Raw genomic sequence first — 137,252 nt, 5'->3', positions numbered from 1 at the left:
TCAACTATATCTCAGCTATATTTGAGATGTATACTTAATGTTGTCTAAGTTTACACATTGACATTTAGGGCTGGTGTGGCCAAGAGGTGTCCTAAAGCACACGAACCATACAGGTACTCTTGTCAGGGGTCAGTACTGTATTGCCTGTCTCAAGACTTCTTGAGCCAAATTCCACTTTTCACAAAATGCGAGTGTAAGCTCTGGTGTGGATGCTGGCAGCTGGCTGAGGACTCTGTAACCCAGTGGTGGGGAATCCTTTTCCCAACCCAGGGCTGCATTCCCTCATGGACAACCTCCCAGGGGCTGCATACCAGTAGTGTACCTTTGTACAGGAGGCCACATTCGAGCCATGCAGAGTTAAAAGTTTTACACATGCCTGTTCATCCTCCATCCAGCCAAGCAAGGGCCATTGTCACAGTTAGGCATGGCCCAGGCCTATCTTGCTTTGCCGCCTGAGGTGGATGGGAAGGTGCCACTTCCCTGCTGCCCCTGATCCACCACTGAAGCCTTGCTTACCAGGGTCATGCAGCAGTGGCTTCCACTTGAGAGCTCGTGAGATCTTGTGGAACTCTCGAAAGATCTCACCAGAAGTCTCACGGGATTCAGACTCCTGAGGCAGCTGCCTCATTGTGCCTCGTGCGCAGCCTGGTGCTGATACCAGCCCAAGAACACATTCCAGCCAGGCAAGAGCACATTATGAGAGTGCAGAGCATGCCCAACAATGTGTGTGGATTTGGGAGCATTACAAGGGCGATACAGAGAGGTCTGAAGGGGCACATTAAGCCCCTAGATCTGCACAGTAGTTTCTTATACCTGCTGTAACTTCAATGCACAGAAATGATCCACGTGTGGAAATTTGGAGAAAAACTACACTTCTGCATCACTCATTGGGTGTGGATTTGTGGGGGAGACTGCTTTCTTATTACGATATATCCTTCGGAATGGTTTCCGGAGAATAACCAGAGAGAACTTGTTCTTCTTCCTCTCATGTCATGTTTCACAGATCTTTACATACAGCCACAGGTTCTACGCACCACACAACTACATGCCAGGATGGTGTCTGTATCTTTTTCACATGGTTGGGAGCTGGGTGGCAGGGGCAAGGGAGTCGGGAAAGTTTTTAAGAGGGCCCCAGTTCAAAAAGTTTGAGAAAGACTGCTCTAATACACACAGAGACAGGAAGCAATTTAATTACAATATTTGTTTCTGCTCTAATTGGCAAGTTCACATTTATCTGTAATGCAGAGAGATTAATAGGACAACAGATGCACTTACGTTTTTAATGCAGGGTTGGGTCCTTTCCCTTCCTCCCTGCTCCCACACATACACAGCAGAAGAGGCTCTTTTCACATTTAATTTGTGAGTGATTGGACGGGTAGCGGTGGGGATGGTTATTAATTTTGGTCTCCTTGATTGCACTTGTTATGCAGATCTGAAGACTGGAAGATGAGGTGGAATCATTTTGTGAAAATGAGATTAAAGGAAAATTAACCAGACATGCATTTTGAGAGCTGCAAAATTTTTGCCAATTATTTCCCCCACTTCCTACTTGCTATAATTAGATCTTGTGTTGCACCGTGACTGATTACACTAAGAGACTAATACATGAGAGGGAAGATGGCGGAATAATCAGGAAAGCAATAGGGCCCTGTGATGTCACAAAATAATGCCAACTGTGAAATAACACTTTGCTTGCAAAAAATCCCAAATTCAATCCCAGGAATATCCAGTTACAAATAACAAAGTACACTCAGAGTTTGCAAAGTCGCGCCCAGTCAGAATACTGACCTACATGGACCAACAGTCTGGCTTAGTATAAAGCAGCTTCTGTGGGCTTTTTCATAGGTTATGCTGAACATGCACAGGCATGGAAACTGTGCTATCAACAGCTAACTGGAAAAGCAGTGGTTCCACAGGGGGAAATAAAATAAAATAAAGTGGGGCAACAGAAACAACCAAAGCTGTTTGCCTCCCTCAAACACACTATCCATTGCAATGTGGGAAGAGGATTTGTGATAGACATGCTCAGACTATAGATATGACCATAGCAGCCATTCTGGATAAGAAGGAAGTATAGTTATGAATGAAAGCTTAAGCAATAGGTTTAAAAAGGAATGGATGTATTCTGGAGATGCTAAAAAACAATCAGTAGAAGGTTACATTGATCTGGATTAGAGACAGTGGCGTAGCCAGACGCTCGGGCACCTGGGGCGGTGCATGCCCTGTGCCCGGTGGGGGGGCGAGCTGCCCATGGGGGTGGGGCAAATTGCCCATGGCGTGGGCCAAGCCAGGGCAGGACACACTGTGCAGAGCCTCCACGGAGTCCGCCTCTGCCTCCTTCACCTCAGCTGTAGGGCAGCTGAGGGGGAAGCGGCAGGTAGACACAAGCCCCACGCTTCTGTTTCGGGCCATGCGGAGCCACCGTGTTACTCCCAGGATTATGCCTCTGATTAGAGAAGAGTTTTATGTGGTACGCTTGAAAGTTGAGGAAAATAATGGAATTAGTGGATGTAACTGGGGAGGAAGGGCAAAGAAAGAAGAAGGAAGATGAAAGGCTCTGTCTCCACCAAATTCAGTTCAAGACGGCAGTGATTCATCTGGAAAGAAATATTGCGGAGTTTGGAAGTGAAGGGAAGGTGAAAAGTAGAGGTGGAAGGGCAGAATTGCGATGCCTAATCAATCCAGCCAACAGCTAAGTTGATTGAAGCATCAAAATTTAAAGGTGTACACATAAAATAGAATATGTGCTTACTTAAAAAGCGTAAACAGGATTCCATGCACACAAAAAACACACCTGTGTGGAGTTGTTGGCCTCCGTCCATCTCAGGAGACACCTTTGAGGGTGAAGTCAAACTGTTAGAAGGTTGCAGCGCTTGCTGTGGCTGTAGAGACTGAAGCAGGAGAGGCATGTTTTGTTGCAGCTGGGGCAGATGAAGGCAGCTGGTTGTGCTGATGCAGATGCACGATGGTGTTTCTTCTCCCTGCACTCCTCCCAGCAGTCATTCTTCCTCTGGTCATTGCAATGGCTCCAGCCACTATGCTTGTCTGCAAGGGATTCCCACGTGGCAGGGTTGAGAGTAGCATATACTTACACGTGCCAGAGAGCTGACAGCAGCTGTGGTAGTAAACCTGGCTTTGCCGTCATTTAATGTGTGAAACAGCACTGTGGCTAACAATTTACAATTAGGCCCCCTCCAGATGTCCATGATGGTGGTGATGATGATGATGATGCACCCATGATAAGTTGTGCCTGTTATGCTACTGGGGCAATCATATGTGGCCTCACTTTCAATACTACTTGTGCCTGTAAGAATTTGGGGGTCATCACCTTGCTTCACTTCTTATCAGTTCATATCCTGTAACGTCCTGCTGAAATCCTGCAACTTTTTATACCGCTAATGTTCTGAGGCGCTCTCTCTGAGAGCCAGTGTGGTGTAGTGGTTAAGAGCGGTAGACTCGTAATCTGGGTAACTGGGTTCGTGTCCCCGCTCCTCCACATGCAGCTGCTGGGTGACCTTGGGCTAGTCACACTTCTCTGAAGTCTCTCAGCCCCACTCACCTCACAGGGTGTCTGTTGTGGGGGAGGAGGGGAAAGGAGAATGTTAGCCGCTTTGAGACTCCTTCGGGTAGTGATAAAGCGGGATATCAAATCCAAACTCTTCTTCTTCTTCTTCTTCTTCTTCTTCTTCTTCTTCTTCTTCTTCTTCTTCTTCTTCTTCTTCTTCTTCTTCTTCTTCTTCTTCTTCTTCTCTCTCTCTCTCTCTCTCTCTCTCTCTCTCTCTCTCTCTCTCTCTCTCTCTCTCTCTCTCTCTCTCTGTGTGTGTGTGTGTGTGTAGATGTATTTGCTTGTGAATGGCTGGAGGGGTGTGTATGGGTGGATGGGGTGAGGTGGATGTGACGAAATGAGAAGGACCTAGGACCATTAGCAGTCCACACTCATGGACTGTAGACATGCCATACACTTAAAGTCCAGGGTCTCTCCAAAGAACACCAGGAACTGTAGTTTGCAAAGGGTGCTAGGAATTGCAGCTCTGCAAAGCATAAACCACAATTCCCAGGATTCTCTGAAGGAAGCCATGTGTTTTAAATGAAAGGTGTGGATTTGAGAGAGAGAGAAATATTGTGACTTGTTGGTGTCCTTTAGAGAGAAAGTAAGACTGTGGGGTGACTCTGGCCCTGAGGGAATGTGGCCTTCAGTGGAGAAAAGGTTCTTCAACCCCAGGATGAGGCTTTCTGTTGTTTATTTAGCCATTTCCATTTTGTTATACTTTATACTCCTAGTCCAACCTAAAATTGCCCATTAAAGACTTTATGAACAACTAGGGTAAACTCTGTCAAGCATGCTGTTCTCAGAAGCCCTATTTTTGACTGGAGGAAATGAAAATGAGACGTGAAGGTTAAACAGGGTCTTTACCAGTTTAATCCCATAGTATTGCCTTTGGGGTGCTTCTTTCGACCTATGATAGCAATTCAGTGTAAAATGTCTTCAGCTTTTACAGCCAAGGGCTATCTGATCTATCCGTCTTCCTTAATTGCTCTTCTGTTACGCATTTCCATCTTTTTTGTTCCCCTGCCTTAGCAAGTTTCACAATTTTAATCGTTAATCCTCTTTTGCACACCTCAACTGAGCATTAATACTTACCCCCCACTGTTTTTCCTCAAGACTCTTCCATCTGTTTTTCTTAGCAAGTGTAATACTCAGAGAAGGGAACTGTAATAAGTAAACGAAGCTTCTCTTCCCAGGTATATTTTATTTTCCCTGGAGAAGCAATGGGGATAAAGATTATCCAGCAATAAAATGTGACTAGAGGGCCTCTCTGATATAGGATTTCCTCTCCAGGGCTTTCAATGCAGTATTCATTTCGCCTATCTGGATAATACATTAAACATGTCTCTCCAGTCACAGGAGGAAAAGTACTTGGTAGCATGCTTTTTTCCCTTATGTCAGGAAATACTTCTTGGCTGGACTTAAGAAAGACTATGGTGCCTGGAAGCCTGAGAAACTTTAGTTTTATCCACTTGATCAGTTAGTATGACAACAACACAGCCAAGAGCAGTGCCTCCCTCAAAAAATGCAATTTCTTGGTTGCTTGCACAAAACCCAATGTCAGTCTTTAACAACTATAAGCAGCTTTTGTTCGCACAGCCAGCCCTTTGCTTATAGTAATTGGAAACACTGTAAGATTTAGGGCAGCCGTTGCCAACCTCATGGACTAGATCAGGCATCCCCAAACTTCGGCCCTCCAGATGTTTTGGACTACAATTCCCATCATCCCTGACCACTGGTCCTGTTACCTAGGGATCATGGGAGTTGTAGGCCAAAACATCTGGAGGGCCTCAGTTTGAGGATGCCTGGACTAGAGGGAAGGATGAACATTAAAAAGAGTCTGCTGACTGATCCTTCCAGCTGTTCATCCTTCCAGCTCTTTTGGCCTACATCTCCCATCAGCCCCAGCAACCATGGCTATGCTGATGGGAGCTGGTGAAAATTGTAGTCAAAATAAGTTACAGCCCTGGGTTGTAGCCCTAGGCATCTGGGGGTCATCAGTTTGGTGACTACTGGTTTTGCGTATATTTGGTGTCTTCTACTTACACTGCTCAACTAAGATCATGGCCACTGATCCCATCACCTCCTGGCAAATAGAAGGGGAAGAAATGGAGGCAGTGAGAGATTTTACTTTCTTGCATTCCATGATCACTGCAGATGGCGACAGCAGTCCTGAAATTAAAAGACGCCTGCTTCTTGGGAGAAAAGCAATGACAAACCTAGACAGCATCTTAAAAAGCAGAGACATCACCTTGCCAACAAAGGTCCGTATAGTTAAAGCTATGGTTTTCCCAGTAGTGATGTATGGAAGTGAGAGCTGGACCATAAAGAAGACTAATCGCCGAAGAATTGATGCTTTTGAATTATGGTGCTGGAGGAGACTCTTGAGAGTCCCATGGACTGCAAGAAGATCAAACCTATCCATTCTGAAGGAAATCATCCCCGAGTGCTCAATGGAAGGACAGATCGTGAAGCTGAGGCTCCAATACTTTGGCCACATCATGAGAAGAGAAGACTCCCTGGAAAAGACCCTGATGTTGGGAAAGATGGAGGGCAGAAGGAGAAGGGGACAACAGAGGATGAGATGGTTGGACAGTGTTCTCGAAGCCACCAACATGAGTCTGGCCAAACTGTGGGATGCAGTGGAAGACAGGAGTGCCTCGAGTGCTCTGGCCCATGGGGTCACGAAGAGTCAGAAACAACTAAACGACTAAACAACAACAACTTACACTGCTGTCTTGTGGATTTTGGTCCTCATCTCCCACTGGCCTTGTTTCAATTCACCTCTCATTTTCGCCTTCATTGACCAAAGGTCTATATAATTTATTTGGTCCAATGTTCATTCATTTGTTCATTTATGTAACCCTGTCCTTAAACTGAGATCCGAACTCATGATCACCTGCTATTGAAGTAAGTTAGGTTGGCATAAATGCTAAGAGCATAAAGTTGCTCATTTTGGAAGTGAAAACATTCGCCTTTGTGAGTTTGCTGCTCCTGTTGTGGGTCAAGAACATCACCTTTGATTCTCAAACCTCAGGGTCTTCTTTGATCTCTTCAAGGATATTCCTGACAGGTGGCTTTCATTGGGTGACAGACACTCTGCTTGATAAGAATGTAAGAGTAGTTTGCTAGGTCAGGCTTATAGCCAATCTAGTTCAGCATCCTGCTCTCACAGTGGCCAACCAGATGTCTAGGGAAAGTCCGCAAGCAGGAGTATGACAGCACTCTTCCCACTTGTAATTCCTAGCAAGTTGCATTCAGACGCAGAGCCACTGGGGCTAGTTACAGCAAAATATTTCTTTCCTTACTAGTCCAAGAGATTAGTCCAAGATATTCAGGCATTTAACTTACATGCTTTTGTTTTTTAAAAAATATAAAGTAAAATAAATGGCAAGCCATTTTACTCCTGACCTCTTTGAGAAGCAAATGCTGGTAAAATATTCAGCAAACACACCTGGAAAATGAATTTCTGCTGTTAGAGGATAAAAATGGCACAGACAGCCTCCGCTCTCTAAAATAACAGCTTCCCTTCCTTCCCTTCCTTAAAAACACAGATTGCTGTTTGTCACTAATGGGTTCCCTAAAAGCATTAGCAATTTGCTTTTCTTGATGGCTGAACTGAATCTATAGAAAACATGAATATTTAGTTAAAATGTTAGCAAATCAGAAGTCGCTAAACAACATAACAGTTTTCTGCAGAAGAGTCTTGTGGGGTATAGGTCTCTCCACCGCTTTGCATACAGATAATATACGCTATTATAAATCCCCAGATGTGAGTCCCAAGGAAGACTAGGATGTGCATAAAACCTGATGGGCCAGTCACACAGGCATTTTTCCTTCCTTCCTTCCCCTTCCCAAGTGTACTGTTATTCCATACTTTCCCCCATTTTGCCCAGCTGGCCATGCATTTATAGCTTATTGCCCTTCCCCTCCAGAGTTTCATCTTCCTTTCTTCAGACTCTCCTGTTCTTTGTTTCAGGGACCTCTGAAGTCAACGTGCCCATTGCCTTTCAGCTTTGTTCCACATCCACCACCTATGTAGGTCTCTATTTCGTTTTCTCAAATATGACTGTCACCCATCTTCACCAGTGAGATTGCCACTACCAAGAGCTTGTCACTCACTGCACCTTTTCTCCAGCACTGTTGTGTTTGAGTGATCTGAATACAGCTGATCGTTTTGTCTTTATTTCCTTCTGTTCCTGGCTTCTGTAATACTCCTGCTCCTCCTCCTCCTCCTGCTCCAACATCTCCTGCTTCTTGTAACCCCTATGTAGGTGTTACAAATGCTGGGAAATAAACATGTGAAGGGAAGCAATGGGGGCAAGTATGGTATGCTTTCTGCACTCTCTAGGCATGTTTTTGTCGCCTTTCAGCTTGTGGAAGGTGACTCTCTGCAGTGAGGAGCTTCTTGTGCCCATAAAGGTCAGGGGCAGAGCATCCGCCTTGCCGGCATAAGGTCCCCGATTTCAACCCCTGGCATCTCCAGATCGGGCTGGGACAGACTCCCGCCTGAAAACCTGGAGAAAACCAATCAGTGTAGGTAATGCTGAACTAGATGGGCTGTTGGGTTAAGGCAGTTGAGATAAGGTCTTGGGATAAAGCAGTTTTCTTTGTACTTGTGCATTTTGGAACCCTGATTTTTTCCAGTGCTCCAAAATGTGTCAGGAGTTTCCATGGATTGAAGGGGGGGAAAGCTCTCTTGTTCAGACAGTCACATTCCACAAGTGAGAAGCTCAAAGCGGACACAAACACACACACAATGTGTTTACCTCCCAGGATTTGTAATGGCTGCAGCCACATTTCTTCCTGATGTTGTCTTTCCACCATAAATCTGCCTGCATCTCTTGTCCCCCTCAAGTAACACACACACACACACACACACACACACACACACACACACAAGCAGGTTTCTGCCTATGACAAGGACTTCTGTTTATTCTGTTCTGTTTGGAACTTGATGTATAAAGGATAGAAATTTTTGCCATTCAAACTGGAAGAAGCACAATTTAATGAACTCTGGCTCCTTCCATTTCTGATTATAGTATAGACTGTAGTTAACCTCTAAGCACTGATTGCAGGTACATCTCATGTGCAGAGAAGGTTTTTTCTTTCTTTAATTATTTGAAATTCATCCCTCTTATTAATCAGGTTCTATTTAGAACAATTGAAGACAAGATAATTCAGCATACTTCTATGCTGCCCAGGAGATGAGGGCGACAAACTATCTTAAAGGAAAGAAAGAATAGTTGCACTTTTATTATACTTTGTTGAAGAAATGCTAAATTCTAAAGGGTGTGCAAAATTTTCACTGGCTAAAAATTCCTGCTAAAACGAGCACACAGGGAAGTTGTCATCTGCACAATAAATGCCAGTAAATGCAAAGGTCAGCTAATTCAAGGGTGCTATAACAGACAAGAGTCTGGAAGGTGTACAGGAAATTATTGAACCAAGCTAATACTCAAATGTCTCAAAGCAGTTTGGGTTAACAAGCCTTACTTTGGGGAAATATTATATGTCAAATGTAGCTTACATAAAATAACATTCAACTAGGAATTATTGCTTCAGATTCAAACTGACTTTTCACCCTTTTCAGAGACTCCGATTCAAGGATGTACAATTTTTTGGGGGGGCGAGATGCATCTGGCTGGCTGGCAGACCAAATCCGTATGTCCCCAACTCTCCTGTAGACCAACTTTGACAAGTATATGGGACCACCCATACGTCAATCACAATATGCCGTGTATGGGGTCTTGCTAAGGTCCCGAGATTCTCAGAGATTTTAATTTTTTTAAATGAAGACAGTATCTTTGTAAATATATAAAAGACTTAGTCTTTGTCCAACCTCCCACCTCCACTAATGCGACAGACAAGTGTGCAATGGAACCACATGACCCAGAAAAACTGTCTGCGGACAAACGGCGGCTCCCCCAGCCTGTAAAGCAAGATGAGCGCTACAACCCCAGAGTCGTCTGCGACTGGACTTAACTGTCAGGGGTCCTTTACCTTTACCTTTTTTAAGGGAGGGAGAGGAAATGGACATCATGTTGTGTGGGCAGAGTTGTGCTGGATACAAGCTTTATGGCGGCAGAAGCTTGGGATACAGTTTGGAGAGCTTCATCGCTCCTGCTGGCTAAGGTGTTGAAAGTGAAGCTATGTGGCTTGTTCTTATTCTCATTAGGAACGTGACATACATTTTTCCAACTTTGTATCTTGATTGTGGAATGTAATGGCCATACATTGATTCATCTCTCAGCTTTTTTGAAGAGTCGTTTCTACATAGACATCTGGGCACTGGGCAACCAAAGGATGCAATGTTGTTTGGTATCACACTTATGAGCAAGGGTGTGCAAAAGTTTCTGAAAGATGAGGCTTAGGAAGTGTTAATTCTACTTTAACTATAATAAAATACATCCATTAACAGTGCATGTAACCACTGATGAAGTTTCTTTTAAAAAGAAGTGTATTGAATTCTGCCCATACAGTATTAAAACTCAATTTTTTATGTTTAAAGAAGGCTTTTATAGAGCAAGTAAAATGACGAGAAACATGAATAGTATAAGTAGACTTACTGAACTAATCTGAATGACTTAAAAGTGAATCCAATAAAGGATGATGAGCTCATTTTAGAACAGTTTACAGAGTCTATATGCCACCTAGTGGCAGAATATATGTACTTTTAGTGTGTGGGCAAATAATATGAAACAGATCCTGTAGCTCTAAAATGCTAACTTGATAACACAAATGCATATGGCATTTATGGCCCCAAACTGTATCAGAAATTAAGGAAGCTACATTGAAATACTTTTATGTATAATCACAGTGCAGGCGACAGACATTTAAATTTACTCTGTGTGCACAGACACACCCCTCACTGAGTCTTTAAACCTTTTCAGAAATGCACGACACATCTACGGTAGATAAATGCAAAAGTATTTGGACCAATACAATTGACTACTGGGGTTAAAGTCTGGGTGTGCAAATTCTGTCCACAATTCAATTGAGCCATATATCAAAGCAGGCAGAACATAACAAATAAAAGACTGAATCCTTAATTCAAGGATGGCGAACCTGTGGCTGTGGCTCTGCAGAGGTTGTTGTGCTACAGCCCCATCAACTCTGATCAAGGATTATGATGGCTGGGGCTAGAAGAAGAAGAAGAAGAAGAAGAAGAAGAAGAAGAAGAAGAAGAAGAAGAAGAAGAAGAAGAAGAAGAAGAAGAAGAAGAAGTTATTTATATCCCACCCATCAAGGCTGGGTTTCCCCATCCACTCTGGGCGGCTCCCAATCGAATATTATAAACACAATACAGTATTAAACATTAAACACTTCCTTAAACAGGGCTGCCCTCAGATGTCTTTTAAAAGTAGGATAGTTGCTTATTTCCTTGATATCTGATGGGAGGGCATTCTACAGGGCAGGCGCCGTTACCAAGAAGACCCTCTGTCTGGTTCCCTGTAACCTCACTTCTCACATGAATGATGGGGGAGGAGACGCTCCTTCAGATATAGGGCTTTAAAGGTCAGCACCAACACTTTGAATTGTGCTTGGAAACATACTGGGAACCAATGGGGGTCTCTCAGGACCAGTGTTATATGGTCCCGGTGGCCACTCCCAGTCACCAGTCTAGCTGCCGCATTCTGGATTAATTGCAGTTTTCGAGTCACCTTCAAAGGTAGCCCCACATAGAGCACATTGCAGTAGTCCAAGCAGGAGATAACTAGAGCATGCATCACTCTGGTGAGACAGTCTATGGGCAGATAGGGTCTCAGCCTGCGTACCAGATGGAGCTGGTAGACAGGCGCCCTGGACACAGAATTGACCTGTGCCTCCATGGACAGCTGTGAGTCCAAAATTACTCCCAGGCTGTGCACCTGCTCCTTCAGGGGCACAGTTACCCCATTCAGGACCAGGGAGTTTCCCACAGCTGCCCACCCCGTCCCCCCAAAACAGTCCTTCTGTCTTGTCAGGATTCAACCTCAATCTGTTAGCCGCCATTCATCCTCTAACCGCCTCAAGACACTCACACAGGAGCCAGTGTGGTGTAGTGGTTAAGAGCAGTAGTCTCGTAATCTGGTGAACCAGGTTCGCGTCTCTGCTCCTCCACATGGAGCTGCTGGGTGACCTTGCACTAGTCACACTTCTTTGAAGTCTCTCAGCCTCACTCACCTCACAGAGTGTTTGTTGTGGGGGAGGAAGGGAGAGGAGAATGTTAGCCGCTTTGAGACTCCTTCGGGTAGTGATAAAGCGGGATATCAAATCCAAACTCCTCCTCCCTCCTCCTCCTCTTCTTCACTGCCTTCACTGGTTCTGATTTAAAAGAGAGGTAGAGCTGGGTATCATCTGCATACTGATGAACACCCAGCGCAAACCCTGTGATGATACCTGTACTTACACCCTAGTAAGTGTAATATGTGTACTTATGATGGCAGCTAAATCTACCCACAAAAAAGACTGCCAAGAGTTTAGGACATTCATTGTCCATGCCCTCAGTTCCCATGGTTTACATGTGAACACAGTACCGTTTGTCAGAGTTCACCTGCTCCTATGATCATTTTCATGACCATCAACAAGCAGTAAATTCCGAAGATGAGAATTTCATTGTTTTTATTTATTTATAAGTATTGATAACCTGATCTTCATTGAGTATTTTATTCATTCATTCATTCATTTCATTAAATTCAAATACTGCTTGATTGCAGGGAGGGGGAACCCTCAAAGTGGTTTGCAGAAAAGATAAAACAATAAAATGATCACTAAAAAAATTACAGTCATAATTTAAAACACACAGAAAGCTAAAACTGCAATAGAATCGAAACAAATGGGACAGGGACAAAAAGTAGAATTTCCAATTCATCATCACCATCATTTTATTTGTATGTCGCCTTTCCCTAGTTAAAACTATGCTCAAGGCGGCTTACAACATGACAAGATTTACGTAATTACAAACATAACAGAAGTCATAAACAATAAATAAAACACATCAAAAAGTACACAACCAAATGGAAACAATTTCCACGTAAATGATAAGATCTAAAACTAAAGATACAACAATATCAATAACAGCAACAGCTTTCTCAACCCCTCGTAAACAATACCCCAGCCCAAGAATCTGTTCAACAATTTAACCAAATGCATGCGGAGGGGAAAAAAGGGGGACTTTAACCAACAGAAGCAAATGGCCTTAGCAAGAGCTCCTACACTCCCTCTCTCACCTGGGGCAGCTCTCACGTGAGGGTGGCCTCCATTCTGTGCTATCAGATTCTTGATCTTCGGCTTTTGAGCAACTTAACAGCTTCCGCCCTCATTCTCCAACTCATCGAAGCTCTCACCCCAAGCGGCATGAATCGTTGCCCACAAGCAAAACCCCAACTCACCAGAGGGTTTCTTCGTCACTTCCACAGTCTCCTTGTTGGAAATCTGCTCACTCCATGATAAAGCCTAACCCCTCCCGCTAATTTTTGCATGTGGATCAGCAGTCAAAACAACCCATGTGGCGTTTATTTTTCCGTTGAAAGGAAAATTGAGATTTGCAAGCAACAGTGTGTGTGTGAGTGTGTGTGTGTGAACTGGAAGCTGTACACATGGCACCTTGCATGCGACAAAGCAAGAGCAATAGCCTGTACATAGCTTGTGCCATCACTCATTGTAGTGAGTAAATTATTGGTTAACCTGGTCTTGGCAAAGTCTCTGGTGGTTATACCAACATCTGCACTGTGTGCAATGAATATATTCTGCGATTGCTGGGTGATTGCTAATTGTTTGACCCACAATACAGTTGAAATGCCAGGTGTTTTTTTAATTTGTTTTTTTTTAAGGAACAATCACTGGTTTTAACCTTTCCAGCAAGACCATTAAATAGGCATTACAACTTCTGGAGAAAGAAATTATTACCCTACTATTACCCCACACTGCTGACAGAGCTGTTTTCCCCTTGAAGGAACGGTGCCAAAATCAATGCTTAATATAAGGCATGCCTTATGAGAAATCTTGTGGATTACAGTCACACACTGGGTTTTCTAAAAGCTTCTCTTGACAGACTATTTAAATTACCCTGACCTTAAAGCAAATTTCCACATTAGGACTTTTCATGGACACAGTGCATCAAGAGCCCATCTGTGAGTTGGTGAAACAAAAATCATTAGACTCAGTCGAATGCAACTTAGCTCTGCAGATCAGGCTGCTATTGTAAATTTGATCACTAGCTGTGTAACAGTCATAACACACACTGGTAAAGCTTCAAATCCAGTTCATTTAACTGATGAAACAAATTTTAAAGCGTAAGGTCAGATCTGCAGCTGCTGCAAATGATGGTCAATCGAGCCAAGTTAACCTACCGGAGGCAATTTCCCCCTGTACGATAAACGGAGATTCCTTTGACCTCTATTTTCCTGCTTCGTTTTGTTATGAATTTGAAATCCCTTATGTATCATCAAGCCCTGCCTGGCCAAGTTAAACATTTTAAATGAATGGTTTATGCCCAGATGATAGGAAGAGACTCGGGGCCAAACTAGATGCGATGACATTCACAGAAATTAACGATTATACGAATGGCTTTTGGAAACGTTAATTGCTTGGGTTCTTATATAGATCATGGTGCTGGCATGAACAGTTGGGGGGGGAATTAACCCCTTGCTCCCTCCAAGCTCCTTATCTGGATTGGGGTCCGATCCCTGCTATTTGCATTGAGGGCAGAGCTCCAGTGGAAACTTTTTTTCTCAGTGCAGATAGTAGGCACCCACCTCAACAGGACTGCAGCAGGGGTTGAAATAATTAAATCCCACCAACCTCCATGTCAGGGTCTCTACCCAAATTGAGCCCCATCATGCTTGCAATTTTAAAAATCCATTGCCAATTGTGTGAGATGCATCATGTCTAATTTGGCCCTAAAATAGGGCTGACATCCATGCAGATCTTCTTTTCTGTCTGCAGCTTGCACCTCTCTTTCTGGCATAGCTTCTGTGGTCTTAACAGCTGCAAGATTGCTGAGTTTCTGCCAAGACGACTCAGCATTTTCATAGCATATGTTAAGTGTTAGTAGCATTTCCTATATACACTATCGCAGTGGTTTCCACAATTGCATTTCAAAAGCTTTATTATTCCCATGTTGGAATGGGTGCTAAAGTGGAGAGGTGGTGGCTTGAATAAAGCATTCTGGCATGGCAGAGGTGAGATGTGGACCACTCTTAGGAGGCAACACTGTGGTAAGATCCACCAGGATGAGTTTAGGATGCACCAGATCTCTGGCTCAGCTGGAGCCAATCCCAACTCAGCCAGAGTATAATATGCTGGAGTAGCTAAGGGTGGTGTAAGTCTCCCAAAACAGGCATGGAAGGAGCAACCATTGAGCTAGCTCACATGACCTAACACAGAACACTGCTTTAAAGATGTGTTCAGACAGAGCAGCCTCACTTCTGCACAGGTTTTGAATCTGGTGTAACTTTACAATGGCTTAACTCAGGCATCCCCAAACTGCGGCCCTCCAGATGTTTTGGCCTACAACTCCCATGATCCCTAGCTAGCAGGACCAGTGGTCAGGGAAGATGGGAATTGTAGTCCAAAACATCTGGAGGGACAAAGTTTGGGGATGCCTGGCTTAACTCATAGTAGTGTGCTTTATTCCAGCTTCTCATGCAGAGGATTGTTCCCTTAGCTTAGACCTACATTGGCTCCCAGTACGTTTCAGAACACAATTCAAAGTGTTGGTGCTGACCATTAGAGCCGTAAACAGCCTCAGCCCAGTATACGTGAAGGAGCGTCTCCACCTCCATCGCTCTGCCTGGAGGTCCAGTGCCGAGGGCCTTCTGGCAGTTCCCTCGCTGCGAGAAGTGAGGTTACAGGGAAACAGGCAGAGTGCCTCCTTGGTAGTGGCACCCGCCATGTGGAATGCCCTCCCATCAGATGTCAAGGAAATAAGCAACTATCCTACTTTTAAAAGACATCTGAAGGCAGCCCTGCTTAAGGAAGTGTTTAATGTTTAATACTGTATTGTGTTTATATTTGATTGGGAGCCGCCCAGAGTGGATGGGGAAACCCAGCCTTGATGGGTGGGATATAAATAACTTCTTCTTCTATTAGCCCCAGCCATCATAATCAATGATCAGAGTTGATGGGGCTGTAGCACAACAACCTCTGCAGAGCCACAGCCACAGGTTCTCCATCCTTGAATTAAGGATTCAGTCTTTTATTTGTTATGTTCTGCCTGCTTTGATATATAACCACTATGGGATATATAACCACTGTTTAGGGAAGCTTTTAATGACTGATGTATTTTTAATCTTTTAATGTATTTTTAATCTTTTGTTGGAAGCTGCCCAGAGTGGCTGGGGAAACCCAGCCAGATGAGTGGGGTATAAATAATTTATTATTATTATTATTATTATTAGCTACTGCACTATCCTAGCAAAGAACTTTCTAAATTTATTTATGCTGTTCATATCTCCATATTCATAAAAATTGAGGTTTACTGAAGAGCCTTCTCTAAAATTCATGGAAAATCTTTTGAGTAAGAAGAGCTAGCAGCTGGAACAGCTATTAGATAGCTTTTTAGGAACTTAGTAGAAACTCTCCATTTTATGGCATTTCCCAGCTCTCCTGCATCATGTGTATTGATCAAACATGAAAGTAAGTCCTGCTGAAAGTAGCTCAAGAAAATCCTACAGCCAAATCTGAATTTGGCAATGAATCCACCAGAGGACCTGAGTCAAGCCACTCTCTTTCAAGCTTGCCATCTCCTCTGCAATAAACAGCTAATCAATGAGGCTTTTCAGCCATGCAAATGTACTCAAGATCAGAGTACAGGAAACAGGGGTATTGTACAGATTTCCTGAGTCAAAACCAGGAGGGTACAGAACAGTTGTGCAAAGAACCACAGCTTCTTGGGTCAAAGAACTAAATAGTGAGACTTTAGGGAAACAATTGTTAAATTGAGATGATGAAGAAATGATTAAACAAGGCCATCTGAAGTCTTAGCATGCCTATTCATATTAGTGTAACTTTGGAGGGAAGAATGGTGTTTTGACATAGCATAGTATTACTTACAAAACGTCAAAAAATAATAACTGTGTGCCCTACAAGGGAAACAAAACAGAAAAGCCCTTTTGAACAAATAATTCATGTTCCCTGTACGAACTCCGCAACAATTTCACTCTAATTAGCAGACAACCAATCAAGGGTGGGTGGCAAGCCTCCTGGTGCCCTGCTTGCAAGCCAGGAGCAGCTGGTGGGCTAAGCTTGAAGACAAGAGTGCTGGATTTGATGTAAATTTAGTCTGGTCCAGAAAATCAAGTCTTACATTCTTACTACGTACAGTACTATAGAAGGTATTGTAAGAAAAGAGATTTTCACCCCACTCTTTTGCCTCTTCCTACACCAGGCTCCCCACCCCAAAATTTATTTTGTTTCGCTCCTGGCATTTACCAGTATATGCTGCCTTCCAGGACAAAGCCTTCAGCGATGCTTCTTACATGTGTTTAAAACATAACATTCAGCTTATTTTTTATTGTAAACGAATGAGTCTGTTTAAAAGCACTACACAGTCCAGTACAGAAAAGCAGATCAACAGTGTGCCCCCCCCCAATACCCTAGTGCCCACCAATCTAGCCAAATAATAGCAGAATGAAGCATTCATACAATTTCACATTGTGTCAAAGGAAGTCTATTTTAGCATGGTACACTGCAAAGCGAAAAGGGGAATATGCAAAATACAGAGTGCAAAACCGAAGCAGCTAGCTACAATTTGGCAGATAAGCTCGCACATGAATTAATTTTGCTTTTGTGCAAAGAGGAACCTCACAGCTTTCTTTTGAAGGAGATAAAGAATATGCAAGGATGCAAGTTGTGCCCTAAGGGTGCAATGAGAAAGAAGTCTCAAACTCTTCTTTGTTGCTCCAGTAAAAGAGGAACATCTCTCTTGGCTGAGGCAGAAGCAAAGGATCTAAAGAGCCACAACTGGCTCAGGAGCCGGATCACCATCCTCTGTATTATTTAATACAGGTGCTGTAGAGTAACTGGATGGAAACACGAACAACCCTTCTGATCTGGATTTCCAATCTGCAACGTGTTCTTTGCATAGACCCTACTGGTTTGGCAGAATGGTAACGAGTATTTATCGACATCTGTAAATACAAAGTCAGAGAGCCGATTTAGAAATATATCCCACCAAGCTCAAATACTGATCTCTCTAGCTGATTCATCCTCGTCATACTCTTCTCCAGAAATCCAGAAAGCAGCCCAGCTCAACACGTTCAGACTTTCTTCGCTGCCTGTGTGAGTCCTGCTTTAAGTTCAGTGGGAGCAAAGACACCAAATTCAGTGACAATGCCACCGGTTATCAGCTCATGAGGGGTGACATCGAAGGCTGGGTTCCAAACATTAATGCCTAGGAAGAAGAAAGAATACAGTCGGTCCAACAGAATGGTAAAGGTTGTCCTAACTCAACGCCCCCAATCTCTGCTTCTATGTTTCATGATCCCAGTGTTGCGAATAGGAGGCAGACACCTCAAAAAAAAAGGCACATTGTCACAAGGGCTCAGAAATGTTTAGTCCCTAAATACATAAATCAAAACATTATGGGAGGTGGAAAGGCTTGCTTATTTTGATTTACTCATTTGTTACATTTGCATCCCACTCTTCCTTCCAAAGGAGCCCATGCATTTTTGCCTCTGGAAAGAGAAGGGATGATGGGAGTTGTAGTCTAACATCAGGAAGGTCACAGGATGTCCATGCCTGGATTCTGAGATACTTGAGCCACTTTTCCTTCACTTTCTTTTAGGCTTACTGTGAAAACTAGAGTCCAGAGCCTAGTGTGTCCACCTGTTAAACCCCTGCAACTGAAGACTGAAATGTCCCACTGAATGACCCATTTCTTTGCACACGTCCTTCCCATGCTTTGGTACCTGGTGCTGCAACCCGCACACCATTGATGTGCGTCACTTCTTCACTTGGCCTCTCCTCAATAACAATCTTCCCGCCATGTTCCAAGGTCAGGTCACATGAGGTGCTGGGTGCTGCCACATAGAAGGGTATCCCATGGTACTTTGCAGCAATAGACAGCTGATAGGTGCCGATTTTGTTTGCAGTGTCTCCATTGGCAACAACCCTGTCTGCTCCCACGATGACAGCTGGGGTAAAAGAAAAAAGAAAAAAGGATGACAAGCCCCTTACACATCAAAAAAATGCCCACCTGCATGCTGCACTTGATTCCTTTTGAAATTCCCCATTACAGGATGGGTGAAGCTGTGCTCATGCTAATAATTTGTGGCATGTTTAGCCTTGGAAGACAGGTGACAGAGAAAGCAATCCCCATGGAATTCAGTGTGATATGAGTCAGAAACTGACAGCAGGGAGCCCCTCTGAACCAAGGAAGGACACTTTTAAGCGCCAAGTATTAATAAAACTGTAATGTTTAAGTGTCCACTGTATCTTTGCAAAGGAAGATGATTAAAAAAAGAGAATCAGAATGGGTGAATGCCACATAACTTTTCTCTCAGCAGAGAAGCAACTGTGACAGCACGCACAGCTTCAGAACCAAAGAAAGACACTTTTCAATTTAGTTGAGTGCTAAGTAATCGTAAAACCACAGTGCTTAGGTGTCCATGGAATGTTTACAAGGAGGGAGAAATGCAGAACAACTTGGCCACACCCCTGTGACCTCACTGGCCACACCCCTGTGACCTTGTAGCAGCCCTGCCAGGTCCAGAGGACACTAGCTGCCACTGACTTAAGGGCCTCAAAAGCTGGAAATGGCCCGGGTCTCTGAGAGGGCCTGCATACTCAGACTTGGGTTCCCCACTCAAACCTGTGTACCACATTGGCGAAATTGTCCCAATTCTTCCTCTGCGTTCAAGAGACGCTTGAGCCACCAACAGTTGTTCCAAGAACAAAACTATATATCTGTATACAAACTTCCTTGCTAAACCAAAATGCAACGCCAAGGGCCAAACTAGACGAGAGAGAGAGCAGCGCACCAGCGCTCACCTGCACCAACGAGCTGCTTCATGAGTGCCGCCGCCATGCTGTCCGTAATGAGACATGCAGGGATCTCCTCATACTTCAGCTCGTAAGCAGTCAGCCGGGCTCCCTGATTGTACGGCCTCGTCTCTGTGCAGTAGACCTTCTCCAGACGACCCATGGCATGCAGGGAGCGAATGACACCTGCCAGGCAACATCATAAATATTGACACTAGGGAGGAGGTGCCAGCTGCCACTCCATATACAACCTTGTTTTTTTCAGAAGGGCAGCTAGGATTCCTAGCTCCTTCCTTTATCTGCCAGGGGAGGGACAGTGGGGAACCGGAGAAAAATGTGAAAGGGTTGGGAGAGGGAGCCACCACTCCTGGGAAAGGCGCCCCGTGGTTTGAGAGGTTTTGTACTTGAGCTTAGGTGATGCTTCCGGACTGTCACTTACCAAGCGCAGTGCCATACCCAGCGGTGGCCAGTGAGCCCGTGTTGCAGTGGGTGATGACAGTCACCTTGTCCTTCCCTACATGCTGCAGGAGGTGGCGTGCCCCATGCTCCCCAATGCTTCTGTTGTCTTTCAGGTCTTTATCCAACATGGCTTCCGCCCAGCTGATCACGCTGTGACAAGAGGTTACATTGACCTGTGTGTTCTCGCCTTAAAAAAAAAAGGTGTGGGGAGATTGGGAAGCTGTTGAGCCCTCACCTTTCTCGCAAACTCTCGGCAGTGCTCCCTTCGCGCTTGGCCTCCTGGCAAACAATGTGGCCCAGCTCCTGAGCTGCCCGGGCCATGTTGACAGCGGTAGGACGGGCACTCTCTAGGTAGCGCAGCGAGTCTGCCACAAATTTTTCAAGGCTGCCCACAGTCTGCTCTGTGTTTCCTTTGGCGTGCAGCTCCACTGCCAGACTCAGGCAGCCGACAATGGCGATGGCTGGAGCACCTCGCACCTAAGGGAAAGGAAAGTGGAGTGTGAACACCACACATAAGAAATGATGAGCTGTGGTTCACTTTAATTTGTACCTCAGGGCCACTTACAGCCTGCCCCAGAACAGGCACCTGAAAGCATTTTCGCTTGGGAGGCGGATCCTTGTAGCATGTGCAAAGTGCAATGGCTTTGCACTTGAACACACGTGACATGGCAATGCTGCACCCATTTCAACTGGCATGTAGACTATGTGTGAGAAAAAAATTTATGTCACTCCTAACACAGAATGTGTTATAGGGAACTGATTTTTAATGGCCTCATATGGGAACTCTGACCAAACTGTGGGAGGCAGTGTAAGACAGGAGTGCCTGGCGTGCTCTGGTTGGACACGACTAAACAACAACAAAAACATGGGAACTTTAGGAGAAAACAAGTTAAAGAACTTGGATAGCAATTTGCAAGTTAAACAAACAGCAGAATTGGGGGGGGGGGCAGTTCTTGCTGGACTGCATTACTTCAGACCTTCCATGGGGGGAGAAGAGATCACATGTTTGTATGGATAACTTTTAGCCCTCTAGATGTGGCTGAACTACAATTCCCATCAGCCCCAACAAGAAATTATAGTTCTGCAACATCTGGAAGGTCAAAGGCTCCTCAGGCCTGCTTAAAACGCCCTTCACTGTCTTCATAAATAGAAACAAACCCTGCCTGGCACGCTAGTTTTTGAACAGGAGCTGGATCAGCTCAACTCTGAATGCGCGACTGCTAAACAGATGAAACTCTTCCTGTGAGCAGGAATTACAATGCAAACTTTAGTTTTGGCCACGAAGGAGGACACCAAGTGTCCTGCCTTTTTAAAAGAAAATCCACCTCTGAACACGAGGAACCCCATTCTTTTCGGCCAGTAATGTTTTGCCTCCCCGCACAACACGGGGGGGGGATATCCTGCTCATACGCCTTCACTTCTGGATCCTCTGCCTGCCACTCTTTGTTGGGGTTCCTTTATCCGAATGATAAAACAGTCCCGCAGCTCTACCGCCCAAACTGCGGGCTGGCAGTCAAAAGGGAGTTGTTTTCCCCTATCACTGCCCCTCCACGTGGCAAGAGCTTCTCCTGTTGAACCGCTGCCTGCTGTGCAGCTGATAAAGGTGCGAGACCTCAGCCGGGGAGCAGCACGCGGAGCCCCAAGATCGCTCGGGTCCCTTAGGCGTTTCCCCTTCCCCGCCGTAGCACCTTCATGGCGCGGATGGCTCTCCAGCCGTCCTCGACGCTGCCGATTTCCTCGTAGAGGCTCTGCTGGGGCAGCAGGAGCTGGTTGAGGATCTGCAGGGATCCCCTGCGGTAGCGGATCGCTTCCAAACTCATGGCTGCTTCCGAGGCTGGGCTGCGGGAGGCGGAGCGAGGAGCGGAGAGGAAGCAGCCCGCGCGGGTGCTTCTGCCGGCGGACGAGACGCTGCGCTGGGTCCTAGGATGAACCATTTTCAAGTCCCTGCGAATATGCCCCACTGCTGACCCCAAAAGCTACACTAGGGCAAAGGATCCTTTCTTCTTCTTCTTCTTCTTCTCCTTCTCCTTCTCCTTCTCCTTCTCCTTCTCCTTCTCCTTCTCCTTCTTCTTCTTCTTCTTCTTCTTCTTCTTCTTCTTCTCCTTCTTCTCCTTCTTCTTCTTCTTCTTCTTCTTCTTCTTCTTCTTCTTCTTCTTCTTCTTCTTCTTCTTCTTCTTCTTCTTCTTCTTCTTCTTCTTCTTCTTCTTCTTCTTCTCCTCCTCCTCCTCCTCCTCCTCCTCCTCCTCCTCCTCCTCCTCCTCCTCCTCCTCCTCCTCCTCCTCTATTCGTCGACCGCTGAGTTATTTATTATTTATTTGTAAGAATATTTATATAACACTGCATCATAAAAATATATCGTAGAAGTTTATGTTGATATGAAACCAAACAATAACATCGTGAAAAGTTAAGAACAAGCTAAAAGCATAAAAGAAATTAAAAACATCAATAGACTATTTTGCGGGATGGATGTACTCTTGCCTGCATAGACCTGGCTGAACAAAAAGTTTTCAGCAGGCGTTTAAAAGTTGGCGCAGAAGGTGCTCACTGAATCTCTAGTGGCTAGGTGTTCCACAGGACTGGGCCAATGACACTAAAGGCTTGGTTTCTTGTTCCTACGAGCTTCCAGTCGGGATTCAAGCCTCATCATGGGACTGGAATTGCCTTGGTCGCACTGGTCAATGATCTCCGGCAGGCTAGGGACAAAGGTAAGAGCGGTTTCCTAGTTCTGCTGGATCTCTCAGCGTTTTTTGATACTATTGACCATAACATCCTTCTGGACCGTCTAGAGGGGCTGGGAGCTGGGGGCACTGTTAAACAGTGGTTCAACTACGCAGCTGGCGAACCAGACAAAACTGGTAAAAGGCACTCCTAGCTACAGGACACTTGAGCCTCTGGTGACAAAGATGAGATTAAAATGTAATAATTAAAAACAAACAGAGCACTCCTGTTCATTAGCCTGTGATTTATTGAGGCGTTGTGAATGGACTGCATTAAGAGATGCATCGTTTGCACATTTGCTGAATGAAAGCTGTTTAATTACCGGTACTTTCTACCAAAGAGAATGCAGACATACATTAAGGATCCTGCTGACCATCTTATCCATCCCAAAATAGCAGGTGCACGTGTCTTACAATGCAATCCTGTGCACATTTATTCAGAAACGCATCTCTACTGTGTTCAGTGGAACCTACTCCCTAATCCGTGTGTTTATGATTGCAGTTTAAACAGAAGACATTATTAGGCTAAAAATGTTTCCCAGCAAGTGCATGTATGTGTCCCACAAACCTGCATCCAGTATAGATACATATAATGGTATCTCATGTGAATGTAATCACATAAATGCCGAGCAGATCTAGGCACTGAGCCTTGCCATACTAATAGGAGTCTTACAATGTGTGTACCTGTTTTCATCTCCCTGCCTACCTGCTCATTGCAGAGTTTTGATAACATCCCTAAACATTGCCAAAGGCTATCTTCCTACATAAATATGCTGCCTTGTAAATAATGCATGGTAAAATATGTGTCTTAGCATGTGATGTTGTTGCTAGTTTCAAGCATTGGAAGCAGGACTGAAATCCGAGCCGGGAGCAATCCCTAAAGCAGAAGGATACAACTTCGTTCAAATAGAACCGTGGGATGATAGCCATGCAATCTGAAAGCTGTAGCAACTACAACGTACAGGTTCTCTCATTTCTGGTAAAAGATGCCTTCACTGTTGGAGGCAGTATGCATCTAATGCCAGTTGCTAGCCATTAGGGATCTATCTGTACTCTACATTTAAAGCAGTATCCTAACACTTTGAACCGTCATGGCTTCCCACAAAGAATCCAGGGACTGTGGTTAGTTGAGGATGCTGAGAGTTGCTAGCAGTTCTCTATTCTGCCCACACAGCTACAATTCCTAGAGTTCCCTGGGAAGAGGGGTGGATTGTTAAGCCACCCTGCGAATTGCAGCTCCCATTCTTCACCTCCAAACACCCAATTTCAGGGCCTTCTGCTAGCTATCCCTGGCCAGCACCCATGGGAGAGCTTCGCAGAAGGATACCTCTGTTTAATCCAAATCAACCTTTGGCCTGGCATAAGAGCCAGCTGCCCTGCTGAGCAAATCAGAAACTTTCAAAACCATTACCCTATAGCAGGGGTTCCCAACAAAATTTTCTCGAGGACCCCTCATCGAGCCACTATTGTGACAAGGACCCCCATTAATTCCTAATCCTAAATCTAAATCCTAATTCCTAATTAATTTTTCCAGTAAGCTTAACACTGATCTTGGAAGGGTTAGGTTCAAGGGACGCCAACGATTTAGGTTCAAGGGACACTGACAAGATCGGTTCGAGAGTCACTGACTTACTTGCTTGAACATCAAATGCATTATCTTCCTCTTCATCTGTAGGCCTTTGTCGTTTTAACGAACCACTTTTTAACCAACGGTCCATTTTTAACTACGCGAACTGTAGCTTCCGCAAAAAACAACGCTTTGTTTAAAAACACTACTGTTTTGCAAAGAGGCAGCGCGCGCCAGGGAGGAGGGAGGGGAATGGAGAAGACAGGGTACCTGCGCAGTAGCGCACAAATGAAGCCGACACGCGCAAAGCATCTTGGGGAGGTGAGCGTTAGTAGAATGCGCGTGCTGCCTCTTTGCAAAACAGTAGTGTTTGTAAAGCGCCACCTAACGGCATACAGCAGAACTAATGCCTCTATCTAATTCTAGTTTTGCGCTAGACTCTGCTCATGCAGGAAGCGGCCAAAACAAAAATTCTGTTATCATACAGAATATATTTAATATATTTTTTATTCTAATAGCATCTTGCGGACCCCTCTGGCATAGCTCGCGGACCCCTGGGGGTCCACGGACCACCTGTTGGGAACCACTGCCCTATAGGATCACAAGGGTTTAACATTACAGGAACTTATCTGGAATGTGTCACACATCTTGATCCCACTAGTCCTCATTTTTGATATGAACTATGGACAGAGGGTTTGGCAGCAGACCCTGCATGTGCATCAAACATGCTGAGTCAATATGTGGGTGGGGAATAATTCTAGCTTCATTGAAATGAAAAGGCATTGTCCGGTACAGCATCTCCTTTTTAGGGTTAATTTGTTAGTATATTAGTCTATCCAGATGGCCATTGTTTCCCCCCCCCCCCCGATCTATTCCAAATTCTCTTTCTATATAGCAGCAATTTTGGAACTACTGTTACTTACATGCAAGCGAAGAAACTTGGGCAAGCCCTGCAGGCAGTGGTACACAGGCTGTCACTGTAGCGCAGTTGCTATTGCCTTCTAGCTTTTTTAAGCCTGCTCTTCCAAGCTGTTTTCAATTTGCTTGTTGCTTCATTGCACCTCCTAAATCACAGTAAGTTGGTTAATAATAGAATATGCAAAGCCCTACCATTACAGAGTGGTTTCATGGCATTTTTCATTTTTATACTTTCTAAAACTCAATTCAAGTGTCAAAATCTAATTACTGCAACTTGAAGCATATAGTGCTTGATTACAGATAAAATAAAGTGCTCTTTTATTTTTTAATAACCAAAACTCATATTGAGGCAGCGGCTCAGTTGGTTGGCAGTGATTTTGACGGAAGCGTATGTTACAGTCCCCAAGCAAGTTATTGAAGTACGTATTTCTAGGATACCGTTGCCGTGTTCAGGGTGATTTCATCTAGTATATTCAAAAGAAAAATGTTTATTTTGTAATGGTTCCATAGACTTCTGGGCTGCCTGTTTTGAAAGTGCTTTTAGAAGTCTGTAGCAATCTTGTTTGACAATTCCTTTCATAACAGCCCTTAGACACATGATCAGAGGCTACTGAATGTGTGTGTACGTGTGGAATTGTTGGACCAAGATTGCAGAGTCCCTGATCACACAAAGAGCAGTTACATGCATCTCTAGAGTATGTACATACACTGTGCAGAAATGACCATGATTGGATGGAGGGCAGGGCAGAGGTCCTGCTGCCATAATCCTACTCACCTACTCCACATATCCCCTTGTTTGGTTGTAGGGAACAGGGCTAGTATCCAAGCTGGCAGGAAGATCACATGTGCAATAAAGTCTGCAAGGAAAGGGCTCATGCGTCATTGGTAAAGCACTATTTTACATGCAGAAGGTCAAGTTTCAGTTGCTGCCAGCTCTGGAGCAGGGAAAATTTGAAAACTTGGTGTTATACTGTCATCCAGATTGGTAGACAGTACAGGTCTAAGTATACTAACAGCTTCACTCAATATAAGGCAGCTTGCTATGTAAAAAATGTGTTTTCAGGAGTAAATCTAAAAATTTAAGCAGATACAAAGCAACCTGTTAGAAACACTGATTGTATTTCTATGGTGTTTGCTTTCTTTAATTCCCTGCTGTTCCACAAGCTGCCATGTTGCCCTTTGGCAAATGATAATGGCTATCTTGCTGTAACACATTCTCCACGCTATATTCCACCACCTTCCATGTTCAAAGTCCAAATGCTAATCATCGGATGTCGTTAAGGACAGACAGCAGGAACTGACTCAGGAAAGTACATCGGTGATGAACTAATTATTCTTTCGTGCAGAAGTAATACAATGCATCTAGCAATTCTAGATTTTATTGTTTCCTGGGTGCTTGGTTCATAGGTTCAGCCAAGCAGTGGGATAGCCTAGCAGATGGGTAATGCAATACACAGCCTGTCACATCTAGATCACTAGCTTAAATTCAGCACAGATTTCGGATGATCTGAGAGTGGTTACCATCTGTCCAATAAGGGCTAATGAAGTGGATTAATATCCTTTCAGCTCAGGCCTCTTGAAGGACATATGCCATTGAACTAAACATCCCAATTAGCCAACACTAGTTGAAAGTCACGACATGGAGACCAACAACTAAATAGCCCTGCAAAATGAAGAAGGCATTTGCGTCAGACAGTTAAAACTCGTGCACGTGAAGTTGGCATGGCAAATACACGTGATGTACCTGAGAATGGCTAATTACTGTGCTGGTGGCAGAAAGGACAAATAAAAGAACTGTTTATGTGTACATCCTGGATATTCTAAGAGCCTGCACCATACACCTTGTGCAAAAGCTTCCAGCATGGACCTACTTAAAATCTGCTAAATTGGAAATAGGGAACCTGTGGTCCTTTAGATGTTGTTAAACTCTAACTTTAAAGCGGTTAGGCTTTAAAAACAAACAAACAAGCAAACAAACATATAAATGTTGTTCTTCTAGTTAAAAAAACTTATATGTGTCTCTGTACCTGGACAGTGTCATGTGTATGCAGAAACAACTAAATTAATTTTTGGGGTAGCACCGTTTTGCTTCTTAACCAATAGAAGCATGGATGTTGGGATCACCCAGAGGGAATAACGATTAGAATCTGTTCTTAGATCCCGTATTAAGGTGTGACAAGAGGGCCCTGCAAAAAATCTTACTTTATACTGCGGCACGCCTCCCCAATCTCCTAGTGGTGTGAGATTCCAGAGGCTACAGGGTTTGGTTTTCTCAGAATGATATATGGTTTGTTTACACATATATACAACCTGAGCCTATGATGGAGAGGTTCACAGCATTAACAGCCCAAGAGGTGTTATAGCCACAGCCTTGGATTCCAGCAGAAATCAGGCATGGTTCTGTCTCCTAGCTGCCCTGCCTACAGCCTTGCTTCTACCTTCTAGCTCACATACACCTCAACTCTCAACTATGACTTTTATATTTCTAATTACCGGTACCAGCGAGTTGAGAGAGCCCACCCACTTTTGTCTGGCACAGAGCCAGTTCCTTTGTTACCTTAATGGGCCATACTCAGAGGGCCCTTACCTCACCAGGAAGCAAGCCTGGCTGTTTCAAGAATTGAATCCATGCTAGATCCAGGAATTAGAAGGGGGCTCAGGCATACAGCCTACCCCCTCAGCTCCTAACAATATTATTCTCAATGGAATATTTTATAGTTGTAACTGGTTTTTATTTTAATTGTATTGCTCGTACACTGCTTAGAGGCTATTGTAATCAAGTGGAACAACAACAAAACCAAAAACAGTGCTTCTGTTCAGAGCTCCAATTAGTTTGCTATGCTTTTCTCCAACAGGCCATTCTCCCTCCTACCTGCAGTTTTCTGTTTTCATTTTCCAACCGACATTCACCATTCTGTAGTGACTGAGTATGCACAGTCTTTATCATGCTGTGTGTGTGTGTGTGTGTGTGCGTGTGTGTGCGTGTGTGTGCGTGTGTGTTTTGGTGGCTCATTTTGTGTTGGCAGTTGGCACTCACTGCCTGAGTTCATTATTATTCATTCATTCATTTCCATTTATGAATTGCTTCCTGTAGAAGGCATCAAAGCAAATTAACAATAAAAACACCCACAATGGAAACAAATATAAAACAATTATATTTATAAAAACAAAACAATTTGATATTTTTAAAAACTATCAAATCCAATACAGATTCAGCATGGAATAAAGATCCTCACTTAAAAGACTTGTTAAAAAAAGGAAGGACTTAGGTTCTGAAAAGACATTTGGAGGGAGGATTTTTTAATACTGCTATCTATGATGCAGGGTTTGAGTGTTCCTTGGTTATCGGTTCACGACCCTTATCGATGACTGTGGAGCAGTTATATCCAAATGAAGAGCTGAGTCTTTTCTAAATGGGATCAATGGTGTACAATTTACAGATGGATCCCTGGGTGTCTGTGTTCCAACATTTGGGTCCAAAAAACCTATTGTCTAGATGGGTTACGATAATGTCTGCTAAATTGATGGTTATTCTGTTGACACAGGAGTGGGTTATGTATGTGTGACCTTAACAGTTTCATGCCCCTGTTCCAGATCCCTTTATTACCCAAGTATACATCATTGGTTCCACCTGAGTAAAACATAAATTACTTATTTTGCGTTTCTTAGTGGTACTTGAGGTCAGATGGATTATTCTGAGGCAAGTAGGTAGAGGGAGGGAAACGAAGCACACTTGCAGATAGAATCCAACCCCCTGCAATGCAGGAATCTTTCACTCAAAGTTGGACTCAAACCCACAACCCTGAGATAAAGAGCCTCATGCGCTACCAACTGAGCTATCCCACTTGCTACTTCGTTAAATTCAGCGAGGCTCCCCTTAACACAGCAATCCTGTTCATAGCTACAGGGAAGTAGAATTGTCCACTTAATATTCACGGGAGGTAGAAACGCGCGCGCTTCCCCCCCCCCCATTCAAACATCTCTCTCTGTGTGTGTGTGTTGTGTCTAGACATACGCGGTTACTCTACCCTTTTTTGCTACCTCTATGAATATTCCCTTCCGCTCCACCCATTGGCCGAGATAGAGGCGACTAGGCGGAAGGGCTCGTGCTCTCGCGTTGTCTTTCCGCTTCTCGCGGGAACCGCCGCAGCCGGAAGCTCCACGTCGGTGAATTGGGCTGTGAGGGAGACGGGGAGCGTCGGTGGCCGCAGCCCGGACTGCGTGAGCCAGAGCCATGGTGAGCTGGGCGAGGAGGGGGCGACGGCAGCGGGGCCCAAATGCAGAAGGAGGCCGGCTGTTTCTCCTAGGGAAGTGGGCTTGGTGGGTGGGGAGGAGCAGGCGCTGCTGGAACCGGGGAGAGAGAGGCCTGCCAGGCGCCCGGAGGGGCGAAGGAGCCGGCGGGGCCAAGGATTCCCCGTCTTTTAAAGCCGCACAGCAGGCAGAAATCCACCAGGTGAAGTCTTTCCCGGCACGGAGGCGCCTTGACAGGAGAAGGCTCACCTGCTGATTTCTGCGTGCTTTGATTATGGGGTGGGGGAGGTGGTACCTGTGCTATTGCTGCCTCTCCTGAAGCGCTGAGCGGATTTACTATCAAACTGCCTGCATATTTCGTGTTGTGCAGCGCAAAGCTCTCAGCCAGCTCCCCTTTGGAGCCCATGGTTGTGTGTAGACTCCCTTTGTTCCAGTGCTTCTTATATTCACAAGTAGTGTCTGGACTGGAGGTGATGGAAGAGATATTGGGGGTGGGGTCCGAGTGATGGTTGATGGTTCAATGCAAGCATTTGCTCAGTTGAAAATGGCAAATTCTCCTGGCCAACACTTACCAGCTGTCAGCCTGTTCTCATCTGCAGATGTGTGAAAGGCAGGCAACCAGTGGTGGTTTTTTTTTGTTCTAAAAAATGTTTAGGGTTACTCTCATTTTCCTACACATATTGAAATACTGCCCCTCAATGAGGCCAAACTTTGATTCACAAAATGTTTAGGGGTATGCATATCCCTGCGTCGTCCCCCCCCCCGAAAAAAGCACTGCCTGCTGCAACCATTGCTGTAATTCACATTCTTATGTATCCTGTGTACATATCTTGAGCTGAGGGCTCTGTGGTATGGATAGTAGCCCGATGGCCAGGCATGTGGTTAGGGTATTGGCACAGTTGCTTCCTGTATGTAGTGTCCCGTTTGATGCCTGCTGAAATGGAAGTGCATTGTCCACAACAGTCTTTCCCAATCTGTGGCCCTCCAGATGTTCTGCTTCAACTCCCACCATCCCGTTAGCCTTGCTGGCTGGGCTCATGGAAGCTGGAGTTGAAAACAAATGGAGGGTGAAAGTAAGCTTGCACATTTCTGGGGTTTTATGAATTGTATAAATAGATTAGCTAGATGTATCCAAGAGGGTGTGAGATTTCATTAAAGCAGTATAATAAAAATGCCAGTTATAGAGACAGATCTGTGATCCATTTAGCCCAGTACTGCCAACTTTTACTAGCAGCAGTTCCTTAGGATTCTGTTGATTTATATGCTTTTAACTGGAAGTGCCTGGAGTTAAAGGCATGCAGTGTGTTTTGTGAGTGACCTGTGGATTTTCCTGGATGTTTGTATATATACTAATGGGGCGTTAGTTTTTTTCTTTAAAAAATCCTACCTAGCACTTCTATTACATTTGTCAAAAAAGTGTATTACACTTGCCCCCCAAAAAGGGCTGTGCACAAAGGGCATGAGCATGCTCTTTTATCTGTGTCACTTTTTGTGAAAATTGTAGCAGTATAATTTCATCCCAAACTGTTTTTTCATATCTGAAATCCTCTCACATCGTCAAAATTCTTAGTCTAGGTATATGATGAATGTGTGTTATTTTTCACAATGATGTTTCAATAAGCTGATTTTAAGTATGGCCTGGGCTAAACTAAATCTTTGGGCCATCCCAGAAAACAGTCTGTAAGGGAATAAATAGGTTTATTTCAGTCAGGCTAGTGTGAACCACTTACATAGACATGACTGGCTGTTTAGGCCCTGCCCAATTTTCTTTCAGTATATTAAATATATTTAACCAGCTATTTTATGTGTTTGTAACAGCCTCATTATATTCTTCTGCTATTTAGCCTCTTCGACTTGACATAAAGCGTAAGCTAACAGCTCGATCTGATCGAGTGAAGAGTGTGGACTTGCATCCCACAGAGCCATGGATGTTGGCTAGCCTTTACAATGGTAGTGTCTGTGTTTGGAACCATGAAACACAGGTAATGTGTGATATAAAATACGTTCAGTGAAAAGTTGGGCCCTTTTAAATGTGATTGGGGAGATTTGTGATCAGGACTGCTTATGTTTTATGAAGTCACAGGATCCCCTGAATTTGATTGGCATTGTGGTATGTAATCAGATTAAGACCCTTCTCCCCGCTCAAGGACATTGAATTGTGTGGTGTATTTATTTTCCTAAGAATATTAAATTTATAAAGCATTAGAAACATTTTGTAACTTATTTATGTAACTTTTGTAACTTAGAATATTGTCCATCGTGTTCCGACAGTTGAAAAACAGCTATCTGAAATAGCTGAAGAGATTTCTAAAAAGCGTTTTTTCATGAATAAAAGTTAACATAAAATGTAAACTTTGTTTTCAGACATTAGTGAAGACTTTTGAAGTATGTGACCTACCAGTGAGAGCATCCAAATTTGTGGCAAGAAAAAACTGGGTTGTTACAGGAGCTGTAAGTTAACTTCTTTCACTTAAGCATGTTTTGTTGTTTATTTTGGAAGCTTGAAGCTACTAATCAATCAGAGGTTTGCTTCTTGAAAATAAGCTTATTTAAGTGGTAAGAAATTTTGAATTGCAAATTTAATTGCAGAGGAACCTTATGGGCTGAGCTTATGGACTGAGGATGGTTGATGATTTTTAAAAGAGATATACTGTGTGGTAAAGGTAAAGGACCCCTGACCATTAGGTCCAGTCATGACAGACTCTGGGGTTGCGGTGCTCATCTTGCGTTATTGGCCGAGGGAGACGGCGTACAGCTTCCAGGTCATGTGGCCAGCATGACAAAGCCACTTCTGGCAAACCAGAGCAGCACATGGAAACGCCGTTTACCTTCCCGCTATAGCGGTTCCTATTTATCTACTTGCACTTTGACGTGCTTTTGAACTGCTAGGTTGGCAGGAGCTGGGACCGAGCAACGGGAGCTCACCCCGTCGCGGGGAATCGAACTGCCGACCTTCTGATCGGCAAGCCCTAGGCTCTGTGGTTTAAGCCACAGCGCCACCCGCGTCCCATACTGTGTGGTACAAGGTGCTACATTAGCAAAAATATAGGTATACAGTCCACTAAAGCAGAGATGGGGAACGTGGGGTTTTGCAGATGTTGTTGGGCTTCAGCTCCCATCAAGCCCACCCAGCATGACCAGTGGTTATGCATGATGAGAACTGTAGTTCAACAACAACTGGAGGACGAGTTGTTTTCCCATCTCTGCACTAAAAGATATGCAAAGTGATGCTAAAGGTTACTTTTTTATTTTTAAAATGTATCTTTCTGTATGAGGGAAGCTTAGAAACAAGTTTAGTAAAAACAATGCAAGATCAAAACCAATAAAGTTGTGAGTTGTGTTCCATTCACACAGTGGGACTTCCCTTTCTTCTCCTGTCCCTTCATTTCCCCCAAATCTGCTCTAGAGAATCCCCCAACTCTTTGGAGCAAGTTTTGAGAGTGCATGGGTAGGACACAGCGGAGAGAAGGGAAAGCTCCATTGCACAAATAGAAGTCTGTTGCACAAGCAGATAAGCAGCATTAAATACAACCCTTTATTTGGAAGTGGAAATTCAGTTTTCATTTATAGAGAAGCTGATTTTTATTGGGTTTTCTCATAGGATGACATGCAAATTCGGGTTTTCAACTACAACACTTTGGAAAGGGTTCATATGTTTGAAGCACACTCAGATTATATCCGCTGCATTGCTGTGCATCCTACACAACCTTTCATTCTAACTAGCAGTGGTAAGAGTTTAATTTTATTTCTAAATGTTATCTTAATGAGTGATTCTTTCTTAGCAGCATCTTTAGAATTTTGTAAGAAAATAAGCTGCGTACCTCCTTGAAGTAGCAACATATTTTAGCGACTGCAGAACTTGTACTGTAACAAGATTGAAGCAGAATCCTACCGGAAGCTATAGAACAGGGTTGACAAAACTTTAGCTGTCCAAATGTTGCCAAGTTATAATTGCACAACTGTTGTCCGTGCTGGTTGTGGCTGTTGGGAGTTGTAGTTCTGCTGCATCTGGATGGCCACAGGTTAGTCATCCCTGATATAGAACTAGAGCCATATTAGCTGGCTTATTGTCTCATAGTCTTCCTATTTATGTTGTTTTATATCTTCAGTGCCCCAGATCTTTGTTTGCATTATATGCTAGTCCCATTTTAACATATACCCAGCTTCTTCTTACAAAACATAAGTATTTATGGTTCTCAAGCATCTGTATTCAGTTATCCAGTTCACTGTGGTAGGATGTAGTCAAACTTCAAATAATTTAAATGTATGCTCTTGCTGCTGATAATGATGGTGATGCATATCTATGCAACATAAAACTCTCATTATGGGGATGCAAAACTGGGGCCCTCTACATTTTGCTTGCCTTCAACTCCCATCAACCCCAGCTAGCATGACCAAAGGTCAGCCATGATGGGAATTGCACCTCAACAACATCTGGTGCGCCACAGATTTCCCATCCATGCTCTAGAATGAATATGCCATAGAAGTATTTGATTAAGAATAAAACATGACCCAACAGCAGCAACTCAATATCTGAAAGAGAAGCAATGCATTTCCTATGGCACATCTGAATATAACAGTAGTTTGGGGCAGGGGGAGGGGGCTTAGCTGTGAACCTTTTTGGGGGGGGCCAGGTAGGATCAGAGAGAAACACCCTCTGCCAGGTTATGTATAGGGAAAAGAGGAAGGGAGTGTTGTCAGAGCAATGGCACTTAGGCATGGTGCTGTCCCGCTGGCATATTTCATATTAAAGAGGAGAGTGGGACTGCTAAACAGGTTACTGCAAATTTGATATCACTAGAATGAGTAGACTCCTGAAAAGTGATTTTGTAAAGAGAAGCTTTTCAGCCATATTGAACTCTTCAGGTAGATGTTCAGGGAAACAAAAGAAAAATAGTATTAGGTTATCACTATTTTTCTTTCCCTTTGGTGCTTATGAAGTGCATAATGGAAAGTATTTTTTCTCTCCTAGATGACATGCTTATTAAGCTGTGGGACTGGGATAAAAAATGGTCCTGTTCTCAAGTGTTTGAAGGACACACTCATTATGTGATGCAGATTGTCATAAATCCTAAGGATAATAATCAGTTTGCTAGTGCCTCCTTGGACAGAACAATCAAGGTAGAGTGATTTCTTACTTACTAAAATCAGAATTTTAAATTTAAAGTGAAATACTCTTCTTATATTGTAGGTGCTTAACAGCTGCTTGGAGGATATAGCATAAACTGTATTTTGAGTCATTTTAATACTCTGGGAAGATTTTTTTTAAAAAACCTGCACCAGTATGCATCCAATACAAAGGTTGGTGCACATGTTACACCTGTAGTGTAGATTGTGCTCAAAACAGTGTGACCCCTGGGTTTAACTTTTGATCTGCTTATCATAGGGGTTATTGTCGTCACACAGAATTCAGATGGGACAAAATCTGCCCCAGGATTTAACAAGGCTTCTAAATATACTGCTCCCTTTGTCTTTTGTTCTAAACACATGAAATTAGCCAATGGTGATATGTGAAAGTTTGAAAAGGGCTTCCAGGTTTTTGTTAGACCCAGTCACCAATCAATTTCATATTCTTGCAAGGTGTGGCAGCTTGGTTCTTCATCACCCAACTTCACTTTGGAAGGCCATGAGAAAGGCGTAAATTGCATTGATTACTACAGTGGAGGTGATAAGCCGTACCTAATTTCAGGAGCAGATGACCGCCTTGTTAAGATCTGGGACTATCAGGTATGTTGTGTTCTACTATTCCTATACCATTTATTTGCATAATATTGAAAAAGCAAAAATGTTATGGTTTTTTGTTTTTTAAATCAGGTATATGAATATTTTTGTCATTGGCTGTATTCAGTTGAAGATTATTATGTTTTGCTGGAAGCCGCCCAAGAGTGGCTGGGGCAACCCAGTTAGATGGGTGGCATATAAATAATAAAGTTGTTGTCATCATCAGAAAGGTCTAGTTAGGTACTTTGCAACTGTTGTTCAGTTTTATAGTTTATAACATTTATCATACGTTAAAGAGTACTATCAAGTCATTTCTTTTTTCCCTTTGCAGAATAAAACATGTGTGCAAACTCTTGAGGGTCATGCACAAAATGTGTCCTGCGTTAGTTTCCACCCTGAGCTTCCCATCATCATCACTGGCTCTGAAGATGGTAAATTCAACCATTTCTCAATTCTTTTTAGAGTGCCAGTTTATTTTCCTATGGGGGTTTCTGTAGCAGCGAGAACTTAACATCTCACCAAAGCTTGACATGAGCCATAAGCATTTTTTCCTTTCAGATGCTTACAAATTACTCAAGACAATTAGAAATAGTCCTGTTACAGTTTGTAGAGATGGGTTGCTGAGCCGAAGTATAGGCTTGTTAATGGGTTTCTTTGTAAACTGTTTTCATTTACAGCTTCTTTATTGGAGGAGCATTGTAACCAAAAGTAAAATATACCTAGAGGCCATGGGTGTTGAGTTTTAATATGCACGAAGGCTAAAAAGGGGTATAATTATAAATAAATACAAAACGCAAAAAGGGTAGAATTATTCCATGAGAAATATTTCCTGTGTACAGATTTAAATTCTTCTCAGTTAGAAATGTCTGATAAACAAGTGATAAACAAATGCTTAATACTCTGATTGGAAAATCTTACCTTTTATATAAAGGCTGGAGATATGGCAACATCGCTGTGGGATTTCTTTAATGTAGTTCTTGTTAGACTGCCTTGAAAAATGTACAGAAGCTACAGATGGTTCAAAATGCATCAGTTACTTCTAATTGGGACTGCATTAACTATGGTGATAATTAGGTTCAGACATTTGTAAGTCATTTAGAATAGATCTTTATTGTCATTGTCCCCTTGCGGGAACCACGAAATTTACATGCATGCAACTGGATTTACAGTACATGCAACTGGACTTTATATAACCCAGTTTTGTACAGGGTATGAAACAGTGTATTGATAATCATGATTGGGGGTTGGGTTCCTTCCCCCCTCCCTTTGAAGTATCTAAGTAATGCTGAATGCAATGACTCTGCCACTGCATAGGAACTGTTCGGATTTGGCATTCAAGCACTTACCGTTTGGAAAGTACTCTGAACTATGGCATGGAAAGGGTGTGGTGTGTGGCAAGCCTGAGAGGATCAAATAATGTGGCTCTGGGATATGATGAAGGTAGCATCATTGTTAAGGTATGTGCCTTAGAAAATATTTAACTGTGCTAGATGTCCACTACTGTCGTGGAATAATTACTTGGCATATTTTTATTAAATAATTGGGGTCAGTGCAGAGGACACCAGTCTTATTTGTAATACCGCATTGGAGACTTAACTGTTGGTTGTCAGTGTCAAAAGGTTTTTAAGTATATTGGTTTATTAGTTACATTGAGTATTGTATACATACTTCTACTCTCCTCACGCTTCCTTCCTTCCTTGCTAGCTTGGCCGTGAAGAGCCAGCCATGTCAATGGATGCTAATGGCAAGATAATTTGGGCTAAGCATTCAGAAATTCAGCAAGCTAATTTGAAAGCAATGGGGGATGCTGAAATCAAAGACGGAGAAAGACTGCCACTTGCTGTGAAAGATATGGGCAGCTGTGAAATATATCCTCAGACTATTCAGCACAATCCCAATGGGCGGTAAGAGATTTCTTTTTCCAAAGATAAAAGCTTAAACCTGTTCATTAATTTTAAATTTTGTTTAGGACCAGAGACATTGTACAGTGGTACCTCTACTTACGAATAACTCTACTTACGAATGGAGCTCCGTCCGCCATCTTGGATGCGGTTTAGATAGGATTTTTTCTACTTACGAATTTTTAGATAGGGTTGCTTCTACTTACATTTTTTTCTCCCAATGCATTCCTATGGGATTCGACTTACATTTTTTTCAACTTACGACTGTGCGTTCAGAATGCATTAAATTCGTAAGTAGAGGTACCACTGTATGTGTGTTTCTTTCTGATCATGCTTTTCTGAGTTTTACAAGTCTTACACAAACTTTCCTTGCATACTGTAATTTATATTTATTTTGTTTTTACTACCTTACAGGTTTGTAGTAGTGTGTGGGGATGGTGAATACATCATTTACACAGCTATGGCACTGAGAAACAAAAGTTTTGGTTCTGCTCAGGAGTTTGCATGGGCACATGATTCTTCAGAGTAAGTCCTTTGTGCTTTGTTTAACCTTAACATTTCATTTAATATTATGATGCTTTGTTTTGGACTATGAACAGCAATTGTCTCTGCCTAGCTTATTGGTCTTCTGTGTTTGTTTGTTTTTTTAAAAAAATCAGTATGAAATATAAAATGTGCAACCAACAGTTATTGTAGTGGCTGCATCCCAATTCAGTTTATGGCCTAGTTGGAGGCTTGTGGACTGCATCCAGTCAATTTAAGCCTTAACTCCAGCCATCCTTTCACAGTTGTTTTGGCAAAAGGGAAATAACCTGTCTATACAAGTCTGCAAGAGAACATTGACAGGATCTATATGGCCAGTGTGCTTAGTATTGACTGCTCCTGGCCTTGTTTGTTAATCTTGCTGAATAAGAGCTTGGTTCTACTGAAATCTTTTGTTTGTGTGCAGGTATGCAATCAGGGAAAGCAACAGCAGTGTCAAGATATTTAAAAACTTCAAAGAGAAGAAGTCTTTTAAACCTGACTTTGGAGCAGAAGGCACGTTATGCATTTTATCTTCTGTACCCATCTTAGCTAGTTTTAAACACTGTCTAGAAAGATTCTAATTTCTTCTGCTTGTGTCCCCTGAAGGTATCTATGGCGGTTTCTTACTGGGTGTCCGATCTGTCAATGGCCTGGCATTTTATGACTGGGAAAATACAGAATTGATACGCAGAATTGAAATTCAGCCCAAACATGTGAGTTTTGTTCCAACTGCAACTTGCTGATTAATTAAAGCTCACCTTGCAAGGTCAGCTGCTGTTAATTTTGAAACTTTCGGAGTCTTAAAATAAAACTATCTTTTTTGGTGCCGCAATAGGCTTAATTTTTCTTCTAATCAGAGCCCAACGTTTAAAGGTTATTGCATTGTTTTGATGTAGATTTTCTGGTCTGACTCTGGTGAGCTCGTCTGCATAGCCACTGAAGAATCTTTCTTCATTCTGAAGTACCTTTCTGAAAAAGTTGCAGCAGCCCAAGAGACACATGAGGGAGTCACTGAAGATGGCATTGAAGATGCCTTTGAGGTAACTACACTTAGTGATTAATAGGCTTTTTGGATCTGATTCTGTCTTTTAAACCATTTATACTGCTATCAACTAACAGATTAGCCACGTGATATAAGGAGAATGTGGAAACTGACAAGATGGATTGACTTGGAAGATTAGCTTTGGGACACACATGGTCATTTTAAATCATTTAGATCCTGTTTTCTCTAATGAAATCAATAAAACAATAAAAATAAAAACAGTGTAAAATGATATACAATAGACAATATAATACAATATACAATATAACATGATAGCAACCTAAATACTTACTAGGGCTCTAAACATTTTAATTGTTCTCCTAAACATTAGCAGCAAGGGAACCATATTAAGATGGAAATAAGGCTTCATGTAAATATGAATCTTACTGCTATCTTGATCTGTATAGAGCAGGGCTGGGGATGCTGTGGCCCTCCAGATGTTGTTGGACTCCAGCTTCTATCATTCTGACCATTGGCCATGCTGGCTAAACCTAATGGGAGTTTGGAGTCCAAAAACAGCTGGAAGGTCACATTCTTGGTTCAGAATATTTTGTGTACTACAAACTTAGTGAATGAACTTTGTTCTGTTGGATTTTAAAAGATCATTAGGCTACTTTGTACATATGTCACATGGAACTTCTTGTACCATATCCCACTACTAAGGGAACTGTGGTGAATAGGGAATGTGAACTTTTGTTAATCTTACCTGTGTTGTAGTAGAAGAGGTGTTTTTTGGTGGATCAATATTTTAAGCTGAGCTTCCATTAATATGGGACTCTTCATCACTAAGTCTTTGGAGTTGACCCACTTATATAACTAAACTCTTTTAATGGACCCAGTGATATGGAGAGTTTAGTAAACAAGATTCTCCTACTTAAGCCTAAACACCTTTGTTCCTTCAGGTCCTTGGTGAAATTCAAGAGATTGTGAAAACGGGGTTGTGGGTAGGCGACTGTTTTATTTATACCAGTTCTGTGAACAGACTGAACTACTATGTTGGAGGAGAAATTGTCACCATTGCACATTTGGACCGGTGAGTGTTCACCTATTCATCAGATATAGTTCCAATTGATATGAAATTACCTGTTTATTTGCATATATTTTCAAATTTTATACATGGAGGTTTTATGATGGCCTATATTTGTAATGCCTAATAAAGGTTTGGCAAAGTAAGATATGAAATTATCGCTATTAAGTGTAGCATGTTCTATTTCTTTGATAGTTCAATGCACATTGAGCAGAGTTCTGTGGCAAGAAGTAATTACTGTGCCAGTGATGGGCAGAAATGTGGTCCTTAAGCAAGAAGCTATTTAGAGTGTAGCTTTTGTGTTGCCCATGTAACCTGCTTCTTGAAGATTCTTTTGTCTTTCAGATATGGCACTAAGCCAGATGTGGGCTAAACTTTAAGATCACATACTAAGCTAGGGGTGGCCCTCTAGACATTGTTGAACTACAACTAGCAGCCCCGGCAAGCATGGACGATGGCCAGGGATGATAGGAGTTGTAGTTCAGCAACATCTGGAGGGCCAAAGGTTCTCCATACTTGTGCTAAGCCATAAATTCTTCATCTCTATCACTGCTGTTATCTCCAGGGTGTTACTACTTAAGGAAATGGAAGAGTTTCAGAAATAAAATTCCTTTGAGGTGGGGTGGGTCTCCTCAGTGATCTGGAGTTTCTGTACCTCAGCATACTCACAGTTTGATAGAGACTCACTATCCTTAGCATATCAGTTTAATTCAAGTGAATTACATAATTTCCTGATAATTCAGCGTGCAATCTTAAGGACTGTGGTGTTGATGGCTAGGGGAGTGCAGGTTAGGATGGTGTGTTAATGGCTCTCTTCTGGCCAACAGGAGTGCGGGTGGTTGTAAGATCATTGCTATTGCCCATGCTAGTAGAAAGCTGCTGCCAGCTGTTGTTCCACCAGCAGTGGAAAGCAAAGCATCCCAATTGGGTCTTGTGCCTCTCTGCTACACCAGGATCTGATGCACTAAATGTACTGAAGAACCACCCCCCCCCCCATCTTCCCCAGCCGGTGCAGTTAGTGGAGTTAGGGATGTGGTGGTGCAACTGCTGTTTCTTGCTCCACATTAGGATTGCTGTGCCAGATGATTTCTTGGACTGAAGCAATCTCTCTCTCCCACCCCGTTTCCTTAAAGGACAATGTATTTACTTGGATATATCCCCAAAGACAACAGACTTTACCTTGGTGACAAAGAACTGAACATAGTGAGCTACTCCTTGCTAGTCTCGGTGCTAGAGTATCAAACTGCCGTGATGAGGAGAGACTTCAGTATGGCTGACAAAGTTCTTCCCACAATTCCAAAGGAACAGAGGACCAGAGTTGCACACTTCCTTGAGAAACAGGTGAAAACATTTGTCACATTCTATCAAATTAATATTTGGTCAACAAATATGGATTAAAATACTGGAATTGGAAATGGCTGCAAATTTAATTTGGCAGGGGTGGACATATCTATTAGGCACTTAAATGCTCTAAAATACGAGGTAAATAATCGTGGTGTGTTGTTTTTTGGCTTGTATAAAAAGGGAGATGTATTTGTGTATCAATTTGTGCTGTGGTTTGCCAAGAAGATTCCTTCACTAATGTCTTTTTTTTAAAATTATAATGTCCAGGGCTTCAAACAGCAAGCACTTGCAGTATCTACAGACCCAGAACACCGCTTTGAGCTTGCTCTTCAGCTTGGTGAACTTAAGATTGCATATCAGCTTGCAGTGGAAGCAGAGGTATGCTGACATCATTTTCGAAACATAGGAGGAATTACCAAAGTCCATGTTAAGATGCAGAAGAATAGGCTCTTATAAAAGAAATGTTTTGGCTATAAAGGTCCACCTGTAGCAGCAAAATGGAATACCTACACCTGCCCTAAAACATGTCTCTCCTGTATCAGTCTCTGCAGCCACAGCAGGTGCTGTAACTCTCCAGTGGTTTGACTTTACCCTCGAAGGTGCATTCTTCCATTGTCTCTCGAGACAAATGGATGCCAACAATAAAGGTGCAAAGTCAGCCTGGTTGTCTAGTGTCCAGGCTGAACTGAATTTAATGGAATCTGTGCAAAATCTGTTCCTGATTTTTATATTATTGTAAAGCATTAAACAAGATTATTTGACATGATCTCTGTCTGTAATACTGAAGTCAGAGCAAGATAGCTTTCCCCAGATTTTGACAGCAGCAGCCAGCTTAATTCAAGTGTTTTTTAAAATATATTTTCTGTCTTGCTGCTTATCTGGAGTATCTGACTAGATTGCTCGAATTATGTTTCAGTGGTATTAGATAGACCACCTGTCTAGGATAGTCTCAAGATCTACCCAGGTTCATAGTTTTTGGTTCACAGAACATAGTTTGAAAATACTGAGGCTGATCTGGGCAATGAGAAGTTTTATGTGAGCTAACCAAGAGTTAATTTTTAGAAGAAGCATACCCATAGTTCTTGGGTGTCAAAATAGTGTGATAAGTATCTTTTCTTAAGGCATGACCGTGTGCTTTGAATGAAACATTCAGTGCAAGTGAGGAACTATAGATGAGAAAGCTGAGATAAAAAACCTAACTGGGCTAAATTTAGTCTGAATAGGCTTCAGAACAAAGTCAAACATGGCTGATGTGGAATTGCTCTTTGTTTATGCAGTCTGAGCAGAAGTGGAAGCAGCTGGCTGAGCTTGCTATCAGTAAATGCCAGTTTGGCCTTGCCCAAGAGTGCCTGCATCATGCGCAAGACTATGGTGGCTTACTGCTGTTGGCCACAGCTTCAGGAAATACCAGCATGGTGAACAAGCTGGCCGAAGGGGCAGAAAAAGATGGGAAGAACAATGTTGCATTTATGAGCTACTTCCTGCAAGGAAAGTAAGTAACAAACAATCTCTCACCTACACTAGGGGTGGCTAATCCCCAAAATTGTATGTGGGCCCTGAATGAACACACACCCTTGGCATTATTATTATTATTATTATTATTATTATTATTATTTTGTTTTGCTGATTTGGTTTCCTACCATTGCACTTGACTTGTTTCTGCAGAGAACTGTCCCCAAATTGCTTTGGTGTTAGTTCTTCTTTCCCAGATTTACAGTGCTTTCTGAATCACTCGGCAGTACTGTAGTAATCTTTTTCTGCTGACCGACAAAAGATCTGGCCTCTGGTCATTCTGCAGAGCAGCCAAAGGCTTCACAACTCTCTGAGTTAGCAGCCAATTAGAAGAAACCAGGAACAAATGGCAGTAGTGAGTGGGCAGTTTAAAAAATATCATTTATAAAGTTATTAATGAGTACCTGAAACAGAGAAATGGGGATGGAAACCAACAGGAAAAGAAGGCCAATGAATTCTTTAATTTTGAGAGAGCCGGCATTGGAAAGACAATAAATTGGATTATGACTTAAATGGACATGGGAAAGGGTTGAAACAAAATACTTATTCAGTGTATCTGAAGAAGTGTGCATGCACACGAAAGCTCATACCAATGACAAACTTAGTTGGTCTCTAAGGTGCTGCTGGAAGGATTTTTTTTATTTTGTTTCAACTACGTCAGACCAACACGGCTACCTACCTGTAATGGGAAAGGGTGTGGGTGCAACGGAATGGATTCAATTATGAGGGAAGAAAGAGATGGAAAGTAAAAAAGTGTGTGTGCGTGCACGGTACAACATTGAAGGCTGTTTAAAAAGAAAATACAGAGTTTATACATTGTCTATGCAACAGAACCTCTTTATGCAAAAGTCCTGTATACTCTAAGAAACCTTAGCAGCTTTATGCCTGATCCTGTGAATTTGCTTCATAGGATCAGGGCATTAGATATTCATAAGCCTTTAAAACCACATTGCCAGTAATGTTGAACACAATGGTTTGCTATTAGCATAATCCTCAGATTATTACGTTCGTCGCATTTGTGTTATACTCCAGTAATGGGCACATTTTAAAAACTAGATTTTACTTTTATTTTTGCTTTGTTTTATTTAACCAAACCCAAACAAATGAAAATGTGACTCTTTTTAAATGTACCATTGTAGGCTTGATAGTTGTCTTGAGCTGTTGATTAAAACTGGACGCTTACCAGAAGCTGCTTTCCTAGCACGAACATATTTGCCGAGCCAAGTTTCAAGGTAACTTTGAAGTGTTAGTGTGTGTTTTGTAAAAATATTTTGCTTATAACGGAAGTGCTTGCAATGACCATCCGTTCCATCAATAGGGTTGTAAAACTGTGGAGAGAAAATCTCTCTAAAGTCAACCAGAAAGCTGCAGAATCGCTGGCCGATCCCACAGAATATGAAAACTTGTTTCCTGGATTAAAGGAAGCTTTTGTTGCTGAAGAATACATCAAGGCAACACAAACTGATTTGCGGCCAGCCAATAAATATCCCCTAGTCACTGTAAGTAGATACAAGTTATGAGCAATTTCATATAGAATCTGGCATGACCTTGAGAATTATTTAGTGTCAGCAAAAGTCTCTACTCACATGATATATTCTCTGTCTTTGGTAGCCAAATGAAGAGAGAAACATACTGGAAGAAGCTAAAGGTTTCACACCAAAAATAGGGGAAGCATTGCAGGTCAGTGGTAATGAAATTCTGGAGTAAGAGTTATCTCCACTAAATGTTCAAAATCCTTACTTCCAGTGTAGTCTGTGGCTTTTTATGGACTGTTTTAAAAAACAAAACTGAGCCATTTAGATGGCCCGTTCTCTTTATATTTTACATTTACTTTGGTGATAAGCAATTGCTCTGTAATTGTCTTCTTTTCATACCATGTTACCTTAATATAGAAACTGTTATGGATAGCATTGGCACTTAGACGCATGTGGATAATTCTGTTGCTGTCAGTTTTCCTGATTTCTGGGTCTGAATAAATCGGTTGTCTTCCTGAACACTGCTGCATTTCTTCCCATCACAGTTGCTTTCAGCACTTTGAAATAGCCCTGAGCAACAGCTCCAAAATTCTTAGTTTTCTTTTTATTATTTATCACTTTATGAGGCCATCCACATATACTTCACAACATTTAAGAAGATTGTCCTTCTAGACTAAATTTTGAGAGCAAGGGAGAAGGGTAGTAAGCAAGGAATGGCGAGCAAATGCACTTGCACATTCCAGGAATGAGAGACCTGGTTCACATCACAATAAACTATAGTTTCTTGTAATGAGAATGCTCAGGCTTGAATGCTCTGCTCCAACAACCTGATAGAAGTTTAAAGCTTTTGATCAGTTTTGAACATTTTGCAGTTTTCCATTACATCTAACTATGTGCAGCTGTGGTTAGTTCCAACCAAAGTTAATTCAAATAAACCAGGATCCGAAACTAGCTTTGAGATCCTGGTATGTTAACTGTGGGCAAAGCTGTACCTGTTTAAATATAACCAGACATTTTACGCTTCCTTCCCTATTGAGTGTGTGTTAGAAAGATGGGTAGCTCACTAGTTTATTTTTGTCACAACCAGGTTATTATTTGGTATGTCATCTGAACAGGGCGAGTGTCAATTAGATCAGGAGTTCTAAGGGCAATAGGTAAGATTGTAGGAACAATGTCTTAATGGAATAAAATGGTACATAGTCTTTCCATGTGCTGCCTTCTCTCGAATTTGCTTTTGTGTAGGGCTAGTATAACACACTTTCTTGCTGAATCAATTTCTTTGGGTTACGCAACCTAAGAATGGGATCCAGTTTTTCCTTATATTTAAATATTTCCTTTTTCGTCATAAGGATTCAGAAGAGGAAGAACTAGCTCCTAAGCCTGTGATAGTGCCTCCGGTTGCAGGGAAGGACCCAATTGAAACAATAAAAGATGAAAAGGTAAAAGCTCAAGTGCACCATGAAAAATCCTAAAGCTGGGAAGGTTCTAATCCCAGTAGCAATCCTTATTTCTCTTGTTCTAAACTGTCATTGGAAGTTTCAAAATTAGAGTTTTTCTACAAACCATACAGAATAAGAGTAAGTCAGCAGAACTTTAGTTTCAAGATTGGCGATAGCAAATCTCCCTCCGTGTAATAAACTGGCACATGAGGTTAAGCTCGGTTTAGTTACTTTTGCAATGTACGAACATTAAAGGCAGATCATTTGGGGAGTGAGACAATCTAGAATTCTACCATTACATTTCCATTTTGCATAAAACAATTGTGACAAGCTAACTCCATTCTGCAATTTCCCCCACTTCGCTCACTTTCCTATGTTAACATTTTTCTTGTGAAGTATAGCCTTTTGAGATCAGATTTGTACTTGAGAGAATAACAGTTTCTCCAGAGTGTGGCTAAATGTTAATCTGACCTCTTTAGGAAAGTTTGCCATTGGGTTGATTTCCTCCTAATTTAATATAGAAACTTGTGCTTAGCAGTTGTTTACATTTCTGATCAGTACATCACAGTACATTCTTACTGCATGCTCTTGTCTGCAATCAGATTTTGTTTGGATGGGTGTTCTTAACTTGGGCACATGAAGCTTGCTTGCAGAGTGCGTGCTAAAAAGAATGATTCCTTCAACTTTCTCCCACATGTCCCTAATGTGTTTATACACCATGATCAAATTAGACTGCAAAACTGAATGTTCCCTCTTTTTCCAGCAAGATAGGTACGGTATTTGTGATATCCAAGATTAGTCATATTCACAGTAGATCCATCAGTCAGTGGACAAGAGTATGACTAGTGTTGGATATTGCCCCTTACCTTGTCAGCTAAAGCCATAGGTTTCAGGCTTGAACCTAGCTGCATAAAAACTTGAATTCTGCCATTCAGCTTGTTAGGTTTTGGTTCTTTAGGACAGAATCCTGTGTTGCACAAGTAGATTTCCAGTTGTGGCACAGGACTTGCATTCCTCTCCTCTTCCCTGTACTCTTCTACCATCTCTGCTCCAGAATCATGAAGCATATAGAAATTGTGTAGGAGACAGTGAAGTCTCATTGTGCAAGCAGAAGTCCATTCTCATATGTGTGACAGCAGTGGATACAACCTTAAAGTAGTTCTATCAGCATGCAAACCTACTTCTGAAGGAAGTCCTTATTCAGATGTAGCTCATTGTCAATGCTTTGTATCAAAGCCAGTCACGGATATTTGTATCAGATAGTGACTATCCCAACAGAATACAGGGTCTTTGATACAACCAATCTTGCCAATAGTCTCGTTTTAATCTTGCTGCTGATTTACTGTACTGTACCGAACCCTGCCCCACCCTCATCTCTACTGCCTAGGTAAACGTACTTCTGCTTGCGGAATGTGTAATATTTTAGATATTAATGTAAAAACTGTCCCATTATACAGCCTCTAAAACTGCCTTAATCACCACTGCTCAGAGTGTTAGTGGCCCTGTTTGGATATGTGTTCTAGGTTTCACAATTCTTTATGAAGTCAATAACAAGTTACTCATCCTTTCCTTCAACATACAAATTATACCGTACATTGGTTTAAATCAGAGTTGCCTATTATACCCAAATTTTGGGGCTGTGTTTTATAATAAGCAAATATATCTAGCAGGCCCATAGTTGTTTAGGATGGTGGTAGCAGGATAGTCCACTAAAAAGCAGTAGTTGGGAGCATTTCAACTTGCAGGAATAAAGTAAGTAGTTCCCAATAAGTAGTTATTTAGCAATGATAGATGCATGGTATTTAGTAAGCCATTTTCTTCTATGTATTTCCTGCCACAGGCGTTATTGGAGCTTGATGAAGACTTGGATAACTTAGACCTAGAGGATATTGATACTACCGATATTAATTTGGACGAAGAGATGTCTGACTGAAATTTTTTTTATGACCAAATTTCTTACAAATTTCTTTCCCTAAACTTCATTTACTGCAGTCTCCATGGTGGAAAGAAGCTTGGTTTTTATATGCAAGCTGGATCAAGTAAGTAGGGTTAGACCTGTAAAATGCATTGAAGTATCTATTTCTGTTATGTAGATCTCCTTAGATACTATGCCAAGCTCTTGTCACATGAAGACCAGTCTTGTAATAAATGTCTTTTAAAATGTAGTTTCCCTTTTAATTTTTTGATTTCTAAGCACTGTACTCGCAAAACTATTCGATATGACAAGTTCTCTGTATTTCTGTTAATCAAAACAGGCCAACTGTGCTTTAAAAGCTAACTAAAGCTACTTCCCATACACTATACAGCAAAAAGTATTTTATTGGCGTTCTATATACATTTTACACCACCCTTCCACCCACAGACATAATATTAAGTGGATTGATAAGTTCTTTATGAAGCTGCAGACCTAGGCGTAGTTGCTTGATAAGACTGGAGTGCAAGTTCAATATATCCAGCTCTCTGTGTTTCTGTCTTCACAAAAACCTGTACAAAAATGTAAATGATAATACTGTAATTAGGTAGCCAGCAAGCTTTTGATTGTGCTACTAGGTTGGGCTCTAGCATGTAACCTTAAAATGATGAAACTAGCCTAATGTTCTAACTTTCATTTTGTGAAATAGAGGGTACAGGTTATGAAGTTAAAAGCTATGCAGTCTCTAGTCCAGGCATCCCCAAACTTCGGCCCTCCAGATGTTTTGGACTACATTTCCCATCTTCCCTGACCACTGGTCCTATTAGCTAGGGATCATGGGAGTTGTAGGCCAAAACATCTGGAGGCCCAGAGTTTGGGGATGCCTGCTCTGGCCTTTTAACAAACTGTTCCATTGATGAATTGCTTCCATAAATGTGTACAATATTCATTGTCCCAAAACTCCAAAAAAGGAAAATTGCTGTGATAAGTACCTAAGACATGAAAAGAGGCCCATGTAAAAGAATTGTATACTGTACCTTAATTAAATCTAGTCCTTGGATGTCATATTCTTGTGCCTCTTTTGCTGATTGGCAATCAGGATGGAGCATGTGATACAAAGTAACTAAGCTTACTGCATCCTCGATTCTGAAATACAGGTGTTATTCAAGACTTAATTGCTTTTCTAGGAACCGTCACAGTTAGTACTCCACACAAACACATTAAACTGGAACTAGCTTGTTTTATTAAACTCACTAGCTAAAAGAACTAAGTTTTGAGGAATTACTAACAGATGTAAGCCACCACTATGAGCAAATATATTCAAAGAGGTGGGTTTTTCACCCTTGCTACCCGTGTAGGTAGTGTCTCCATTTGGGTTCAGACCCATATAGGAGCCATTCCAGCAATAGGGATTATATCGTAGAAAGACCTCTCCAATACACCTCCTGCTCTGGGCGTTCTGTAGTCACACATGTAGCTTTACAATATAAATCACCTCCTTTCAATATTGGGTTACCTCCCACCACCACCACAGTTTAATGCCTTTGTAAAACTATCCAGCATCACTGATGAATTGACTGGAGAAGCCTTACTTCCCACCAAGTTTAAAGGGATTATTCCAAAGGACTGCAGCTTCACAGGAAAATCCAATCTGATACATCGGGGTGGCCAGCTCCCAAGAGACTGCAATCTGCTTAAGAGTTAAAAACTGATCTACCCCCCCTTTTGGGGTTCAGGTCAAAGTTGGTGAGCTTTTTAGGGAGGGGGAAAGCCTAGTTTTTTTGGGTGCAGGGCAAAAAATTGAGCTTTTTTAAGGGGAGCTAAAGTTGTTGAGCTTCTTTGGTGGGAGCCAGTGATGTACCACAGACGTCCAGTGATCTACTGGTAGATCACGATCTACCTGTTGGACATGCCTGTGATACATTACCCTGACACTCCAACCACATTCTGCAGCCTTACTCAAACTGAATTGATTCCTGGATGATACCAAAATATGTTTCGGGTGAGTAAATAATAAAATGGGGGGGATTATTCTTGTTTTTATTTATTCTGTGTTTTTTATCTTGTATTTTTATGTTGTAAACCACTCTGAGTTGTATGGAGTGGTATATAAAGGGTGGTATACAAGTTTAATAAATAATAATAAATGGAACTGAATTATCCTACCCATACAGCTGGAAATTGGAAATGAAAATAAGCAACAGCTGCAGGAATTGCTAGCTAGACCTAGTCTATTATTGACAGGAAACACAATTAGTGTCTCATGGCAAACTTTCTCAACGTATGTTAATGATCATTAACCCAGCCTACAGTTCCTGAACAAAAGTCAACTAGTGCGTTGATCCTGAACACATATGCTTACAAGTGCAACTAATCTCAGCAGCTAGGCTGCTTAAATAGGAACTTTTAAATTCTATATTGCCATAGAGAACCTATATAACTCTTGCACAAAAAATGTTTAGCTCGATAAACAGCACTTACAAATCTCTTTGGAGCATGTCTATCAGCAATCCATCAACCATCTTTCTATTTATAAAGTACCACACCATTCCTCCAAAGTGTCTTGTTGAACGCAGCAGATCATATTTTCCATTTTTCTCAACATCATCATACGTCCGCTGATGAACCTATGCAGGAGTTGAAATGTAATAATGCTTAAACATTGTAATAGCTTCCTGAGTAAGTTTCAGGAGTAAGTGTAGGTAGCAAAAACAACAAAGACTTGGGGCACCTTAAAGACTAAACAAATGCATTATATAGCATTACCTTATATACAGTGTTGTACAGTGGTTCCACTCCTTCCTCCTGGGCCATGCCCAGAAATTGGGGGGGGGGTTCATGTTCAGACCCCTGGGCCCTCACTTGTAGGGTACCTCAGGGTTCCGTCCTCTCCCCCATGCTTTTCAACATCTACATGCAGCCGCTGGGAGACATCATCAGGGGGTTTCGGCTGGGTGTCCATCAATATGTGGATGATACCCAGCTCTACCTATCTTTTAAATCGGAACCAGTGAAGGTCCTGTGTGAGTGCCTGGAGGCGGTTGGAGGGTGGATGGTGGCTAATGGATTGAGGTTGAATCCTGACAAGACAGAAGTACTGGTTGCGGGGGACGGGGCAGGCTGGTGTGGAGGCTCCCTGGTCCTGAATAGGGTAACTCTATCCCTGAAGGACCAGGTGCGTAGCCTGGGAGTAATTTTGGACTCACGGCTGTCCATGGAGGCGCAGGTCAGTTCTGTATCCAGGGCAGTTGTCTACCAGCTCCATCTGGTACGCAGGCTGAGACCCTACCTGACCGTGGACTGTCTCGCCATAGTGGTGCATGCTCTAGTTATCTCCCGCTTGGACTACTGCAATGCGCTCTACGTGGGGCTACCTTTGAAGGTGACCCGGAAACTACAACTAATCCAGAATGCGGCAGCTAGACTGGTGACTGGGAGCGGCCGCCGAGACCATATAACACCAGTCCTGAAAGACCTACATTAGCTCCCAGTACGTTTCTGAGCACAATTCAAAGTGTTGGTGCTGACCTTTAAAGCCTCGACCCAGTATACCTGAAGGAGCGTCCCCACCCCCATCGTTCTGCCCGGACACTGAGATCAAGCGCCAAGGGCCTTCTGGCAATTCCCTCACTGTGAGACGCAAAGTAACAGAACCAGGCAGAGGGCCTTCTCAGTAGTGGCGCCCGCCATGTGGAACATTTTAATGTATTTTAATCTTTGTTGGAAGCCGCCAAGAGTGGCTGGGGAAACCCAGCTGGATGGGCGGGGTACAAATAAACTACTACTTCTACTACTACTACTACTACTACTACTACCTTTAATGGACCAGTCCACTTCATCTGCATGTAATGTTATCCTGAGTTGCAGGTATACACACAACCATCTTACAGGGTGGAGTAAGAAGGGGATTGTAAACTGGTGTCAAAGGGATAACAACTTTGAGGATATATAGGGTAACACTTTTGTCATCTGCACCCCATGAAAGTTTATACCAAAATAAATTTGTTTCATGTGCAAAAAGTTGTTAGTCTGCTGCAACAAAAACATGACTACCCCTTTGGAAACAGCAGCTGTCTCAGCCCCACACTCCCTGCCCAAATGTTGGCAACTCACTCGGATATAGTCAGGTGAATCTGGCTCAAACTGTACAAGGCAATGATCAAGGAGTTCTTCATGGCGGTCCTGAAGAAACGTCGTCTGGAGCAATTGTAACAAGAATGAAATATAAATGAAGCATCCTGCATCAAAACAGACTCAATAAAAGTAATAGTCCTGTTCTAAACAATGGCAATGATTTATGATTGCCATCCGATAGCAGTTGGGAAAATGTTTTGGGTCCGTTCTTTAATAGATTCTATCAAGATTACCAGCACTGTCAAAGATCCGGATATGGATTTCAAAGTAGTTTTATCAGCTTCATTTTCATTGGATTTTATACTACACCACTTACATGAGGACTCTGTTCTGGGGGTCCATGGGCAAAAGCAAATTAGTGCATAGTGCCCCCACTAAGAGATGGAGGGTTGCTTACTGGGGTCTGTGTATGTCTCAGGGCCCTCCTGTGATCTTCCCAGACCCCAGTAAGTGATGATGAGGCACCTTCCTTACCAGCCTCAGTCCTCCCACCTTCGCATAGGCTGCAGAGGATGGGATGTGTTTCCTTGTCCCATCCTGGTGTAATTAAACTGCAGTTTGCTATAATAACCAAAATGGAGAATGGTAGTCTTACTATTCTTAAATACAACTTCAAAATGTGGTTTAAAGTTCTGGGAAGTAAAACTCTCATTAAACCAGTTTTGGACATAATGGCAAACTGCAGGATAATTATACCTGGAAATAAGTGCCCAGATAGGAAGGAAACCAGAAGACAAGTGAGAATGGAGTGTGTATTTTCACTGCTCATTTCCAGCTTTTAAACTATGGTTTAGCAAACAGAGAACTGAGTTTCCAAATTGGGCCATATAGTCTAAGGATAATTTAGAAAATCACAAGGAAGGATACTGGTAAGGAAGTTGAGACAATGGCAAAGGTGCAGTAGGCCAAATATATTTGTCTCATATTGCTCACATGAGTAAGATTAATTGCTCTGCACAAGGCTGAATGCTAGCATTTACCGTAAGGTTTTCTTCTTTGAATAGAACTGGAGGAATAATTTTGCGCCCTTCTTTTGGAAAGTATATTTGTATCATTCTGTCCCGTTCCTCCCAAGTGGCCTTGCGTAATGTTCCATTTGTTTCTCGAACTACAATAAACCGTTCCTGAAATTGAAAAGAGAAGTAAGCTGCACTTGTAGTCATCTGTTCCACCATGTCTCTTTACATTTAAGATATGGAACAGTGCCAACTTTAAAAAGGCCAACTGTTTTTCAGTAACTTCCTATCAAGATATTTGAAAAAGTCTTCTGCACAGTGAAAACAGAACATGCTTCTTCAGCTTACCTGAAGCTGATGTTACTGCTGCTTGGAAAAGATTTAAAGACCAAAAGCTAGGAGTATGGGCGTTACCTTACTAGTTCAGTTCTGCTAATCCAGCTGTTCTCTCAACAAGTCAGCCAATAGTCTCTAGAAAGCTCACAGGCTAGTCAGAACACAAAATACTGCCACCTGGAAAATCATTCTCTTTAGTTTCATTTAGCTATTATACCCAGTATCCCTTTATTGGCATATCCTGCGTGAATTTATCTAATCCATTTTAAACCTACCTGTACTAAAAGGCACAGCATCTTGTAGCAATGAATTCTATAGGTTCAAGTGTAAACTTGATTCCAATAGAAAGATTATAGTAAAGGAGACAGAGCCCTGTTCAGTCATCCAAAAGAAAATGATTCAGGCCTCTGTTGACCCTATAGGAAGTATCTTGAGGGACAAGTGGGATCAGATAGGGCACAAGTTCTAAAACTTGTGGTCTGCAATCTCCACCATGATAGCCTGTGAAAAGGCTAACATCACCGTACTTCAAAATGAAGAAGCCGGATTGATGCTGCACCTGATCTACTAATAAAGCTGACAAACATTAAAATTTCACAGATCTTTGCTCACAAAAACAGGCAAGACCGCAATTCTTAAAATGTGAGCTGTGTTTTTGGATTCATAGAACAAAAAACAAATTTGTGATGTGGTCTGTCAAGACTCCGCCAATATTCAAGTGGTCCACGGGGGGAAAGTGTTTTTTGAGAAGTATCAAGTACCACTTTACAAGAGGGTATAGGTCAGCCCAAGAATATAATGCCATGAGCAAAAAGCCTCTGTATTGGAGGATGGTAAAAATTATTCCTTTCTTCAAATCCATCAATGGTATTAAAAAACAAAGCAAAAAAGCAGACCCAGCTATCTATCCTAAAACTGCATATCCTGATTCCAGAAGCAGCTGCTGTTGTGGTCCTGTGTGTACAATAAAGTGTTGCATTTCCTTGTAGATTACAGTGTCTATTAGTGGAACTGCAAAGTGGGTAAAATTCATTGATATTTTTACAAGGTAGCTAACAGACTCACACGGTGGGGGGTGCTGTATGCTAGATCAGTAAATATATATTTATAAGGTTCTATTCCATCCAGAATCTTGTCTTCTGCTAATACATCATTAATTGGCTCCCGCTCACTTAATACAGGAGGCATTTTGAGCCTCTCTTTAGCCTTCTCAACAGCAGCTTTTGTGGCCTAAAAGGAAAAAGTGAGTAATTAATTGCACAGAAATTGTCATATTGGAAAATCATTTAACATTAAAAATGTGTGAATATTTGATAGATATAGGTTTTTGAAGGACAGGCAGAGTAATGGTTTAGCCATGCAAAAATATGCAAATTGGCATGGTGACAAACCCAAAGTTTCAGATATTTTTTGCATATCTTACTACAATTTTTTACACAAAAAATATTATTTGTTGTCATTTCACTGGCAAAAATTGTTAGCATATGACAATTTTTCAAAAATACTAATAAAAAAATGAGTGACAAGTGAAAGCAGATACCTTTTTTTTTTTAACAATCTGCAGCTACTATTATTGATCTGAGTTCATGGAAATACTTATTTACATGCCCCATAACTAACTGCCTGGGATATTAAAGAGTTGTGACCACATTTTCCTACTGCAGGTTAGATTTCATCAATTTTCATGTACTTGATTGCCCTTTGGATCAAAATGAGACACACTGATCCCCCCCCCCCCCCCCGGCTATACAAGGCTACTCTGAATCAGTTACTGTTTACAATATTTCAACATTCATGCACATTATTTCCACTCATAAGCAATATATTTCTCAAGATACATTATATGGTCATTGTATTGCTCTGAATAATTTAAATTATTTTAATTTTCTTTGTCTCAACTACCTTGGTATGTTAGAACCACATACATCTTAACAAATATATGTTTTGAGTGCCTATATTTCCTAACTCTTCTTACGGCCAAAGCAAATAAATAAAAAACAACTAGAAGTGTCTTCTATTCATATCTTAAACCCAAATATATTATTTCTTGAACGCTGGCAATATACCTCCTCCAGCTGTGCTTCTGTCATAAGCTTGTACGTCGGGGGGTTAAGTTCTTGTTTTGCTGGCTTAAAGACTTTCTGCAAATTCAGTCCTGTCATCTGGATGAGCAAGTTCTGAACTTTTTCATCCGTAAAAGAAGGTTTTGGAACATCAGATTTCTTCTCCCCTGAAAAACAAGTGGTTGGTCTAGCACAGAGCTTTACAAACTTGCGTCAGCTGCAGTGTGTAGGTGTGTCCTATGATATCTCTTATAAGGGGTTCGCTTAACCTCCGGTTTGCTAGTAAAACTACAGTAAATTACTGTGCCGCAAAGTAATGCATGTCTAAAAAGTACATCCCCAACATGAAAAGTTAAGAAAGCTCCGGTCTAGCAGGAAAGCAACAGCTCAAATACAGTTTTTAAAATGCAGTTTCGAAAAGAGAGATTCTAAGGATACTACTAAGTTGCCACCTGTAACTTAGGCATGACCTACACATATTTTATCTTAGAGTAAGTCCCATTGAACACAGGGGGACTATCTTTTGGTTGCAACATTGTATGTTTTACAAAAAGACTTAGTAGGTTGCCACTCTAACGTCCTGGCCAGAGCCCTGCCGCTTGTGTGGGCCAGTGTAGAAGGGTGGGGTTGGGGGGGGGGGAAGAGATGCTCCTTTCACTGCGCCAGCTCCTAGGCTAGTACAACGAAGATGCCTGGATCAGGCCCAGCAGATCAGTGCCAGCCCAGCCCCTCCCCCTAAGCGTCCCATTTATTGCGGTGGGGTCGTTAACCAGCAGGAGCAAGTTCCGCCCGCCCACCTGCCTTCTTGGTTAGCACGCGGGGGGTAGGGCGGCCCTTGAGCCGCAACCAGGTGAGCCATTTCCACTGGAGGCGCTTTCAAACGCGGCGTCGCCTCACGCGCCCAACGGGAGGGGGGGAGCCTGTTCGCCTGCATCCCCCCGAGGGAAAGACTCACCCGCCTCCGGGCCTTGGCAGAGGCCCCGCCATCCCCACGCGGCGCGGCGTCCCTGCGGGTGCTGCCTCAGGAGCAGCGAAGCCACGGCGACCCTCCCGCCCCGCAGGCACCCCGACGCTCCCAGCGCAGCCATGGCGCGGCGACCCGGAACTGGTCCCGCAAGCGCTTCCGGGTCGCTGCGCCTCGGGTTTCTAAGGAGGAGTTTGACCAATCCGCTCTAGGCTCCGATAGGGCAGCAGCCTCTATGCTTGCGCCATAGAGAGAGCGCCGGCTTTCTCTATGCTGGTTTGTTGGCTCTGCTTTTGAGTCCGCCCGCACCCAGCACTGCGGAGCTTGGTTTGCGTGCAAAAAGCAGCAGCCTGGGAGGGGGAGAAAGCCACCCCGAGATAGGCACCCCGTTCTGGTTTAGCGCGATTTATTGCAATGACAGCTCAAGGCAGCACAAACGCTGCCCTGTGAGTTTTAAGAGTAGTGGCTGGGCAAAGCCCCCCCCCCCCAGCTGCTGCTGCTTTTAATGTCTTGAGTGGGTTTTTGAGTGCGCCTCCAGGGGCGAAGTCAAACTGCTGGGGTAGCAGAACCGTCGGGACCTGCAAGGTGCAACCCTGGGCCGCGTGTATGGAGATCCCGGGCTGCCCCCCTCGGCCTCGCTGATGTGGTCCAAAGGGAAGCAGAGCAACACACACGGCACCAGCTTGGCTGCAGGAATTGCTGGAAGGAGGCATACAAGGCACCGTCCCAATGTTGTAGGGACTCTACTCTGGATTCGTGCAGGGTTTACTCGTTCGCCCCTCTTCTCCCGAAGATACATATTCCCAAAGGCAGTGGAGGTTTAAGATCAGAGTTTAACCTCTATAGTACCACCGTTTTTCCACAGCCCTTGACTAACACCTTACAACAGACTTGCATGAAAGGTTCTGCCCAGGAATTGTAACTCTAGAAGTTTTTAATGGTTGATGTTTTATTCTATTTTTAATATTTTGTTGGGAGCTACCCAGAGTGGCTGGAGCAACCCAGTCAGATGATGGGTGGCATATAAATAATAAAATTATCATCATCATCATTATCATTAAAGCATTTACATTTCAAACACCTTTGTGGACCCTAAATCAGAAATCAAGGTTCAACAGGCAAAACAGTTTAAGTTATCATAAATTTGGGAAACATTGCATTAGTCTTTCAAGAGCTCCTTTCATCTAAAAATTTAAACCTGGCCAACATAGGGATGGGGTATTCAATTTCTATTTAAAGGCAAACCTACCTAATTTGCACTTCCCAAAACAACGTGTGAACCAAAACACAACCACCCTTTGAAATGTGCTTTTCTCAGAATTTTGTGCTGCAGTTCTCCAGGCAAGTAGCATCTACATAAGTGCACATGCTAGGGTGAACTGAAAACAACATATAAAATGCATTATATTCAGAATTGCATACAAAAGTTTGTTAAGTTTGGACAAAATTGCACTAAGGTGCTGCTGATTTCTCATGTGGACTTAAAAAAAATGAGCCGATGTGGAAATGTGGAGATTGGAAAATGAGAAAGTGAAACAGATAGATTTGTCCACCCCTAACTATGCACCTTTGAGCAGACTGGATAAGGGGGGAGTCAGCTGCTGATGGAGCAGTTGACAGGCCTGCAGGGTGGGAGACTAGAAGGCTGCACACTTCTTTGCCACAGGGTCACACAGTTAAACCCTGCTGCTGAGGCACTTCGGCAATGCTAAGGAACTATTAAAAAACTGAAAGGAAATGGAAAGGAGCTTGATTTTCCACTTTTGATGCACACATTTTCTAGAGGGAGAGTTCTATATACCCTATTAGGGAATTGGGAAGCTATTTGGCTACATGCCTAAAAGCCACTTCAGCCCAATACATGTGTCTGGATGGCAACCCAGAGTTCACTTTAATTTGCAGACGTGCTTAGGAAAACAATAGAATTTATTAGGTTAGATCCAGGCGTAGTTAAAATCATATTCATTTTGTACTTGAGTGGGAACAGCTGCTGGGAGGATTAGCTTTGCTGGCATGTGAGATAATGTTAATTCTGTATATATTTATACCATAAATCAAGGTATATTCAGTTCTTGGTGCTTACAAAAGGATATGCATTTAAATCATGTAAGGAGAGTCAACACTCTGTAAACACATTTGGAGATGTGAAATTAGTCTATAACAGTCCACTGGTGAGCACAAAGGTATGTTGTGAGCATATGTTGGTGGTAAATGCCATACATGCCTTCAGCACTTTGTATATTTGGCCAGCTGGCAGGACCCTTTACAGATGCCTGCTCTAAACCCACCCAAATCCCCACCCCCAAGCCTGGCACTCTGAGCAGTTCCAGGCAGTTTTAGCCACCATGCAAATTTCCCACAATGCTCCCAAATCCGGAGCCGTACTGGAGGACGTCCAGCTCAACCTGTGAGCCCTTGCTCAATTTCCAATGGCACATGAGCATTTCCAGGGACTCTTTGCCACGTAGGAGGTGGGTAAAGTGGAGGCTCAGAGCTGAAGTCAGTGTAAACCAGGCATCCCCAAACTGCAGCCCTCCAGATGTTTTGGACTACAATTCCCATCTTCCCCGATTACTGGTCCTGTTAGCTAGGGATCATGGGAGTTGTAGGCCAAAACGTCTGGAGGGCCACAGTTTGGGGGTGCCTGGTGTAAAAGAAAGAGGAAATGAGCGGGAGGAAATGAAATGGTAGCTAGCAGAGGAAGATGAATCTGGGCCAGGGCTGATTTTTGAACAGGGAGTAAAATGGGGAAAGGGCAGGCACAATACTTTAATCAATAATTTTAATGTATACAATTAAAATTATGTATATTTTATGTAAGCCTCTTAGAAGTTTTTACAATTAAGTGGTAAACAAATTCCATATATATATATATAGAGAGAGAGAGAGAGACAGAGAGAGAGAGAGAGTGTGTCTGGTCAATTAGTTCAGCATTGGATTCACTCCAGAGCTACTCCAGAACGTGACTGACTACACTTGGAACCATTCGGGATGAGCTTCAGCCCCACTCAAAGGTGACTCCGATGTCATAGAGAATGGGGTCTTTACCTCTAACCTAGGACTCTACATGGCACAGATTGGACTTTAGGCTGAAGTCCTACGCATGTTTTCCTCACAGAATGTCCCACTGCTCTCGCTTTAAATTTATTTCCGAGTAAACATGCATAGGAGTGCACTGTTAAAGTTAAACATGTGTGTGACTCTGCCATTGAAACTGATGGTATATAAAAGTACTGAACTTTGGCTGGATTGTGCCCAAAAATTCCATCTGGCATTTATGAGGAAAGAGATTGGCCCGTGTAATTTGGCTATAAAGTCACATTTCATGCCGTTGCCGGTTATACAAAAATCAGTGTTTGGCTTTCTGTTTTCCGAAATGGAAGTCGTGTGCTGGCAGTTGTGTGGATTTTTCTTTTCCCCAAGGGATGCTCTAGTATGGGCTAAAAGCCACTTCCACCTGCGTATAATCATGATTGCAACGGGAGTGGCCTTTAAAAAAAAACAAAAAACATTGTGCTCAGATTGAAAGAGAGCACTTATCAAAATGAGCAAATTGCGTTTATTTAGGCTGTAAAGTACTACACATAATTGCCTGCTATTTCTATATTCCTTGCAAGGAGTCTCCAATAGATGGTTTCCATTGACCATGAATGCAGTTACAAAAAAGTTACTTGCATTTGATTTGACTTGGCAAGTTGAAATGTTACACAAACATAGTATAGATAGAAGCAGTGGCGTGCATTTAAAAATAGTTGGAATTTACCCAGGCACTTTCCTATGCAAATCAGTTTTTCATTTGCAGCATGTTCATATTTGGGTTGGACTAAATGATCCCCTGCCTCAGGGTCCCTTCCAACTCTAAGATTCTATGAATCTATCAACTCACATTTGGTAAGCAAAACTAAGCACTTTGAGAGTACCAAGCTTGCCTAATACTGTATTTGCAATTGGCACCCATCCACTGTTACTACTGAACTTACTGGCACACAACTAAGCAGTAATATGGTGGTGGAGAATTAGGCTGCATATATCCAATTCTGTCACCCTTTCCTCTTTCAATTTGCTTTTTAGTCTTTACATCCTCCTGCAGATAATACTACTACTACTACTACTACTACTACTAATAATAATAATAATAATAATAATAATAAATTTATTTATACCCCACCCATCTGGCCAGGTTTCCCCAGCCACTCTGGGTTGCTCCCAATAGAATATTAAAAACATGATAAATACATCAAGCTTTAAAAACTTCCCTAAACAAGGCTGCCTTCAGATGTTTTCTAAAAGTCTGGTAGTTGTTTATTTCCTTGACATCTGATAAGAGGGTGCTCCACAGGGTGGGTGCCACTACCGAGAAGGCAATTGGTACATGTTGCTGTTGTTTAGTCGTTTAGTCGTGTCCGACTCTTCGTGACCCCATGGACCATAGCACACCAGGCACTCCTGTCTTGCATTGCCTCCCGCAGTTTGGTCAAACTCATGTTCGTAGCTTCAAGAACACTGTCCAACCATCTTGTCCTCTGTCGTCCCCTTCTCCTAGTGCCCTCAATCTTTCCCAACATCAGGGTCTTTTCCAGGGAGTCTTCTCTTCTCATGAGGTGGCCAAAGTATTGGAGCCTCAGCTTCACGATCTGTCCTTCCAGTGAGCACTCAGGGCTGATTTCCTTCAGAATGGATAGGTTTGATCTTCTTGCAGTCCATGGGACTCTCAAGAGTCTCCTCCAGCACCATAATTCAAAAGCATCAATTCTTCGGCGATCAGCCTTCTTTATGGTCCAGCTCTCACTTCCATACATCACTACTGGGAAAACCATAGCTTTAACTATACGGACCTTTGTCAGCAAGGTGATGTCTCTGCTTTTTAAGATGCTGTCTAAGTTTGTCGTTGCTTTTCTCCCAAGAAGCAGGCGTCTTTTAATTTCATCACTGCTGTCACCATTTGCAGTGATCAAGGAGCCCAAGAAAGTAAAATCTCTCACTGCCTCCATTTCTTCCCCTTCTATTTGCCAGGAGGTGATGGGACCAGTGGCCATGATCTTGGTACATAACCTTGTTAAACGATGGTGTCCAAACTTGAACACCATTCTCCAAGCACCTTCCAGGATGGAGTGAAAGGCTTGAAAAAGCATACAGGTATTATTACACAGCCAGCCAGCCAGTCAGTTCAATTGCTGGATAGGTGAGGGCAACCTTCTTACTTACTCACCATCAATCTCAACCAACACAGCTGGGGATAATTTTACTGTGGTTCCCTTTTGATCTCACTTTGACATCATGTGCATTCAGCAAGCATGCAGCAACATATTAAGATGGCAGTTCAGTGCCATCCATTTACCAGTGACTGCTCTCCTAATGACTTGGATCAGTTTTGGGTTGGGCTGGTTTCAGAACCTAAGTATTGTGCGGTTAGGGACATCTTTTCTGAAGAACACCAGGGGGCACTGTCTTCCTTCATGTGATACACGTGAGCTACAGTAGCAATTCATTTCATATACTGTACTGTTCTGCAAAATCTTTTAAAACACACACACACACACACAACTAGTTTCATTTGAATTATTTTATAGCATATTGTGTCTTTATTGCAAAAAAGTCATGGATTTGCCCAGGCTCCCCCTCCCCCAAAAGTATTCTAGTGCCTTGTAGATAATCTTTTCTTCATTGTGGGAATTTGTTGGATGGGATAGAAGCGTGTGAGCTCAGCATGCACCTTTCTTTTGTGTACGCAAAAACTAGATAATTGCTAGATATTCAGGGTTGGAGGAGAAGGGAGAGGAATTTTGCAGTCCCTGGTATCATCAGAACATTCCTTAGACAACAGGAAGGAATGAAAGTACTTCGTTCCCATGTCCCTTTTTATGACATCCTTTACACAATTCTGGAGCTTTAGAGCAAACACACACACACACACACACACACACACACACACACACAAACACACGAATGAAGTGAAGGTAGAGACATATACAGTATGGGCAAGTGTGGTTTATCAATGTCAGAGCTAAGAAAAAAACCTTCAAGAGAATTTTATGTATTACTGCCACTAATGGTGCAATCCCAAGCACACTTATCTGGAAGCAAATCCAATTGAAACCAGTAGGAAAGCATTTTTCAGAATTTAACAATTGGACTTTAGAATATGAGATTGGCTTCATGGGTCTGAAAGTGATGTGAACTGGAGTTTTATCAGCTAGAGGGCACTCACCTCTTTTTTATTTATATGCGCCCCCCCTCTCTCTCCCTCTCTCTAACACACACACACACTGCCAAGTATGGAAGATTACTTGTTGAGTCAACCAACTTTCAATTTCAAATATATGCATCTCCTTTTCCTACCAACTGTTGAAGCAGTGTCCCTTTTCGAAGAGAAACACAGGAGCAAATGACATACAGGACAGTGCACATAGTGCATAATGAACACAGATGCAAAAGGTCTAGGGACTTTTACAGGCACACGTTTTGCATTCGGCAAATATTTAGAGTAAAACGACAAACAACGTTGCAAATCAGAGCAATGAAAAATTAGCAGTTATTTTGTTTCATCTGGGAAACCTGAAAAAAGAAATGGTTTACAAAGCAGTGAAGAGTCTGATCGCACCTTAAGGATCAACAAATATATTGTGATCACAGAATCATAGAATTGTACAGTTGGAAGGAACCCTGAGGGTCATCTAGTCCAACCCCCCTGCAATGCAGGAATCTCAACTAAAGCACCCATGCCAGATGGTCATCCACCCTCTGCTTAAGAACCCCCAAGGAAGGAGAGTCTACAACCTTCTGAGACTGTTCCACTGTCGCACAGCTCTTACGGTCAAAAAGTTCTTCCTGATGAATCATCGGAATCTCCTTTCCTGTGGCTTGAATCCATTGGTTTGAGTCCTACAAATAGGGATTCCTTTGTCAGATCTACAACAACACAATTGCATATTCCGTTTCAGTTGAAAAGGCTTGAATCCACCAATCCCTTTTAAAATCTGGTGGTAGAAAGTCATTTAGTTGGTATACTTTCAGCCAGAAGTGATGGGTGGAATCTTAGTTCCCAGCCAAGCAACATGTACAAAAAGGCAGTTAAGTGGCATATAACGTGTCAAACAAAAATAAATAAAATGTACATATTATTGAGAAAAACATACAAAAATGTATCCTTTTTGAGGGAACTTCTGTGCAAGAATGTCTACATTAGAAGAAATGCAGAGGCTTTTGATTGACCCATTTCTGTGTGAATACAGCTTTTGGGTTTGCTTTATCCTAGTTAGCAACAAATATGGAGATTCCGGTTTATAAGGAACCAAAGCCGGGAGGGTCTTTCACTTGTCATGAAAAAGCTTCTGAAAAGTGCAAGATAGACTGGCCTTTCTCTTGAGCACTGAGTTTCTTTGAAAAATGCATCACACCACCATTCCAGATTATTCTAGGGTGAAAAGCCACAGCAACAGGGCCAGCAAGGACCACCTCCGCCATGAGACAGAGTGAGGCGTCTCCATCACATTTGTGCCTCTTCTTTCACTGTGACAACTGTTCCACAAGTGACTACATAATGAATTCATTTTCTGTTTTATTCTCTGGTTTGGGGGGTCTCATGTAGCAAATTGCTAAAGCTACTTTAACATATCATTCTTGTATTTTCACTGCTAGGGAGAGGAAGCAATGCTTGCAGGATTTTGTCTTGGGCTGGCCCCGGCTTCTATTTCCATCGCAAGTGAACATTGTAGAACAATCAAGTTACAGACTCCCCAAGCTAAAAACAAAAAACGACCACTTTGCAGCGGCTTACTGAGGAATGTATGGATGAAGCGGGAAGCCTTTCACCCTATGGCTCAGATATGGATGCTGACTAGCTACCGGTAGTTACACAAGTAAAAAAATGTATTGATTTATCACCACAATCAAGCTTTAAGTCAGCCTTTGCTGACTTGGTAGCTTCCAGAGGTTTTAGATCACAGCTGCCATCAGACCCAGCCTTCTTTGTACTTAGTTGTTCCATAAGTGGCTCCCTACAAAACTCTTCATTTTCTGTTGACTCACACAATATGCAGAACATGAAAATTCAGCGGCGTTTTAGTGTGGATTTATCTGAAACATACACATGTTGCATGCACTTTTGCCTAATACACACACACCACTGCAGAACAATTCCCCCTAATACCATGCATTCTTGTATGCTATTTTCTCAAATACAGTATATACAGTACACACTTTGCCCTAACATATACATTTTTGTACACATTACATGGCTGGAGAAACCTTGCAGATTTTTTTTTTTAAAAAAATGTCCTCCTGTACAGAAATTGCTTTCTTTCTAACCACAGAAATGCAGCCGATAGTGGTTGTTTTTCTTGTAAAGGGATGAGCAAATGAGCCAACCTCCTTCAGAGAAACAGGAAATCCTCAGAAGTGGCAGCTGGATTTCCTATTCCTGAACTAAAATCCAAACTCAGCTCAGTATGGCATATCTGTGTAGAGTGAGCAATGAACATACAGGTAAATGGGCATCCAGAGATGTGCAGCCAGTCCTACGCACATCACATGTATGCCCCATTGTTTTTGATGCGTTTTCCCAATTGTAATGGGCCATAAGGATTGCAGCTGCAGCATCTTCTATTTGTGGCTTAGTTCCCTATTTTGGATTTCTAGCTTCTCCTCTCCTTCTTGCTCCCACCCCCTTTGGTCAGATACGTTGAGTGCGCACTCTGTTCATTTATTCCGTCTCTACATAGCGATGAGCTCCAGCTGATGTGGGAAGTGAATTTAGGATGTGTGTGGTCATAGCTGAAGGTCTTAGCAGTGAGCATGCAGTAAAATATCCTTGGAATGGAAAATAAAATAAAATGAACGCTAAAAAAAAGCAATGTAAACAGCGGCTGATCTAGAAAAGGATCTCTTATGACAAATGAATCACTCTGGAAAGATAACGAATGAATCTCATAAGGAAGTACAATCAGCTGGACAAATGTGTGTGTGCGGGGGAATTATCTTCAGCTGCACAGCCTTAGCCTATGAGTGTTTACTTGGAAGTAATCCTATTTAGTTAATTCTTATTCTCAAGTTAGCATAAGGTTGCAGTCATGCATAAAGTTTATTTTTATTTTTCTATTACCTTTGTACTGTTCTTCCAAGATCCTCAGGATGGGATGACTATGTGAAGTAGGCTAGTTGCCTCTAAGAAGCCTGGGAAATCAGAAATGGCACATATAGGATAATAATGGATGAATGATGGGTTATACAATTTAAAACAATCATCTCACAAGTGGACAAATATACGGTAGGAGCCTTGAACAAACATAAAGTGAGGGGGGGGAAAGGGAGGGAGAGGGAGAGAGACAGACTTTTCTGTGGTGGCTCCTCACCTTTGGAAAGCTCTCTCCAAGGAGGCCCACCTGGAAACCTCATTGCTATAATTTAGGCACCAGGCAAAATCTCGTGTTCTCCTAGGTTAGGCATCCCCAAACTGCGGCCCTCCAGATGTTTTGGCCTACAACTCCCATAATCCCTAGCTAAGAGGACCAGTGGTCAGGGATGATGGGAATTGTAGTCCAAAACATATGGAGGGCCGAAGTTTGGGGATGCCTGTCCTAGGCTTTAAAAAGTGCTAATGGAAACATTTTTAACTTAGTTTGATTTAAACGAGCTTTGCTATTTTAATTTGATGCTTTAATTTGATGCATTAGCTTGCATGTTTTATACCAGGCACCCCCAAACTGCGGCCCTCCAGATGTTTTGGACTACAGCTCCCATGATCCCTAGCTAACAGGACCAGTGGTCGGGGAAGATGGTAATTGTCCAAATCATCTGGAGGGCCGAAATTTGGGGATGCCTGTTTTATACTGTTCTCTTGCATACTTTATACTACATTGTCAGCCATCCTGAGAACATAATATGTGCATTTCTGGAATATGCATTTTGTAAATAAATATATCAGCTAAGGATCTAATTTGGGGTTCTCACACTTTTTAATCCCAGGGTCCACTTGGGAAGACTAAAAATTCCTGAGGCCAAACAGTCACAAAATGCTAGTGCACGGGCAGAGCCAACATCAAAATGGTGGCAGATGGATATTGGCCTAATCGGTTGACAATTATGGACATAATTTTCTATTGCTATCTAACTCATCTTTGGGAATAGCCAATATCCTTGTGGCAGGGAGTTCCATAGTTCAGTTTTCCCCCTCAAGCTGAGTACAGAGGAAAGAATTCATTCTTATTTCTTGCACAAGAGAATATACTATGCCCGGCCTTTACTGAGCTTTCCTTCTGATTTCGTTGTGGATTGATTATAAGGCAATGAGCATTCATCCTGATTTGCTTGAGTGGTATTTATATGTTGTTCCCATTATTCATTTGTTCATTTGGCATTTTTAAATGTATTTTCGCATTACTTTGCTAACTAGAAGTCCATTTATTTTAAAGTGGGTTTGTTTTCCTAGTGCGACAGAGTGCTTGAATCCACTTTAATTGTGCAAACCTAAATTTGTGGTATCCACTCGATGCCCTCCTGCAAAATAATGACAGTCTGGAGGCAACCATAGATATCTGTGCCCAGTGCTTTTTTTCTATAAAAAAATATATTTAGGGGTACTCTCGTTTTCCTACTCGTATTGAAATACTGCCCCTCAATGAGGCCAAACTTAGATTCACAAAATGTTTAGGGGTATGCGTAGCCCTGCGTACCCCCAGGGGAAAAAAGCACTGCCTCTGCACATAAATTAGATGTAGCATTGCTTCTTTCACATTGATCCAATAGGGCTGTAGATGCATCCTGTATTGCAGAACCTGCTCTGAGCAACAGGTTAGACTAGATGGCATCCAATACACCTTCTGTGAGTTATTAAAGAAGGATTGTTGTAGAAAAAAAGAGGTCCTGACACAGTTATGGCCCAGGAAAAAAAAATGTGATGAACCTCAATTTTTACTGTATGGGTTCAAATGAAATCTTAAGTTCAAGTTGCATGGCGCTGAATAAAAAAATGACCACAAGAATGATCTGTTTTATGAAGTTTTAATGTACAAGAGTTTCATGATCTCCTGCCCAAGTCCAATTCTGCACCTAATGCTTCTTCAATGTGTGTTCTAATATGTCCACAAAGCACTTGGGTACCTTCCTTCATTTAAAGAAGAGCACATCTTCATGCACAAACAAACATGTGCATGGGGTGCTTTTTCCCATCCAAAATGAATGGAACTGCCCTTGAATCAAAAGAGGGTGAACGAATTGTTGAGTTGGTACATCTATTTTGTTTCTTCTCCCAGAAATGCAGCGAGGGAGGCTACCCTTAAGTTTGCTCCACGTGCGACAGAATTGCCACATCCAAAGAACTCATGTGTAGCAAATAGCATGCAAACCTGAGAGACGGGGTGAAGACGAAAACAATAACAGCCCTCGTGGCACCTTAAAGACTAACCAATTTTATTATGTCATCAGCTTTCGCAGACTAGAGTCTATCAGATGCATGAAGTGTAATCCTCAGTTGACAGGTATGTGTACACATGGGTGCAAAGGGGAGGGGATCTAGAAGTTGGCATTACATGGCAATGGAATCTGAAACATATGGTCTGCGATAATTTAATTACTGTTTGAATGTATGTAAAACAAGCAAAGTGACCCTTCATGACACAGCAGAAGACAGACAGACATTCTAGGTCTGGTGAAAATTGTCTGAACACACATCCTTGACCTGAAAATAAAATAAATTGGAATGTAGCTAATGTCAGTTGATTTTATTATTTAAGGTCTCAGGAAATCATAATATTGCAATGCAACATTCAAAATGTATAGAGGCAAAAGCAAACAAAACAAAACCAAAGGCTTTTTCTTCTTTTAGAAATGTATATTCAAACCACTTCAGCTATATTTTAGAATGCATGTCTGTTTAATTCTTAGGTCACCACCTGGAATTATTGGAGGTGTCCAGGTCAAGGGTAACCATGTGGAATCCTCAGGTACCAGCCGGGGGCAATGCCCTGACAGGTCTGCTGTGGTGCTTGGCCTGCCCCTCCTTTAATTCCCCATTCCCCAGTGCTGGGCCACCACATGGTCAGCATCTAACTACCCTACAACACTCTGGACTTTATGAGGAACACTAAGGGGAAAACAGGAGAGTCGGATCAGGACACCCCCTTCCCCTAAACCCACAATGGGGGGGGCACCAGTGTAGGAGAAAGCTCATCATGGTACTGTGCTGAAAGCCCCACCCCCAAGCCCAGATCCATAGCTGCCAAGTATCCCGTATCCGCCGGGAAAACCCATTTTTTCTTACAGTTTCCCGGCGGTCTCCCGTTTAGCGAAAAATCCCGGTATTGTCCCTTAAATCGGGATACTTGGCAGCTATGAGTGGAGGAGAATTACCCGGCCATTTTTCTGGTGCCGCTTGCCCTTCTATGGGCACCAGAAAATGACGGCGCCGGCGCCGGAAGCCGCTTCCGCGCATGACCGGAAGTTGCGTGACGCGACTTCCGGTGACGCTTTGCCCTTCTATGGGAATTAGAAAATGGCACCGCCGGCGCCGGAAGTCGCTTTTACATGTTTCCGGTCATGCGCGGAAGCAACTTCCGGCGCTGGCGCCGCCATTTTCTGGTGCCCATAGAAGGGCGAAGTGCCGCCAGAAGTTGCGTCACGCAACTTCCGGTCATGTGCGCGCTGCCGATCCCGGATATTCACGACCCGGACTTGGCAGGTATGCCCAGATCCAGCCATAGTGGTGTGCATTTCATTCCATGTACATTGAATTAGATATCTAATTTTGAATTGTCCACTTCTTTCTAAACAGGAGTGTTTTCCATTTAGGAATTGGGTCCATATTAAAAATGAAATGAAATGAAATGAAATGAAATGAAATGTGGGAAACAATGAACTAGCCAAAACCACTCAGGGCCAATTTTTGTTTTGCATGTTGTGTACCTGAGTACTAAATGCATAAGATTTTCATCAAGTGTGAAGGGTGCATGTGTGTAAAATTGGGTGCATTTCTCTTTAAATTCTTAGAAGTGGTGCTCCAGAAATGATTGGGCTCCCAGTTCTGAACATTTTGAAGGCACAAATTTTATACATGTGTGCCCTTTGCACTTGTTGAGCAACTTATGTGTTTTGTGCTTGGGTATCCATGCCAGAGTGCAAAAAATAAATTCAGAATCAGATTGCATTGCTACCCCCCCCCACATACACTTCTGAATATTTTAAAGAAACATGCATTAAATTTTACACATGTGCCCTTCACATCTGTTTATCTGTTTTGTACTTTGTGTCCGTACAAGAGTACAAAATGTGAAGTGAGAATTCACGCTGGGTGAGTTCATGAGTCCAGGCTTCCACCAGGTTCCCAGGACCACACTAACTTGCCAAGTTGCCTGCCTGTTTTTAACTGTTGCCAGGCCCATCTTACCCATAGAGGCTAGTGGTGCGGGGAACCACGGCGCCGGGTGCTGGAGGGCGCCAGGGAAGAGGTGTGAGGGCCACGGCTCGGTAGGGGCGGCAGCCTGCCCACCGCCAGGGGGAAGGCAGGGGGAGGCGATCGGCAGCGAAGAGCCGGGCACGCAGCGCTCAGCCCTCCATCCCTCCCTCCCTCTGCCCATCCCTCTCCAGCTGGTGTGTGCGCCCCGCCCGGGAGGCGGGCGCGATCCCCGACGGCTGCCCCTTCTCTCAGCACCGCAATTGGTGGCTGGAGTGCTTCTCCAGCCTGCCACAGCAGCCAGCCAGCTCCCTCAGCCCTGCCGCTTTGCGACGGAAGGTGGGGAGCGCGGAGGCGAACCGGCACCAAGCGGCGGCTGCGGAGGAGAGCGGCGGCGGAGAGAGCCCCGCTGCCTTTTCCCACAGCCCCGTGCCTGCTGCTGCTGCCACCTCCGCCGCCTCCTCCCCATCCCAACCGCCATCTTCCAGCCCCTGTGGCGGCGGCGGCTTCTGTCTTCGTTTCCCTCCCTCCCCAATGGCGCCCTCCGCCCCAGGCTAAATTGTGGGAAGGGAGGGGGCGCCGGAGGGACCTTTGCGCCACAGCGCTGGATGTGGTTAAGGCGGGCCTGACTGTTGCTTACAACATCCACAAAGGACATTAGAAGGAATATGCACTGTGCACCTGTGTATCACTTTTACATCTCTATGTGACTTACACTTTTCCAATTCTTTTGAAGCAAACATTTTTTTCATTAGATGTCATTTTTGCCCGCTTTATTAAATTATACCTTATCATGGCTACTTTTTTTTTTTAAGGCACAAGACATCCTAAAGGGATTTTGGGGTGGGTGGGGGTGGGTGGAAGGAGTTACCTTTCAAGTCAAGCACAAGACAGATGCTTGGCGAAAATGAAAGCTACAAAGTCTTTGTTAATAGCCATGGGAATTGAAAAGCATTCCAAAGATTTGATCTATGCAAGTGTTCAGTCTGTTCCAGGTAGTTTGACCATGTCATCTAGATGTCACACCACGGGTCACATCTCTTCAGGAGAGACATTTGGGGTCGACACCCAGGTCTTGGTTTGGCTGTGAACTTTTGAAGCAGCCTCTGGGGCACATGAGTGGTTAGCCTTCTGCTAGCTTGTCATTTCCTTGTGCATTTCATTTCCCCCAAAGTCAACTTTGATTAGAGAGAGTTTCATCTAAGTTTGAAAACGGTCCTGGGGATCTGGTGGAGATTAATGCAGAATATCTTTTTTATACTTGTCAGGTCATAGCAAAAAAAAAACCAAAAACCCAGCTTGAACACTGGGTCATCTGCCAGCATAGTACCTACTGCACAGCAAGATTTATTGCAGCAAAAACTTGCCTAATTCGATGGCAGCATAATGTTTAGGGTCAGCATTTTCCTCTCCTTACATTCAATGAATGGCTTTGCTTAAACCTGATCAGTCTAATGCAATTCAAAGTTATGATTACACTGAATAAAGTATACTCACAGCAACTTCACTCAGTGTATTGTACGATTCAGCCTGCTAGATGAATGTTCAGACATTTTCATGTCCTCTGTTAAGAACAGATGGTTGTTGTATTTAAGCTTCCTTCCAGTCTTTTTGGTCTTTCTGATTTCACTGGGAGAATTACAGTAAGTTCTCTACCAGAAAATTCAGTGGGACCTGGAAGCACTCATCTTTGGCTGAATTGTGTCCTTGTTTGTAAACTGAATGAAGGAGATACATTGATTGGAAAGTACACTGGATTTAAAATGGTTCTGGTTTGTTTTCGTCCCCCCTCTCAGGTGGGCACCATTGTCATTCTAAGAGCATGAGGTGTTCATGGTGAGTTCCGGCACCTATTTTTCTAGAAAAACAGCACTGGTCTTCACAAAGTGATCTGGGGATTTTTTCAAAATAAAAGTGACAGTATAAATGTGTAGCTATGCATGCTACTGTAAGCTAGCCCTTCCTCTACTTAGCATTCTGAGTGGGTTTCTCTCTGACATAAGCTCGTGGCATGCAGAGGATTCACAAAGAGCATCCCAGGATATGATATAATGGCCCTGCTGTGAAATAAGTGCGGGTGGTTTGTCCTGCACTACACCACTGCTCCACACTACTGAGCATTTAGTGGCATATTTGTGTCACAGATATCATGGTGGTCCCTGTTGGGCCACATGGCTGCTGTTCTACTTCCTACGACACCATGCTGGGATACAATCTTATCTTTAGATGAACCCCTTTCATTGGAGTGGCTCAACCATTGGGCAAGCTGATACCATTTGCTTCAGGCAGCAGATTGGACCCACTCCCTCATCTGCCCTTGCACTCCTGCCAGCCATGCCAGTGCTTCGCTCCTGCCACCAACACAGCCCCATTGCCTTAGCCACTGCTGCTACGTGTTGGTGGCAGTGCAGGCACAGCTACAGGTGAGGATACAGTTCTGGTGACAAGGTTGGCAGGAGCGGGAGAGTGACAGTGGGGACAGGGAGGAGGAAGGGGCCAGGATCTGTGGAGGGGGGGCATCATCATGGGGTTGAGGGTGGTGTCAGGGTGTTTTGCCTACAGCAACAATAAGGCTCAGGCTGGCTCTGCCTTTCATGGATTTCATTGTGAGGTGATGGGTGCATACATTCAAAAGAGGCATACAGTGGTACCTTGGTTTTCGAACGTAATCCATTCTGGAAGACCGTTAGACTTTCAAAACGTTTGAAAACCAAGGCACAATGGGTGGCCTGCAAATTTCATTGAGAAAAATACAGCGGAAGCCATTTGACTTCCAAGGCGCATTCGAAAACAAAAGCATTTACTTCCAGGTATTTGGCGTTCGAAAACGGAAACGTTTGGCAACGGAGACGTCCAAAGTCCAAAGGTACCACTGTACATACAAAATAATTAATAAGGGCATTTGTTGTTAATAATGTCTTTTTATATTAAATAAAAACTCAAGCAGTGCCATCTAAACATTATAAACTAATATGGGTTTTACAAAAAAATGATTTGGGTCTTTAGCATACTTGCGTACAATCCTATGGTTCCTATTCCTATTCTTATTATCTTTTCTTCCCTTCACCATAAGGTGAATAAGTTAAAATTTCTTTGTTAATAACAACAGAATCAGAGTAATGACAAACAGTTCCATGACAAGTGGAACTACCGATCTGACTATAGATGTTGGATTTATCAAGTTCGGTCAAGTAATAAGCCTCATGGTTTGGGGTTTGTTTGTTTTTCCATTTCAAGACATTTCCCTTTTTATACCAATGATTAGCATCCAAATTGGATTCGCTTACACGATTTGTTTTAACTATGATTTTAAATTATGATATTTGTTTAGCATTAACTGGAAGTTCCCCCAAAGCTCTGCTCAGTAAAACCTTATTCCGCTGGCTTTAGCTGCTGAACTAGGCTGTTGTTATTTAGATTAGCTTAATGTAATGATATGGTTGGCTGGTGGTGCCGAGGATCACCATTACTCTTTTTCATGCAGCTAATTCAAGAAATGTTTTGCTAACACTGATTAGAGTTGAAACCTGCCTTCATGGCTACTTGGGGATTGTATATACAGTGTTTCCTTTAGGGATAGGGATAGAGGCCGGCTCAAAGGTTCAGAATGCAGCGTATACAAGGCAGAAACTGAACGAGCATAACAAGGGAATTAAGTTATCTAGCAGGGGTACATACAAAAATCCATTTTGGAAATACGTGATTTGATGTAGGGAGAAGACCCAAGCTCATATGACCGAAAGGCAGGCACACTTAAGGCAGCCTTTTCCAACCTCGTGCCCTCCAGTTTGGGGGTGGGAGGACCTGTCAGTTTCTTAGATTCAGTTCTCCACCATCTTTCGGCCATTAAAAAAAAGAACTTGTAAAAATCTGTATATTTGTCAAAGCAGCATACGAAAAAGGTAATGTTAGGAGAAATTCAAACTGAAATGCCAATCAATTTTCATGAGGATTTGGAAAAATAAATCAATCACAAACTTATGTAGAAAGGGGACTGAATTTGAGATTGGGAAAATGGGAATCTGAAACTGACAGATCCGGCCATCCCTCCTGAACAGCCACAGAGGCTTTGGCAGAGGCCTCCCTCCCATCTGCCAGCGTTGCCATGGCAGCTGATGTGCATGAGGGGAGAAATCCAAAATCCAAGCAATCTGATGCAGCAGCAGATGTTGTTAAAGCATGCATCAGCCCCAATCCAGCCCTCAAAGTGAGATGGGATGCCATCGCAAGGCACCCTCCTTTTTCAGGGAACCTAACTGATTCTGGCCTAACTTTGGAATGATGTTATCCACCTTCCTCATCCTTGGGGCCACCTCAGTACAGGGCCGGTGCTTGGGGTTTTTTTGCATCCTAGGCGAGATCACCTTCTGGCGCCCCCCCCCCCTTAATAAAAAATAAAAAAATGAAAAATAGAAAAAATAAATAGAAAAAATAGAAAAAAATAAAAGTAGAAAAAATATAAAATATAAAATAAAATAAAAAACAGCTGAGAGGCGCGGCAAGGTGGCCCCAGGCCTGTCAGCTGTTGTTGAGCGGCTTCAGGCCGCTCTCTGGAGACACACACGCGCCTCGGGATAGCGGCCTGAAGCCGCTCAACAGTGACAGGTGCAGTGGAGGCGGCCCCAGGCAGCACCGGGGGGCGGGGGGCAGGCTGGCCAGCACCCCCTCCAGTTTGGCGCCCTAGGCAGCTGCCTAGTTCGCCTAAATGGACGCGCCGGCCCTGGGCATATAAAGCATTAGGCTGGTCCAAGGCTTAGAACAGGGATGGGGAACCCTTTTCAACCTGTGGGCCACATTTGTTTCTGAGCAACCTTCTGAGGGCCACATGCCCTCAGAGATGGCCAAACCACAAATGTAAAGCAGATTAGCTTCTACAAACATCTGCACACACACACGCTCTCAGTCATCCAGACAAAGAAGAAGCTGCAAAAGAGTTCAAGGATACATTCCAGCCAGGCAAAACTCTGTGTTCAAAGCAAGGTCCATGAGGGGTGTGGCCTGGAGTGAGGGGTGTGGCCTGGGGAGAGTTGCAAGGGTCAGATGGAGATGCTTGGTGGGTGCCTTGGTCCCTGGCCCTGAGCTCCCCCCCCCACCCCAGGTTTAGAATAGAAGAGGAATGAGGGCAAGGGGAGCTCAGCCTTCTCCTCAGCTTGTTATCACTGTAGCCACTCTTTTTTCTTCCAGATCCAAACTGTACATGTTACTGGCGTTAGCAGATGGGAAGGGATGGGAGATGAAGATCAGGGCTGGGGTGTGTAGATTGGGGGGTGCATTTCCTTGCCCACTTTAGGTCCTTCCAAGGACCACCTGCCTGAAGCTGCTATTACTTCAGGAGGGAAGCGCCAGTTGGTTAGCTGCTTTCTTCCTGTGGACAGCAGCAGCAGCAGCTCTAGGGAGGAAGGCCATTTTCCTCTGGTTTGTGGCAGTGGAGGAAAGTGGAGGAATACAGGGCTGCCTTATTCCAAGTCAGACCTAGCTTAGTGGAAGGATGTTCGGATCCAGAATTGGCCTTCACAGTCACTTACGGACACACCGTTAAGACCATGTTCATGGAAGACAATCTTACTTGACTACGAGTGATTGCCAAAGCTAAGTGAAGTGAGGTTTATACCAGCCTTGCCCATCCTGGTGTTCTCCAGATGATTTTGGATCACAACTCCCATCATCCCCAGCCAGCATGGCCAATGGCTATGGAGGATGGGGTTTATAGTCCTGCAGCATCTGAAGGGCACCAGGTTGGGGAACACATGCTTCTCTGAACCAGGCTCTCCCATCTGCAGCTAGCTGCATGCAGTTGCTGTATTGCTCATGGCTGTGGCGGCAGGTGTGGTTCCGTATTCACACTGCATGCACATGTCATGCTTCTTCATCCAGGATCTCATGGGGCTGGTCAACTCTGCCATATGCATTGCAACCCATTGTGGATCTGCATCCAGTCTGCATGTCCAGTTCCTCATCCAGGGAGATGATGTGTTCATGGAACTCTGATTCTGGTATAAGAAAACTTTAAGTATGGTGATGTAAGCTAAAGCAAAGTATAGCCCAGAGCTGTGGAGTTATGAATATCCCCTTTCCATTTCAATTCTTATTTGAAAGTCAGCCTTAATCTATATATATATAAATGTAAACTGAGTATGTTCCCTTGTCTCCAATGTTCAACAAAACCGCTTGACCGATAGCGTAGAAATTTGGACACAAAGTCAAATGTGACTACCCGAGTGACCCCATACCGTTCTCAAAGACAGGTGTGTCACCTATGCCAGGTAAAACCCCATGTTTCAGAACTCACAAATAATATGAAAGTGCATGCTGGGAGCACAGGAGAGTGCCCTGCAAAACAGCACCCTCTAGTGACGGCTACACTGGTACTGCACCTAGGAAAGCTTCCCTCTCCACAGGATCTCGGCTTGGCTTTGCAGACTAGGCCGCTTTCCAGACTAGGCCGAGTGGAGGTGGGGGCTTGCCTGGGTGGGGGTGGGGGGAGGGGTGGGATAGGTCATGGGCCGGGACAGGGTGGGCCCAATCACAGGGATGAGCCAGGGGTGGGGGGAGGAGGGGACAGGATAGGTAATGGGTCGGAACAGGGTGGGGGCAGTCACAGGGATGTGCCTGTGTAAACATAACACACTCTGAAGGTGAGGGGAGTCTGAAGGGGGACTATGAGGCTCCATTTAACAGACTGAGCCACAGCAATGCATGGCAGGGCCAGCTAGTTATTTTTAAAATTGGTTATGCTGTCTTGTGTTGAGTTTTACCTTTATGTAAATATATGACTTTGCACTAGTAGTTTCATCATGTGACACGTTCTCTGCACACCCACCTGACACTTTCTAAAGCCTCCTTGTTGTTGTTGTTACTGCACGCTGTCCATATAGTGCAAACAGCTGAAAGCGATTTAAAAAACTACAACATATTTGCAAATATCTAGTACCACTGAAAGACAAATTCTGCATTTTTGCACTCGGTAGCCTGGGGTACCCTTCTCAGTTAATAGGTTGAGGCCCAGAAATGGACTCTAGAGATCTGCATTCCAGGTGTGCAAGCGGAAGAGGACACCCCTTTCTATATACAAACGGTTGCTGAGATCCCTGCACACAGTCTTCATACTGCTGCATTTTTCTCATGTCTGTTCAGAAGTCTCAAAGTCCTTCCACTTGAGTTTAAAAAAGCAGTTTTACAGATTTGACATAATTTCTTTTCTAAAGGGAAATGATCACGGAAGTGCGCCATTCCCCCCTTAACGGCTCTTTGTGGAAAAGTGCGTACTGACACCCAGATACAAGCAGGCGCACCCCACTGGTGCATGCAAGTACAAGGACCCCCCTCCCCCCCTTTTTAGATAGCCAAATTGGACACAGCCTGGAACAGAATTCTTTTCCACTCCCCTCCCCCCAACAACCCACCACAAGCCACAATGTGAGGCGTACAAAACCCATGTATTACACCCAACAAATGCAGCTACAGTATTCCCCATTAACCATGCATATTGGATAACTGTTGCTTTTTCTGCCAATGCCCCAGTTCCATCAATATTTTCCTAATTTAAATGACATATTGTAGAGATATTCACTATGAATCATTTCATAATTGGATACGCTAAATAATAGATTCAGTGGTGCCCTGTTAGTTTCAGCAGCAAATATTGATTCCTCTCCCCTCTCCCTCATATGTAGCTTTCTGGGGCATGCAAGACTGACGCTTTCACCAGCATTTATCCGTTCTTACAAGTATCGGCCCCTTTTGAACCAACACCCACAGTTAATGCAAACGGTGTGTGCTGCTGAGAGTGTTTCAGAACGATGCCAAAAGTATCCTTTTTGGGGGGGGGAGGGGACCCGACTGATACTATGATTTGTTTTATGATAATCAAAGTTATCTAGAGAGCCAGCCCTTCAAAGATAGGACTGCGTGGCTGATCCTTTAAAGGTACTTTGCCTCTAGGTTCAGCTTTAATCGTTTTCATTCTGTGTTGCTCAATTTGCCCTCATATGTTTCTCCTTTAGATAACATTACTTGTACAAATTCCAACCTTAGCTGGATTGGTAAGACTCAGAGAGTCTTTATGGCATTTCTTATATAACAGATCTAGGGATGGGCTAATCCATCAATTTCATTTCTCCCCGTTGCTCTATTTTTCCCAATTTTAAGTTTGTTATTGACATTCCCACATAAGGCTGTAATTTTGTTTTGTTTTTAAAAGCTCTTCAATAATTTTCATCTGCATTATAGTGCGTGTTTCTCCTGATCTACACATTTTGATACGCATTTTTGCAAGCAATTTTCTGCCATATTTTGTATGTTATTCTCAACAATATATTTTTATTCTACAGTATTATATTTATTTATCACTTATCAAGTTTAAATCCTGCCCAAAGGAGGGCTTTTATGCAAACTTTTCCACTTACATGCACATTTTATGTACATATTATCTGATTGGACTACTCCATTGTAAAAGTTGGAGAAGTGCAAATTTTGAAGCATAGTTTTTGCATAGGGTTTCAGGAGGTGTGAATTAGGTAGGTTTACATTCAAATACAAATCAAAGCAAATTTCTCCCTCATTCCTAAACAGAGTTCAGCTTAACTTTTTGTGCATTGCATCTTTTCAGTGTGTGTTTCCCTGTCCTCAATTCCCCTGAGCTGAAGAAATATGAAGAGCAAGTAGGGATTGAATAGGGAATAGCATGGGGAGGTTGAACTTGGTTCAGTTTGGTGCCTTGTCTATGGTTGCAAGCATCTGGGTAAAGGAGGCAATTGGAGTTGGAACAGAAATCATCACAGTAGCACCCAAGTGAATTATGTCTACGGTACCCTTTTCTATGTTTGGGGACATAGTAGAATGAAAAGTAAAATCAATTCCAAACACACAGACTCCACAAACTGGCAATTCTTGTTGCTTTTGAGAGCTATTTTATGACTATAAACGTTTCCTTGATAGAGATGGCCCGTGCTCATTTTGTGATTGCAAAGTTCAGCTTAAGTGGTTTCAGAGCAAAGAGTTTCAAGAGCAGGGAAGATATTGTGTAGCTTGTTAGTAAAACCCTGAAACATTCAAAAGAAGAGATCTTGACTCCAACTATGCTTGAACAGCTTGCTATTTGTTTTATGCTTTTTCAGAATTGCATCATAGCATGGCCAAGGCACGCACACACACACACACACACGCGCGCACACACACACACACACACACACACACACACACAGGCTCTCCCTGCAAAGAGAGATGCTTTGGAATATTGCCTGTTCGTTTTCTGGATACACAGAAGTTTTTTTAATATATGCTGGCATTGTTCCTTTCCTAAACTAGCAATATTAAGCTACATTTAGGTCATGGTACTATGCTGTGTGTTTCTCCAAGTAGGAATGGAAATGGATGTGGAACAGAAACCTAACTATATACATTTATAATGCTCCCTTGCACACATTTCATTGGAAATTAGTCCCACCATGTTCAGTGGGGCTTACTGCCTGGTTAGTGTGTTCAGGACTGCAACCTTAGTTGGGAAACAGACTTCCTCTCTGTATTTGCATTGTTAGGGACATAGGGACATAGTAAGCCCACGACTTATGCAGCCCTGTACTGTATAAGGAAACTTTTAAAGGTTTAATGTTTTACTATGTTTTTATATACTGTATGCTGGAAGTCACCCAGCAGCTGGGGCAGCCCAGTTTGATGGGCGGGGTACAAATAATAATACAGTGGTACCTCTGTTTAAGTACACAATTGGTTCCAGAAGTCTGTACTTAACCTGAAGCGTACTTAACCTGAAGCGAACTTTCCCATTGAAAGTAATGGAAAGTGCATTAATCCGTCCCAGACGGGTCCGTGGAGTACTTAAACTGAAAGTACTCAAACCGAAGCGAACTTTCCCATTGAAAGTAATGGAAAGTGCATTAATCCGTTCCAGATGGGTCCACGGAGTACCCAACCTGAAGCGTATTTAACCTGAGGTATAACTGTAGTTGGTTCCGGAAATCCGTACTTAACCTGAAGCAAACTTTCCAATGGAAAGTAATGGAAAGTGGATTAATCCATTCCAGGAGGGTCCACAAAGTACTTAAACTGAAAGTACTCAAACCGAAGCATACTTAAACCGAGGTATGACTGTAATAATAAGTATCATTATCAGCGTCAATATCATCATCATCATCAACAACTTTATTCAGGGGTTACATTCCAGTGATTGTGCCTAAAGCCAACATCACTTATAGTCAAAACACATTGGGTTCAATGGCGGGTGAGATTGTCAGCGTCTTTCCAACCATCCCCTTCCTTCCTTCCTTCCTTCCTTCCTTCCTTCCTTCCTTCCTTCCTTCCTTCCTTCCTTCCTTCCTTCCTTCCTTCCTTCCTTTTAATATTTTGCCCAGTGTGCAAAGCTGAGTGTGCACAAGTTAAATGTGCATAAGTTGTGGGCTTACTGTATTAAGTCAGATCATTGTTCTGTCTAAATACCTCACACCTGCTTGCACCAGGAATTTTGAAACTTTGGCCCTCTAGCCAGATATAGTCCAGCAAATTCTGAAGATTCTCCACTCACAAAACATCAGAAAAAAACTTTCTGACAGTAAGAGCTGTTTGACAGTGGAATGGACTCCCTCGGGAATCCTCCTTCCTTGGAGGTTTTTAAGGTTTTAAAGCAGAGGTTGGATGGCCATCTGTCATGGATGCTTTAGCTGAGATTCCTGCATTGCAGGAGGCTGCACTAGATGACCCTTGGGGGTCCCTTCCAACTCTACAATTCTATGAACACATAGAATGGTTTGTCCTAGAAAAGCAGCATCAAATCCCTTCTCAACTATGAAGCTCACTAGGAAAAAGGAAACAAATCACTACCTTTTGACCTAACCTACTACGTATATAGGGACCCAGGTGGTGCTGTGGTTAAACCACTGAGCCTAGGGCTTGCTGATCAGAAGGTCGGCGGTTCGAATCCCTGTGACGGGGTGAGCTCCCGTTGCTTGGTCCCAGCTCCTGCCAACCTAGCAGTTCGAAAGCACGTCAAAATGCAAGTAGATAAATAGGAACCGCTACAGCGGGAAGGTAAACGGCGTTTCCGTGTGCTGCTCTGGTTTGCCAGAAGTGGCTTTGTCATGCTGGCCACATGACCTGGAAGCTATACGCCGGCTCCCTCGGCCAATAATGCGAGATGAGCGCGCAACCCCAGAGTCGGTCACGACTGGACCTAATGGTCAGGGGTCCCTTTACCTTTACCTTACTACGTATATATTGTTGTGCAGTTGGAATAAACTAATCCTGAGATCCTTGGATATGATGAATATGTAATGACAAATAAAAGAAATCTGTTAAAGTTGTGGATGTCATCCAAATTTCCTGTACTAAGTTTGAGGCATGCAAGTGAAGACTAAGTAGCGGGCTGGCAGGGAAGAATGGTATGTTGGAGAGCATTTAGCTCTGATACCGCGCCGTCAGAAATGTCCTTGATAACAGCTGGGACCACCTGGAACCTCCCTTTCATTTTCACACATTGTTAAAGTGCTCATTGCTGTCTTTTTTAAATTGGCCCAGCTGGGAGTCGTCCCCCCCTCTTTTTCAATTTCCAAAAATACCCTTGGCTCAGAGACGATGGCAGGCGCATGAGTTCAGAGGAAGCATCACTCTGTGCACTCCTCTAAGTACAGTAGAAGGGTGAACAGTACTTTTGCTTTATAAAATGCTGGAAAGCAGATTCCAGTGTCTCCAATCCGTGCTCTCTCCCCACAAAGAAGAATCATAGAATCATAGAGTTGGAAGAGACCACAAGGGCCATCCAGTCCAACCCCCTGCCAAGCAGGAAACACCACCAAAGCATTCTTGACATAGGGCTGTCAAGCCTCTGCTTAAAGACCTCCAAAGAAGGAGACTCCACCACACTTCTTGGCAGCAAATTCCACTGTCAAACAGCTCTTACTGTCAGGAAGTTCTTCCTAATGTTTAGGTGGAAGCTTCTTTCTTGTAGTTTGAATCCATTGCTCCGTGTCCGCTTCTCTGGAGCAGCAGAAAACAACCTTTCACCCTCCTCTATATGACATCTTTTTATATATTTGAATATGGCTATCATATCACCCCTTAACCTTCTCTTCTCCAGGCTAAACATACCCAGCTCCCTAAGCCGTTCCTCATAAGGCATTGTTTCCAGTCCTTTGACCCATTTTGGTTGCCCTCCTCTGGAAAGTGGTCAAAAGGGCCTATAAAAGGGATCATGTGGAAGAAACTTGTCACCTCCTACTCATAGCTGCCAAGTTTTCCCTTTTCTCGTGAGGAAGCCTATTCAGCATAATGGAAAATCCCTTTAAAAAAGGGATAACTTGGCAGCTATGCCTACAGCACATTTTGCATAATCTGCTAATGCATGGAGGTTGGAGGATGCAGCCAACAGCATGTTCAGTACATACCTGTGCATGGAATGGGCTATGAAATGCATGGAATGGGCTATGAAACCAGGTTTGGAACTTGCCCTTTTTCTTTCTGCGTAACTATAAGCCAGAGGCAATAAAATCATTTCTACAATTTGACCCTGTCTAAACAGTCCTCCATCACCTCCCACACATCAGTAACCTGTACAGCACCACACTGCAATGCTTTAGAAGATAGCAGTCTAAAAGTAATAGCAATTTATATCCTATCTACTGAAACCACTGCTGTGTTCTTTACACTGGTTAAGAAGGCTTTTCTTTCCCAACCAAAGAAGAGTGGCAATTTAAGTTGACAGAATATGCGCAGCTTCCAGACGTAACATAGAGAATAAGAGAACAAGAAGAACATACGTTTAGAGAAGATTGGAAAACGTTTATTGAATATATGGGAAATAACTGTGTCCAGCTGAAAACGCTGGCAGCATTAAGATAAATTCAACAGTGTAAATATGTTTTGATGGAGGAAACATATATATATGGATTTTCTTGTGGTGTGAACCATTCTTTTATGGAACATTAACTGTGCATCTATAGAAATGTATTATTTTTAGAGTTTGTAGGAATAGTATCATCATTTTTAAACTTTGTAGAATGGATTTGTTGATTTAGAACTTGCATTTTAAAAATATTTTGTCTCATTTTTATCATACTGTATACCGCTTGGATGGCTTTAGGCTATGAAGTGGTTTATAAATTATAAAACAACAACAATGCCTACCGGGGGGGGGGGGGGAGGGAACCACAGCTTTCCATAGAGTTCACTGCAGAGTCAGCTAAAAAAAAACACTTGTGCTTCCTAGTTCTGGCAAAGGGTTTGGACATTTCAAAGGGCTTGATAAACAGCAGCAATAGCCTCGCCTCCCACACATTAAAGCTTCATCAGCGACATTATGGGAAAAGAAGAAAAAGCTGGCAACACAGCAAAGCAAAGGGTAAGGTGTTCCTCGGATGGGTCAAGGTGCTCTAAGTTCCTCTTTCTGCACTGAAATAACAGCAGTTTTTCTGGCAGGAGCACATCTCTAATCTCCGTCTATTCCGAAGAGGCACATCTGTTCACAGTTATGGGTCAGTGCCCATACAGGAAGTGTAATGTTCTGTGCACAGAAAATAGACTCTGGATTAAGGAGATACAGAAAAGCTTTTAAAATAAAATCTTCCTTAAGTGGACTGGATGATAAAACGGATCCAGCTCAGATCCATAAAAGAGTTAAAGACTTCCAATTTGATAAACATCTAGAAAAAAATGGTGCAGGCAGAGTCCCGTCCAGTTTCTGTTTTCTGCTGCTTAAGCATGAATTGGCTACAATCATGACTGTGGAGAGTGAACCATAGAAGGGGAGAAACTGGCTTAGATATACCGTACCTCCTGGGAGTGGAGGTGCTCAGTTACATCCCCTCCATTTCTATGTACAGTACCTCCAAAGGCCATTAAGTCCATTTCTTTCCAGCATTTTGCCCACTGATTTAAGGTAAGGTAAAGGGACCCCTGACCATTAGGTCCAGTCGTGACCGACTCTGGGGTTGCACGCTCATCTCGCATTATTGGCCGAGACGTACAGCTTCCAGGTCATGTGGCCAGCATAACAAAGCCGCTTCTGGCAAACCAGAGCAGCACATGGAAACGCCGTTTACCTTCCCGCTGTAGCGGTTCCTATTTATCTACTTGCATTTTGACGTGCTTTCGAACTGCTAGGTTGGCAGGAGCTGGGACCAAGCAACGGGAGCTCACCCCGTCACAGGGATTCGAACCGCCGACCTTCTGATCAGCAAGCCCTAGGCTCAGTGGTTTAACCCACAGCGCCACCTGGGTCCCAGTGCCCAGTGATTTATGAGTGCTAAATTTTGAATGGCAGAAGAACCACATCATGACAGCCCCCAAGACCACATTCTCGCGGAGATTTTAAAAATGCAGGCAGCTGTATTGACTGATGGACTATTGATCTAGCCATCCATCTATGAACACTAAAGAGCAGCAGTATACAGAGCACAATACCCTATTTATTAGGATCAGTGCTTAGTTTTCAGAGGATAGGGTACGCAGTACTGGCACCTCTTTCGTTTGTTGTTCAAAAGTGTGGCACTCACTGTAACTACTTCATGGTGAGTACCAGGACCTATTTTTCTAGGGGGGGGGAGCACTGATTAGGATACACATAAATACAAACCTGGGAAAAGTTTGAGAGTAGTAAATTCAATTGAACTCAGTGGTGCTTGCTTCTGACAATATAGGTTCCTCTCATAAAACACATCGAGCTTTCAAAAAGATCATCAGCCAGCTCAAATGCAACCTTTCCCTTCAAATTAAAAAGTGTGTCCTCCCTAACAAGAGGACACATGTTGCGCTGGAACCTGGCAACCAGACCCTGTGTTGTGGGTGGGAACACTGGAGTGGCCACAACACCCTATTGGTGGTCCCTCGATCTTGGGAGCAATTGGGCTTGAGGGACACCAGTCAAAGCTATCGAGGGACCACTATTTAACTTGCTGCACGTGTCCCCGAGATTCTCTTTTGGGCTCAGTGCATCGGAAGACCCACCCACCTCTCCCTATATTTAGGGCTTGCACTTGACCTTGCTATGCCGTTGTGTGTTACCTGTCGTTGGGACAGGGGCATGGCAGGAATTTTCCCCACTTGGCTGATTGGCTGGTGCCATTTGGGTTACGCCTGCCGCGTGGCAAATCATCACAACTTGTAAGGTTGCAGATAGGCTCTGGTTCAGGTGGATAGGGGTGGCAGGATGCCTAGCGTTGGGTATTCCTTTAAGATGGAATCCACGGACCCATGGTTGGTCTTCCCTGTTCGGGATTGTGCCCTGACCCTGAGTCCAGGGCTCATCTGGGTGGAGGCTGAGCAGACCCCCTGTTCGGCACTGTCCCAGGTGTTCACCCAAGGCTGGCTTATGGTTGGTGCCGAGAGCCAGTGCTGCCTGCAGGGCTGCAGGTAGCTAGTCGAACCAGAGCCTATGCAACCACTCACTTGATTGTAATCAATAAAGTTGTGGCCTAAATTCTGCCAAAAACCAAACCAAAATGTTGATTCTGTCTGAATTTATTTCTTGGGGGTGGATAAAGGTCTCCACACGCAATGCAAACAATCTTGCAAAGAAATGCTACCATTTGAATTATGAGCATGAAGGAGGAACCCCATGAAAAGGAAATAGATGTTTAGCCTCTGCTTGACTACTTTCCTCATTCTCTGATTTCATTACTGCTCACCTGTCAACTATTGTTTCCTAAGACGTAATATCCTATCATGTCTCTCGGGAAGTCCTCGCATATATCTGATCACTGTAGTGGCGATATTGGCGAAATGAAGATAAGGCATGAAGATAGGAAATGAGGCATGGGTTGTAATTACAATAATATGAATGAAGGCTAAGGAGTCAATACTATTGCTGGAAGGTCACAGGTAGGCCTACACTAGTCAAGTTGGGCACTGGTCAAGGGTCTCAGTGGCTCAGAAGGGCCTCTGACTCAGCCTTACCACCCTTCTCCCCACACTGGGCAGGTGTCAAAGCAGTTTTTCTGGAAGCCAATATCAGCTACCATTTGCTGTGGCCACCAAAGATGGGAAATAAATTTGGCTTCCAAAAACCTGGCACTACTGCTCACCCAGTACACAATGCCCAGGGTCCTAGTGAGGAGAGTGGTCAGTGTTGCTGTTGTCATGATGGTGGCAGGCAAAAAAAGAGTGCAACTACATTTGTTATGGAGGTGTCGGTTGTGTATGTGTTGGGTGGAGGTACAGAGGCTCATTGGTGGCATTGTGCTGAGGTCTGATGCTTACCCTAGCCACAGGTTGTTCATTCCTGGTTTAGAACATTTAAATCTCTCCTTTCCTTCGTGATTGAACTCAAGACAGCATACAAAGGATCCCAAATGGTCACCCAGCCAGGCACTGGCTGGACACAGATCTGCTTAGCTTCAGCAGGTGGCTGCATCATGTGTTCTCAGAGAAGAAAAGGCAAAATGTAATTTTAAACTCATCTCCCTTTTCTCTAAACGGCACCCTTTAAGTTATGTCAGAGTTTGTGCTAAACACACATTTTACATTTTCACTCAACCCTTTTGCAAAAAGCATTAGAATGAAATTCTCTCTCTCTCTCTCTCTCTCTCTCTCTCTCTCTCTCTCTCTCTCTCTCTCTCTCTCTCTCTCTCATTCTCATTCTCTCTCTCTCTCTCTCTCTCATTCTCTCTCCCTCTTCCCCCCCTCTCTGTGTGTGTGTTTCTGAAAGATAGATGAATGCTGGAAACCAACCCAATTGCATTAGCAACAAGACGTTTTTTCCCTCATGACAATAAGCATAAGAACATCCAAAATGATGCAACTTTGAGATAAACAATGCAGTTTGCCAAGAATCTCATTTTTAGCCTAAATCGGGTCAGTAGAATTAAGTGAGCGTTCAAAGCCAGGCACCACTTAAATCAACGGAAATTCTTATTTCTTACTTCAGTGAAATTAGCTTTGATTGGTGAATTACTTTTATCAATGTATTCTCACTAAGGGCAATACAACTTTTTTTAAAAAAAATATATGCAAGTAAACAGACAGGTTGGCCTGCTAATGGGATATTCATACCTAGATCTGAAGCTCAGTTACTAGGCACAGGTTCTGGTGGCATTTCATTATTACAGCATAAACAATATAAGTGTGATCAAATATTCTCTGCTGCAGTGTAATAATAGGATTTTAATCCTTATGATGGCATCATTCTTCCTTATTCTTTATACGAGCCAAATACAGGCTATAAAATCATTTATTGCACTGAGTATGTGGTTGGAGAGACAGCCAAAAACTGATATCCTTTTTGGCTACTCACCACAACTTTCTCATTACAAAAATCATAGGGCTATTTCAAAGTAAATAGGCTGTGGATTGTGCTCTGTAGAACAAAAATATCAATTAGAGAGACAGGAATAAATATATATCATTTACTGAACTTTATTTTACGTTGATTTTATACTGCTTGCAAAGAATCCAAAATGGTGCATGAAAAAAAAGATGTAAAATATTAGCTGACCCTAATCATGTCTGCTTGGAAGTAAAATCTGTTGGTTTCATTATTAATTCATTATTAGCCTATATTGAGGTGAGCTCAAATTCAAGGTGATTCTTCAAGGAACACAAAAGTATATATTTGGTCCAATATTCATAATATTTGTCTCTGACCGTTTGCTTCTCTCCCTAGCAATTTACTTGTGGGTTGTTAAACTACTTCATTTTCAGAAGCTTTTACACTACACATGCAGGTGTGAATTCTAATCAGTTGAAGCAATTAACTGCTATCTCTGCAGATACAAGGAAGCCAATCAGCAAAGCAGCTGGGCTGGGAATGCCCTTGTTATTTGATAACTTGGTATGAGCATGTTGATGTCTAGCGTTGACTCCCCTGCAATATTCCCCTGAAGAATTCCTTCCAAGTTCTGACATTTGGGGACAATGAACATTACATTAAGTAACATGCTGCTTCAAACAGGGGAGAAGATTATGTGGGTCAGAAAAGGGACACAATGAGCAACATGATTTGGAAGTTGCACAGAAAAGGGAATTTCGGGTGCGGGTATGCCCCAAACCCAGCTACACCGTTCGACAGGATCCTCCCCCTCCTCCTCCTCCTCATCCTGCCAGTTCATAACATCTGCACTTTCTGAAACAATGGTTGAACCTAAACACGGCCAACCTTTGAAATCTGCCATTCTCCAAATTTTGAAATGCAGTTCTCCAGGCAAGCAATCTGGGCAAAAATACTAGGCTACAGTGTGTGTAAAAATAACATTCAGAAATGCATTCTATTTAGGAAAATTGCTTTGCAAAACTATGTGCATTGTGGAAAATACCTTGCAAAAATATTATTTTAGGAGAAAGTCACACCCAAACACTGATGAATTGTCCCGAGGGCTTAAAAATTTCTGCACACTGATGTTGAAATGTTGAGACCTGAACTTTAGAGTGTGAAAATGAGAAACTGAGAGAAATGAGGACAGATTTGCACATCCCTAGTTGGAATGCTTCATTTGCCATGGATATGTTGCCCAACGTAGCCCTGCAATAGTGAGTCAAAATGGTTTGCCATAGGGATTGCAGCTATTACATTAGGAATCACTGGGCCCTTTACATTCCATTTCTGGAGGCTACAAGCATGGAGAGGCATAAAGCTACAGGTTGGGCTGGCGATCACTTGCTGCTCTCAGTGGCATCCCTGGGGGCAAATGTGATTTACTACACCCATATGAAAGTGTGGCTTAAGTGTTCAGCCTAAATCCAGGTCTGTGTGGGCAAAGAAGTTGACTGACTTCAGAGGGGCTTTAGGTGCAGCCTAAGTGTATTTCGATTGGGGGTCTTAATTATTTGACAAGCCTGTGTTTTTCAGAAGGGAGAGAAAACCACATATGGTCATTAAGGGTCCCAGGGTACTTTTTACAAGCATAAGAGTGTTAACCCTGATGTCCTGGCTAAGGTCCAATGTGTCTAATTATATCCTCCTAATATTAATTTTCCTTGTAGTTTCAGCTGGTTATGATATTCATTGTTTCCTGTCCTAGACTCCTGAAGTGTGTCTGCACTTCCCCCACCCTCTCTCTCTGTGTGTGTTGCACATATGAATAAAATATTCTCCTGGTTGGAGAAAAAGAAATCATATTCCCTATACAGTGGTACCTTGGGTTAAGAACTTAATTCTGGAGGTCCGTTCTTAACCTGAAACTGTTCTTAATCTGAGGTACCACTTTAGCTAATGGGGCCTCCTGCTGCCGCCGCACAATTTCTGTTCTCACCCTGAAGCAAAGTTCTTAACCCGAGGTACTATTTCTGGGTTAGTGGTGTCTGTAACCTAAAGCATCTGTAACCTGAAGCATCTGTAACCTGAGGTACCACCACTGTATATCCCATAAACTCACAAGCCAGTGTATGTTTTACTTGAAGCTAAGCCCCATTCAATCTGATGAGTCCTGCTGCTTTGTTTGTTTGTGAGGCTGCAGCCCAGGTGCTTGGACAACTGCAATCTTTTATTACCTGTTGTGGCATTCCTACATGTTAAAGTAAGTCGTTTCAAGGTGGCACTGAGTTAAGAGGTTTTGAGTGATATTATATATATATGGTTACATGACTCGATTTAAATGCGCAGCTTTAATAAGCACACAGCTGAGCTTATTGTATCTTTTTCCAATAGGATAATTTGACATTTTCATACATTAGGATAGTTTAATGGAGCTGAACATTGAGATTAAGTACAGACAAAAGTAAGTACTTCTTTACACAGTGCATCATTAAAACTATGGAATATACTTCCACAATATGTAGTGATGGCCACCAACTTGGATGGCTTTAAAATGAGATGTAGGGAAATCCATGGCGGTTAAGCTTATCAGTGGCTATGAGTCATAATGGCTGTTCGCAATTCCTGCATCTGAGATTGTGTGTCTCTGGATACCAGATGCTGGGTAAGACAAGCAAGGAAAGTACTGTTGTGCTCATGTCCTGCTCTTGGGCTTCCTATCGGCATCTGGTTGTCCACCATAAAACCAGGTTGCTGCACTAGATGTTCTATCCCAGTAGGGTGCTATTGTATTTGTAACAAATTTGTATGCCTCATTCAACCATTTGGTTTGCTATTACTGCTAAACACTACCTGAAAATTTTGTGAATAATCTGTTCTCTATTTACTTTGATTTACAGTAGATGGTTTGTAGAATTGTGCACTAAGCACAGTCAATAACAAGTAAAGTTGGCAAAAAAAGGTGTTTATGCGGACCGAGGAAATATTAAAGACACAGATGTGTATACGCAATCAGCTCCTTCAGAACAGCATGCTGCTTCAAAACCCACAATACAAAACTATTTGGAGGGATTGCGAGTCAGAAAGTGGCAGGAAGCCATTTCAGTCTGCACTTGAAATATTTTTCAGTTCTGTCTTCAGCAGCCTCCTTAGGGGGCTCAGAGGTACCATGGCTCAATGATATGCAGATGGTCCCCAGGTTCAATCCCTGACATCTCCAGCTAAAAGTATTTTGGGGAGCATGTGATGTAATTGACTGCCTGGGACTTGAGAGGCAGTAATGGCTGGTCAGAATAGCCAAATACCAGTCTTTTTAAAGACATGGCTGACACACACAGTTTGAGTATTCTCCAAGTATGCAGTGTCATTGTATTGGGGGCACGGGGGAGGGAAGGTTTTTCACTGCCAAATATCACACACAACTCCTAGATGATGGATAAGCAGGGAAGGGCCCATTGCCATCTCCAACAGCGTGAGAAGTACCAGTGATTCATCCCTACTTTGCCCTCTCAGATGTAAGAAAATACAAGGAGGAGGCTATGACCATGGGGCTTTCTGGCAGTCTACTTTGCAGCATGAGTGAGAAGTTGGCACATCAGTCTCAATCCCCTCCCCTAAAAGTTGCTGACCATCTAAGCAATGTAGCCAATGGGGACTCAGAAACAGATAACAGTGGAGTCAGAACTGTACTCTAGTAGTCTCGTCACATTTCATAAATTGATCCCAAACTGAAGATAGATACCATAAGGAACCAAAGAAATACCATTTCCAGGAAAAACCATTAGAGCTCAGTCTTCTGGTTATCTAAGTTGTGTTGTTCTTGTTTTATATCAATTTAGTTTTAAAAGATTTTAAATTATACTGATGGGGGGGAATGTCTATTTTCCTATATGCTATGTTTTTCTTACTAGGAAGCAGAGATGATGGTGATGATGCTATTTACATTAAAAATAGCTTTTCTTAAATGTGGAGGATATTTTCCTGAATTTTCTGCTTTGTAAGGTTGCTGCTGGGAAGCAGAGAAGATGATGATTTCATAGAATATCAACTTTCATTAGAAATAAAGCATCTTGGCAATCAGTATATGATATACTTTCCCAGGGCTGCAAATAACCAGCCAAATACCAACAAATTCAGAAACAATTCACTTGTATTCCCAGATAAAACACAGGCATTTACCTTTTCCCAGTTTGGAAATCTGAGCCTAGACCTGCATTCATGATCAAAACACAGTTGATTTATATGATCACACAACCCAGCAGAGTTGTGAGCTCTGCTTTGTTCTTACAGGTTAGTCTAAGGAGGACTAATATGGAATTATTATTGCTCCCGGAGAAGGTATCTGAAATAGCACAATGTGGTTATCCCTACCAATTACCTATGCTGGATTTTATTCCAGTGTTGTCTTCTAGTATGGAATATTCAATCACACACTAGCAAATTCAATCACACACTAGCAAATTTAGGCTTCTGCAATTAAAGTAGATTAAAACTAGGAATGGGGGAGAAATTTAATTTGCACTTCCCCAAACAAAGCACAGCTTTCCTTAAAAGTTCACATTTATCTGGATTTTATTATGCAGTTCTCCAACCAAATATGTCCAAAAAGTGTGTTTTTGATTTGATTGATGTCTATATCTCTGAATATATTAAAAATATATCTAATTAGTGTACAAAAAAACTGTAGCAACAGACAACTGAAACAAAATATTACAGAAACACACAGTTACGTATAAAATGGTTACATTAAGACAAAGTTACTAATATATAAAAATCAATATATCAATTCATGTTCCTTCTTACACACCCTCCGTCTCAGCTTTTGGGCTGAGAACTACCCAGAGAACTACCAACTTACCCACAAAGTCTGAACTACCAACTTACCCACAAACTACCCAGAGAACTACCAACTTACCCACAAAGGGCTGAGAACTGGCCCAGAGAACTACCAACTTACCCACAAAGTGTCACAGCGAGAAGAGTTCCTGGAAATAGCAGGCATCACCCTGGCCTCTCATTCTAGACTTGATTTTTATGGGCAGGCCCAAGGTGGATGCTACTTCCTCAAGCTTCCCAAGGCTGTTTGCCATTCAGCTGCACTCTCCACACCCAGTTCCAGGTGCAGCAGGTTTAAGTTAGGTGGTCTAGAGGTGCCCTAACCAGCTGTGGAAATGAGAAGATATGTTGTTGATTCACTGAAGACTCACATATAGGATCTATGCATTCACAGGCCAGATAACAGAACTTTCTAGACCTTTTGGACATTCATTTTACTTTCCCTCAATTTTCCTTTCTTTTTGATGCCAAGTTCATCCATTGATGGGTGGAGTGAAAGCCTAATTTATTCAGTTACCTTTCCTTTGCCTTGGAAAGAAAAAATATGTTTTCTCTCACCTTTTGGAACTGAAATTGTTGTTTTTTTAAATGTATTTGCCCTTATTAGTCACTTCCCTGCCACTTTTTGGACAGTGTTTTCCTCCCCCAGCTTAGAGTGAGGGGGGAGGTCTCTTCAGAATTTATGGCACAGCACAGGCCATTTTCTTTTTTTAAAAAAAGTGTGTTTAGCACATACGCTCCCTGTTTAGCAAGATAGTTCCTATTTTCTAGCCTGCATCCCTATTTTGTCCTTATTTTTGCCTTTAGAAAATGCTTTGTTAAATTTTGTGAAGAGCGAGTTGCTGGAGTTCTTAATCTGTAGAGTTCATTCAGCTCTCTTCCCATAGAGTAGAAACTAAGTCTGAGTGAGCATATGTTGTCCTTGGTGCACATGCATTTCTATGAACATTAAAGCACTGTGCACTGCACAATCTGTCATTTCATGTATTATAGCTTCTGAAGGCTACGGTGGAACCTCGGTTTATGAACACCTCGGTTTACGAAATTTCGGTTTACGAACGCCATGGACCCATCTGGAATAGATTAATTCACTTTCCATTACTTTCAATGGGAAAGTTTGCTTCAGTTTGTGAACGCTTCAATTTATGAACAGACTTCTGGAACCAATTACACCCATGCTTCGGGTTAAGTACGCTTCAGGTTGAGTACTCCGCAGACCCATCTGGAATGGATTAATCCACTTTCCATTACTTTCAATGGGAAAGTTCACTTCAGTTTATGAACGCTTCAGTTTAAGTACTCCGCGGACCGTCTGGAACAGATTAATCCACTTTCCATTACTTTCAATGGGAAAGTTCGCTTCAGTTTATGAACAGACTTCCGGAACCAATTGTGTTCATAAACCGAGGTACCACTGTATTTCTAATAGTTGGCAACCTATTGTATGAGGATTATGTTTTTGTAGCACACCTTTAACAGGAACAAGCAATTCTTCTGGCTATTAAATGGCAGAGCAAATGGATACAGCCCGTGGAGAATGTCTTCAGCAATATGTAATGTGGGTCAGAAGTCTAAAGACAGCGGCGTAGCTAGCCGCCTGGCTGCCCGGGGCGGCAAATCCGAAGGCACCCCGCCAGGGGGCAGGGTGTCTGCTATGTGCATGCGTCATGGTGCACATGTCGTGACGCGTGACGCATGCGCGCACAGGAGACATATGGCGCGTCGGCGCGGCAAACCCTGCAAGCAAGCCGCGGAGTGAGGCAGTCTCACTTGCATCGGGGCTTCTCCTCAATGGCGGCGATGCAAGCGGGGTTTGCCGTGGCGCCCCGTCATATGCCTCCTGTCCGGCCCACTGCCCCCCGCCCAGCCTGCCCCCCGGGGCAGCACGCCCCCGCCCCCCATTACTACGCCACTGTCTAAAGCCCCACTCAGCAGAGTGAACAGGAAGACCTCTGAATACAGCAGGTCTGGCTTACCATGTTTTGAAGGTGTACACACTACCATTGAAAAACAGCACTCCTGTGTCGTCCAACTGCACTTTTTATTGTGCCTGGCCTGTCTGGAGAATGCCTCACATCCCAAGTGTTTCCCAGGAGGGATAGAATGGCATGAGAATTCTGTCTGGAAGTTACCTTTGTGGGTGGGGCAGAATCCTTAATTTATAACAGAGATGTTGCCACTCAAAAATAATAATAATCAGAGAGCTGATATAAAGTAGCCCTTACATTTGCCTTGAAGCACTGCACTATTTACAATACAGTATGGACTACATTGAAAACTACCTGAGAATCAGGTTCCCCAGGACAGACCTGTTCCCTCAGAGCTGGGTGGTCTACCCACCAGATTCTGACTTGCTGATCACTGTGTGACATGCCCTAAGAGAGGGATGGTATTTCCTTCTCCAGTGTACAAAGAGTGCAAGGAACTGGCCACCATTGGAAGGAACAAATTATTAATCAGTCGCCTTAGCCAAGGGCGAAACTAGGCTTCATTTCACCTGGGTCAAAGACCCAGTTTGGCACACACACAGAGAGAGAGGCTGGGAACCTCATCTAGAGGCCTCAGCGGGGTGTGTGTGTGTGTGCCTGTAGCTTTGGCTCTGCCTTAGTCTTCAGGATTGACAGTTTTTGAGACAGCATGGGCACTGACAATTATTTCTTTTGGAACAATCTTGACTAAAGTCAACCTATCTGTCTATTAAAAGAAGGGGTAAAATGGAAGGGAATAAGTCTTCTTCATTGTGCTCTGGGTGTCCCAGATAGTGACAGAATCAAGCTTTAGTGTCCTTAGTAGCTCAAACAGTGGTACATCCTCAGTAGTTCCCATGTCCCAGAGGGAAACACTGCACATTGTTCCCCAAAGACTGTTCAGCAACATACTTTTTTATACTCTATTCCAAAATCACCAGCATATATCATCATCATCATCATCATCATCATCATAATATAATAATAAATTTTTATTTATACCCCGCCCTCCCCAGTCAAAACCGGGCTCAGGGCAGCTAACACCAATAAAATCACAATAAAACATAAAAAGCAATTAATTAAAATACAGATTAAAATACAGTATTAAAATTTAAAATGTAGCCTCATTTTAAGTAGTCCATAAATCCAGCCCTGAGGGAGGAAAACACAGGGGTCAGACTAAGTCCAACCCAAAGGCCAGGCGGAACAGCTCTGTCTTGCAGGCCCTGCGGAAAGATGACAAATCCCGCAGGGCCCTGGTCTCCTGTGAAAGAGCGTTCCACCAAGTTGGGGCCAATACTGAAAAGGCCCTGGCCCTAGTAGAGGCCAATCTAGCCACCTTATGTCTCGGGATCTCCAGGATATTGTTGTTTGTGGACCTTAAGGTCCTCCGCGGGGCATACCAGGAGAGGCGGTCCCGTAGGTATGAGGGTCCCAAGCCTCATGACAGAATAATGGGTCCTTACTATTATCTTACTTGACAACATGGCATAGTTGGGTTCCCACCCACACTGAAGCTCTACGAGGGTAGAACTGCCACCTTCTTTCATTATCCCGCCACAAAAGGTCAACTATTGGGGGGGGGGGAGAGTGCTTCTTCAGTCTCCCACAGGGATTTCTGTTCAAGCTACTTTCATGAAACAAGAGAGCGGGATGACAAAGAATCCATTTTGTATCTGAGATGCACAAACACATTTGTTGGCAACAGAACATCCAAGGAGATGTTCTGTTTGTGGTAGACAGAGATGTGAAAACCCAAAGCCACATAGCACATGATGCATGCTGCCTTGAAAGCATCAAAGCACAGCACGGATTCAGCAATAGTAACAGAATTTTTTGCTACAACATTTCCGCCTTTGAGTCTGTGTCCAGTAGTGCCTTACACGTTTTTTACAAAGTGTGAGGTGTGAGTCTGCCATGGTAGCTACACTTCAGACAGTGTTTCACATTCTCAAATCCTACCACACAGAGAGATTGGCTTGGATCCTAAGATACATTGATGGAAGGTCAAAGAAATAATTTTTCCTTCTCCCTCCTAAAGACACCTGCACCTCCCCAAAACCTCTCCAGAGAGCTGGGTAGGAGGGCTGGGGCTCCTGAATAGCATGAGATGATGGGATGCAAAATTGGATCTGAATCATAGGATAATTCAATATGAGGAACAATAAAGAAACAATATATCTCCCCTTCTCTCACCCCTGCACCCTTCTGCACTCCATCTCACATTGTTCAGGAAGGCCCCCTGATCCCCTAGAAAGGGGGGTGAAGAGGGTAGGAAGGAAGAAGAACTTTTCCTTCAGTGAACTTCCTTGCCTTTTGACTCCAAGCTATTTAAATGCACTGTAAATGCACATCATTTGTGTGCCACACAGCTGCCCCAACCTGTTGAAGCAAATGGGTCTGTTTTTGCAGTTATATAGGTTTATTTGCAGAGGAGTCCCACAAAATATCACTGGATGCGAGCACAGATCAATATATAAGCCTTTTGTTCTTAGGATACAGTTGTTCTTAATCTGCTTACTACAGTCTTTTTGGACACCGCAATACACACATATGTCACACATTGAAGGCTGGATTATATTGCACCCTAGATAGCAACATCTCCCCCACCTCTTTCCATAAACACATAAAGTTAGAGGAAAAATTCTGTGGATTTCAAAACCTAGCTCCCTGCATTTAGATTTTTAGTTGGTCCTAATGAAGTCATGTCGGGTCTAATAACTATGTCAGTCCCAATAAAATTTTAAGAACTTTACTTTTTGTTTGAAAAAGAAATGTTAACTTTCCTCTCTCCTTATTATCCAAGCTGAAAGTCTAAACATTTGTATCATTTCCCCCCAAGAGTGGGAGTAGTCTTGTTGAAGCCTGTTTACATTTTACAGTAGTCTGAACACAAATGGGGGTCACATTGTCCTTTTTAATGAAAAGGCCATAAAGTTCTTTTTTTAATCCATCAGAAGGCCAGACGTTAATACGGGAGCTTGCTTTGTCTTATTTACTCCAGTAGGAATGGGAGATTATCCTTGGCCCATTGACACCTCCCAACTTCTCTCAGTGGCGGAGATCAGAGTCTAGGAGCTATCTCCGAATGATAGAGCCTGTTTTGTTTTCATCCGCCAAATCGGTAGCCTTGCATTTAGAACAAAATGTCACTAATGGGAATAAGAGCTCATTTGGGTGAGAACTGAACAGGCTCACTGTGTAACAGGCTGTGATAAACGTCGCCTCTGCGGTTTGACCACACCAAAACAACTTGGTATTTCCAAGCAATTAAAATGCTAGTGTTGAAGATCATGGTGAGCGGGCGGAAAGAGAAAGAAATCAAATGTAGATAAGTGAGTTGCAGCTGGGGCAAGTCAGGTTCACAGCAAGGAAACTGGGCCACAATTTCATGTGAATCTAAATAGGGGGTGGATTAATGCCTGATAAGATGAGGCACAAAGGGATAGGGTCCTCCACTCTGGAATTCTGATCTCATTGACCTTCCATGGGCTCACTCTCTTATCTTTTCCAAGAAATTTGGCTGCTAACATATCTGCTTTGTATTAGGCTGAAGGAAAATAAGGTGCTCTTGTGAATTGACCATAAGGCAGAAGTTACAGCCTTTGAATACTCCCCAATGACTGTACTTTGCTGAACCACGGCTCCTGGACCTCAAATTCAATCTGTAAGAGACTCGTACGCAAAATGAGAGGCTCAGCCTTGGGAAATTATCTCTTGAATGTGGAACATGAGATTTATTTTGGAGATGTGAGACCAGATCTTCCTTCTTTTTAAGAAGATCATCACCACCACATTTCACAAACTCTTCTGAGGCTATACAACAGGGATAGGAAACCTGTAACTCTTGAGGTGCCATTAGTTGATGGTGACAGTCACCATCAGTTCACTTGCATATAAATCAGGCAAAGTCGGTTTTGTCAACAACTTCAATCCTAAAAACAGCTCAACAACTTTGGGCTAAAATCCCCCCCCAAAAAAGCTCAACAACCTTGGTCAGCCCTCACACATGTTCACTTCATCAAATCTGGCCCTCTCTGAAAAAAGTTTGGGCACCCCTAATGTACTGTTGTTGTGCATTGTCCTATCAGTTAAAATAGCCTGGTTGGAAAAGTGGAGGCTTCCATCTTCTTCCATTCCTAAACACGGCACAAATGTGGGAATGGGAAATAATGGTTATAGGCTTGCATATCAGTTTAGGGAGGCCAAGAATCAGAAGAGTCAACAGTCTTTTTACCCTTTATGCTTCCTGTTTTTGCCCTACATGTAGTCTTCTGAAGGAAAAGTAAAAACACTGAGGCAATATAAATACAAAAATCTAGTGTTAAGTTTGTATAACTAACCAGGTTCTTAAGCTCAGGAGAGGATGGCAGTGGTTGTTGATTAAAAATAGCAGTGATTTATTGATCTATTATGCAATATATCTTGCTGACTAGAGAGGTTTCTCTTCTGATATCTACCTCTGTTTCTTGAAACTACTGTCTATAACCTGGATTATGCATCTGTGTGGTTTGTGGTTTGGTTTTAGTGTTATTTGGGTCATTGGTTTTTCCTTTCATTAACTACTTCTTGACATGTGTCTTCAATGAAAGTTAATAAATATGTTTAAAAAACTAGACACAAGAATAGCTAGAAAGTCAAAGGGTGTCTGTTTATGTGTGTTTAAGAAACATCACCTGTAAATATATGAGTGCATCAAATTCATTTGGCCTTAATATTCTGAATGAGACTTGTGTTAACATTCTACACTTGAGGCATTATATGATTACCTTTATTTTAGTTAGGCTCATCATTTCATGCCTATAATGTTAACATAAACAAAGGTGCTGACAGGAATAGCCATTTAAACTGGTTCAAATTTGAATTTGACTTATGATTTTCATCAGCAAAAAAAGACTAAACAGTTTAAACAGATTACATTTTCTTAAAGGGGCAGCTAAATATAATGAAAGCCAGTTGTGGCTCTTTTTGTATTTTTTTTTAAAAGGAATAAAATGAGAAAATTGAATATCTGGACATTAGTGACTGACTGGTTGGTGTGATAAATTCCTTTCTCCTGAAATAAAGATTTAAAACAATTTCCGTTTCCCACGGGCTTCACAAAAGGTAGTTTCAGTTTTCTTATAGTCAGAGGAACTTTGCTGTTTTTTTTTTTTTATTTCTCTACAGAGTGCCTGATTAACAAACCTATGAATCAGGATTACCTTTTCAAGGGACTGGTTACAGGTAGGTAGCCGTGTTGGTCTGGATCGAAGTAAAATAAAAAAATTCCTTCAGTAGCACCTTAAAGACCAACTAAGTTTTTATTTTGGTATGAGCTTTCGTGTGCATGCACACTTCTTCAGATCTGAAGAAGTGTGCATGCACACGAAAGCTCATACCAAAATAAAAACTTAGTTGGTCTTTAAGGTGCTACTGAAGGAATTTTTTTATTTTACTTTTCTTTTTTCTTTTTTTTTTTTAAAAAAATATTTTTATTAATTTTCCAATTAAAACCAATTATATCACATTCAATATTTCAAATTATACACATATATATATCAATCAAACCGAATGTTATGCCAAATCATCTAAAGAATTTTTTATTTGGGTTCCCATGCTTCAAGAAATTGGGAATTCCTCGCAACTGTCCACTGCCGTCTTTTTTCTAAAGTTCAAATCGTCCTCCAAGTTCATAATAATCCAGATCTTCCCCTTACAGTCACATAGGTGTTTTCCACTTTCATCCGATTGTTTCCCAGCCGCTGAGATAAATATCAAACCAAGTTTCACAGATGTTCTTTCTCCTGTGTGAGTTAATCAGTCCAGCCTCCCCATAAATCTTCTTAATGGAGCTCCTTGTTGCGTCGAAGCAGCCCGAAGCAGCGCCATCTCAAAAAGCTCAAATCACTTTCGCTTTCTCTCATAGCCATGAAGATTCACGATCATTATAGAATTTACAGCTTTTTCAGGCAGGAGACCCAAACATCAAACCATAAACTCTTGGTAAATTAATGGATCTCCTTGCCCTATAGCTGAACTTAGCTTCAGGTCGCTGCTCCAATTTAAAGTGCGTCACAACTCATAAATCCTCCGAGCGCGTCCAGAACCCCTTCCGCCCGACTAGGGGGAGGCTTTTCTCATCGGCAACTCCACATCTTTAAAAAAATATGTTCAGTAACAACAGTTATAAAGTTCAACTCACACAGTCTTTTGCTTCTCTTTCACTCCAAACAAGCCAGGACATCGCGTCCGGGAAGGTACGATGCAGCAATATGAAGGAAAAAAAAATAAAAACTCACTTCCCTTATCGCTCCGTCCCCATCAATCCTTCTTCCAGATGCAGTGCAATCTTTGACTCCTCTCCTTTCAGCAGCATAAATTTCTCAGCAGTAAACAGCGCTTCTTCCCCTCCTTCTGAAGTATGTCCATAGATTTAAGCCTAATTATCTTCTTTAACCATGGAAATCCCCGCCATGCAGATTAGCGTCCGGGAGTCCTGGCCCTCGTAAGTGCTCAGCCCAAGCTCCCCCCACTCCAAAAACAGTCGGAGTGGGTCAGGGGGCATCGCGGGCCAGCGGCCCCTCTCCGTAACCCCCGGAGAGGGTAGGGGGTTGCCATTTACTCCCCTAGCAACCGCCAAATTCCTTACGAAGGTCAGAGAGATGGAAAACAGGTCCGCCATTCCTGCAGGCGGAAACCGGAACCAATAAAGCTTCATATTTTTCAACTTTACCTGCTCTAAACCCAGTTTGGCCCACGAAAGGTTCTCCATACCTGAGTTAAATAGACAAAGGATGCTTCTAGATGGGGTCTTAATTTGCAAATGGGTAATTTCAAGGGAGTTGGGGAGGGTAAAGAGATTTCAGTGGCAAGGTTTGCAAGACAGGGTAGCCACTTACTAATCTCCCAAAAAGGAGTGCATCTACTCTGCATCTAAAACTCAATATCAGGCAGACACCTTCACTGTATGTTTTCAATTCCTGTTGTTTAAAAAATCTGTTTCAGCAGGTCTCTCCAGTCATGTAGTTTGATTAAGTATAATTATTTTTGATTTCTGTTGATTTGATTTCTGTTGATTTTGATTTCTGTTGATTTTGATAATCTTACCATGTATTCTTTTGTAATATTTGTGGAATTTATTGATATATATACAGTATTTAAAAAATAGTTTATACAAACAACTAAAAGATGCATTTTTTAAAATTAAGAAGTCTATTTTTTGTGGAATAAATAAGACACAGAGTTGAATCTGTTTATTTATATGAATATATATTTATACACTTATGATTTATATGTAGAAATGCAAATATGGGGATACTGAAAGACCAGCTGGTGGGATGAGTAACAAAACAAAGCAACTTGGGAGAGAGGACATTAGAAACTTTCTCAGCCCTTTCTCCAAATTATTATTATTATTTTTAAATGGAACCAGCAGGTTTTTTTTATCAGCCAGGGAAACTTGAAGGAGCCCAGGGGAAAAGGCCAGTGTCTTACCATAACTCTCTGGTTCAGAGACTGGAAATCTTCATGCCTTACACCCTGAGCATTTGGAACACATGTATCCCAGTTCCATCTTCCTGTATGTGGTAATGGTCCATTATGCTCACATTTTCAGCCAGGCTGTGAGAGAGCCAGACAGTTGCAATAGCTTGTGACCTGTTTCTAGGGTTGGCCAGGAACCCCGCTTTGGGAAATTGTAATCTAGTTTGAGGAACCTAATTTTGGCAGCTCCAGTTCCATTCCGTTGACATTTTGTGAGCATAATGTAATCCCCTAGCAGCTTCCATTTGGTTGTAAAAAATATCCTCGGGTATAATTGGCTCTGAATGCATGGAAACCTATCTTGTTTCTGGTCTTCTAGTTCCAAGTATATCTTTGGATAGCTCCCACTGTCCAAGATTTATTCCTAAAGTCAGAAGGGTCAAGGAGTGCATGGGAAAGAGGATCAGTAGAACCCATTCAGGCAACCACATACAATAGTTTGTGCCAATAACAGCTTTCACCCTAATAAAAAGGTAGAGTGGAACCAGAAGTTGCACTGGTTGCTTAGATATGTTTTCAGGTACTGAAACATAATACCTGGATTTTCTCTTTTCTTTCTTTCTAAAGCTCATGGTAGTTTTATATGAGCAGAAGTATTGGAGGATCTGATATACAGCAAGGAAATTCGGAGGGGCATGCCGTTCCTGAAAGTTTTACACAGCAATGCTTTCTGTTTGATCATACGAACGACTACAGAGCCAAGTTTAATGAAAAGTTAGTGAGTGCGTGCCCTCTAACATTTGGCAGACGAAAATGGTTACTCTTGATGTGGGAATAAGCAGGATAAATGCCATTTCTTTGAGGTCTTGTGGCATGCTCCACCCAAGATACATTAATTCTGAAATATAACCAAGATCTATACAACACCATGTTTGGATTTAGATATCATGAGTTAGCATGTGCCACAAGTCACTCCCCAAACACTAAGATCTCCAGCATTTCAAAATTCAATACATGCTTGTATAGTTGTCAGATCCAGCAACCTAGAAGGGTGGGCAGCGCCCAAAATGAATGAATATGGTGCTATATGAATAAAGCTGCACATTCATAGGCATCCAAGTAATCTTTCAGCAGCACCATCACATAGGACAACTGTTGAAAAGAGCAACCTAAATGTTCAGCCATCTGGCCATGTGATCTCAGTTGCCACCGGCTTTTTATTTTATAAGCATTCATTTAAACTACTGCACAACAAAAAATGTAACACTCTGCAACTGCCATTCTCACATTTCATAACAGCGTGCGGAGAGCTTCCCCAGTATTATGTTTTCTCTCGATTACATGCCATGTCAACATTTGGGAGGATATGTATTGCGTTGTATTGCTGGCATGAAGGAAATTGTCGCTTTCATGTTTATGGTATTCAGAAACAACCTTTTTGAAATGGATCCCAGACTCACACTCGGGCTGCTGATGAGGGACCGTGTCAGGAAATATGCTGTTACTTCTTGGCTGGCAAGAGTCTGTATTTTGGTCAGAACTTTTGAGGAGTTTGTAGGGGAGGGGAGGCGGGTTGCTTTGTTTTGATGTTCACCATCCACTTCTTTTTGAAGAAAGGAAGATCATTATTTCATAATGAGAGCCTACAGGCTTCATGGAAACAATAGGACTGCACTTTCCACTGCCGTTGTTAGGCCTGCAGGGAGTGATTTTGCTGGAATGACCTTCCCCGAGGGACTGAAAAGGAAGGACCAATTGTATGTTTTGATGCGAATTTCAAAAACCACAATGGCAACTGGATGGTCCTGGCATTTGCTGATCCCTCTTGGTGGCCAATGGCTTTGATGTGCAGGGTTAGAAGAGTGTTATAGACCTTCTCCCTTATTCTGCTGCTGCAGTGTAATGTGGGTTATATTCAATCCCACCTTTAAATATGGTATGGTGGGATGGCCATTTTCGTGACAGTCGCAGTTGTCTGGATGACGGGATATTAGGTTGCTCTGCCTTTCTCACTTTGCCATCTTCATTGTTTCTTTGCACAAGTCAAATGTGTGTCAGAAGTTTAAGGCTCCCCCCACAAAAAGAAATTTCTATTGTGCCTTTTTGATATTCATTCTAATTGGTTGATTGCCACAGCTTGACCCTGGATAAAGTCTAGGATGAGGAGGTGGATTTTGAATTTGGATAGAAAAGCACTTGAACTGGAATTCAGAACCAGAGTAGGTGGGTCTGCTTCGCTGAAGGATATCAGCAGTTCAATATAGGCCATGGATTCATTCTGTCTCTGGGGTGAACTTAATACTTAGGAGGAAGGATCTGAGAGCAAAACAGGTATGGTCTGGCTGAACCTCTGAGCTCATCCTACTGCATGCCACATCATTTTCTGGTAGCAGAAAATGTTGGTTTGGACTGACTGAGCATCTAAGTGACTGTTTAATACAGTAGGCCCACAATTTGAATGAGGGTTGCATTCTGGGAATTGCACCTAAAGCCAAAACCGTGTATAGTCAAAGAACATTGTGTTCAGTGGCGAGCAGGATTGCCAAATTCATTTTCCCCAGAACCCCACCCCCTTTCCTCCCCCCTTTTATTTATTTATTGCCACACACATAAAGCTGAATTCACAGAAGTTTTATGTGTGTAAGTTGCCGCCTTAGTGTACTTGACAGTACTGTAATATTTTCTTTTCTTTTTGAGTTGAAGTTAGTACACAACTACCTTCAGCAGCCATGGCAAATTCTTTCCTGAGCAAGGTTCTGGAGCGAGTGGTTGCAGACCAGATCCAGGCGCTTTTAGAAGAAACTGATTTTCTGGATCTATTTCAATCTGGGTTTAGGCCCAGTTTTGGCACAGAAACTGCTTTGATCACCTTGTATGATGACCTCTGTTGAGAGAGAGAGAAGGGAAACATGTGCTAATTCTTCTCAACCTCCCAGCAGCTTTCAATACCATCAACCATGGTATCCTTCTGGAGCGACAGTCCGAACTAGGGGTGGGTGGCACCTCTTTGTGGTGGTTCCAGTCCTGCTTGGATGGTCTTTGTCAGAGGATGCTGCTTGGGGAATGCTTTTCAGCTCTGTGGAACCTTCAGTGTGAGGTTCTGCAGGGTTCAATCCTATCCTCTACATTGTTTAACATCCAAATGAAACTGCTGGGTGGGGTTATTCAGAGGTTTGGAGTGCACTGTCATCAGTATGCTGATGACACAGCTCTATTTCTCCTTTGCGTCTGCAGGTGAGGCAGTGGAAGTGCTGGACCAGTGTCTTGCCTCGGTAATGGACTGGATGAGAGCCAACAAACTGAAACTCAATCCAGATAAGACTGAGGCACTGCTGGTGGGTGGTTCCCTAAACTGGATGGGTGGGAGATTACCTGCTCTTTGATGGGGTTACATTTCCTCTGAAGGAGCATTTTTGTAGCTTGGGGGTACTTCTGGATCCTTTGCTGTCGCTCAAGGCTCAGTGGCCCACAGTGCCTTCCATCAGCTTCGACTGGTGGCCCAGCTACACCCCTATCTGGACAGAGATAGCCTAACTACTGTTGTAACCTCAAGGTTAGATTACAGTACTGCAATGCTTTACACGTAGTGCTGCCTTTGAAGACGGTTCAAAAACTTCAGCTGGTGCAGAATTCAGCAACCAGGTTGCTCACCTGAGCAAGATGGTTTGAGCATATTACACCAATCCTGGTCCAACTGCACTGGCTACCAATTAGTTTCTGGGCCTAATTCAAAGTGCTGGTTTTGACCTATAAAGCTTTAAATGGCTCAGGACCGCAATACCTCAATAACTGCCTCTTTCCATATGAACCTACTATGACCCTGAGATCATCTTCTGTGTGCCTCCTCCTCGAGAGGTCTGGAGGGTGGCAACGGGGCAAAAATCCAAAGATTCCTTGGTGGACGAGGGAGGGACATCCCTCGCAGAGGAGTTGAATGTCTTTTTTGCCCGCTTTGAAGCAACATCTGCAGCGACACCTGTGGAGGCTTGGCCACCATCACCACTGTTGCCATCATCAGTGCAAAGCAATGTGGTATTCAACGTGGAGGAAGGAGAGATGAGGAAGGTGCTGAAGGGAATCAACTCAAGGAAGGCTACAGGGCCAGATGGAGTAGCTGGAAGGGTCTTGAGAGACTGCACAGACCAACTAGCAGGAGTCTTCACTGGGATTTTAAATCGATCCCTAGCCCAGGCTACTGTCCCATCTTGCGTGAAGTCTTCTATTATTGTTCCAGTACCAAAAAAATCCAATCCGGAGAATCTGAACGACTTTCGTCCAGTAGCACTTACACCCATAATTATGAAGTGCTTTGAAAAGCTGGTACAAAATTATGTCATTGCCTGCCTACCAGAGGGATTGGACACATTCCAATTTGCCTACAAAACGAAAAGATCAACAGAGGATGCCGTGGTGATTGCCCTCCAAGCTGTTCTTCAACATTTGGAGCAGCGGGGGAACTACGCCAGACTGCTTTTTGTAGATTTCAGCTTGGCATTCAATACCATTCTACCGCGACATCTGATAACTAAATTGGGAAATCTGGGGCTCCCGCTATCACTCTGTGGGTGGATACTGGACTTTCTTTCAGATCGCTCCCAGAGGGTCCGGTTGGGCCCTTATATGTCTAACATGCTTAGGACTAACACAGGAACACCACAAGGATGTGTGCTTAGTCCGCTCCTTTATACTCTTTATACGTATGATTGTGTCGCTGCCCACCCTAGAAATAGGGTTGTCGAATTTGCAGATGACACAACCGTGATCAGGCTCATCTCTGATAAGGAGGGTGAAACAGATTATAGAGATGAGGTGGAGCGGCTGACAGAGTGGTGCAGAGTTAACAACTTGCTCATAAATACATAAAAAACAAAGGAGCTTGTGGTGGACTTTAGGAGACAGAAGAACGAGGTCCAGCCACTTTTGATTGACGGAATTTGTGTGGAGAGGGTAAAAACGTTTAGATTTCTAGGCATTGAGTTATAGGAGGATCTGTCCTGGAGTGTTAACACAAGGGGGCTTGTGAAGAAGGCGCAGCAGAGACTGTATTTTTTGAGAATTTTAAGGAAAAACCATCTTCCACAAAAGCTGATGCTTGCCTTCTATCACTGTGCCATACAGAGCGTGCTCACGTACGGTTTATGTGTGTGGTACGGAAACTGTACTTCTCAGGATAGAGCAGGGCTGTGTAGAATTATTAAAACAGCAGAGAGCATTATTGGCTGCTCACTCTCCACCTTAGAACAAATCTACACCACCAGGTGCCATAGAAAAGCACTAGACATATCAAGAGATCCAACTCACCCTGGTCACCATTTCTTTGAGCTCCTGCCATCGGGACGGAGATACAGAACAATGCAGGCAAGAACGAGTCGTCTCAGGAACAGATTCTTCTCTAGAGTGATTTTGGCCTTAAATGGCAAGCCTGGACTTTGAAGTCATCTTATTTTACTTGTTATTTTGTATTATATTTACTGTTTTTAATTAGGTTTTGTAATTTTGGATTATGCGGAATGCTTTATCTGAGTGGATGTAGCAACCGAGTAATTTCGTTGTTCCCGCAAGGGGACAATGACAATAAAGATATCTTAGCTTAACATGAGAGCAAGTCTTCTCTGCAGTGGCTTCCCATCTCTGGAATGCTTTCCTCAGAGAAGTTTGCCTGGCGCCTTCATTATATATGTTTAGGCGCCAGGGAAAACGATCCTTTTTAACCAGACCTTAGGTTGATTTGATTTCTCATATGCCCTTTTAAAATGGGGGTTGGTTGGTTGGTGGGAGTGTGTTATTGGGTTGTTGTTTTGATTTTGATTCTTTATTTTGAGGTTTTATATTTTTATTTTATTATGTGAACCGCCCTGAGACCTCTGGGTATAGGGTGGTATATAAATTCAATTAATAATAATAATAAATAAATAAGTAAATAAAATAATAATAAACTGGACCACTCAGGGTTGGATTGTTTTTTATATTTATATTTTTTTTACAACCAAGCAGTTTATACATTTTATGAAATAAATAAATAAATTTGCAGAGAATACAAAACAAAAGAACAGTAAAAAAAATAGCAAGGATAAAGGATCATTCTCTCAATGTATACATTAGCAATGTAGGAGAACATGAAGATACATGTTTCAAATAAAAATAATCAAGGAGTCCATATTTCACGCTTTGCTGGGGACAAAGTGACTAATTGCTCACTTATAACCAACGTCATTTTAATACAAGACCATCTCAGAGTTAATGTAATACATTATAGGCTAACAAACGTATTACAGACTGAGCTATTGTAGAAAATAGCCTACTTTGTCAGGTGCAGAGATGCATCGTTTTAGAGATAACTACCTAATGCGCCTGCCTGCTTGCAAGAGGTACTTAATTAATTAAATAGAATCCTAGCTACAGATGGGCATCCATCAAAGGTGATCCACTGTGTTGAAGATAAGTGGACTGGGGTCTTGTTCCAGCTCTTTCTCATTATTTCACTACACAAACATTCAAGTAGAGAGAGAAAAAGTGTTGAAATGACTTCTTTGTATCAAGCGTTTACGATGTTAGCTAATTGGTACCATATATGTTTAGCTTCTTTGGTATTTACATTTCCTAAGTGGATTTTCTTTTAATACTGTTCATAATTATAGGGCTTGTAAAAACTTACTCCCTATCATCAAATGGAGAATTTTATAACAGGTTTTTACAAGTCACCAGCACCTCCTTATCCTCCCAAAATATAAATATGCTAATTAAGAGTTTGTTCAAATTTGTGCATTAACCCTTACCGTCAGCCTCAGCCACAGTAACAGAAAATGAGCTGCTTCCTTGGAATCCTGGTAATGAAGTTCGCTGTTGCTGTTTATATAATGAGCCTATCGCTACTTTCTGCCATCTGTATTGAATCTAACTCACCCACATTTATCTTTATCTCTAAGTACCACCAGCGGCAGCCCATGATATGGAATGAAGGTGGGGAAATACACAACATATAAGCCTTATGCCATGGAGGGGAAATGATGAACAAAGGAGGCTTTACAAAAAGCATCCCCAGGATCCACCCCCCCCCCCGGGTTTTGGATGGGATCTCTTACAGCTCTGCCTAGAGATGCTGGGCACTGTACTTGAGACCTTCTGCAAGCAAAGCAAGTGCTCCACCACAGAGCTGCGGCTTTTCTTAGCTGCCTTTTTTTTAAAAAAAGTTTTTTAAAAAATATCATCATTAAGGGGCATCAAATGGCCCAAATTGTGAACTAATTTAATTTAAGGAGGTAAATAAAAGTGGGAGAAAATGAATAAATGAATATGGACCAATAATTTAGAAGAGGGTAACTAATGTGGTACCATTCAGATGTTTGGGACTTCGAGTTCCATCAGCTCCAGCCAGCATAGCCTGTAGTCAAGGATCATGGGAGTTGTAGTCCACAACATCTGGAGAGCACCACACTGGTTACCACTGATTTATAATTACTTTTAGCTACAAAAGCAATGAATATTCAAACTCCATTTAATATCAGGCATTCTCATCTTCAGTCAGCTAAGTGGTGCCTCGCTAGACGAATTTCAATGCATTCCTATGGGAAACCGCGATTCGCTAGACGAATTTTTCATAAAACGCATTCGTCTAGCGAGGCAACCTCCGCTCGAAAAATCCTTTCGTTAAGCAGGGCATTCGTTAAGCGAGGCACCACTGTATTCTTTGTGCTGCATCGTTTCTTCATATGGAAGTTGTAGAAATATTAAAACAAGTATCTGGGATTTTCTCTACCTTGGTAAGTATATTTCACAATCTTCTTTTTAAAGCTCTGTCTTTGGGGATGAAAGGAAGGACCCTTAAGTGGCAGGGTGACACTTGAGACGCTGGCAACATTGTGTACGATACGCTTCCTTGTATTCTCCTTCTGAAACCTCAAAAGCACCTGGCTTCTCTTTCTCCCCCTTTCTCTTTTATTCCCCTTTACAACTCTGAGCATGATTTCTTTACTCGTCTTGCCCTCTTCCTTGCTTCTCCTCCTTCCTCTTGCCCATGAAGAGGCAGTGAGTGGGTGATGGCCAAGCCAAACACTTTAGAAAACAGTTGACCTCCATCTTTGGCAACAGGCTCGAGTGAGAGATTGAAAGGACCCCCCTGACGGTGAAACAGGACACTGCAGAGGGACCCCTGGACTTCATTATATAAGAGGTCGGTGCACATGCTGTCTTGCAGCATGAACTTAAAGAAGCAAAATTATGATTCTTTCTTAAAGGCTGCTTGAGAAACGCATCCAGAAAAAAAACTTGCTGCTGTCACTCCCAGCCCCACCAACCCACCCCAATTCTCCTCCAAAACCTCATACAATTGTTGAAGCTCTTAGATTACAGCGTTCCAAATGGAATGCCACTAGGGAACACCATAGGAGCAGAGTAAATATCTGAAGCACTGAAAGCCTCCTGAACAAGATACAGGCAGCACACACTTCCAAGATCTGTAATGCTTTTCGGTCTTTTAGTCCTGAATAGCAATTGGCCATTCTCATACATACTGAGCGAATAATTGTTCATCATTGTAGCATAGTGTGGGGCTAAAAATGACTGTACTTGGGCCACATGCTTGATCAGCATTTGATCCTCCACCCTATTTTGTTTAGGGGTGTCCACAGTGTACCCCCCCTTCATCCTGGTGCTTCCCCCCCCCCTTAGCCTCATTTCACAAGCACCTCCTGGGCTTATTTATCAGCCGTTCTCATTTTTGTGTGGCTAACTTGGATTATACACACTATAAAATTTGCTCAGGGGAGACCATATTGGATTCATTTTGGATTTTGTTTTGCTTTGTTTAGTATTATATGGGAGTTCCCAAAGATTTATTTATATTCTATGCCACGTGATTGGTTGCTTCTATTGACACCGAGCTAGCTTAGCCATATCATTGCTATCCCTGCAATGCTGGAGGTGCTGAACTCCAAAAGCAGGGCTCTACCTTGATCAGTGAGACTTTCTCTCATGCCTCATGCAAAAGTTCATTGTGGCATGAGGAGTTCTAAAGAGAACAAAGAAGCCCCAACATATGTGCGGCTTTATGTCTGCTAGATCCCCTTCAATCTTTGTTTCACAGCCCACTCTTTACAGACATCACAGTAAAAGTTGTCACAGAATCATAGGATTGTAGAGTTGGAAGGGACCCCAAGGGTTATCTAATCCAGTGCCCTGCAATGCAGGTATGTGTTCTACCACAATTTCTTTTCAGGTTCTCCTAGCAAGAACATCTGGATTTGCGGGCACAGTATTGTGCATTGGGCTCAGATGCACACCATCACCAGAAGTCTGGGAGCTGCGCTCGGGCTCCCATCTGACCTCGCGATTCACTGGCTTGGTCGCCGGGGCATGAAGTGGAATGAATTTATGCCCTTAACTTTGGCAAGAATTGAGTCCCCCCAGGCCCCTGGATGCCTTGCTCATTCAGCTGGGGGAAAACAACTTGGGCCGGCGCAAGGACATTGATTTAACGTGGGCTATTATCAAGGACTTGCATATGTTGCACAACTTGTATCCCTCCGTATGCCTTGGTTGGTCTGAGATGCTCGAGAGACGTCAGTGGCATAACCTGGACCCAGTAGGTATCAACCGGGCTCAGAAAAAGGCTAATCACACAGTGAGGCGCGCATACAGCAGTGGGAAGGTTGGGTGGTTTTCCACCCCAAAATCACATTTTCGGACGAGACTCTGTTTCGCCCAGATGGCATGCATCTTTCCCCATCTGGCAATGATATTTGGTTGTCAGACATGATTGAAGGCATTAAGGCCAGGATACAGATGTGAGTGGTTTGGTGGCAAGCTTTGCCCAGTTGGCGGTTGAGCATTGGGGCAATCCCCCCCTTTTTTTTTGGATGGAGGGGAGGTTGTAGTCCCCGCTTGCCCCTCTGAATGCTGGGGTATACCGTTAAAGGGATCCGGGGGAAGTGGCCATGTCAGCATGCCCAGGGGGGCCAGGGCCGAAGGCACACCCCCAGATGGCGGTCCCTGTGAGGGTCAACCTATTTGATGTAAGTCTTAGGAAAACCCACCTGGATTGACCATGCGTCATTTCTGGCGGGCGGGCCAGAAGTATTTAGATTGCCCCATGCCCAAGCCAAACCCCTTTCATCTGTATTCAATAAAGTTGTGTCCTGTTTTTACCCAAAACCCAGTCTTATTGGTCTCTTATTTATATGGGTTGGGGTATGGGAAGTCCGATGCCTTGTCCTGCAAGCAGCCACTCTAGGTTATGTATCACTCCCAAAGAGGAAATGCACCACAAAAAAGAGGATGTATGTTTGCATGGAAATCTGCTTATGCCAATTCATACGTTTAGATGCAGAATCAGAAATCAGTACAGTACTAAAATTTCAGTAACACTGCAACACATCTCACATAATGGGGAACAGTGTGGCCAGGGGGCAGTGTGGCTGTCTAGGCAGCTTTCCACACACTTTATGTCCTCTAGCGAGCAGGAGAATTACATTTAACCCATGAAACTACTCTAGACAGTTTACCGTTGCTTCAGAGTGTGCAATCTACAACATAAGGGGAATAAGGATGACTTCAGTGTGGAGACTAAACAATTACCATCTGTGGATTGCGTGCTACATATCATAAAGCATAATTGGAAGGACAACTGTGACCATGGACAGACCTCTACCCAAAACAGTGTGTTTCTCAGTCTCATCTGTATTGCATGTGCCCAACTGAGGTGTGTGCAGAAGAAGGAAAATCTCTCTCTAAAAGCTCTATACGCCCCAATCCACAAAGTTTTCTCTTTTGCTATCTTCTCAATGCATTTCTATACAAACAGAAGTCCATCTAAACATTGTATTCTCCCCCCCACAGTCTTTTAAAATACCTTTTTGTAGCAGCCATGTAAGATTTATTCCAGACATTAAAGTCATAAGGAGAGTTCGCATGATCAAAATTACTTTCCATGCTACCATTTAATACTTTTTAAGGCATGCAACAATTTGCAAACAAACAAACCAATAATCTCCCTCCACTCAAACCCTTCCACAAACACATTTAAAAGGGATATAAGATGCTAATCAGTCAAAGGCCGGCTTGAAGAGGAAAGTTTTCACCTGGCATCTAAAGGTGTATAATGAAGGTGCCAGCCAAACTTCCCCGGGGAGAGCATTCAACAAATGAGGAGCGACTGCAGAAAAGGCTCGTTCTCATTTTGCCATCCTCTGGACCACTTGTGGAGGAGGCACACAAATAAGATGGTGATTTTGGGAGCTGTGGGCACACACATGGAGAAAAGAGAGGAAGCGGAAATTTCATTGCACAGCCCACGGTTCTTGTACTACCACCCCTTCTGAACAACAGACTTTCCATCTTCTAACAGCAGTAGCCATCAATTATTATTTTTAAAGGCACAGAAGTGGGCTGTTAGAAATTTGTTTTTAGCTGACTTTAAGAGAGAGAGAATCAGAAGAGGCAGAGTTTTGTTGTTTTGTTGTGAATATACAGTAGAAGATGTGGAACATCATTTTCTGGTCTGTTTCAGACCTCCTGCAATTCCTTTAATTTGTCTAGGGAAGAAAATAATATTCTTAAAGAGATTGCTGAGAAAAAACATCTCGTTATTAAACAAGCGGATAAGGGAGGGGCTGTTGTAGTTTTAGATAAACAAGTGTACGAACAGGAGGCCGTTCAACAGTTGAGTAATCGCAATTATTATCAACCCATGAATTATGATCCAACCAATGGGGTCAGAATTTTAGTGGTAGTCCAAGAGGCATCTGCCCTTGGTTTAATCTCTGACCAGTTGGCTGAATTCTTAGTACCAGAACATAGCCGTGTTCCAATTTTTTATACCCTCCCCAAAATTCATAAAGGGATTTCCCCCCCTCCCGGCCGCCTGGGGTGTTGAAGCTTTATATACTAATGTTCCATTGGATGGGTTACGTTCCCTGGTTAAACAAATGCTGCATGACAATAATCAAAATGATCCGCCGGTACATGTATTACTCGATTTGTTGGACCTTATTCTTGAAAATAATTCTGCTTTAAAGAACAGTTTAATTTTCAATGTAGGGGCATGGCGATGGGCGCCCATTGTGTGCCATCGCTCGCCTGTATCTATATGCGTTATTTTGATTTAGAATACCTTTTGAGTGATTCGAACCCATTTAGGAAGCACTTATTGGCTTATTATCGGTATATCGATGATTTAATTTTTGTTTTGGACCAGGATATATTCTTAGAATTTGACATTTGGTTAAATCAATGTGATATAGCTCTAAGATTTATTGGTAAAAAGAGCGAGATAAGCATCCCCTTTCTAGATGTTGAATTATTTTTTTGTTACTGAACATAATGAACATGTCATTAATTTACGTCCATTTCACAAACCTACTGATAGGAATTCTTTACTTCATTATCAGTCTAACCACCTGGTCCAATTTAAAAAATAGTCTCCCATTTAGCCAATTTATTAGGCTCAAAAGAAATTCTTCCCTTGAAACTGCTTTTTTAAAAAAAAAAGAAAAAAGAAAAAAGGCTGCATTCCTGCCTTCTTCTTTAAGAGATAGAGGCTATCCACAGGAAATAATTCAAACAGCCTTTGAAAGGGCTAAAAGAACTTCTAGGCAGGAATTGTTGGTACCTAAACCTAAAAACAATCAGGACAGGATTTTTGGTTCTATAGAGTACAATTGTTTGTCTTCTTCTATTGAAAGAGTGATTAAGAGACATTGGCACATCATTTCCCATATTCCAGAATGTGCCTATTTTAGGCAAAAGATCGTTCAGGGACGTTCTTTCCCACACTGATCTACTATAATGATGACCCACACGCAACACTGAAAGGGCATTATAGATGTGGTCATTTCACATGTTGCAGATTTGCTTTGCCCATGAAATCATTTACCAACACAATAAATGGGCGAAAGATTGTCTTGCAACAGTTTACAAATTATTCTACAAAAAAACTGTGTGTACTGTATTCCTTGTGCTTATGGGCTTCTATATGTAGGTAGTACTACCTGTGCAATCAGGACTGGAATTTCTGAGCATAGGTCCCAAATACACAATGCTTGCCTAGACGCCTTGTTAGGCCAACATTTCCAGCAAGAGGCTCATACTGAAAATGACCTGAGTTTTTTGATTCTGTGGACTTTTTTAAAAACTACCTTTTAGATCTGTTGATGTACGAAGAGCCTTGTTACAAAAAGAATACAAATTAATGTTTCAACTAGGAACCTTGTTTCCAAAAGGTTTGAATACCGAATTTGACCTTGGTTGTTATATATAAATAAATTTTGTGCCTTTGTTTGCTTAGCAATAATAGAGAAGTGTTATTGTACCTTTGACCATGTATGAATGTGATGATTCCGTGCACCTGCAGGGCAGTCTCGATCAGGTCCGCCGCCCTGGCATGGTTTCCGTGCGGCGCCCTGCCTACCAGCCCGGCGCCCTGGCACACCGCGCCACCAGGGGGTCTACCTAGAGCCGGCCCTGTGCACCTGTAAGGTATTTAAATGTTTGGTACTACCAGTTTATACATTTGCTGTGCCTGTGATTATTGTTTATGACCTTTTGTCTTGAGCGAACTGTGTTGGGTACTGCATGTATTTTGTGGTTGTTCATTTATTGTAACTGGAATGACATTTTGTATTATTTAGCATTATTGACTGATGAAGCTTGCTGTGAAACCTAGATAATATCTGGAGAACAGGTCTCATCTTCCGGTATTTGGCTTCAAATGACCATTTGGCTTTGCGCTTCCAGCTAACGACTACTTGAAGAACGCTTTCTTGCTACCGCTCCTATGTTTATGGCTCCGTGCTTCCAGTGAAAGACTATTTGAAGAACATTTCATTTGTTCCAAGCAACGAGAGAGACACTGGTTCATTATATGTTTATGAGTATCTCCAGGCATATTGCACTTTAGTTTGCTCATTGTCCAGGAGGTTTATGACTTTATATACGTGTTCTAGTAAAATTGTCCTTTATATTCATAGCCAGTTCTGGTGTTGTTGGTTTGTTGTTTAATGATTGTTATTACACCTGATACTTTTTGTGTATACTGAGGGGAAATGAAAGACCATCAGGGTCATTATTGGACCTGAGTGCTAAAGACATAAAACCCTCCCTCCCTTCTCTCTTAATTCAGCTAAAATCTTTCTGCATGGTTCCCATACTGGGTTGCAAAGGGTTATGTAAGCATACAGAACTCAACGTAGGATTAGGATTAAGCACTAACAACAGGAATCTGAATTGTTTCTTGGCACTCCTCTTCTGAAGGCAGCGGCTCAATGCTGTAACTACAAACCACAAAAGAATTATTTCACCACAAGTATTTTATTGTGCAATCCTATAACTGAACTCTCCTTTGTTTATTTCTAGATATAGTCATCAGTCTTTTTCAATGACCAAACAGGATTCTAATATCATTTCCTCCCATAATTCTAATTGTGAGGTTGTATTATAATTTGGTACTGTTACTACTGCTACTATTGGATTGTAATTGAAAAATTAATAAAAATTATTATCCCCCCCCAAATATGATGACAAAATAGGCATTATGAGAATGTAGGAGACCATCTAGCAGCTGGGTGGGGGGTTTTGGGGGGGGGTGAGGATACTGTAATATTAGTATATTTCTCCAGCCAGCGGTCACCAAGTAACCACAAAAGTAGTCATTTTTTTAATAAGTGGTTGCAAGATAAACAAAAAGTTTTGTGGCAGCTTCACACAAACGTTCAATTATTTCTGGAACCAGGGACACGCAATTTATTTATTTAATGGTCCCCCCCCCACACACAGTACAACCCATCTACTAATACTATCACTGTTTGTACACTGCCCATAAACCCAAAAAATACATACCCCTGCCCACAAATACCATTCAGCCTAAAATGGGGAAGAGAAGAAAAGGCAATTGCATGCAGTGCAGGGGGGGGGGTAGGCTGGGAGTCTGGTCATTAGGCCTATGGCTGATACAGTGGAGGGAAATGGAGTGAAGGACCATTGGTTTGTTGGAGCCCCTCAGAGCCTACAGTATCATGAAGATGAGCACTAAGAGTGGGTTGGGTGGGAGGAAAGATGTCCTCCCAATGATGAAATAACTCTCTTTCCCATGATATTTAATTTTGGCTATTTATATAGCACTTATATCAGGGGTCAGCAAACTTTTTCAGCAGGGGGCCAGTCCACTGTCCCTCAGACCTTGGGGAGGGGCGGGGCGGACTATATTTTGAAAAAAATAATGAATGAATGCCTATAACCCAGAGATGCATTTTAAATAAAAGCACACATTCTACTCATGTAAAAACAGGCTGATCCCCAGACCGTCCGCGGGCCGGATTGAGAAGGGGATTGGCCCGGATCCGCCCCCTGGGCCTTAGTTTGCCTACCCATGACTTATATGAAACAAATCTCTAAGCAGTTTACAACAAAGGTTAGAACATTTAAAATAAACAGCAAGTACAAAAAAACTCCATAGAATTTCTGTTCTAAAAAACACAATAAACAACTAAATAGGCTTTTCTTTAATATCATAATAAATTAGGCTTGCCATACATCAGGAATATTCTTGACATGTCCTGGTTTTCGTGTGAAAAAATGGTGATGGGGGGGGGGGAATTTTGACAAATCAGCAAAATGTCCAATGTATGGCAATGTGATGGAAAATAGCCCCCAAAGCTCAAAATCACTATTGTTTGTGTGTAGGTTTCCCAAAAAAAAGCTCAACAATTTTGGGGTCTTCCTAAAAAAAAAAAAGGTGTCAAATCTTACTTTTTGAAATATGGCAACTCAAAATAAATATTACGCATAAAAAGAAGAACTATTGCACACTTGTAGAAGAAACAAGTGAGGCCCTTTCTCTAATCTCAGAGGTAGCTATGCAGTGGTAAGGGAAGGAACCAAATGTATTTTCAAGTGTATTGGGATGGATGCAGACTAAGTTAATCAGGTTTTGCTCCAGTTGAAACTGATGTGGGGTTATGTTAGTCTGGATCTAACCCATTGTCTTGCTTTTGTTTTGTTTTTCACATGTCTAGGGGCAAAATGGGGTAGTCTATTGACTGGGGGCCCACAAAAATCTGGAGCTGGCTCTTTAAGTCATGTAGAATATTCCTGTAACATGTTTTTAAAGTGTCCAGTGGACATTTGTTGCTGATCCGAAGCTTTAATGTTCGATCCGTTATTCATGCTTCCAGTCAGCTTTGTGTCAGTGGGTTTGCAAAGGGGGGAAAAAGGTAAGTGGGGGAACCTGATTAAATTATTACATAAATGGGACTATAGTCTAAAGAGAGAAGGGGAATAAAAGTTACTGCTCCTTGGAATATTACCAAGTGATCTTTTGAATCTTGGAGTAAACTGATACTGTTCAAATGTTTCACAAACACACATTCTATTAGGGGAGCCCCTTGACATTGAGTTAATTTAAAGAAGATTTGAGAGTGTGATGCAATATCAGCTGCGTTTGCATAACTCATTTTTGTTTTAATTTGAAATCTCAAGTTTAGGCTCAAATTACAATTTTGGAATTCAGACTTTTAGAACAAAGTTAGAGTGCCTATAAAAGTCCCCCTCCTCAACTCTATGGAAAATATTTTGCATTTAAGACAGTGAAGCGCAGTTTTAAAATAGCAACTTTCTTCATATCTAAGGATCTAGACAGCAATCCTAATAGAAAAGTTGAAACTTACAAGTAAACAAAATTTATCTTCCAAATGCAAACAATTGAAACCATACAAAATCCATGTTTCCCTTCTGATCTAAAATCCATTTAGAAATAGCCCACTTCCCAAAATTCCTTGGGAACAGAGAAACAGATTTTTTTTTAAAAAAAACCAGATTGGTTTACTTTAAACCACTTTGGGTAATGTTTAATGTACTAATGTGAACATTTCATCTCTCTCCCTTTCTCTCCCCATTCCAAATTCCCCTCACCCCCCACTTTGGGAAAAATGCTGAAATTTCTCACTGATAGGCAGATATGCTCAGTACCCTGAATAGATTGCATTATTATAGATGGTATTCCCAAGGTGTCTGTAAATGCTTTTACTGTGCAACATGCCTCCCATATAGCATTGTATCAAATTTTATTTATATTAAATGCTGAACATGTGTTTGTTTTCCATTAAGGCTATTTTTGAACAAAGAAGATGTGATATAAATTGAATCAGCCCTTTATGAATTTCCTCTTTATCTTTAAAAAGTCATTTGAAATCAATAAAAACCTGAACTCAAGAAAGCATTTTTAAGAGGATGGGGGGGGGGATTGTGTATGAATCTGTCTGCGGCTATGATTTTCATGTAGCATCATTACAAAGGACCAGTTGCATTGCATTATTGTTAAAGCCTTACATTCCAACAGATAATACGACGTATCGTTTAAAACTGCTGGTCTTTTATATACACTTCAATATGCCCTAAAAACTGAATGAGATGATAGATCCTCTTTCTATACTAGGAAAATATTTTATGCCAGGAAAAATGCTTTCAGCTAGAATAAAGCTGTTGGACCATACATGGAGTCACTCAAAAACCAAAGCATGCAGAGATGTTTCCAATAACCAAATTCTGGCAATACCCGGGGCAAATGTTAAGTCAAAAAGACAGTGTTTTAAATCCATTTTGCCATTTAGATACATACACTTCACTGCCATCTGGCAAACCCAGGAGTTCTAGAACATAAATATTCAGACAAGACTTGGATAAATCAGATTGAATTTCCGGGTAGTTCCCCCATCTGATTGTGACCATCATACTTCTTAAAAAAGAAGGATGTCAAAGCAGACTGCTGTGATGTTGGGTTATCACTTGGTTGGATGTTTACAACATGACTGAGCTGGTTGCTATGTTATTTATTGAAGGTCTTGATGGTGATTTTAGTGGTTTTAGAGTTTTTGTTTGTAGTTGTAATTTTATTGTGACCTTTCTGAGATACGATTCTGCTGAGAGCACATGCAGAGAATGTAGAAGATACATTTTTACAACTCAACAAACAAAAAGAGATCTATCTGTCTATCTATCATCTATCATCTATAATCTGTTTCCTATCGAGATGAACATTTTGTCAAGAAATCCAAGGAGAAAATTCCAGAGCAGGTTTCCTATGTCATAATTTGTGGTCAGAATAATCGCTCCACAACAAATTCTGCACAAAGTTTGCAGTGAAGGATCAATTGCATTTTTTAAAAAGCACATTCTTCCATGCAATGAATTACTGTGTGTGGTTTGATTTTGTATGTGTGCATCCATTCCGACTGTTATCAGTTTCATTCTTCGGGTTTGTTTGGAAAATAACTTCTGGTTCTGTCTGTACTTTTTGTACTTTCAACTCATTAAGTGGAGAGCTAAAAAACAAACAAACCCAAAAACAACTGCCCAGTTTAGGGCTATAAGGTACACATCGGCGCTTTCAAACTGAAACTGAATTTATTTTATGTTTGCATTGGGAATGCAAAGAAACACACAAGTTAATTTCAAATGAAACATCCATTTTCCCTCACCTGCCTCTCTTAAATGCACAAAGCCTGCATATGGGATACCTTTGTTTTAAACATCTGTTGTGAGATTAAAAATAAGATTTTAATTTCTGGCATGCTATTGATGTTAGGAAAAAAATATAGGATAGAAAGCATTATTAGCTATCTGCTGGTTGACAAGAGGGTAGGATTAGGTTTCTTTAAGGGAATTACACTTTTGATGACCCCAGTACATATAAAACATGTTAGCTAATGGGGGTGCGGAGGGGGCAGATTTAAGTGTTTGATCAGGAAATCCTGCATGAGCATATTGATATTGGATGGAAATTTGATTAGTAACCTTAGTGACAAGGGGATCAGATCCACTCTCGACACACAATCAGATCTGGCAGTACATGCTTTTTTGTCTCTTTGAAGGAAAGAAACATTTGCACAGAATCAAGGCATCGTATTGGATAATTTAAAAAGTTGTCGCATATTGAAACCTGAAAATCACCTTTTTATTTTTGTTTGGAAATATGTTTGCAGTTAGTCTGATTTAAAACATATAGACATATATTTTAATCAGACACTTTTATGTTGTATTGAAAGGACTCCACCCCCCCTGCAAGGAGAAACAGTTTACCCCGACCTGCACCCTGAAGGAATATCCTCCAATGTTTCTCTGATGAAAATAGGGAAGCCCTATTCCATATGTTAATTTTACCATTTATACCCCACACATCTTACCGGGTTGCCCAGCCACTTCTTATCTAAAAACATAAAAAAACATTAAAGATTTAAAAAAACTTCCCTATATAGGATTGCCTTCAGATGGCTCAGGGGTCAGATAACTCCACACCCTCCAACAAAAATGGGGACACCCTAAGGAAAAATGGGACATTCTAGGATCAAATCAGAAACCGGGACAGCTCCTGGAAAATAGGAACACTTGGAGGGTCTGCTATCTTTTAAGCTCCACAATCCAAAATATGTTCAGAAATGAAGAGGACAAGGAGAGATGGAGGGACCTTTTTGAAAACTATTTGCTTGCAGGGAAAGTAATTATTTTGTGTGCTGTTTTTAGATTTTGATGCTTCAGTTGCTAACACCCCACTGCAGGCACTTCCATTGAAACAGGAGATGGAAGAACGGCTACAACTTTTGAAATTCCTGTTTATTTTCTTAACTAGTTAAGAAATGCTATCATGCTTTCAACTAATGTGCTAAGAATAAATATATCCCTGTTTTGATAGTTAGGCTGTTTTATTTGTATTTAATTTGGAGGGACGCTGAAATTAACTGTAACCATCACAAGTTTGTTTGGGTGAGAAGGGTGTATTTCAAACAAGGCCTTCAACTAGTGAAAAATCAACAAAATTCTACCCGTCTCTGCCAAATGAGAACCTGGTCTCACTTATTTGGTAGAATCAAGGTCCAGCTCCTTCATGAAATAAAACTTGTGACTGAAACTAGAGCTGAGCTGAAATTTCCCTTTTTCAAATTTCCTTTTCATTAAGTGGGGGCAAATGATAGTAGGGGCAGGGGAGAGAATTGTCTTGAAATTTTCAGATGAGGGTTGCTGCTTAGGAAAGTGGCCAAGGGTTTTCTGGTTTTATAACTTGTTTTTAGCTACACACTGCTACAATGTCAAAAGGCTCTCTCCACAGCTTCCTTCTGACTGCCCTTCCTCGAATGGCTTGGGAGAAACATCACATCGCATTGCATTGCTCCCAAAGCATCCTAGGAAGTGTGGTGAGTCAGAATGGCATGGCAGTGAGATGCCTACTGCTGACCACACTTCTGGGAAGATCTTGGGAGCAACATCCTTTCAGTTTGCATTGCTCCCAGGGCACTATAGGAAGAGAGGCCAGTGAGAAACAGCATGCGGCTTTTTGCTCCCAAGGCATTCCAGGAAGTGGGGCAGGTGGAAAGTTGCCTTGTACTGTTGTATATGGAGGTTTCTAGAAGTGTAATTCTCATTAGTTTGTGCGGATGGAAGCAACTGAAGCCCCAAGGCCATTGCTGGACAGTTTGCTGCCTAAAGGGGAATAGCAAATAGGACTGTCATATTTCAAAAAGTAAAACCCAAATTGTTGAGCTTTTGGGGGAAATAAAAAAGCAACTTTTGGAACTGTTTCTGCTGCTTTTTCCCATCACGTTGCCATACATCTGGATTTTCTTAGACATTTTGCCAATTCGGCAAAATCCCCCCCCTAACACCATTTTTTACACCTGAAAACCTGGGCATGTCAGAAATTTTCCTGACATATGGCAAGCCTACAAATAGTGCCTGCCTCTCCCCAAGTCCAGATGCAGAATGGGCTGGCCATGTTATTTTGGTACCTGAGACATAAAATCCCCCAAATGCACCTCCCCAGGAGTAAGAATACAATCATAATAGATTAAATAATAGATTATGGCCCTTTTCTGATGCCATAAATTAGGTTCCTCAGGCAGCTGCATCAACATAACAGTAGGACTGGACCACACTTGCAGATGCACCACATAGTTTGCTCTCTCCTCCTTAAGTCACTCTTTGGTGGTGATGCTGGGAAGTTGCCCCTTTAGCGACCATGGCCTAGAAATGCAGCATCTCTGCCTGCCAGACCCTCAACTGCATCCCAATGGAATCCAGTCTGAATTCTGCCCCAATTGTAGCTCAAGTGGAGCAAGACTCCTCCAGTCCTTGAAGCTGGATCTGTTATTCCTAGAGACAAATCCCTCTCTCTATTTCTCCCAGTATCAAAAACAACACAAAATCATCACATTCAAAACCAGATGGAAGTGAGAAAGATGTCTAACCAGCTGCTGCCCAGTGATAAAAGCACTCATTAGGCCAGGAGTGGCTTGTTGTTGGGCTACAACTCCCATCATCTTTGACCACTGACCAGACCAACTGGGGCTGGAGGGAGCTGGAGTCCAACAGCATCTGGAAGGCCACAAGTTATCCACCCCTGAGGGCTCGTGAGAAACATGGCTGTGTTTGTGCCTTATGTTCAGTTTGGTTATATCTCAAGAAAGCCATGGAGTGCCTAAGCGACATGACTGGCAAGCAAAATAATCACTATTACTGTTGTAAGGGATCTGCTGGCAGATGCACTCTTTGCAAGAACTCAGCTCATCTGCAAGTTAAGGGTCACAGAAACCAGCCTCAAATTAAATAGTGGTTCTTGTAAACAGGAAGCAGCAATGTATAACTATGCAAAGCCTCCAAACGACTGCGATGTTAGTACACTGGGGTGTGATCTCCATGGCTTCAGTTTTTGAGAGCCTGAATGCTCAGGGATGCTGGGAGTTGTAGTCCAACAGCTTCAAGAGCGTCACAGGTTCTCCAGCACACAGTGCAATGTATTCCTATCATGATCTGCTGGTCCATATGCAAGACGTTACCTGCTGTTTCCTACACTGAAATGATTTCTGCATAAGGATTTCCCCTTGAGTTCTTTAGTTCAAGCGAAGCATTGCTTACCCACAATTATCAAATAGGAGCAAAAGTGATTTGGCAAAGCCGCACAATACAGAGAAATGCCCACTGTTTAAAGTGACCCTAAGTTTGTTGTAATCCTGTGCATGCTTCCTTTGGAAGCAGTGGGACCCACTTATCAATAAACATACAGGCTGCACAAAATAATTTGATTAGACAGAAGATTCATGAGGTGCCATGCAGAACCTACATGTGGTATAATGTCATTTAGACTGTGAAAGCAATGAGTGCATGGGCAATTTATCTCAGCCTCACTTCTTCCCTTGTAAAATGGGCCTATAAAATTGAATTCTGACCTCAAGGTTTCCATCAGAGCCCTAGAAACAGTAAATGACTCAGTTGCGGGGCTGGCCCATAAGGTGAGATGAGGCAGTCATCTCAGGAGCAGTTCTGGCCTCCCAGGTGTGTGTTACTCACTGCCGTGGCCTCTTTCTCTGCCACCAGCCACCATCTCTGCACCTGTCTGCAGAGTGGCATCGTGCAATGGGACTTCCTCTCCCTCTTCTCTCCCCTGTTCCCACAAGTCTGCTCTGGAGGATTGGGGGAACCCATCAAACAGGTTTCAGTAGATGAAGGGCACACTGGGAGAAGAGAGGGAAATTCCTGTTGCACAACTTCATGGGATACAAGTCCTTGTACCCAGAATACACCCTTGTCGGTAATCCTCCCAATGGGAAAACTGGCTGTTCAGTGGCAACCAAGTGAGAATGTTTGTAGCATTTCATGCTGATACTGGGAGGAATCAATTTCCTTCAGGAAGAAGATTGGCTTTTACAGAACCCAGGTTTTGTGGGATTATTATTATTATTATTATTATTATTATTATTATTATTATTATTATTATATCTCAGTTCTAAAAAGGGCTTGTTGAACCCTTCTGATCAGCCTGATAATATTAAACTGTTAGTGTGAGAGAATTTCCAACTGCAATTAAATACACCTAATGTGTAATAACCCAGAGGTTATTACCTAAAACCTGTTACATTTAGGATACAATACTCATTTGAGCATGAGCGCGTGCACACACACACACACACACACACATACGCACACACACCGTATATATAGCATTGCTACTTGATGTCAAAATATTTAGAACTATTATTATTATTATTAAACTTTTTTCCCCTTCCCTTTAAAAATACTGCTGATTGCACAAGATAATTATGGAATGACAAAGCAACGTAAAAGGAAAAAGAAAACCTCCAGTGAGATTTTAAAGGCCAACAGCTAACCAGGAAAAAGAAACTTTTTTTTTTAACACCATCCAATGATGTCACCAGTTTGAGGTTTCCCTGGGACTTTATTAAAATGTTTGTGACAGAGCCAATGTAAACCATCCTAAATCTAACACAGAGCTGAAAAGGACTGATTTTAGGGAATGTGAAGATATGGATCATTGGGCCTGTCGAAGCAGCATCTTGAGCCAATTATTGGTGTCATCTTGAGCCAATTTAATCAATCCGAGGGGGACTCGAGGGAGGGAGGAGAGTTGTAAGTGTTGGTCAAACGCTCGGCTCAGATGTAACCGGTGTCCAGTATGCTGACGTTTCCTCTTTAGGCTGTTGTTTTGCAGCAACTTGTAAGTAACTGATTGCTATTGACTTCAGTTGCTCCTTCCACGTGATGACTGCTGGAGAAAATATTTGCAGAAAAATATGTAGAAAGTGCTATTACAGTGCTCTCAGGATCCAATAAATTTGGCAGGGTTTTTTTTTAAGTCTTCCAGTTTTGGCATGCAAGTGCTTGGAAGTAAACCTTATTTATTTCAATAGGGTTTACTTCCAAGCATTTGGGTGCCAAAACGGGGCTTATTTGATTTCCGAATAAATTCATTTATATTATGGGGTGGGTGTGGGTGTTTACTTGTTTCAGGTTCCTAAATGACTCCCTGGCTCATTGTTAGTCATGTTATATCTGTCAACATATTTTAAAATGTGTTTTAATTTTATACTTCCCTTCTTGATAATATGGAGAAGGAAAGATATGATGTATGGTTTTATAACTAGGGTTTGCAGCACAGTTAACCTGTTTTAACTGTAGATCAGCTAGAAGAATCATGCTTATAAATACATTATAAAACTAGATGATGATGTTACAAATGTATTAATGGGATATCTGTATCTCATTTGGATCTTCAAATAGCTGAAGGACTGACTCGTAGATGATGGAGCAAATATATTGTCTTTTGCTCTAGAAAGTAGGTAGGTTCAAATTACAAGAAAAGAAATTTCAGCTAAATATCAGGAAGAATTCCCTGATGGTATAAGTTGTTTGACAGTGGAAAAGATGGTGCCAGAAGATAGTTGGCCACCTAACAGCGATGTTGCAGCATGAATTTCCTACATCAGCATTGGGTTGAAATACCGTAGTTTACCTTTGAGGTCTGTTGATTTTATACACATTTATTTGGTCCTCATTCCAGTTTTGAATCGGAAGTCCCATTGAAAGTGGCTGAATGATATTTGGAAAGGACTTAATTTGGCTCATTCATGTAAGTGGGACATCCAGCTTACTCAAAAACTAGCCTTCTCGTTGGGATTTACTCCCAAGTAAACGTACATAAAACTGCTGACTTAGTCATGGCTAGCTTTTGTTGGATTGTGCCAATTCAGTATCAGCACATCTAATATCACGAAACAATAAGGCTGCATTCACACAACATTTTACTCTAGAAGCAGTGGAAAGGGAGTACTTGTTTTTTCTATGTAGTCCACACACAATCTAGATCAACGGCAGATATTCTGCCCCCTGAAAGGTGTTTCGTGAAAAACGCTTCTGAAAAATAAACGCTAAATTGCAGATTGATTTTGCATTACCCTGCAGTATGTCCATTTGAAAATATATTTAGGTGATCTGGCAATGAGGGGTATATTTACACCAGTTCTGAGTGGGCATATACAAAGATCATAATCACCATTTCCTTCTTCATTCACCTGGGGCATGTATAGGGAAGAAAAGGCATGGGTAATCTGACCAAAGGAAGTGATTTCAAATATTCATCAGGTAACCAGATTCCCTGTGGAGAGCAGTATCTAAAATCAATCTAGATTGGAAGCAGAATCTTGTGCTATAAATGGGTTGGTGTGCATGCTTTCAGAAACCCACTTCCATTCATCTCTCTTGATCCATAAAATGTGTGCAAAGACCTCACGTATGTGTGATGCACCTCATTCACTTCTATGAAAGTTAGGACAATGTGTGCTCAAAGGAGTTTGGAAAGAAACCTGGCTGAATGGAGCCTGCACGGTCCATATGTATTTCTATACCTACAGAAGAAAATTGGATGAGCTGAGAATTGGAGTGCATTTCAATTCAGCCAAATATATACCAAAACTATAAGTTAAACCCTATCCAGTGCAAACATTTGTAGTTATGTCTGCATATATAAAAACAGATTGATAGCATCTACCTTTGTTTCCTGATCTTCATTGGATTTACATGCAATTTGCCCATTACCATGCATTTATCTCTATAGCATTAAAAGGAGAGGTAAGCAATTAGGCAGTACACTGTGTAGTAAGCATATTCTTAGCATAAAATTATACGGGCTCTATTTATAGGGCACACACTAATATGATTTTTAACAGCTGATATATGACAAAGTTCAAAAGAGCTACTTTAGATGAGTTCAACAGCTTGCATGGACTCATTTGGTTTGATCAGGTCCTCCCTCAAAGAGGGCATATGTTGCGGTGAGACCTGGAAACCGACCGACCTGTGTTGTGGGTGGGTAAGATTGGTCAGCCACAACACCCGATTGATAGGTCCCTCAATGTTGGGTTCAATATGCCCTATGGGGCGCAGTCCAAACGGATTGAAGGACCTATATATGCCCATGCACGTGACCCAGAGCTTCCTCTTTCGGTGCGTGCATTTGGAACATCTGCCCACCTCTCCCTACTTTTAGGGCTTTGTTGCGCTTGACCTTGCTATGCTGTCACCTGTTGTCTGTCATTGGGACAGGGGCACAGCAGGAATTTTCCCAACTTGGCTGACTGGCTGTTGCCATTTGGGTTTTGCCTGCCTTGTAGCAAATCGTCACAACTTGTAAGGTTGCGGATAGGCACTGGTTCAGGTGATAGGGATGGGAGAATGCTCTTGCCACCCATATGTGAAGGGTATTCCGTTAAAGGAATCCAGAGACTCAAATGGTTTAATCAGCCCCTGTGAGGGGGTTGTGCCCATGCCTGAGTCCAGGGGGACATCTGGGTGGCAGACATAGCCTGTTCCCAGCTTTCCGCCTATCCAGGTGTTCACCCTTGGCTGACCTATGCTGGTGCCCTGGGTCAGCGCTACCTGCAAGAGTGCAGGGAGCTAGTCAAACCAGAGCCTATGCAACCACTTACTTGCTTGTAATCAATAAAGTTGTGGCCTAAATTCTGCCAAAAACCAAACTCAAATTTGAGTCAAGTGTGAATTTATATATTTATATTTTTTGGGGGGGGGGTCCTCTGGGTCTGAACATGCAATTGTTCCTCCCACACTTTACACAGCAGAGAACCGCCTCCACCCATTCCATATTTCAGACTGCGTTTGAAACTAAGCACATTTTAAAAGCAGTATCATCATGTGACATGAGGAGCTACTGTTAAAGAAAAAGAAACCCAGGACCCCCTTTGGCATATGGAAAGAGTACTATGGTCCTTTAAATGTAGATCTGGATTTCAGGTACCTTTAAGGGAATCTGCCTGCTCATGAATCCATTATATGTGTGTGTGTGTGTGTGTGTGTGTGTGTGTAAAACCTGGCGACAATGGCGATATATGTCGCAAACCTAGCTTCATTAGTGGGGTGTAGAATCCATGGGAGACAGTGAGATATACCGTACTTATTAAAGAAACACATTCTTCATGTTATACTTAAAATAATCTCAATTTTATAACTTTTCTATTTTAAAAAAATTCAGGAAGCAGACAAAAAATGTATGAATGCAAATAAAGTTGTCACATAAATTCCAGAAAAGACAGTGATGTTTATCAAAAATACATTGATGGAGATTTATGAAATGTATTTATACTTAACACTAAAAATAAATATACTGTTGCACTAAAAAAATCTAGTGAATCATTATACTTGTTTGTATGCACTAGTATAGTAGTAGATAAAACTGAACTGTATTAGTAATTTCCCCAGTGACTTTATTGGGACTCAGATAATTGTTTTATCTGCTTAAATTTCAAGGCTATGTGACTGAGTAGTCCAGAGCAATTTTTAAGTTCCACTACAAACGGAATCAAAATCCCAGCCGTGCTTGCCTCACTCCTAGTGAAAAGTCACAAAATACTAAAACAAAACAATTGGGGACTATAAAGAATAATACAGGACATCAAAAAGTTGATACTACAGAATTACTTTTGCAGTTGTAGAGCCTTCAAATGCTCAGATTTAACGGTTAATCTCTTTTGACATTTCATTAATAAGATTTTTTTTCAGTGGCAAAAAATGTTTTTAAACCCAGAAGGGAAAGTATGTTGGCTGACCAACCTTTTGCTTAACAGCTTGTCCAGAGTGAAAAACATCACAGTTCTGTAGAAATTATCAATGGAAAAAAACTTACTGCTAGATTTATAAAATCATTTTACACTATTTATTATACAACAATACAAGCCCCCTTTTCTCCTCATGGTTAGTAACACATCTACCTTGGTTTAGCTTCAGCTAGAATCTGCTGGCTCGGGATCTGTGATTTATTATTTTCAGTAAAAGATCGGGTCCAGAGTTTAAATGTCCCTAGCTGAAAGTTTATACCAGTCAGGATAGAAAATTATTCTCTATGCCTAGGTTGAAGTACATTACTTCTTTATTGAATTAATTATGATAAGGATCATAACTTTAAACTAGGGGTGAGGTGCTGGCTTTCTACTAGGATTGCTTGAAGCAATTTTCATCTGAACATTTTTGTAGAGTTATTGAGTCTGGCAGGTCTGAACTTTATGAGAGAGTAACTCGCTCCATAACTTAAAAGAGGTTGGACATTGATCCAGGCAAAGGTTTACCATATCCCATGTCTCTAGCCAGAAAAATTTGCACTGCATACTGAACAAATAACTGCAGAACCAAATGAAATACATCGTGTTTTTTTTTTAAAAAAAGGCAACTTGGCTCTTTCCCAGTGAGATTGATCAGAGAGCTGTTTTAATGTGACATCTCCCCTTCTTCTTTGTTGAGCATGGTGAGTGGCCAAATAAAGTTCTAAAAAACAGAATAAATCAAGAGGAAAATACCCGGCTTGTGTGCACAAAACAAAATAGTCCTGAAAGTAATTATCAACAAAGGCATGAGCCCACCACCAGACCAGGCTGCAGTCCATAGGAACATAAAAAGCCGCATCATACTGAGTCATAGTGTTGGGAGGGACCCCGATGATCATCTAGACCAACCCCCTCCAATGCAGGAATATGCAGCTGTCCCTTATGAAGATTGAACCTGCAACCTTGGCATTATTAGCACCACGGTCTAACGAACTGAGCCATCCCAGCACTGATCATTAGTCCATCAAAACAGTATTTTATTTATTTTCATTTTTCGGGTCCTCCCTCAAAGAGGGCACATATTGCGGTGAGACCTGGAGACCGAGCACCTGTGTTGTGGGTGGGTAAGATTGGTCAGCCACAACACCCAATTGGTAGGTCCCTCAATGTTGGGTTCAATCTGGCCAATGGGGCGTAGTCCAAACGGATTGAAGGACCTATATATGCCCATGCACGTGACCCAGAGCTTCCTCTTTCAGTGCGTGCATTTGGAACATCTGCCCACCTCTCCCTACTTTTAGGGCTTTGTTGCGCTTGACCTTGCTATGCTGTCACCTGTTGTCTGTCATTGGGACAGGGGCACAGCAGGAATTTTCCCAACTTGGCTGACTGGCTGTTGCCATTTGGGTTTTGCCTGCCTTGTAGCAAATCGTCACAACTTGTAAGGTTGCGGATAGGCACTGGTTCAGGTAATAGGGATGGGAGAACACTCTCACCATCCGTATATGAAGGGTATTCCGTTAAAGGAATCCAGGCACTCAATGGTTTGATCAGCCCCTGTGAGGGGGTTGTGCCCATGCCTGAGTCCAGGGGGACATCTGGGTGGTGCACATAGCCTGTTCCCAGCTTTCTGCCTATCCAGGTGTTCACCCTTGGCTGACCTATGCTGGTGCCCTGGGTCAGCGCTACCTGCAAGGGGGCAGGGAGCTAGTTCAACCAGAGCCTATGCAACCACTCACTTTCTGTAATCAATAAAGTTGTGGCCTAAATTCTGCGAAAAAAACAAACCAAAATTTGAGTCAAGTGTGAATTTATTTAGGGGGGGGGGAGGTCTCTGAGTCTGAACATGCAAATGCTTTTCAGGTTTATACATTTCACTGATTTTACAATCATTTTAACATTTCAAAGTTAACTTCCTTCCCCCTCTTTCTGCGGTTCCTTAAATTTATTTTTAATATCTTCTGCATATCCAAATTAACTTAATTTGTTCATTTAATCATCTACTTTAAATATATACTCTTATGAAACTGCCGGTTATTACAATAATCCTGAAAATGTTCTCTTTTTACAATTCATCTGTAAATCTTCAATAAGATTTCCATTCCTTTTTAAAAAGATTGTTATCTTGATTTCTTATTCTTCCGGTAAATTTCGCCATTTCTGTATATTCCATAAGTTTTTTGTATCCATTCTTCCTTTGCTGGGAGTTCTGCTTCTTTCAATTTTGGGGGCGAGTAGTTAGGGTAGTTCTGTCCCTATAATTTCCAAAAGAAAAGCTTCGGTGTGTGTGTGTGTGTGTTTACAAACAACATTTTAAACATCCTTTTCATTTCATTATATATCAGACATCCCCAAACTACAGGCCGCAGGCCGGATACAGCCTCTAGGCCAGGCATGTCAAACCTGCGGCCCTCCAGATGTTTTGGACTACAATTCCCATCTTCCCCAACCACTGGTCCTGCTAGCTAGGGATCATGGGAGTTGTAGGCCAAAACATCTGGAGGGCCGCAGGTTTGACATGCCTGCTCTAGGCCTATTTTATCCGGCCTGCGACGACCCCTACTGCCCGCTGCTGCCGCCCGCTCTTAGCGGCACACCGCGGCTGCCCACTTCCGGGTCAGAAAGGTGCCGGAAATAGCTTGTGCACATGCGCAAGCATCATTTCCGGCGCAGTTCTGGGTAAGAGGAGGCCCGTGCGCATGCACACAAGCTATTTCTGGCATTCCTCCGACCCAGAAGTGCACCGGAAATAGCGTGTGCACACTTGTATGGGCACGCGTTCACGCACGCTCCCCCACCCTCTGGCCTGCCGCGCAATCAACCAAAGCCGGATAAGTTTGGGGACCCCTGTTATATATCATTTCCCAGAACAGTATTTTCAGGGATATCCAATGTGGTGCTCTCCAGATGTCGCTGGAGTCCAGCTCCCAACCTCCATAGCCAATAGCCAGGGATTATGGGAGCAGTATTCCAACAACATCTATAAGGCATCAGGTTGGCCAGCTGTCAAGTACGGGAGTTCCCCTCTCCCTTCTGGTAGCTCACCAATAAGAATTACAGTGGTACCTCGGGTTACGAACACGATCCGTTCCGGGTCGCAGTTCGTAACCCGAAAAGTTCGTAACCCGAACTGCCATTTTGCGCATGCACAAAGCACTATTTTCACGCTTTGCGCATGCGCAAAGCACGCGCGCTGCTTCTGCGCATGCGCGTGCGGCGAAAATACTTCCGGGTTTGCGCAGTTCGTAACCCGAGGTGTTCGTAACCCGAGGTGTTCGTAACCTGAGGTACGACTGTAATGAGCATTTGGAAGATTTATAGTCTTTTTATTACAGTATCATGTTGCAAGCACAGACAGGCAACTCTCTGCATGCATGGCAGTTGCTCACTCTGACTCCTCCCCACTTCCACAGCAAGAAGCCCGCCAACGGGATGTCCCTCCTCCCAGAGGCGGAGCAACATGCTCCGGTATGGGAGTGGCGCTCATCTGAGGGGGCGTGGTGCGCGTTCTGGGGGCGTGCACGGTGAGCGGCAAGTGCCCCGGGAGGTGCCGTGATCAGGGGCCAGCATTTTGTCACCCCCCCCCCTTTGGCATGGCACCCCGGGCGGACCGCCCCCCTCGGAACGTCCCTGTATCTCCTTTGTTCTCTGGCACACTCGGACCTCCAAGTTCAGGGGGAGGGAGGGGGTTCCCCCCTCTCGATTTATGTATCACCCAGTTGATCCCTCCCTTCTGGTTGCTTAGCAATCTCAAAGCTGGGTAGCTCCTCTCTCAACTGTACAGCGTCTGTCTCTGCCTGCCTGTCTGCTTCTGGAAACGCTGGGAGCAGGGGGGGTATTCCCGCTGCTCTTCTGTTAAGATTCCCCAATCTTCTGTTCCAGACCAGCCCCTGACACCAGCTCTGTTCTACACTCTGATAGGCACTGCTCTCCAGGGTTTCAGGCAGAGACATGCCCAGCCCTACATGGAGATGCTGGAGATCTTTCACATGCAACACAGATACTCTACAGCACGGGTGTCAAACACAAGGCCCGGGGGCCAAATCCGGCCCGCCAGACCTCGTCATGTGGCCCGCCGAGCGCCCCAGCCAGCGGGACCCAGCAGTGGGACCTTGCTGCTGAAGCGCCGCGCCAACAAAGCGCCGACAAACAGCTGGGGCCGGGGAAATGCTTTTTGGCCCTGGGTCACTTCGCGCTCTTTTCTGGCGCTGAATCAAGGCGGCGACCCCCCCTCCCTTTCTTCCTCTCTCTCGTTCTTATTCTTTCTTTCCCTCTCCTTCCTTCCTTCTTTATCTCTGTCTTCTCTCCCTCTTTCTTTTTCTTTCCTTCTTTATTCCATCTTTCCTACTCTTCTTTCTCTCACCTCTTTCCTTCCTCTCTCCCTCCTGCTCCCTCTTTTCTTTCTTTCTTTCTTTCTTTCTTTCTTTCTTCCTTCCTTCCTTCCTTCCTTCCTTCCTTCCTTCCTTTCTTCCTTCCGTCCTTCCCAACTTTCTTCCTCTCCCTCATTCTTATTCTTTCTTTCCCTCTACTTCCTTCCTTCTTTCTCTCTTTCTTTTTCTTTCCTTCTTTATTCTCTTCCTTATTTCCTACTCTTCTTTCTCTCCCTTCTTTCCTTCCTTCCTTCCTTCCTTCCTTCCTCTCTCCCTCCCACTCCCTCTTTCCTTCCTTCCTTCCTTCCTTCCTTCCTTCCTTCCTTCCTTCCTTCCTTCCTTCCTTCCTTCCTCCCTTCCTCCCTCCCTCTCCCTCTCCCTCTCCCTCTCCCTCTCCCTCTCCTCAGAAACATAGGATGCTGCTTTATACTTCTGGCCCTTAAACCCTGGAACCAGGAGAGCAGCTTCAGTGAGTCAACCTCAGCTAGTCCCTTTGGTGGGTCACTTTGGTGGGTCACTGGCAGAACATCTGTCCTGCATGCAGAAGGATCCCAGCATCTCCAGGTACTAGTAGCTCTGCAAAGGTCCTGCATGAAACCCTAGCGAGCCTCCACCACCCAGTGCAGTTACCAAAAATCATTTTTCAATAAATTGTACAATAATTGTACATTTGAATATCTACCTGCCATTATTCTGACTATGTTTCTTCTTTCAGAGCTAGTTATTACTTACATTATTACAAAAAACAGTAATAATTGAATGCAGTGACAATAATTTATGATAATAAAGAGTGGACACATAGTCCTACAGATACAACCGGCCCTTTGAGGGTGACCAAACTGCTGATGCGGCCCCCAATGAATTTGAGTTTGACACCCCTGCTCTACAGCTATGCCCCGTCCCCAATCCTATGCACCTTTACTTGGGACCACCCCCCATGGAACACAGCAGGACATTTCTGAATAAACATGTATAGGATTGTATTGTGGTTATTGATATGGTGTTACAGACTGTGCTGGGTTAACTTTTAGGTCTACTAGGCTGCCTTGTAGAGAAGCCCAATACTATAATGCACTAGTCTAGGTGCATTATGTCTAGGTGTTTGGAGGCAACCTGAACTGTGGACCTGGCAAGCAACTCACTTGAAAGGTGAGTTTACTTTGCTCGAGCAAGTAAGCAAAGAAGCTAACATCAAGCAAATGTATGAAGCTCATGACACTTCCACGTGGAGGTTAAGGGCTATGGGTGACCCTTCATCTCAGTTGTGGCAGTAAATGAGCCAAGACTGAGCCAAGGCAAGGCAAGCTCAAGGTGGCAAATGAAGACACCATGTTCAATATCTTCCACCAATCTCACAGTAGAAGGTGTGGGTGCAGATTGTGAGAGGTTGCCAAAGCTAAAGCAAAATGCAGCTGTAAACACTGGGCAGAGAAATCCAAATAAATTATCCAAATAATTTTTATTGGTTTTCATGTAAATACAAGAACAACATATAACTACAGTAACTCATCTAGCGGTATATATAGAAATGGAATTTGAAGAATGGAACTAACTAGACAACAAATGAGTGCCAGCTCTAGGTGTCGATATCTGGCTTGCCCAGACCAAAGACCTCTGCCTATTAGGCAATGCCTGCCTTTGTGTGAAAGAGGATTGTAGTGGAATGGGGATTTGCTCAAGGTCTTTGAATATCCTTGAATATAACTTACTGCCAGGGCCTCAGATGTGATGTAATAAGTACATGGAGATCCTGAACCAATGAGCTTCCATATTCACTTCAATGGACAGGGCAGCTCCATCTGCATTCCTTCCTCTGCTACTTAAACAATTGATCTTCTGGCCAGACAGCTCTGCACACACTGAAGTCCCTGTGCTCACTGCTAATTCCTAGATCAAGTGTCAGTACTTACGTCTTTCATTTTACATCCAACAGTTGTGTTGGGTTGGTTTTTTTTAATGAAAAAGAAACATTCATTGTGTTTCGGGCTATTTGTGCACATGTAGTCAAACACACACACACACACACACAGAGAGAGAGAGAGAGAGAGAGAGAGAGAGAGAGAGAGAGAGAGAGAGAGGAATCTATTTGTTTTCTGCCAATTTCTAATTTTCTCAATTTATTGCTTTTATCTAGTTCCATAATATATTTTATAACAGAATCAACACAGAAAGCCAAGTTATTTCCTCAGTAATTTCTTTTATATGCAAACATTTCATATTATACATTAAATTGTGAGCTGTAGCCAATGTTAGTTTTACTCAGTGCAGACCCACTGAAATTAATGGTCCTGATGAAGTTAGGTCCATTAATTTTAATGGGTGTACTCTGAGTAAAACCTAGTTGGATGTAACGCTGTGTTTGTATTTCTGAGGCTGTTGCTATTCTTTGGAAGCCATTGTATTTAATTTGAGTAAGGGTATTATTGGCTAATGGACTGTTACAAGAGACAGCAACTTAATTTTAATGAGTTGCCTGCATTAGATCTAAAGCAGGCGTGGATCTCTGCCTTAGGAACAGCTGAGGTTGGTCATGTCAACAAGACGGAACTTGACTCCTCATAGGCTGCAGCACCCACACAAATAAGAGTGTGCAATGTTTTCAGAGAATACACACATAAAGAGAAGGTATCATTAGCATCTTAGTGGAGTGTGATGGATAACATCTGTCCTACTTCTCATCAATTTGGAAAGTGCCACCCAACGAGGGGCCTTTTTAAGCTAGGTTGCATCCAGACAACTCACCCAGTTCTGTGCACTACTTAAACTGGCTGATAAATCATTTGATGCAAAGTCTACAGAAGAGGTAATTCAAGCTGACCACAGACCACCAAATAACATATTGTGGCCAGGCTGCATGATCCTTGACAAGCCATCACTTTTCAAAGTCCCAGACAAGTTGCAAAACCAATAAGCCAAGGTGGTCTGCAATACACATATGGTGGATTGCAGTTAGTTTGATGCTTGTCAGTGATGCAGGCTTGATTAAGTAGGAGTAAATAAGATGTATTACTTTGTACTTTGTCATCAAAGTGTTGCAAAGTTTCTTCATTCTCTGTTTGGTTTGCTAGTCTGTAAGCTGCTTTTCGATTCCTGGCCTCCAGCATTTCTCTCTCTTTTTTTACAGGATTGACAAAAAATACAAATGTGGCCATGACAGGGCTAGAGGAAAGTGGTCTTGTGACAGAAGAGCAAGCGGAGGAGTGATTGACAGTAGAGAATGGAATGTTGGGTAGTGTGAGTGACAGGTGGAGAGTGTCAGTTGGGAAATAACTGTTGAAAGGAGAGAGTGACTAGGGGAGGGATTGAGAAAGAGGGAACGAGATGAAGAGAGAATGAAAGCGTATGTAAAAAGAGATAGAATCGCTGTTAAGGAGAACAGCTATTTACATGAGGATGTGATATTAGAATTATGAGGACTCTGTACGCAGGGACTGATTGCTCTGGATTTCATGTTGCTTAAATAAATGTTAGAAGCTGAACATTGGAAGATACAGGGCAGACAAAGGAAGAACTACTTCACACAGTTGCATGGTTAAGCTTTGGCATTTGCCCCTACAAGAGGTTGTGATGGGCAGCAATGTAATTGGCATTAAAAGAGGATTAGACAAATTCATGTAGGATAAGGCTATGAATAGCTACTAGCCACCACTGTTGGAGGCAATATGCCTCTAAACACCAGTTGCCTGGAATTACAGGTGGAGAGAGTGTTGCTGAGGTCAGGATTTGCTTGCACCTTTCAGCTTTCCTATTGCCATCTGGTTGGCCAATGGGACAGTAATACTGTATATCCGTTCGGTATAATGCAATTGTTTCCAAACCGTGGGATACAGCTGCCTCTCGAGGAGAAGAAGCCAAGATCTAGATGGGTTCAATGCTGCCTGGAAGTGAACTTGTGAGTAAAGCCCCACCATTGCCCCACCATCCCAATGTAGTTTAGGAAGAAGGACATTGTTCTGTTTCACTGTGTATGACTGGATAACTCAATTGGTTAAAGTGTGGTGCTGATCATACCAAGGTTGCAGGTCCGATCCCCTTATGGGACAGCTGCATGTTCTTTGAATTGCAGGGGTTGGACTAGATGATCCTCAGAGTCCCTTCCAACTCTGTGATTCTATGACCCTCAGACAAATGGAAGAGAATTTGCGACCCAGCTGAAGGAGGAGATGAGAGGTACCTTCCTCCCTGTTCTAATGCCAGGGTGGGATTACGACCATAGCTGCCAAGTTTTCCCTTTTCTCGCGAGGAGGCCTATTCAGCATGAGGGAAAATCCCTTAAAAAAGGGATAACTTGGCAGCTATGATTATGACCCCAGCCCACAGGTCGCTGAGCACAACAGCTGGTTGTATGCACACCACTACATTGAAGGATCTCTGCAAAGTGAGGACCAGAGGGCTGGTGCTGGGTTGTGGGGTTAGAGAAAGTAGTTTAGAAGGGGGCTGGCTGAATTTAGGGGGGGGGGGAGTTTTAAAAGATGTGATATGATGGCTAGGGGAAATGTCTGCCTCTCCCCTATTAGCATACAACAAGGCACAAGGCATGATGAGATTGGTGCAAAGGAGGGAAGGAAGGTCAGGATCAAGTGTGGCAGGTGGAGCATTTTGATATTGCATCAAAAGCATCAGATTCCTAAGAAAAGCCTTTGATTCCCTGATTGTAATGTAAAGAGCAGTGGCTTTAAACCCTCTCGAAAAACCCACCTTGACATAATCCAGGAGAGAAGAACCTCTTCTGAGTACCAGGCTTGGGCATGAATGCACTTGTGATCTCCAGCTGCCGTTATCGCTGTTAAAGGAAGGACAAGTTCCTGGGAGCTGTAAAAATAAAAAATAAAAATCAGTGTGTCTGCATCTCTGAGCAAAACAACTGATAGGCTGCATGTTTTTCTA

At 42.6% G+C, this 137,252-nt stretch overlaps 3 protein-coding genes, 1 long non-coding RNA gene and 1 pseudogene across 4 annotated transcripts; 2 read left to right on the top strand and 3 right to left on the bottom strand.

Annotated features, from left to right (window-relative positions):
* Window positions 1–17,011: 17,011 nt before the first annotated feature.
* MRI1 (methylthioribose-1-phosphate isomerase 1) lies at window positions 17,012–21,813 on the bottom strand. The gene is made up of 6 exons (XM_035134042.3): window positions 21,661–21,813; window positions 20,208–20,449; window positions 19,953–20,122; window positions 19,523–19,699; window positions 18,442–18,666; window positions 17,012–17,924 (listed from the first exon to the last, which is right to left on the bottom strand). The coding sequence occupies exons 1-6, from the start codon at window positions 21,790–21,792 to the stop codon at window positions 17,791–17,793; spliced, it is 1,080 nt and encodes a 359-aa protein (XP_034989933.3). The 5' UTR covers window positions 21,793–21,813; the 3' UTR covers window positions 17,012–17,790.
* A 3,366-nt stretch (window positions 21,814–25,179) lies between these two features.
* On the bottom strand, window positions 25,180–28,150 carry LOC148685712 (uncharacterized). The gene is made up of 3 exons (XR_015950280.1): window positions 28,047–28,150; window positions 25,950–26,031; window positions 25,180–25,320 (listed from the first exon to the last, which is right to left on the bottom strand). It is a non-coding gene; the product is annotated as an uncharacterized LOC148685712 (long non-coding RNA).
* A 1,170-nt stretch (window positions 28,151–29,320) lies between these two features.
* COPB2 (coat protein complex I subunit beta 2) lies at window positions 29,321–47,576 on the top strand. Its single transcript, XM_035133029.3, has 22 exons — window positions 29,321–29,411; window positions 31,270–31,407; window positions 31,790–31,876; window positions 33,027–33,153; window positions 34,398–34,546; window positions 35,006–35,152; window positions 35,478–35,577; window positions 36,461–36,603; window positions 36,851–37,050; window positions 37,462–37,572; window positions 37,997–38,085; window positions 38,179–38,285; window positions 38,469–38,612; window positions 39,517–39,647; window positions 40,775–40,982; window positions 41,253–41,363; window positions 42,263–42,477; window positions 43,637–43,729; window positions 43,816–43,996; window positions 44,109–44,177; window positions 45,322–45,411; window positions 47,252–47,576. The coding sequence occupies exons 1-22, from the start codon at window positions 29,409–29,411 to the stop codon at window positions 47,342–47,344; spliced, it is 2,736 nt and encodes a 911-aa protein (XP_034988920.1). The 5' UTR covers window positions 29,321–29,408; the 3' UTR covers window positions 47,345–47,576.
* A 136-nt stretch (window positions 47,577–47,712) lies between these two features.
* Window positions 47,713–55,903, bottom strand: MRPS22 (mitochondrial ribosomal protein S22). The gene is made up of 8 exons (XM_035133031.3): window positions 55,768–55,903; window positions 54,816–54,979; window positions 53,815–53,979; window positions 52,438–52,581; window positions 51,437–51,520; window positions 49,805–49,950; window positions 48,361–48,469; window positions 47,713–47,895 (listed from the first exon to the last, which is right to left on the bottom strand). Exons 1-8 carry the CDS (start codon window positions 55,898–55,900, stop codon window positions 47,803–47,805), a joined length of 1,038 nt encoding a protein of 345 aa, XP_034988922.1. The 5' UTR covers window positions 55,901–55,903; the 3' UTR covers window positions 47,713–47,802.
* A 47,906-nt stretch (window positions 55,904–103,809) lies between these two features.
* LOC148685711 (uncharacterized) lies at window positions 103,810–104,549 on the top strand (annotated as a pseudogene).
* Window positions 104,550–137,252: the final 32,703 nt, after the last annotated feature.

The sequence above is a fragment of the Zootoca vivipara genome, chromosome 5 (assembly GCF_965207765.1).
Source record: "Zootoca vivipara chromosome 5, rZooViv2.hap1.1, whole genome shotgun sequence".
In the NCBI taxonomy this organism is placed as follows: Eukaryota; Metazoa; Chordata; class Lepidosauria; order Squamata; family Lacertidae; genus Zootoca; species Zootoca vivipara.
The sequence above is the reverse complement of the archived record's forward strand: the minus strand, read 5'-3'. Positions and strand labels throughout refer to the sequence as shown.

Coding starts and splice junctions, on each gene's coding strand:
- MRPS22 (XM_035133031.3), bottom strand. CDS start 55,900: ATGGCTGCGCTGGGAGCGTCGGGGTGCCTGCGGGGCGGGAGGGTCGCC. Junction 53,980..54,815: donor CAGAAGCACAGCTGGAGGAG/GTATATTGCCAG, acceptor TTTTCCTTTTAG/GCCACAAAAGCTGCTGTTGA. Junction 51,521..52,437: donor TCAAAGAAGAAAACCTTACG/GTAAATGCTAGC, acceptor CAATTGCTCCAG/ACGACGTTTCTTCAGGACCG.
- COPB2 (XM_035133029.3), top strand. Junction 36,604..36,850: donor AAGGTAGCATCATTGTTAAG/GTATGTGCCTTA, acceptor CTTCCTTGCTAG/CTTGGCCGTGAAGAGCCAGC. Junction 43,997..44,108: donor ATAAATATCCCCTAGTCACT/GTAAGTAGATAC, acceptor TGTCTTTGGTAG/CCAAATGAAGAGAGAAACAT.
- MRI1 (XM_035134042.3), bottom strand. CDS start 21,792: ATGAGTTTGGAAGCGATCCGCTACCGCAGGGGATCCCTGCAGATCCTC. Junction 20,123..20,207: donor GCCGAGAGTTTGCGAGAAAG/GTGAGGGCTCAA, acceptor CTCTTGTCACAG/CGTGATCAGCTGGGCGGAAG. Junction 19,700..19,952: donor TGGGTATGGCACTGCGCTTG/GTAAGTGACAGT, acceptor GTTGCCTGGCAG/GTGTCATTCGCTCCCTGCAT.